The sequence below is a fragment of the Hemibagrus wyckioides genome, linkage group LG26, assembly GCF_019097595.1.
Source record: "Hemibagrus wyckioides isolate EC202008001 linkage group LG26, SWU_Hwy_1.0, whole genome shotgun sequence".
Lineage (NCBI taxonomy): Eukaryota > Metazoa > Chordata > Actinopteri > Siluriformes > Bagridae > Hemibagrus > Hemibagrus wyckioides.
Window position 1 is genome coordinate 10,647,865 of NC_080735.1, and position 142,995 is coordinate 10,790,859.

Sequence of the window (142,995 nt, forward strand, 5' to 3'; positions counted from 1 at the left end):
ATAGATAGATAGATAGATAGATAGATAGATAGATAGATAGATAGATAGACTGACGGATCAATGGACGGACGGACGGACGGACGGACGGACGGACGGACAGATAGATAGATAGATAGATAGATAGATAGATAGATAGATAGATAGATAGATAGATAGATAGATAGATAGATAGATAGATAGATAGATAGATAGACTGACGGATCAATGGACGGACGGACGGATGGACAGACAGATAAATAAAGTAGATAGATAGATAGATAGATAGATAGATAGATAGATAGATAGATAGATAGATAGATAGATAGATAGATAGATAGATAGATAGATAGATAGATAATGGATAGATGGGCTCATGGCAGCTTTCCTCACACCTCTGGGTTGGGGTTTGATTCTTGAATCTGCCCTGTGTGTGTCTATCCCACCAGGCTGTGTGAGTGTGTGAGTCATTGCACCCTTCAGTGGGATAGCCACCTTGTACCCTGAGTCCCTTGGGATAGTCTCCATGTTTCCTGTGACCCTGTGTAGGATAAATAGTACAGAAAATGGATGTACAATGTTCCATGTATTAAAATGTTCTCATATGAACTGTAAATGTTTCATCCAATCAGGGTGAAGGTAAATGATTATAAAATAATTAAACAACACTCAAATGGAAAGTGCTATGGAACCATAGCAGTACAACTGGTTCAGTTCAGGTGGTGGTGCTCACTGCTGCTGTGTATAGATCTAGCGTGGACAGCCTGTGGACCAGGGGATTGCTATGGGCAGAACCACTTTGAGACTATCACACAGGTACAAATCTGCCGTTGTATCTGTCAGCTTGCGACAACAAAGAATTAGTGTCTATAATGAACTCAGAAACTGCACTGACCTAATAGCTCTTCAAGAGCTCTTGGTTGCTGTTGTAGAAAGGACATTATTTACATTTACATTATTTACTGTCCAGTGTCACCTAAATGAGGTTGAGGTTCCCTTCTGAGCCTGGTTCCTCTCAAGGTTTATTCCTCATATCATCTCAGGGAGATTTTTCTTGCCACCGCCGCCTTAGGCTTGTTCATTAGCGATAAAATAACAACTTTATAATTTAAAAAATGCTAGTTTTATTAAGTAAAATGTGGTATTGGAATAGCGCTTCCTAATAGTTTTGCAAGTAGACCACCAACAGTTCAACTGAAGAGCACTCCATCTCCTAGGATTAAAAACATTGTACACAGTAGCTATATGTCACAAAAGGTAAAATGACATGTCTACAGATTTTGCAGTAATTTATGAATCTGCCAAAATAAGTATTTGGACATTTTTCATGTTTCGCACACTACATATTACACTATGTTTATGATGTGGCATGATTACAAAACTGATCACTAATGCCAGGGAAGCCAGCATGTCCCAACCTCCCAAAGCTTCTTCCCTGAGGCAGTCTTCTCCAAGCCAAATTTCAGCGTAGGTGTTGATGTGTGGTGCTTGCCAAAGGTTGTAAAAAAAAAGACCAGAAAGATAACAAATGTGTGTTTCAAGGACCTAGATGCCAGGTGAGATGCCATAACATGGCTATAGATCTCATTTATCCGAATTGAACAAGTTTTAGTTCTAGGTCACTTTGTTTATTTTGAATTATAAAATACTTAAAATCACAAGAGTATAAAATAATAATAATAAAAAAATAAAAAAATAAAAAATAATAAAATAAAATAATAATAATAATAATAATAATAATAATAATAATAATAATAATAATAATAATTATTATTATTATTATTATTATTATTATTATTATTATTATTATTATTATTATTATATAATTAACTGTTAAATTAGCTGTGATAATAAAAAAAATATATCAACTTTTGTCTTTTTGAGTGGACAAAAAGTGGTCAAATTATTTGCTTTATTGTGGTGCACCTGGAAAACAGACAGAGAACCACAGGCTACACATATTTCTATGCAAACAGACATGTTATGGGTTGCTCATAGTGATTTATGGAGATATTTTTTCCCTGCTGTTATTTAGGAGACAGGTCCTTGGCTTTAATTAAGAAATGAAAGTAAAAGCTCAACAGGATTGTACTTCTGAAGTACAAAAATGCCCTAATTCGAAAACGATGTCAGCTAATTTTCACTGTCTAAATTATTTATTAATAAAAATGTAATCAAGTGCCAGTAGAGTTTTCTTCCAATTGTGAAATGAAATTTCCGGCAGTCATAGCTCTGCCATGCTAAACTTCCTAACTACTACCTTGTCTACCTTGCTGTTAATTATTTATAATTTATTATTATCATAAATAAAATCACAATTAAAAAGCTGTATAGATCCATTTAGACGCAGGGAAAAAGTAAAAACCAGAACACAATGTAGAAATAACCCAACTACTACATTAAGAGGACCACAATACAGTGCTTTTTATTCCTAAAAGGTGATTATTTTTAGTTGTCCCTTGATGTGACATTGCTCTCTAGTGGACCTTGTACTTGATTAAACTGTTTCGACAAAATGCTCTTTATAGTCTTTCCAGAAACTGTCATTCTGTCAAAGTTGCACTGCTAAAGATGTAGTTGTCAACCTACAGGCCACTTGAGATGTCTGGGTCATCAGAGACCAAACATGACATCTCTAGCCAGCCTTCAAGTGATTGTCTGAGGAACAAGAGTCTTTAATTCCATCACTTACTCTGACCTTCCACTGGCCTGGAAGCTAATACCATGTTTAATAAATAAAACACACATAAGGATAAAAGTAGTGAACATAGAACAGAACCCTGTGGATCACCAACCTATCAGATAAGATAGATATGAGCCATTCCCTTAAAATACCATAATATATGACATCAAAACCCTGAGACCCAATCCTGATCTGAAATCATTCAGAATCCGAATCATTATTGTGTCATTTACTACTTTAACCAGCGCCGTCTCTGCACTATAAATGAGGCCTGGATCCTGAGCTATCCTATGCAAATAGGTAAAGGGGATGTTTCCTATTGGTCAGCTGACAAGTGTTAAGATCAGGTGCATTGGTGAAAAATGTTTCCATGATAGAATAATTCCGTTCATACATTATGACTATCTGAAATTGCACTGTGTGTGTATGTTATGTTACATGGCTAAGATTTGGTGTTATTGTCAATTACAGCATGTGTAAGAAATATAAAACGATGAGGGCGTTGAAGACCTTAATGTAGAAGAAGTTTATTGCAGTGACCAAATACATGAAGTACTTTGGGAGTCAAAGAGAATGCAGGACAAATCCTGCTCAAACATTTTATACAGTGTTTACTGTGTGTGATTTAAATGAGTTTCACTTTAAATGTAGAACTGAGTGTCAGCCATTTGGCCCGGGTGGTATTATCGTCTAGCCAGATGTCTTTAAATGATCACGGTCACGTACACCTTGGCTTGGTATTGTTCTAGGTGTTATCACCTACAGTAAATGGTCAGGCGATACTAAATGGTAATCACGGTCACATATACCCTTTGTTCAGTGATGGTCCTTGATGTCTTGCTGCCGCACCCATACTAATAATTGATTGGATTAAGTGTTCTAAATGTTTGGTAAGGCTGCTTTAAGCCAGTGTAAAAATACCAAATATATTTGGATAAACTGAATTGAATGAAACATATTTCTATATGATATGCAAGCCTTTTTGGGAAAGAGCTCTTTCTGATGGGTACTGTGGAGTGGAATCTGGGTTGAGGCAGTCTGTAGTTTCTTATATATGGCAGATTGTAGTTAAGGGTTAATGGATCAGAGGTTAAAGCTGGAGTTGAGGCTAAATTGGTTGGGGTCAGGTTTACAACTGCTATATGCTTGAAATTGAAATGTCATTAAAGACATAGTTACATGGATACAGATACTGTATATTTTCCTGAACCATTTATACGGCAAAGGATTTCCTTTTAAGAATAAATTGAATTTTTCATATATGAAAGTGGACATTGTTTGCTGGTATCTATTACAGGTCTTATTTGGTCATATTGCTTAGATGGTTTCACAATGCCCACAATGTCCAACAATGTCTAGACAGCCTTTTAAATTAGATGGAGTTTATGTCTTTTTGTGAGTCAAAGAAAATATTTCCTTACTCCAATATATTAAGACTTTACTAAAGGAGGGTCAGGGGCTCTCATACTCAAGTTCAGCAATGTGGTGACTTATCTATCTTCTGACTCCCAGCTAAACTAAAACGAACTACATTAAAACTATTCAAATGATCCTATTCTAAATTTTACAGAGTACAATTTCAACATTACCCAATTAAAGTATATATACCCCCAAAAATAATATTTAAGAATAGGTATAATGTACAATTTCACAAGTAAACCGACTCTGACATCTGATTCAATCAACATGTTGTATGACTCAGTCAATGATAGATCATGTTGTATGGCAAGAAATATGACTAAGTTCTATTTTTACTAAGCTTCTGCCATTATAGCTCACAACAGAGTCGAGGGAAGAACCCATAGAACGACGTCCGGACTCACACACAAACACAGAGAACGCAAGAAGAAGGACATTTTTCATCTAGGACCCTGAACTGGATTCAGGAGCTTGTGTAGAATATTTTCAGTCAGAAATAACAACTGAATAATAATATGGTGGAAAAGTATATATTTTTCATTTACTCAACTAGGAGGTAACTAGTAAGGATGTGTTTCTCCTTGGGCTGTTTTTGAAAAAGTAAAGTATTTTATATTCATCCTATCTGGACCACACATCGTACCCTTTGAGGGTTTATTCCTGCTTCACCTCCAGTGTTCTCAGGATGACCTCCACAGTCACCCTGACCCTGACCGGATTAAAACCTCTACTGAAGATGAATAAATGAATAGATAATATGAGTGGGTGCTTACCTGGATTTGAACTCATTGACATTGGAAATGATTTCGTGTGCGTTAGAACTAACTCTATATGAAATTTTGTTATTTATAAATCACAGAATAACAAAGTTTCTTACCTCATCACTTACAAATGGAAGAAATATCACAAACAATAAAACCTACATTATGTAATTTATTCTCATACACAGCAACTATTTATACAAACTAAAAACTTTAAGCTTAAATCAAAGCAACATTTTAAGAAGCTAAATCTGAACATGTATCCTGTAAAAAATTGTGCAAGAAAGAAGGATAAAGTCTTCTAGCCTGCAGCTTTTTTGACCAATTTTATGTGACTGGGAGAAAATCCAAGGAAACACGTCAGTATATGTTTAGACTTGATATGAATGGATCATATGCAGCTGTAGAGAGACAGTATCACTATAGGCGTATAAATCTCCCTGTAGTCTGAGAGACAGGGGGATCATTACTTTCGCCCATTAAAGTTCACATATAACCAGCCACAATCCGGCAGGTGCTGCAGGAAAGCTCCCTCTCTCGTTTAATAAAAATTGTGTCACGAAATCTTACAGTAGACTAACTAAATAAAAAAGTTCTTTGTCGTCTGATCAACTTATTTGAGTACAGATATAAACAATTTTGTGAGGGGACACGGCACAAAAGAACACAAGTTAGTTCAGTCATATTCATTATGTGCCTTGAATTTAAAGTTCTGCAAAGTTCAATCCAGTAAGGATGAAACTAATCACATAAAATGCTCACGGGACTTCTCAGTAAAAGCACTCTTCAATTGCATTTGATAGTCACTTTGAACTGGTGGAAAGACTGAACTGCAGGAACTATAATGTGCTTCTTGAAGACTCTAGTTTCAGAACAATTAACACTGAGGAGGACATAAGTAAGGCTGATGTGCCATTATCACTAATTGGTTTTTAATGAAAAAGTCTACCTAATATAAAAGTAGCCTATGTGGAATTAGCCTATTTAATGTTACTCGTGGTCAACTGCAGCTTCTATAACATCTGGAAAAAGAATCACAGAAGATGTCTTGGAATTAATTTGGGATGTGAGGTAGCTGTACATGTTGGCGATTTAATTGCTATGACCAGATTTGCATTACAAAAGAAACTCAGTAGTGTTAAATGATGTATGTCCATGGAATAGTGGACTCAAGATACCATATATTTAGGTACATTATATTGCTAAAAAGCTTAGGACACCCTTCCAAATCAAATCATTGAATTCAGGTGTTGTTTTTCAGGGGTTGGGCTTAGACCCTTAGTTCCAGTGAAAGGAACCCCATTCCTCTAGAAGCACATTTGTGAGGTCAGGCACTGATGTTGGATGAGAAGGTCTGGCTCACAGTCTCCACTCTAATTCATCCCAAAGGTGTTCTACTGAGTTGAGCCAGTTAAGTTCCTCCACAGCAAACTCATTCATCCATGTCTTTATGGACCTTGCTTTGTGCACTGGTGTACAGTCATGTTGGAACAGGAAGGGGTCATCCCCAAACTGTTCCCACAAAGTTGCGAGCATGAAATTGTCCAAAATGTCTTGGTATGCTGAAGCATTAAGAGTTCCTTTCACTGGAACTAAGGGGCCAAGACCAACCCCTGAAAAACAACACCTGAATTCAATGATTTGGAGCGGTGTCCCAAAACCTTTGGTAATATAGTGTATCTATGACCTCTGTGTTATGTTTGACTTCCTTAAATGCATGTCTATAAGTGGAGACAGGGACTTGCTGCTACATGCACTGTGGTTCAATTATAAGTTTAGCCTTCTACCCACACTTCTTTAAATCACCATAGACAGCTCTCTTACAGTGATAAATCCCTATCTACCCTAAAGGTGTGTGTGGTGTATGTCATGTGTGTGTGTATTTGTGTGTGTGCCACTGACCCTTATTATGACCTGACCTGAATGATGACCTGATGATTTCTTGTACTTCATCTAATAGAACAGGGAGTATGTGTATCTATGCATCAGTGGATAAATGACTTTGGATTGAATTTGTTTTTAAATCCTGTACATATCAACCAAAGTGTGAAGTAATTCATTGCTCTTAGCCCACTGGGTGGTGAACGTTATCATCATAGCCTATAGACGGTTGACTGGGACATGTTCACACTGTGAGGAATGTCTCCTCATTATGGGCATATGGACAGTCCTAAAGTGAGACCTCATATACCTCATGCCCTTGTTCTTCCTAATGATCTCATGACCTCAACACCATATTATCCAGCTGTGACACACCTCCTGTGAAATTAACTGCTATGTGTGTTACTGTTGTTCTATGAGTTTTCTTATTGGTGTTGAGAGTCTACAATGGCTTTGGGATATTTACAGTGAGTACTGCATCGCGTGTCACTGTATGGCCTCGTTGGAAGATCTTGGCATGTGTGCACATGCATGCAATATGTTGTTCAGGTGTTACACACTGCCCCTAGTGGTGATCTGGGGATCACTGAGTCAGTGTTACATATGAAACTAACATTTTGATTGACTTAAACGTAATTTTTTTTGAGTAGGCTAAAAATAACAATAAACAGATAAATATGACTGCAAATTAGTTGTTATACTGATCGTATTGGTGCTACAGAAAATGTTCTAGGCCCTATTTACAAGATTAATCATACCCTTGATCTAATTCTCAGTTTCCCGTCAATATTCGTATTGTGTATACAGTATCCCTGAAGTGAGCAGTATCTGATCACTGTCTTACAACATATTGCCAAAAGTTTTGGGACACCCCTCCAAGTCATTAAATTCAGGTGTTGTTTTTCAGGGGTTGGGTTTGGCCCCTTAGTTCCAGTGAAAGGAACTCTTAATGCTTCAGCATACCAAGACATGAATTAGAGCGGGGACTGTGAGCCAGGCCAAAACTGGGACGTCTGCCTTCACATGCACATCAATGTAATATGGAGTTGGCCTGCACTTTGCAGCTATAACAGCTTTAGCTCTTCTGGTAAGGCTTTCTACAAGGTTTAAGAGTGTGTTTATGCGGAATTTTTGACCATGTTGGACAACAAGGCCTTGCTAATTCATCCAAGTTCCTCCACACCAAACTCCCTCATCCATGTCTTTATGGACCTTGCTTTGTGCACTGGTGTGCAGTCATGTTGGAACAGGAAGGAGCCATCCCTAAACTGTTCCCGCAAAGTTGGGAGCATGAAATTATCCAAAATGTCTTGGTATGCTGAAGCATTAAGAGTTCCTTTCACTGGAACTAAAGGGGCCGAGCCCAACCCCTGAATTCAATGACTTGGAGGGGTGTCCCAAAATTTTTGGTAATATAGTGTATCTCTTTAAAATTTCAAATAAATACAAATTCTGGCCCAGTGTATGCAGTCTGCTCTTACACCACTCAGAGTTACAGCTACATATATTGGTTTACCTCACTGCTGCTGGTTCTCTGGACTCTCACTTTTTATAGTTGACTTCACAGTAACTGTGTAAACTGGGACATGGCAATAAATCTGACTTATGGCATGACATCATGTTATCTCCAGTTTATCCAAATGACTGAAATGACTACCTTCGACTGCATTTTACTTATATGAAGGACAATATTTATTAAAAGATTACTAGTTTTCAAGCAAATACCCTGACAGTGTGAAAAAATAAATAAAATAATAACTTGAAGCTCTTCCAAACAACATGGACTTCATTACAATCACATGTAACTCCCTAACACTATATAGGGATTAATTTAATACAGTGTTTATATTAAAAATAGTATCCTCCATTTATGGTTCTTGCCAATGGCTCATGCCTGCAAAAAATGGGACGAGAATACATGAAAAATCTGAGCCCCAGGCTCAGCAATTCACAAGCAAGTCAAAGTCAAACCAACTTCACTTCACACCAATTGTTAGTTGGTCAAACCAATTGTTAGTTAGTCGAACCAATTACCAGCAGGTGCCGAGCACACTCAATCACACCAATAACCACGCCTGTGCAGGATCATCTAAATGTTATAAACAGGCTAAAGCCAGTCACATCTGTGTGTTTGTTGTTCTTTTAGGCATGTAAAAATGTTGCTGAAAGTTGTGTTTCTCTTGGTGGGGCTGAGTTACATGGTGAGTCCTTCTTCCTTTGTGATTAACACTGCATCAGATAGCACATGGCCTGAAGTGGAGGAACTGTTACCACACTACAAGGTTAAGGTTCCACTTCCGACTCCTGGTACACCGTGTCCACCTTTGAAATTACCAGAATCTCAGCCAATTGACTCTTCAGCTGTGCGCAAGACTATGTTTGTACCTGCAAGGAACCGCAGACCCATACCTCATGAAATGAAGCCTATATTACTGCCAACGCTGCCTTCTCCTGAGATAAAACCTCCATCTCAACCAAAAAGTGTACAGCTTTTGTGTCACATTGACCGGATTTACGTGAGGGTTCTGAAGAGTCTCTTTACTAATCCAGAAGCTGAGAAATATCTCAAAGTGGGAACATGTCCTGTGAATAAAGACACACCTGAGCATTACTACTTCCTGTATCCCATCAACAGCTGCAATGTACAACGTCAGGTAGGTATTTCTAACTGATTCTTATGGGGTGACCAAAGTTATGTAATGTCTGAGCGGTTGTTTGCTATCGTTAAAGTCCTCTTGCCAATTTTTTTTTCTTGTCTTTCCAGGAAAATGAAAACCGTGTCTTGTATTCAAACACTCTGACCTATGAGCCTGTGAGCGATGAACTGATTATTCGTGAGATCGCATTTTCTGTGCAACTGGAATGTCATTACAACAAGTTGGAACTTTTTTTTTTTTTTTTTTTTTCTCTCTCATCATGTACAGTTGAATGAATGTGTTGCTTCTTGTAAGGCTAAATAGTGGTAATTTTTCTGCTTTCTAGGCATTTCCGCTCCTACAGTGTTGGTTATCAGCCTCAAGTGGAAGCAGGAACAGTTTTCTTAAGCTTACAAGGTGGAGTTTCACTTACACCTGTAGATGGTAAGCACTCGGTCATCCCTACATGAAAGTTCAACACACAAATCCTGTGGTAATAAACAAGCTGCTACTTTTTAATAATAAAGGTCTTCCTTTTTTCAGGTCACTTGATTGTGAAGGATTGGCTTCAATGTTTAGTGTAATTAGAATTGTTAGCATTGACGGGTCTTTCATACATGTTTTATTCTGGACCACAATCTTCTATCTGTGAATGTCCATCAATCCCAGTAAGATGGATAAATATTCTTTTTCTGAGAGATTTCAAGTGACCATGTCCTTAATATATGCTGTCTTGTGGAAGAACTGATGCTTTAAAGATGTCATGCTTCAATTTTATCTACGCTGGCAAACTGGCTACAACTGGAAGATGTATTTCTTTTCTTTTCCAGATCATTGGGAACCTCTTGCTACATGGCAGACCTATACATTTGGGCAACCCATGTACTTTGAGGCCAGGACTCCTGCTAGTCATGATAAAAAGAGGCTCTACTTCAGCAAGTGCTATGTTACTGCTTCTTCAGACCCGGACACTACACCTAAATTCATTGTGATGGACAACTATGGGTAAAGAATCTGCTTTAATTTGGAGTCATTCCATGTTGAATTTATTTGGCAGCTTTTAATCCTTCTGTGTAGCTGCATGGTTGATGGCAAGAACAGTCCTCATAGCAAGTTCCACCCTACTGAGGATGTGACCACATTACGGTTCTCTGTGGGAGCTGTTATGTTTAAGGACATGATGTCCCAGCCTTCAGAAAAGAGGGTAAATACATGTAAAGCTGAACATATGTCCATTACCTTGGTATGGAATTTAAATAAGATACTGTTTGTCTACAGTAATGTTAATGACCTCAATTTTGTGACCGACCCTGTAAATACGTCCCAAATACACCCTTAACCGGTAAAATTTCTTTTTCCAGGAAATGTTCCTTCACTGTGAAATGCACCTGGGACCAGAAATGCCAACTTTGAGTGCAAAAGCCTGTTCCTACAAGGCAGATACAAATGAGTGAGGTTCACGTTGTTGTGCTAACTTAAAGCAGTTGTCTTTTTGATTGCACAAATAATGACCCGTTTCTGTGCTTTAGGTGGGTAGAGTTGTATGGAGATGACTCTCTGTGTGCTTGCTGTGACACTTCCTGTCCTGCTCCAGATCCTTCAGGTGGGTCATTTATCCTATTTTTTTTTTCTTTTTTTTCTTCCCCCCCACTTTTGAGTGTGGGTTTTTTTTCCTATTTGGAAACCTGGCACTTTTCTTGTTACCTCCTAAATGTGTTCACTTTTGATGTAGTGGGTACGAAGATCATCTCCAGCAGTCCCTGGGAGGTTAAAAGCCAGTACACTCAACAACCTGCACAGAAACACTTTAAAACAGGGGAGAAAGCCCTGAATTATGCAGAGTTTGATCTCTTCTGGGACAATGCTCATGAGAAAGTTCTTGATTGATCCAGAGCACCCTGTGCCTTTGTTACATGGTGAATAATAAAGTCTGACTGTGTCTCTTATAGATGTCTCTTGTAATAAATGCTGGGATTTTTGTTCAGAAAGAGGTGGAATTGCTTTCATTTAAAGAAATGCACAGCTTTATGAAGTACACAGCCTTCAGATGTTCACTGGACACTGACCTTTTACAGTTGTATGTATTGCTTAGGGATGGGGAACAGCTTATTAGGTTGTAATTTTTTTTTTATTATTATTTGAAAGCTTGCTTCACCTAATCCTGAAGTTTATTAAACCATACTCCCAGACAATACAGGTGTACTTCACCAAATCCTGAAAATGTTGGACAAATTTCAAATATTTTAACTTTGGTTAGCTTTGTCGTGATCTGCTAAATTCATTCTGTACACTCAAATGTTTTATATATCTGGTCTCATGTGGCTTGGTTTACTTTTAAGGGTGGATTCTCGTGTGCTTTAGTACTGCCTTCATGTGTTAATTTGTTAGTGTATATTATCACCTAAATCACCAGAGGCATGTGTACTGTATAGCAGTAGTAGCTAGTTCATAAGCAATAGACCTTGTTACAAATGTCTGGCCTGTAGGAATTAAATTCTCATCAGGAGTGTTAATTTAAAGCCACTCCCAAAGGGTTATAATCAACTGTTTTTTAAAACATGTCTTTATGGGACTAACAATTATCAGTTTCTCATGTTGGAGTATCCAAATTCACTCTTTCACTACAACAACCAGGTCTAAAGTATTTTATCACATGATTTATAGAGAATGGGGCATGAGGAAAGGAGTGTGCTTATTTGCAAAAAGCAGGAACTTGACTCAGTCATGTGATTAAGTGAATTCTGTAGAACTGCAGGATGCCTGGAGGATGTGATCTGCCTCCATATGAAGGCAATCAACTTGGAAGTGCACCAGCTTTCTGGGACTCAGAAATGAGATATGGGGGGGGGGGAGAAGATGAGCTTGCACCAATATCTTGGGTATTAAGTATTCCTGGGTTCACAGAATCAAGCATGTGGCCCTGCAGACAAATGAGTAAAGGTTGAAGAAACTGGACTTGCACCAGGATACCAACCCAGATGTTGGGTGTTTCAATTGCTTCTGCACCACCACCTATTCATCCATCTTATCTGTTCTGAGTTTGACATGGTGAATGTGAATGGCTGCCCTCATTTCTTCAACCAGTGACAGAGCTCCTTTAGGAACAGACTGATGCACACAAGCACACCTTAATTGGCAGATAATCCAGCTGCTCTTGGGCTGCAGACTGACAGCTGGGCATCAAAAGTTTCCCACACTCTTAGCCCAGGCTGGGTTCATCTGGGTCTTAATCTCTCATATTGAGGCCCTAGGTTTGAAAGCTCAACACATAATGTCCCCCCCCCCCCAGGTGTAGTCTGTTTAATTTTGCATCTTACTGAAAGTCAATTATTATAGAATTGTGTCATTATCTGTTACATGAGAAATATATAATTTTTTTTTTTTAAAAAGGAATGAATTCATCTCAATGTACTTTTTTGGAATCTATTAAACCTGCTGCTTTTCAGCTATCCTGAAGCTAGCCTTATCGTGAAAAATAACAAAATCCTACTCCTTTTTTGAGTTAGCAGGTCTGCCACCCCCTAGTGTGTATAGCAGTCACTGCAGCTAGACAGGCTCTCAGACAGGAAGTAGTGTACAGTATGTGTGTGTGTGTGTGAGACAGAGAAATATTAAGGTGGCAAGCAGCACAGTTGTCCCCTACCTTTTGTGTAAGATGTTTTTTATTTCATTACTAAGTATTGAATGACTTATTTTTTTATTTTTTGAGAATTAAATCATCGGCCATTGTCGATGCTTAATTTTAATAGGTATAACAAGATCACACAGGTGTTCCCAAATATTTATGTTTATTCGGTGTCTAATTCCACTTTATTTGTTTGAGATTTATAATTTATGACCACTATAACATTATTTGAACATTTAATAAAATACAATCAAATATGTGTAACTTAAAATCCACAGGAATTTTCCTTTCACTGACTGACCAGTCTAGTGAGAATGTGATGTAATGACACAGCTTTTTTCCAAAAGTCTGGAGGTGTGTTTGTCGTTCAGCTGTCACATATCTTCAGAGGATCTATATATATGGAATAAAACATGAGGACTGTGTTCATAATAATCATAATGTGTTGTAGTTCTTGCACAGAAGCACCACCACCACATACTCTGTAGTTTCACTTGTAAAAGCTTCAGACGTACTTTAAAACAAAAAAAAGATCTTTTAAAGAAAAGCTGTAGCTGTCAAGTACCTCAAAAATATATATTCTAGAAGTAATCCTAGCTTTAGAAATACCTGACTAGCAGTGGACCCATCATGAATGCAGAGCTAGAGCTGGAGTGTTCACTTTGCACCACTCAGGCTTAAAACTAAAAGTAAAAAGATTTGACGCGGTTGGAAATCGTGTGGCTTAACAATTAAAGTCATCTGTCTTTTTCACACCACTGAGTGACAGAGTGACAGCTTCAGGCTTTGGTTGACTGTGTGAGCTTCCTCCATTGGTTCGATTACATCTGTTCTCAGCCATAATGTGAAATGAAAAGAAAACGTTTCTATTTGTCTCTCTAAGTGACTAAAGTGACTGCATATGAATATGTTTGTTCACAGAGCATCAGGTCAATAGTTAAGACTGAGACCTGACTTTTCCTTCCCTTTCAGAGTAGCCCTTAACCTTCAAGGTGGACAGGATATATCTCATACCATTATCACACCATACTGCTGTATTTCATTACATTTCTCCCTTACGCCATGACACCCTTATCCAGAGCCACTTACATTTTATCATCTTCATACAACTGAGCACTTGAGGGTTAAGGGCCTTGCTCAGGGGCCCAGCAGTGGCAGCTTGGTGGACCTTGGTGGACACACAACCTTCCGATCTGTAGTCCAACATCTTAACCACTAAGCTACCACATCCCGTTTCACGTCATCATCCCACAAAGATAAACATGCTGGCTGATGTGGAGACAAATGACTTAATAAAAGAATATTTTGCTGCAAGGAGTTTCTGGGTTTTATGTGCTATGTGGCACATCCCTCATTTTCTTTTAAAACTGCTCTTAAAATATGACAGCACATGTATGCATTACGCTGCCAGTACACTTGACTGCTCCAGCATAATATTTTCTCCTCATTTCAGTATCTCTACACACAAGATCTATCTATCTACACTAGATTGTACAGTATATACTGTATGTGAAGGTACATACACACCTCACACTCAGAGCACAACAGCATGTTCACCAGCAGAGGTCATACTTTGCATAGTATAACAGGTCCCTCTACAAGCCAATCATAATTTTGGTTGAGCCAATTAACACCAGGTGCAGAAGATATCCAATCACTACACACTGACCACGCTCTGCTGCTCGGCGGCTAGCTTTTATAAATAGGCTAAGCTCAATTTGAAAGGCTATCCTGTGGCTCTTTTAGATGTTCAAAAAAATGTTGCTGAAAGTTGTGTTTCTCTTGGTGGGGCTGAGTTACATGGTGAGTCCTTCTTCCTTTGTGATTAACACTGCATCAGATAGCACATGGCCTGAAGTGGAGGAACTGTTACCACACTACAAGGTTAAGGTTCCACTTCCGACTCCTGGTACACCGTGTCCACCTTTGAAATTACCAGAATCTCAGCCAATTGACTCTTCAGCTGTGCGCAAGACTATGTTTGTACCTGCAAGGAACCGCAGACCCATACCTCATGAAATGAAGCCTATATTACTGCCAACGCTGCCTTCTCCTGAGATAAAACCTCCATCTCAACCAAAAAGTGTACAGCTTTTGTGTCACATTGACCGGATTTACGTGAGGGTTCTGAAGAGTCTCTTTACTAATCCAGAAGCTGAGAAATATCTCAAAGTGGGAACATGTCCTGTGAATAAAGACACACCTGAGCATTACTACTTCCTGTATCCCATCAACAGCTGCAATGTACAACGTCAGGTAGGTATTTCTAACTGATTAAGTTTTAGTTTTTGAAAGTGTCCTAATTGACTTCCCCCTCTCTGATTTCTTTGTCTTTCTAGGAAAACCAAAACCGTGTCTTGTATTCAAACACTCTGACCTATGAGCCTGTGAGCGATGAACTGGTCATTCGTGAGCTACCGTTTTCTGTACAACTGGAGTGTCGTTACAACAAGTTGGAACTTTCTCCCTCATCCTTTACAGTTGAATGAATGTGTTGCTTCTTGTAAGGCTAAATGGTGATTTTTCTGCTTTCTAGGCATTTCCGCTCCTACAGTGTTGGTTTTCAGCCTCAAGTGGAAGCAGGAACTGTTCTCTTGAGCCTACAAGGTGTAGTCTCGCTCACATCTGTAGATGGTAAGCACTTAAACATTCATTCTTCTAAATCTCATAGAAATAAGTACTAAAGTACTTGCTTGTGGGTTTGTTTATCTTTTAGGGTTTATGCATGAAAAATGTCCACCTGGTTCTAAATGTGTGCTTTCAGTGACTAAATCTTGACCAGTAGAGCCAAAATTGATCTCTTGGCAGTCTTTCCTAACAGAGAAAAAACCTTTTTAATTGAAGATGCTTTTGGTGTAAAATTTGCCGTTGAACCCAATCAGTAAGATGACTGTCCATGACTGGGTTGCATTTGTCTTGTGCAGGTCTTGTTTTTATCCAGTATGGTTAAATGCATTACCTTGACTATTTTGAGCTACCCTGCACTTTGCTACTAAAGATAAATGGGGAAAACTCTCTCTACAGAGAATTGGATGCCTCTAAGTATGGTGCAGAGTCATACAATTGGCCAACCCGTGTACTTTGAAGCGAAGGCTCCTGATAGTCTTACTGGAAAGAGGATCTACTTGAACAAATGCTACATCACGGCATCTCCGGACCCTGATGCTACACCTAAATACACTGTGATCGACAACTATGGGTAAGGAATTAATGTTAATGCTAGCCTCTGCTTTAATTTGCAGTCATTTTAAATATGCTTTTGTGCAGATGCATGGTGGACAGTAAGACCAGCGATCAAAGCAAGTTCTACCCGAGCGATTACAAGACCACGTTAAGGTTCTCCGTGGCAGCCCTTATGTTTAAGGACATGTCCTCTACGCCTGAAGACAAGATCGTAAATATTAGACACGCATTAATAGCATGCAATAAGTGGACTGGATCTACCGATATCAGATTAAAGAATATAAACATTGATTTAAAGCAGATGGTTTTTGTTCTTGAATACATGCTAACAGTAATCATGCTAATTTGCCATAATTTAATGTGCTGTCACTTTCCCAGGAAATGTTCATTCATTGTGAATTGAACGTGGGAAATGAGCAACCGACTCCGAGCATAAAATCTTGTTCCTATGACCCAGAAACTGAAGGGTGAGGATCAAGTTCTTGCACTACTAAAGCAAGCTCTTTAATTGCCAAGAAATAATGCTCTTGTTCCCTATTGTGCTTTAGGTGGTCAGAGCTGTATGGAAATGACTCGGTCTGTGCTTGCTGTGACTCTTCCTGTCCTGCTCCAGATCCCTCCGGTCAGTCAATTTTCCTGAATTTTTTTTTTTTTCTCATTTTCCCAACTTCATTGCAGAGGAAGTGCAGTTTTGTCAAATGGATCAGTAGAAACTGGAAATGGAAGGCTTTCTTGTCCATGTTCTTTTACTAGTGTAAATGTCATCACTTTAATCTCCTAATATAGTGACTATGAAGATCTCCAGCAACTCCTGGATGGTTGAGAGGCGTAACAATGACCAACCTATGAGCAAGTCCTTTAAACTACCAGAAGAAATCATGGATCGTGGTGGATTTGAGATGTTTTGGGATACTTTTGATGAAATTACTGCTTAATGCCTGAATGATCTTTATAATTCTGAGCTTTTTACCATATTGTGTAATAAAACTGGACTCAAATGAACTTGAAGTGTGGAATTGCTGTTAATGTATTCAAAGAAATTTACAACCATACAAAGCCATGGTGAACAGTATGAACAAAAATACACACAAGCCTGCAAGGCATGTACATGGATTCTTCTGACTAAAAGCTTTATAAATATTGCTTTTGCATTGGGTACAACAATTTGAGGAAGCAGTACTGCTTCTGCAAAACCGATTTCTTTTATTAATGCTCATTTCATTTTCTCTAATCTGAGCTCTTTATTGAGCCATACTCTTGGATAAAGATAGGAGCATTTTTCACTAATTCCTGAAAATGTCGGACTGTTTTCAAGTAACAATCTTGATCCAAAACCATCGGCTGGAAAATGTTAATTGGCTTTGCAGTTTGAAATTCCTTAGGAAGCCCAATGTCCTTAGGAACAAGCGGATTCCCAATTAAAGCATGATGGAATTCTTTTGCTTGAAGCCTCTGCTCAAGAAATGTGAGCATATCGATCAGTCTGCTGGTTAGCTGCTCATGTTTCCATTCTGTGGGCTTGTTCATCAAGAGATGTAGCAATGTCAATTTGAGGTGGTGATTTGTAAGCCCACATTTCCCTGTTAGACTAGTTTGCTGTTTGTGTAGAAACGAGAGAATTTGGAGGCATGTAACATGGCATGAATGGTTAGGAAGAGTTTTGTTAAAGTATTGTAGGAGGGCTTTTTCATAACTTGCAAAGGAAATGGGCCAGTGAATGTCTGGGATGTTTTGATTAGTGGAAAGATAAGAGAGTAAGTACACTTCTGAAGCTTTGACCTGAACTACAGGTGTAATATTGAACAGAATAATCTGCCCTGATCGAAATCGAACTCTGAAAGCCCCGGGAGCAGCCTGGCTGCGAAATCCTAGCTCGAATTCATACTTATGGCTGATTTCTCTCCATGTTTTTAGAATCACTGACCTGAACCATTTCACTACTTGTTTTTTCGAAAGGTATGGTGTATTTTCTTGGCATAGTGGACCTCCAACGGCGTTTATCATAACTGTACTCTTCTCATTATGGGGATGAATAAGACATAACATGTCATCAGCGTTCCCATCCATGCAAGGGCAACCATTTGAAGTGTTTTCAACCTGCACCATTTTGATCTTGCCCAAACCAAACAATGAAGCATCTTTCTTCTTCCAAAGTTCAACCTCAAATCCATGTGATCTTGGTGCGGTTATGGGTACATACAAATCACATACAATTGTCTTGCCTGTAGCCCAAAGCTCATATAAGCTCCCTACACCAATAAAGTCCCCAATCTGCATGTCAGTTTCTTCATTGCTAGCATCTCTTGCAGCTTCCAAAAGTTCATCCACTAAACCCTCAACAAACTCGCATACTCGTCCACATGCGCCAGGAGAGACTCGTACACACTGGTCATAAAAGCAGTTCAGTACTTGGTGGTCAGGAATGAATGTTGGAGATCTAGATGTAGTCTTGTCTTTGATGGGATTTATCATTCCTGAGCTTTGTGAGCCTCTGAAAATGAATTTCCTGAGAAGGCGAATCACGGATATAATGGAAATAATTTTCCATAAATACCAGTTGTAGGAATTCTCTGTTGACTGTTCACTCGAGGCAGTGGATATTTCCTCGGTGTTTTTCTTGACCGCATCGTCTTCAGATGGCATTTGATTGCTCGTTCCTTGCACCTGATCTACCTGGGAAGATTTTCCTTGAAGGTCTTTCATTTGGTCGCTGTGAGGAACGTCTTTCTCGTGCCCTTCGTGCTCTTGAACTTTCTTAATTTCATTCGTTTCTAAAGGGACACTTTCATCCATGTTCACTCCATGTTGTACCTCAGGTAGCATGCTGTCATGAGTAAGAGGATCTCCTTCATCCTGAATGTGCTTAATCAGCAGATTCTGTTTCTGGACACCTTCTACCAGGACACCTGAATCCTCCCCTTCTGTATTTGTCAATCTGCCATGACTTTGCGACACTTCCTGATTTGAATGTGGCAGCCCTGTGGTCATCTGGTACGCTTCCTGCTCTAGCTTTGCTGCTTCCTTCTGCAGTAAATACTCCCTCTCTTGCAAGTCCATGAGAACCTTTTCCTCCTGCTCCTGATAGACAGTGTGATCCTTTATGTACAGCAAACTGGCTACTACTACATACACTCGCAGAAGCATTTCCTCCATCCTGTAACCAAATAAGGAAGTTGTACTTTCACATCCATCATATTACACCAAACTCAACATTTCAAATAGACTCAAGATCTAACGTGAAATTATATGTGAAAATCCACAAGATAGACAAACAATCCTGAATTACAGTCAATTGTTTTTTACGATTAAGTTTATTATATAGTGTAGCATCCTAATTCCATCAGAAGAATGCAAACATATCATTTACATACTTATAAAGCACATTGTTCTGGTTATGTCTCATTTCATCATGTTTTACTGCATGAGCTCATTTAAATTGTAAGATCTTACAGCTCACCATCTCATAGTACTTCCTGCTTTGAAAATTATAGGTAGCTTCCTTTTTTCTCTCCCCCTTTTCTCATAACGCATTTTCATCATTTTTCAAAAAAATTTTATTCAAATTTTAAGATTAGATTTCAATCCACCTACCTGCAATATTTTTGTGTCTACGGTCAAGAGTAAATGACCTTTCAGCATCAAAGTAGATCGCCGCTGACGGCAGGAATCTAAACCCCTGCGCCTCTTTCTATAGAGGATGTTGCCTATCACATTGAGACAGACTCTGACTGCACATTTCCGTTCTGCCCATGTGTGACTTTTTCCTGTTTGAAATACGTTTCAGAGACTAGAGAGAGAATCTGTTATTAAGGCCGCAGTGGTGTGCAGAGGCCGGTGTAGGGTTTAATGTCGAGCGAAGGCCTAAATAAGAGACACTTCTACTTCACATACATGAAATATATTTTTGCAGCTGATGGCTGCAGAAATAATACATGATGCACGTGTATTAAGTGTACAATTACATTTGTTTTAACAAAGCAGATTCTTATAAAAAATAAAATAGAACTGTTATCACCACACATACATTACTTTTCTTTGTAGCTGAGGAAGTCAGGGCCAGAGTGCAGGAGCAGGAAGGGTTAAGGGCCTTGCTTAATTGCCCAGCAGTGGAGCTTGGGGGTGCTGGGGCTTGAACCCTGATCCTCTGATCAACAAAAACATGACTGTAACAGTGGGGGAAAAAAACTAATATATTTTTATGCCAAAATAATTCATGACGTTTATTTTTCACTACTCCTGTGAGAGATTTGTGTCACATTTTGACTTCGTGTTTCAGCGATCACAGCTTGGTACAGGATGACACAGCACTGTAAAATTTGAATAGGGTGAGGCAGTGACTTTGGCTAGGACCACACGGCCTGTCTGTGGTTATGTTAAGCTATGTAAATGAGAGGACTTTTCTAGCTAAAAAGACCAGAGCACACAAAAAAAACACCATATGTCATAGCTAGCATTTAAATGAGTATTACATAATGTCTTTATTGTCAGCTTTTACTTAGTGAGATGTGGGATATATATGCTGTTTTTGATTACCTGAGTCTGTGAGGGTGATTACATCACGGGGCAACAGGTGTGTGTGTGTGTGTGTGTGTGTGTGTGTGTGTGTGTGTGTGTGAGAGAGAGAGAGAGAGAGAGAGAGAGAGAGAGACACTGTGTGTGGAGGGTGGAGCTGAAGTCTTTTTTTCCGGTTCTGAAAACTGCGTCAACACTTCAAATATTCCACGAAGACATTTTACTCAACAATATCTAGAGAAATTACACTCTGATAAACACCAGCTGAACAATTTGTAAGTATATCATACCTTGTTTGTATTTTTAAAATTTTTTAGAATAGCACAGCTACGTGTTTCTGTATATATCTGCATACAGGTTGGTTAGGAATCGAGTCTATTAGTAGTGTTTTAATTAGTGCTGAATCAGTGCACAGTATACTGTGCTCCTTTAGAATTATTGTGACCCATATGACATGGCTTTAAGGACAAAATCACAGTATTATAATTTATTTAAGTATTAAATTGCATTTTTCATCCCCTAAACAGATTTGTTATTCAAGGAATCCACCCTAACAAGCCAAAATGGATAAGTTTCGTATGATGTTCCAGTTTCTTCAATCCAACCAAGAGTCGTTCATGCATGGTGTTTGTGGCCTGATGGCCCTGGCTAGCGCACAACTCTACTCCGCTTTTGAGTTCAACTGCCCCTGTATGCCTGAATACAACTACTCCTATGGAATTGGTGTATTGGTCATACCAGCGATTTGGTTCTTTATGCTCGGCTTTGTCCTGAACAATAACGTGTCCATACTTTCTGAGGAATGGAAGCGACCGGCTGGTCACCGAGGCAAGGACCCTTCGATTTTTCGCTACATGATTATTTCTGTTACACAGCGTTCGTTGATTGCCCCTGCAGTTTGGATTACGGTCACATTAATGGATGGAAAAAGCTTTCTTTGTGCCTTTAGTATAGATTTGGATATTTCTGACTTTGTTATTGGAAATTTCACTGGGCATAATCTCTCCGAAGCAGAGATGATCACGTTGCTGGCCAAAATTCCTTGCAAGCACATATTTGATGGACAACATATTTTCTCTAGAGAATCAGCCACCGTGTATATACGATGTGTATCTCAGGTATGAGACTACGATCTTTTCTTTTTTGGCTAGACTATATCGATAAATGATTCAGACTTCTTTGTATCTTTGTTGCTTATTATATTGTATTAACTTTTAATACTTTGCACCCACAGGCATTCGGCTGGCTCTTCCTGTTGATCCTTACGTTAATTGCCTTCACCATCCGTGCCATGCGTCCTTGCTTCAGTCAGGCTGCGTTCCTCAAAACGAAATACTGGTCACACTATTTTGACATCGAGCGCAAGATGTTCGACGAGCTCTGCGCAGAACACGCCAAAAGTTTTGCCAAAGTCTGCATCCATCAGTACTTTCAGAGTGCCAGTGGGGACATGCACAACTTGCAGAGCCAAACCGGGGACGACGGTAAAGAAGACGACGAGGAACACTCTAATGAGGAAGATAAACTGCTAGGCATTCACACCCAGGAGGACATGAATAATGTTTTGTGGAACTGGCACATATCGAAGCCTCCGTTAAGCCTGAGAAAGCCTGGAGCCAGTGACGATGGCAACCAGAAAGAAAATGGGATGAAAACTGGCTACGACAATGCGACATTTACCGCAGATCAAAAGGAGAATGGATACTTCACACCCAAAAATGGAAATAGCTACATGAACCAGCGCGGCTGGGATACATTCGATCACTCATCCCACACTAAAAAGAAAGAGTGGGCTGTATATTACAGCAAGGTCTGAAGATCTTACTGGTGGAGATGCTGCGAAATGATTTACCATTGCTGACACACATCAGCTACACTAAATTAAAAAGGCAAATTTAGACCTGTTAAAGGTTTTAGAAGACACACAATCTCTGGAGAATGTTTTCATTTAGATCAAATCCGATTTAGACCATCCCATATTCCTTGCCCAAACAGAACTGAGTGAAGACATAGCACTGGGTTTGCCTTCAGCTTTCCTCTTCAACTAGGAACTGAATGTCAATCTTAATCTTAAGGGAATGTGTGTATTATGGCAGGTTACCTATAGAGTAAACTGCCTACTGATCACATTCATTTCATCAAACACTATGAAGAGCAGCTAGGAATTCCTGATCACACGCCAACAAGGCATCACAACAACCTGGACGTAGAAAAACGTCCTTTCTCTCCTGTATGTTGTACCGTCTGTTCTTGCAAGCGAGTCGGAACTCGCCGCGCTCGCAGCCGTCTTGCTGACAGGCAATCGTGCATGTTGATGAAGAAACAAAATCACCATTTGCCTTGTGCGCTTTTGTCGACCTTTTGATTGATGTCCCTTTAGAGAGATGGAAGTCTCAGATTGTAGGGGTTCGTATTTCCTGTTCTTAATGAGCAGTAAGAATACCACTGCATCTACACTGCACAGACAACGAGTATATAAATATTTGTGCTCTTGTTTTACTTGATTAACATGTTTGCCAGTAAATGACTGAAAACTAATCCAAGGATGTTAGTGTGCTATTCCTCTGGTCCCAGCAGAGGGCACAGTTGACTATATTCTATCTACATTCAAATTGAAAACGAATTATTAGTGGCTGGACTTTGAACTACACATGTGTGATATGATCATGGATGTGCTGCTGTATGATTTGTCTTTGTATCAATGTGATTTATTTTAATTAGTTTACCATATTTGGTAGGTGGGTTCATTTTTTAAGTGTTTTTTTTTTGTTTTGTTCACTGGTTAAGGTGCTGTCTAATGGATCAGAAGGTTGAGGGTTCAAGCTCTGGACCCTGTGCCCCGACCCCCAACTTCCTAGCAAGCTGGGATATGTGAAGTGTAGTAATCTTGTTGTACTGTAATGGTTATGAGACAAATAAAGACATTCCTTCCGTCTTAAAGGAATAATACAGCATTTTTCCATTTAAACTCATTTCAGAAACAAGAATCTGGAAACTTTTCTTTGCACTTAAATAAAAGGGAGGGGGGGGGGAAGAAAGCCTTTGACTTTATGATCAAATTCTAAGCACAGTTGACTATAAATCTTTTAAAATAGGCAATTATATAGAACATATTCAAAACTATAATCTTTGTTTTCTAACCATAAAGGCATATAAAACAGCCACAAGAGATTTTTTTCCCCAAATACTGGAGCAGTAAGAAATAACCCTGGGATTAAAAACCTTATCTGCCACACAATCAAATTTAGAAAATTTCCACTATAATGCAATACTTCAGAAAAACAGCAGGCTTTCCAGAAGACAAATGCATTTCCCTTTAGTTTGTATCTCAACCAGAAGTAACATTTATGTTGAAAAGGGAAATAAATTGCATTTAAATATTTCATCCCAGTTCCACAGAAATGTCTAGCTCTTCATTGTCCACCTAATCTACTTACGGAAAAAAACAACAACATTACTGTCCCAAAGAATAATAGGTTTAAAGTGGGAAATGAGCTATCAATATGATTATCAGCATCATTCCCATCAGTCACTCATTTAAACACAAGCCTCATTGTTGTCTCCACAGTCAGCTGATGTCTAGCTACTCCAAAATTGATGGAGAAATAATCACTGTTTAGATATCTTCTTCTTATCACTACCATTTTTAAACACATCCATTTTGATGAAGCAGGTAATTAACTGAATTAATTACGCTTCTGTCTATTTCACTAGAGCGTGTAAGTGACTTGATCGCACACTGTGTCAGAGAAGCGCACTTAGCTTAGCTAGCTAGGATTAGGGCATCTTTAGGCAAACTGACTGCATTTCTTGTCGTGTTTGCTAATCCGACTCCTTATAGAGACACATCCAAGATTATAAGGTAGCACATTTGGGTAAAATGTATATTTCTTTTTATTTCTTAGAGGAATTGAGGTATATTATTAGAAAAGCAAAATTTTGATCAAAGATCAGATCACATTTTCCAAATGTATTGATTTATTTTTATTTTATGTCCTTGTGTGTTTGTTTAGTTGTTTCCAGATCTTATCAAGGGTAAGGAAATGGGTTTTCCTAGGCCATCATACATTTATGCTTTCTGAAAGCTTCCATGATGTTATGGATTATTTAGTTTGAGCTTATACAAAATACACTATATTGGCAAAAGTTTTGGGATGCCTGCCTTTACAAGCACTTGAATGTAATATGGAGTTGGCTGGCCCTTTGCAGCTATAACAGCTTCAACTCTTCTGGGAAGACTTTCCACAAGGTTTAGGCATTTGTGAGGTCAGGCACTGATGTTGGTCTGGCTCACAGTCTCTGCTTTAATTCATCCCAAAGGTGTTCTATCAGGTTGAGGTCAGGACTCTGTGAAGTTCCTCCGCACCAAACTCGCTCATCCATGTCTTTATGGACCTTGCTTTGTGCACTGGTGTGCGGTCATGTTGGAACAGGAAGGGGTCATCCCCAAACTGTTCCCACAAAGTTGGGAGCATGAAATTGTCCAAAATGTCTTGGTATACTGAAGCATTAAGCATTAAGCATTAATTCCTTTCACTAGAACTAAGGGGCCAAGCCCAACCCCTGAATTCAATGATTTGGAGTGGTGTCCCAAAACTTTTGGCAAATATAGCGTATGTTGGTTATTTATATAATGATTACTGACTGTAACAACTGATCTTATAGCCTACTATGAGTTTTGGGGAAAACACTGAAGTATACCTTAGCACTCATGAGCAGTGGGAGCTCAGTGGTATTGCTATGCTATTTACTTTATATATGTTTATTTTGCTTTTTTTTAAGGTCCTGTGAATAAAGGCGTCACTGTTCTATTCCACAGTTTTCGATGGAAAGATTTAATGCCTTGGTAAAGGCTATCACTGTGAACATCAGCGGATGTTTGGTCTAAAGCTGCTAAAGCGACCAGTGCACTTTGTTTAAGCCATCTCTCCATCTGTAGAGACGCTTATATCCATCAGCAGGAGCCAGACAAAGGCTTTAGTTTTTTATCAAGTAAGCTATTTAGTAGGAGGCACTAAAACACATGTATAGCTTCTTAGTTTTCATTGCATATATGAATAGTCTGCTGTTTGACAGGAAGGGCCATCATCCTAAATGTTTCAGCTACCCTTATTTTACTCTCTCTCTCTCTCTCTCTCTCTCTGTCTCTCTCTGTTTCATGTCCCAGTGTTGTTATTGTTGTTGTTGTTGTTGTTCTTGCTGCAGTGTACACGCATCCTTACATCTTCTGGCTGCTGCAACCCAAAAGTGAGAGAGAAAGGGGAGGAGAAAGAGAGAGAGAGAGAAAGAGAGGTCATCTTTCGACTGCAGTCACCCCTGAAAAAGACAAGGAGAAAGAGGAAGAGAAAGAGTGAGTGTGAGTGAGAGAGAGAGAGAGCGTGGAGGAGGGGAATAGCACACAGGACGGAGGGAGGGCGAGGGGAGGGTGCGAGTGGATGAGTTGCGAGGCAAACCGGGGATCACATGAGCAGAGATCTGTTTACAAACTGAGGCTGGGAGGCTGAGGTAGCGAGAAACACAGCAGCTAACACTCTGGGACAACGATAGCCTTGCTTCACACACACACACACAATGCTCCACCCTACACCCAGTCCGGAGAGAGCAAGGAATTCTGGATGAACTGTTTTATCAGCCATTGTGGGTTTTTTGTTTTTCCTCTTCAAGGACTGAGGGACCAGATGGTTTGAGGTGGCAAGAAAACACTCCCCCATACAGGCTGCATATACAGTCATACACGCAACCACAGACTTCTACACAACGACCATTCTCTGTATGAGGGTTTGTACGACGAGGACGTTTTTGTCTCCTTCTTCTTCTTCTTCTTTTCGGAGGGGCCCTGCGTAAGGAATACCTTTGACGAATCAGCCATTTTCAGTACCAGACAAAAGAGGAGGACTTTTCCAAGAAGCAGAATGACATCAGATGGACAATGCTTGTCAAGATCTATTTATTAGGACATCACTGCAGGAGCCGGACAAAGACCATTTCACAGGATATAGCTAAACGCCTGGCCTCGATCCAATCCTAGGGATTCCTTTTCTTTTTCATTTTGCTTTTATTTCCTCCAACACTTTAGGAAGCATCTTAAAGGAACACAAGACCTTGTATGAGATCAGACCTTCGTGTCTTATAGGAGACTGAACTTCTTTTGCTGTGTATGTGTGTGAGAGAGAGAGAGAGAGAGAGAGAGAGAGAGAGACTTTGAATCTGTGATTTCTTCGGAGTGTGTCACTTTAACACTCCAATTGAGTCATTCTCCAAACACAGGAAACGATTATCAAGGACACGACATGGTCGCTTTGTCTTTGTGGCCGCGTGCACGCGAAGTCTTTTGTGCGGCGATCGTGAACGACAGAAAACGATGACGACGGAAAACGACGACTAAACACGAGCGGAGCGTCGAAGCTAAATAATTACCGAAAAGCCAGGTCTCCTCTACGAACTTCCGGAACTCGGAAACCTCGGACATACAACGGAGTGTACTGAAAGTAAAAGAGAAAGAAAGAAAGAAAAGAAAACATAGATATAGATATATAGATATATATATATACCGTGAACTGTGTGAAAGTATCAGCGCGGAGGCGCTTTCGATTCGATTTCCGTGTCAGATTACATGCAGCCATTCCAATGGTGTAACGGTAAGAAGATCCACAACAAACCCCCTTCTATATCAATTATTATTCACCTTGTGAGTGTTTCTATGTCGGTAGCATTGCCTTTTACTCACTTTTTAAATCACTGTGCCAAAAATATTAGACATATATAAACAATTTGGAGCAAAAAAAAGTTGAGTTGAAAGTTACTCTGGATGGCCATTTAAGTATCAAGATATCTTTGAGTTGTCTTCATAATGAAACACTTCTTAGTTTGTATAGTATATTAGTAGTTTGTTGAACCATAGGACTATCATCAAGCAAGATGAATTTCCTAACCACCAAAGTGAATAAAACAGATGTCCAGCATCAAATTTCAGCTTTACTTTTGCTTTGGTCACTTGTAATATATGAATGAATGTGACAAGTCTTTATTTTGTATGAATGGGGATCTTTATAACACACACACACACACACACACACTCCAGGTGCTCATCTCTGGAGGGCCAGATGGTGGTTTTGTTGGAGGCAGCACCACAGTCTTCCATGTTTGCTTTGTGCGTTGTTAATTACCCAGAGTTCCCTTGGCACAGAGTGTGCAGACAGTCGAACCGAAAAGCCACCGGTCTGGCCTGGTCAAATATTTGCCCCTGCTTTTATGATCATTCCCGTTCCAGCTGTTGGACATTTTGTGTATCTTGATGTGAACCAACGGTGTGTTTATGTACAGGTTGCCCTTGTGGAGTAGGACTGCAGCATTCACACTGCAATATGTCTTCCGAAGACTTGTACCATTTGCCCCTCAACATCTATGTCATCGTGCTGGGCATCGGCTTGTTCATCTTTATGCTCAGCGTCATCTTCTGTTGCTATCTGTTCAGGTGCGAGCATTCATATATGTGGGTTCGGGTCGGGGCATGTTCACGTAAAAGAGTTAAGAAACATTAATAGCTTCGCAAAAGACACTTAGGATGTGGTCCATTTGCTAACAATTTAATGACCGCCCAACTCAGCCATTTCATCACATGCTAAGAAGCATACGGATCAGCAAATATTGCCTTTTATGGCTGACCATAGATACGTGTATACATAATAATAACAATAATAATAATAATAATAATAATGTTACTAAAAACTAATATACAGTTTTGGCAGATGAAGTGCATGTCTTAATCTGTTTTCAAAAACTTCAGTAAGAGACCAACTTTTCTTTATCGCTGTACTATGCCAACTCTCTAGTCATATGGACAGTTCATCACACACTCACCACTTCCTCTCTTTTAAGATGCATTTTAACCAAATTGGCCTTTATGGCTGACCTTTGATCTGTGTCCAAAATAATCCGTTCAGTTTTATTTGTCTAGCACTTTTAGTTATAGACATAGACCCAAAGCATCTTTACACAACTCCAGATAATTTTTTTTGTACTGTATATGGAGTAAGCCAGAGGTGAGAGTGGAAAGGAAAAACCTCCTGAGATAACAGGAAGACGAATCCTTGAGAGGAAAGAGAAGCCGTTGTCTTGATGGGTGGGTGGTGGCGATGGGGATGTTAGCTTAGTGTTAGGCTACTGATTAAAAGGTTGTGAGTATTGAATCCCAGGTCCACCAAGCTCCCACTGCTGGGCCCATGAGCAAGGCCCTTAAATCCACCATTTCTCAGTTGTCTAAAATGAGATAAATTGTAAGTCACTCTAAATAAGGGTGTCTACCCAAAGTAAATGTGGTAATTGTGGTTAAAGGATGTTCAGGATGAGCACAGGTTACAGGAGCAGTCCTTAGGTACAAATCTACAGTATCCAAATTTTATGTAATAATATGTTTGACAAAACCAATTTTTGGTTGCAGATAAAATATCTGTGGTATATTAGAACACACACAGGAAGTCTGGGTGGTCTTCATGTTTTGTTTTTTTGCCTCTGCAGGTTGAAGCAACAAGACACAAGACAACAGTACAGCTACAATGAGGTACTGCAATATGGCTGCCATTATGACATGGGGGGAAAAAACTTGAAGTTTATTTCTTGTAAATACCTGTGCCAGTAAAATTTGGAGATATCGTGTTTTGTCCTGTCATGAAGTGATTTGGGCAACAACAGTTCTTTAAGCCTGTTAACATACAGGATCTGTGGGTTAAGACCAGTGGACGTAAATATAGAATAAACTCTGTAGCCGTCACCATGAAACCCAATCTCACTCCTCATAGATGACCTTCAGACGATGACCTTGCAGTGAGCGTAGTAGCTTTGACACGAGGCATTTGGCAAACGAATAAAATGCATCATCTGCCAGTGGGCTACTTTTAAACTAAAAGCCTGTTGAATTGGTGAACAACTAAAATGCCATTCGTGATATTAAACGGTTTGGTAAACAAGCTGGAATGCAGTAAATACGCTGATATGTGAAGAATACCAAGCAAACGTGGCTGTGTTGTCTGAAATGCTCATGTTTCTTCTAACAGGTGGTGCTGAAAGGGGCAGGGAAGAAGCTGAGCCTTCTCGGAGTACGTGTGCAAGCTCTCATGTTGTGAATTTGTGTTCACGTGTAAAAACTATACATCTTGGCTTTGAGATGCGACGTGGGTGTGTGGGTGTAAAGTCGGTGCACTTGCTTTCTACCTTCCATCTGGCCTGCTTTTCAAACCACGAGGAGGAAATATCTCACTACCAATTTGTTTTTGTTTTTTTCACACATTTTTAGAATGCAGGTGGTTTTTAATATTAAGTCATAAGACAATACTATTCTATATATGTTGGTTGCAAAGACCCTAGAAGCTGTGAATTGTTCATTAACTTAATTAAAGAGACATTTTTTGCTAGATCAACCCAGGAATTATAAAGCATGATTGTCACTTGAACCTCCAAAGTCCTCCAAAATGAAGCATGTGTCTGATTTTTCTGTTCCAGCAACCCTGTGCAGTGTGTCTGGAGGAATTTAAAGCCCGGGATGAGCTGGGCGTGTGTCCGTGCTCGCACACCTTCCATAAGAAGTAAGCATTAATTCAAGAAAACGGTTAAAAGAATAATAATAATGAAAAGAGAACACTGTTGCACTCAGAAAAAGGAGGCTGTCAGAGTTGTTTATCATGGACTTGCCAAATGAAACAGACTACAGGACATGATTAAAGAGCTTTGGCAGGGACGTTGTGGATTACACCAACAGTGGCTAAAATATCAAAAGCATCTTATGACCAATTCCACGCCAGCGTCCATTAGCACTTACATTTTTGATATTTAGTTTGCTTGGGGCATCCACTTACACCTGATCTGAAAATAGCTCCAAGCTTTAAAGTGCTAACGCTGCTAGGGATGCGCTAGTAAGCCCAGTCAGCATTACACAAAGGAGGTCACAAATGCTAGTATTTTTTATTGTTAGTCATGTGACAGTGAATTTTTTTTAATCAGGCATAACATTATGACCGCCTGCCTAATATTGTGTTGGCTCACCTTTACCTGCCAAAACAGCCCTGACCCATCATGCACTGTGTGTTCTGACACCTTTCTATCAGAACCAGCATTAACTTCTTCAGCAATTTGAGCAACAGTAGCTCATCTGCTGGACAGGATCACACGGGCCAGCCTTCACTCCCCAAGTGCATCAGTGAGCCTTGGCCGCCCATAATTCACCACTGTTCCTTCCTTAGACCACTTTTGATAGATACTGACCACTGCAGACCGGGAACACCCCACAAGAGCTGCAGTTTTGGAGATCCTCTGATCCACTCGTCTAGCCATCACAATCTGACCCTTGTCAAACTCACTCAAATCCTTACGCTTGTCCATTTTTTCTGCTTCTAACACATCAACTTTGAGGACAAAATGTTCACTTGCTGCCTAATATATCCCACCCACTAACAGGTGCCATGATGAGGAGATAACCAGTTTTATTCACGGCACCTCTCGGTGGTCATAATGTTATGCCTGATCGGTGCATTTCATTTATATTTATTTCTCGTGTGCAAGCATTCGCTGGTAATATAATTTCCTTTGGGATTAATAAAGTTCTATCTTATCTTGTACATTACTCAGAATGAACAGATAATGTGTTGTAAACAGAAACAAATAGGACTTTTTATTATTATTTTTATTTTTTGCCCAGAATGGATTATAGGGCATTGGGTGAAGTGAGAGGTTTGTACTTTTATGTTGGCATTGGTGAGTGATTAGTTATGAAGTTTGCATGAGAAAAATAAAAGGAATCCATTCATTAATTAACAACAATTAAAAAAAGTCCACATCATTAGCTGTTATAGCCCTAATTTATATTAGATGCATGTGGCACATGTACAGGTCAAGATTAGTTGAATCGTTATGGTTCAGAATGGGTTCGAGTGCCCGCTATGTCTGTGGGTGGAACACAGTGCTTTGTTTTTGGGAAATGATTACAAGTAGGAACTTGTTAACGTGGTTGAGGTTCCAGTTCGGCTCTAAGGACATTGAGCAAGAATCTTCAACCGCTGTTTGCATTCCAAAGTTTCACTTTGTTGCTTGGCCAAAAAAAAGTCTTGACAGATTAAACAAACACCATACAGCACACACACATCTGTGTAAATGCTAATCAATCAGAATCTTCATACTCAAGAAAACCTCTCATTAAAGCTCGATGTTCTCATCCTGTTCTCTTCAGGTGCCTGCTGAAATGGCTGGAGATTCGCAGTGTTTGCCCCATGTGCAACAAACCCATCATGCGACTGCACAACACACCCCGTGGAGCAGAAGGCCCACAAGACCCCGAGGAGGTGTGATCTGATTTCCAGAAAAAAAAAATATATATGTGTATCTATAAGAGAAAAAAAAAATGGCACAACCCCCAAAAAACCGTTGGGCCACACCCGTGTTTATCGTCTCCACAACTGCCATATTTGGAGCACACGAGATGTGAAGAGACGAAACACGACCTCCATATGCACCAAACCCCTTTGGAGGCCTAGTGGACTTGAGAAGTAGCACCTAATTGGCGAGAAACAAAAGTATATGCCATTGATTTGACTTTGCGATTAAGACCAGTGTTCCTTCGCAAGGTGCGAGAAGTGTACCGCCGGGCGAGGACGGGGAGGGGTGGGGGGGTTAAGAGGCAGGTAAACAGCTCAGCGGTTCAGTCTCTCGAGATGCCTCTAAGCAACTGATGAGAAACAACACTGAACTGCAGCAAGCGTATGACGAGCACTGTTCACAAACAGTGTGTAACTAAACAGACGCGATAGAAATGCATGATAATCAGTCTGTTTTTGGCCTGATGTCTAAAAGGCTATAGTGTGTAGATAAAATGTGTTGTTCTGTTCGAAAGGTACTGTGAGTCTTTGTTGGGCCTTGTATAGTGATTAAAAGAAGATATGAGCTAATAATCAGCAGTTAAACTGTACTTCCCCATTACTGAATATGTATCAGGGCCAAACCCATTGCCACTTTTTAATTTGTATAGTTTCTTTCTTTTTTTTGAATAAAATGTTTTGTGGATAAAGCTCTTTATAAAGAGTGACTGATTTCCTGACATTTTAATTCATCCACTTACAAAATCATGACAGAACTTGGGTATTTTTTTTCCAACCTCAAATTTATTATATATATATATATAAAAAAATGGCCAGCCTCTAAATCATCTGTTTCGGTTTTCTTCGGCTGAAGTCTTTCATCAATCCTATTAAGTTCGTCGATTAGATTCCATAAAAGAATCCAGACAAGCGAAACTGATGCAATTTTATACCACAAATCAGAGATAATGGCATAAAGAAGATACATTTCTATCCTCCCAAAGCCACAAGATTAAGATCCTCATGTTTACTGGTTCCTGTGATTAATGGTTCCACATCGACGGCTAGTTCTAGTTAGCGGCGTCGCTCCCTTTGGACTCCACGTACTCCATGGCTTTTTGCTTGACTGCTTGGATGCTCTCTGGTGTGCCGTGCTTCTTCTCGTAGTCCAGGTAGCGCTTGAAGAAGAACTTGACCTTTTTCACCGATACACTAAGATGGACCACGCGATCGAAGAGCGCCCTAGAGAGGAGGAGGAGGAATAGGATTCGTTCAGAATTTATTATGGAGCCATTCGTGCTCATTTTATCTTCAGTGATTGATTGAAATGTAGCCTGAATTTCAGTTAGGATGAAGATCTGATTTGAAATGATAACCAGCATTTTAACTGTATTAACCCATGAATTCATTAAATAATCCATTATGCTAGAAACTGCTAGAATTGTATTTCTATTTGAGAGATATTTATTCAGAAATATTTATTCACAGCTATTATTTTGTCCATGTGAAGGTTTTCCAGGCTGCCATATGCCACATGTTCAATACTCATTATTTAATGATGCTGTCTCATCACTGTATAAACACTAAAATAAATATTTCTATCCATAGAAATACAGTAACTCTCCTTATCATAGCTCTTTGTCAAGTTAGGATTAAATAAGCCTGTTCCTGTGAAGGTTTGCGCTCGGATTTGATCTTGTCAAATCATCAAGTCTTATCAATCTGACTAAATAATTATAATAATAATAATATCCATGTATAACAAACATGGCCCAGGTCTGTAATATGTATATCTATATTACTATAATAGCAGACGCAAATTGCACATTTTCTGTTATAGGAAATATGTTTTCTGTTGTTAGTCTAGTCCTACCACTAACCAGCAGCTCACCTGACATCTTTCTGCGAGCCATGCTTCATCATCAGGTCTATGAAGACAGACCACAGGTCTGTGCGTTTGGGGTAGCTGCTCAGGACTTTTTCAAACATGGCCTTAGCTCGCTCTTCATTCCCGTACTGGAACTCCAACCGGGCGAATCTGACGATCAAGTCCACATCTGTAATGACAAATGAATCATTTATCCTTCTACAGCCAAAATACCGACCAGGCATAACATTATGACCACCTGCATAATATCGTGTGCCAAAACAGCCCCGATCCGTCATGCACTGTGTATTCTGACACCTTTCTCTCAGAACCAGCATTAACTTCTTCAGCAATTTTTAAGCAACAGTAGATCGTCTGTTGGATCGGATCACACGGGCCAGCCTTCGATCACCCCACAAGAGCTGCAGTTTTAGAGATGCTCTGATCCAGTCGTCTAGCCATCACAATTTGGCCCTTCGTCAAACTTACTTTTGTCAAATCCTTACGCTTGCCCATTTTTCCTGCTTCTAACACATCAACGTTGAGGACAAAATGTTCACTTGCTGCCTAATATATCCCACCCACTAACAGGTGCCATGATGAGGAGTTATTCACTTCACCTCTCAGTGGTCATAATGTTAAGCCTGATCGCTGTATAAACAGCATTTATAACTAAAATGACTAATACTGGGAGTTAAGATGAAGCTAGCTTTAGTATGCGAACGGATTATGTAAAATAAATAAATAAATGCTTACGCTCTTTATTGGACAGACTCTGCAGCGCCCTCTGGAGGAGAGCATTGGCGGCGTCGCTGTGTCCCTGACGCAGCAAGAAAGAGCCGTAACTTTGCCACACGGCTTTCTCCTGCCTGAAGCGCTTCACCATGTTCTTATAAAGGTTCTCCGCTTCCTGCAAACAGATAGACACACCCAGCCTCCAGTAAACAGAACTGAATAAAGGTGCTTTAAAATTCAATAATCTATTCGCTGGCTCGGAGTTGCTTCAAACGGAAAAGAGAAGCTCTAAATGAATGTAAAACACCAGATTAAAGGGGAAGAATCGCACCTTGATCTTGTCGGATTTGGTGTAAATATCTGCCAGCTGCTGGTAGACAGGCATGGGCTCGCAGTACTGAATGGCTCGCTCAAACACTTTCTGAAGGCTCTCTTCAGTACCGTACATGTTCTCCAGGTTGAGCAGAGCCACCCAGACATTCAGCTTCTCCTGCTCCTCCCTACAGAAACAGAGATGGGGACCTTTCTAGAGATCTGAACAGCTTTCTGATTTCCACCGACGTCTTATCCTCCCAGTTAACCAAAAGAGAGGCTGAAAGATGAATTTGCTCCTGTTTTGTAGTTTCCATGTTGAGCATTGAATGTCTTGGTCACGTCACACACTGCAGTGGTGTTTAATATGAGTCTCATTTTAAAAGTAGACACTCAGGGCTTTAAGAATCTGTAGTTTTTATACACGTATCCATTGTTATCTAGCCTACTAGGGGCAATATATTCATAGAAACAAAAATTTCCGCACAAATATTTCTATCTTCAAATTAAACAATGATATCAAACCAAATCTCTGCTCTCTGAGATGCCCCAAGTGCAAAAATCTGAAGGTGGTAACAACCACTGAAATTCCAAATAAGGATATCCCAACAGAGATAAAAACACGTCTCACACTACAGAGACTCAGACTTAGATGCAGAGATAAAATAATTCGGTTGTTTATACTGATTGAAAATGTCTGATAAGGGTTGGGTTTGACATAATATGCAAACCTTCACGGCTTGCTAAGTATTTATCAGACACAACAGACATAGCTCTGTCACTTCCATGGTAACTAGCTGTAATATGTTGATGCCGTGCTTACAGACCTACACAGTCACCAGCCATGGTAAAGATAAGAGGAAAGAAATTGGCTTTTTGAGATGAATCAGCTTTATCTTACAGTGAAAAATTAATTCGTTAAAAACGTAATAATAAAATAACCTTTTAAAAAAATGTAAAAATATTCTTTCCTATTTAAAGCATTTTAAGGAAACTTTTCTGATGAGCAAATGTATAATCAAAGCATGGTCCTATTTGAATTTTTTCAGGAGGAAGTCAACCGTGACTTCCCGTTTCACTGAAATATAAATAACGTGACACCGAGCCCAGATTTTTTTAAATCAACATGAGAGAGAGAGAGTCATATTTCCAGTTCGAGATTAAACCCAAGACATGCATCATGACAGTCCCTGTAAAATGTTAGCTTTATAAGCTAGTGCTCAAAAAAATTTGCATTTAGAATATACAGTGGAACCTTGGCATACGAATGCCCTCCCTCACAAATTTTGGCCTTAAGAATTGACATTTTGCAAGAAATCTGCAACTGCACATGAAGCATTTTCGTTATACGAACAAACTGAACCGAAATGAAAGTCACGCATACGTCCGGGAGCCCTTTAAAACTCGTTTGCGTCAGTGGAAAGCCAAGCGAAGTGAGTTTACGAATTCTTTTCAGTCAGTGAAAGCTGTTTCGACAGAGTCAACCCACGATACCAATGCTGCCTTTAGCATACATTCAAAAGCTAGGTGATTTTTCGGGTGTTTATTTGTTGACAGATTGGTGGTGTGGGAGGTCCGTTTTATTTTTAGCCCAAGCTTGGTGGCACGACTTCCTGTGAGGAGCCTTCCCATGGGTCAGTTCTTTGTAAGCAGCCATACAGTTTACATGCGCTTTGTATTGATAATATTTTTGGGTGACTGGAACGGATTATCTGTATTCACGTTATTTCTTATGGGGAAATTTGTTTCGTAATACAAGAGCTCACCTCCAGAACGAAATAAATTCATATGCCAAGGTTCCACTGTGTACTCATTTAAAGCATACAGTCTCTCTCCATCACCAATACGGATCAATAAATTTGATAAACATCATTTAGCGTCTCATCAGATTTTCTGTCCAATCAAACACTCTGTAGAGTATGAAAGTCCCGCGCCCAACATTATAAATATTACCTTGGTGTTGTTGAGTGACGAGCCTGGGTTGCATGTGTGTCTTTGTCTGATTGAACTGTAATTTTCGTTAAAAAGGAAATTCATTCAGAGGTATTTGTGAATCCAATGCTTCACTCAGGCTTATGTCTGTGGTACTACTCGCTGAGATTAAGCTAAACGCTATTGGATATTTAAAAAGTGGGAGGAGTCACTCGAGACATCCCATCCTGACTTGAGCTGAGGCAGTTCACAGAGACTATAATATCAATACCAAGGGTGCCAATAAATGCTCTATTCTCACTCACGCACCTGAAGGAGATGGTTTTGAGGGCTCTCTCAGCTACAGCGCGAGCCTGCTCGATCTGAGTGGCCTGCAGCTGGAAGGCCATGTACTGCAGCCAGAGCAGAGACGAGTCTGGTGACGAGAGCAGCAGCCGCTCAAACCCCTCCGCGCTCTCCGGTCGCGCCGAGGGCTCCATGAGCTCCGCCTCCAGTTTGCTGAGCTTCAGCTCCGCTTCCTTACGTTCTAGCTCCGCCTCCCGACGAGACTTCTTGGCTGTCTGGGGAAGAGAAAACAGACAAGCTGAAGAGAAGCAGAATGATTTCGTGATCAGATGTAGAGATGTGGAACTGAATGGATGTTAGTGTGTATGTGGGAGAGAGAGAGAGACCTTGCTGTCATCCTGCTCATCATCGCTGGACTCGTACTCGTTTAGGGCCGAAGATGCAGGTTTGAGAGAGCTCAGCGCTACATCCCAGGAGAAATCAGATGCTACTTGTAGACGGTTCGACTCTTCTGGAGCTGAAGCTGCAGTTTTAGCCTAAAAAAAAACCCCAACATAGTTATGGTATGAAAGTATTAAATCATATGAAAAGTTTTAGGGTGTTTTTTTGTCTCACCTTTTTCTTTGCTTTGTCCTTTTTCTCTGTGCTCTTTTCTCTAAAATACACCTCAACTCCACTATCCTGATCTTCAGCTTGCGAGTTCATGGTCTCTTGCTCCTTCGTTAATTTCTTGTTTTTCTTGATGTCTGCATCATTTTCTCCTTTCTTTAGTTTCTTCTGTGGCCCGGCTTCGTTCTGTAGCGATAACTGCCAAACACAGACCCAGGTGAGATACACTTGCTGGTCATTTTTATTAGGAACAGAGAGAGATCAGGAGCATAGACGACCAGATCGGTTTGAACCGACTGGAAGGCTACAGTAACTCTGACAATCACTCGTGATGAGCAGAAAGGCATCTCTTGAAAACTATGCACGTCAAACCTTCAACAGCAAAAGATGTCACAATGACAATGTACAGGGTTTCCTACACACGGGTGAGACTTGGGGGTATTTATATTTACTTTTATAGCATTTGGCAGACGTCCTTATCGAGTGCATTAAAGATTCTATCAATGAATACATCGATACTGGTTAATTAGGTCACAGGTTAAGAAGATCATCAGTTGAAAAGCAAGTGTTTGTTTAGGTATTTCTAGAAGAGATAGGTCTATCTGAGCGTTCAGCTGTTCAGGCATCAGAACGGAATGAAGTTCATTCCACCACCTCGGTGCAGGAAGTCGTGATGCGTACCTTTCCTGTAACCCTGAGAGATGACGGGATCTGTTATGCAGTGCTGGAGGATCTGAGGGAGCTTGGTGCAGTGCGGGAAGTGATAAGTGCTTCGTGGCAAGAGGTCCGTTTTTGGATTTGTTGGCAAGCATCAGGGTTTTAAATCTGATTCGGGGCAGATACCGGAAACCAGTGGAGGGAGTGTCTCACTAGTGGGGTGGGGTAGGGTGGAGTGGGAGAACTTCGGAAGGTCGAATAGCATTTAGAGGCAGACCTGCCAGGATCTCGATATGACGGGGGACTGAATGAGTTACCTGAGGGGCCACACTGGAGTACACATCACTCCACTGAAAGTATTAGGACATTTAGGGAAAACAGGCCTTGTTTCCTGTTTAAATTAGAAGCCTTTATTTGTCACATACACATTACAGCATTCTTTCTTGGGGTCAGACTGTAGGGTCAGCCATGATACATCACCCCTGGAGCAGTGAGGGTTAAGGGCTCTTGCTCAACAGCCCAACAGTGGCAGCTTGGCTTGAACCCTGATCCTCTGAACCCCAGAGCCTTAACCACTTAAGCCCTTAACAAGTAGCAAGAATAGAGCAGTAGAGTGCTGAAGTAACTTCTTATTATCTCAGGCCACTCAAACTTACGTGAATGAGTAAAGCATTTGTGTTACATCCTGTTACTACACTCGTTTAGCGAACATGACGAGCAGTGACTGAAATGCATTTTTGCTCAACAAAGAGAAGGAGGAAAATGTCCCGTCAGTGAGACAGATGAAATGACAGATGCAGGAGAGAGCTGACGTGGGGGTGAAGTAAGACTCAAGCTGAAGCACTGGGGGACACACGTGATGCACAACACGTAGTCATAGTCGTTCATATTCATAATATCTCCACCTCGTGTATAACAGTCTATCTCTCTACACAACTAGCTGGAAGGAAAGTAAAGGAAACCGATACAGACACGAGAAGAACGTCTGAAAGTCCACATGGACAGGATCCAGAGTTGGGCTCAGGTTATAGAATCAAACAGTAGTGCGATGGGATAAAGAGACACACACCTGCTTGCTCTCAGACATCTTGCGCTTCTTTGCAGCATTCTTCTTGTCGTGCTCCTCCTTGTCCTTTCCCCTCAGGCGCAGCGGGAGCCCAAGGGATTCTGGGAGAATGTCTGGTTTCCCGGTGTCCTCTGGGAGCAAGGAGAGATCCACGTGGCCGGTCTCTGCATCAACCCTGAATGTAAACACAGACATTTAACAAATATCCCCAAGACATGTAAAAGCTTGAAAAAACAGGAGTGAGGTATTACTGATGTATTTTATGTCATAGAATAAAGCATGAAAATATCTTGAGCTTGTGTTCAGCCTTATTTCAGGCATTTAACCAAAAACCCATAAAGAAACACTGAATTCAGGACAATCGAACAGGAAGTGCAAATAATTCTGGGTTTCAGGGCAACAGTACACTCTCTCTCTGTTTCTTTCTCTCTCTCTCTCTCTCTCTCTCTGTCTTCGCCCCTCTCTCTCTCTCTCTCTCTCTTTTTCCCTGTCGCTCTCTCTCTCTGTCTCTGTGTGTGTCTTTCTGCCCCTCTCCATCGGTCTTTGTCTTTCTCTCTGTCTGTCTGTCCCTCTCTCTCTGTTGCTCTCTCTCTGACTCACTCTCTCTCTCTGTGTCTCTCTTTCTGTTGCTATCTCTCTGACTCACTCTCTCTCTGAAGTTGATTACAGAATGTTGTATTTCTTCACCTTATTTTCTAAAGGTTACATTTTCTCTATTTAATCACACTGTGTTGTAGAGCTGCATTTGACAGGAAATGATTTTATGATTTAAGGAAATGACTTTATCGTCCTGTAATGATGTTTGATCAAGTCTACACTCAAATGTTCTTCAAAATGTTCCCTCGGTATTGAGACATTTGGTTGTTTGTGTGCAGACACTGCCTTTAAGCAAGCACTCGTACTCAGAGGTTCACCTCCGTGATGCGTCGAGACATGCCTGCTTTCATCCGAGTAGAATTTTGAGTAGTATTTGACTAGTCAGGCACATCCTCCAGAGCAACTCCGACTTTCACAAGCCATGTGAAACGGATATGATTAAAGCCTGGGATCTAATCTGTTATCGAGCCGCGTCACGCAGTTCGGTGAAAAGGCGACATGTTGTTACAGGTTAGATAAAGTGTACATTCGAGAGAAATATTACAACTGCGAGATGGAAGGAACTTGGAAGATGTGGCAATTTGAGCGTGTCAGAAAGAGATGAGAAGATGACATGAAGAGAGGAAGAGAAAGACATTTGTAGGTGATGGGGAAATCTTGGTTTACAGGAAGCCAGCGTGCAAAGTGTGAAGAGGAGATGTAATACGCTGCCAAGGCTGAGAGTTAGAGAGAAGACGGCTTGCTGAGTTCTGAGTTCTGATCGATTCTGAGCAAATGGAGGGAGTTTGAGCTGATGCCAGTGTGGAGGAAGCTGCAGTAATCACTGGAAAAATGGCTGAAAAGACTCGATGGGGTGTAAGGTCTAAGACCATGACTGGGTTGTGAGGGATGAAGATGGAGGGCTAGGAAGTTTGTCAGGTTTTGAAAAAAATATAAATAAATCAGAGACCCATCAAACCTGGTTTCTTCAGTAAACATGAACACAAACAGATCAAAAGACCCATTATAGTATAATCTGTGCAGACTTACTGGAGAACTTTGGTGGTCAGCAGTGCATTCTGGGAGACGTGTTCGGGGAACAGGTCGGGGTCGACTGCAAAGTAGTTTGTGGCGTGTTGGAACAGGACTCTTCCCGTGACTGACCTGGATAAACTTTTACCAATAAACAAAAAAACAAACAAACATCATTACTACGCCATGGAGGATCAAAAACCAACAGAATCCTTATTAAATCTTTAGTACCTCACGAAGATGCCCTTTTCTCCAACGTTCTTTACGTAACCTCGGATGATCTGTCCCTCCTGGAGATCTGAGACGGAGCTGATGTCCACGTCTTTCACGTCTGGCAAAGCTTTACCAGAGCGGATCCTGCGTAGATTCAGAGGATAAATTCAACATTCAACAGAGCAGTATGGCTTTCTAGAACTTTCTATTCCTGAACCGTCCGTCGAAAGAACACACCATTATTTCAATTATTTATTATTTTATTATTTAATTAGCTTCCAGTTTAAAGAGCTGCTTATTTCTGAGGTAGCTATTGCGGTTTAGATTAAACAAATAAACATAACTTCAATGATGGTGGGATGTGAGTTTCACCCACTGGAGGGGGGGAAAAAAAAAAATAAAAAAAATAAAAAAACAACAACCAAAAAAAAAAAAAAACCCCAAACAAAACATAAAAAAACAAAAATAAAAACAAAATAAAACAATAAATACAAATAAATAGATAAACAAAAACTGATGAATAAACAAAAATAAATAAAAAACCAAACAAAATAAAACAATAAATAGATAAACAAAAAGTCATAAATAAACAAAAAAAAAACAAAAAAAACAAAAAAACAAAATAAAACAATAAATACAAAAATTTGATAATCAAAACCTGATGAATAAACAAAAATAAATAAAAAAAAAACAACAAAAAAATTAACACATTAAAAAAACAAAAACCCAAACAAAACAACCAAAAAACCCCAACAATAAACAAACTATAAATAAAAATAAACTTAAAAAAAAAAAGCAAAACAAAAAACCTTTGAACCACTTAGTAGCGTTGCTGTAACACACCTGGATGTACGTAGAGACACGTGGAACTTTCCGTCTTTTTCACCAACAACACAGCATCTGAAGATACAAGCAAAAAATTAAAACTTTGGCTTATAAACCTACAAAGAACCTCCTTTTTATCTCATTTTTTTCCTTCGTCTTTCTGTATATTGTGCTTTTGATGTAGTCTGGAGTCGTTATTTTAACAATATCACTTGAGCTCATGATGATGGACTCTCTGTTGTGTGATTTAGTTCTAATCCAGAAACACAGACACTCGTACCTGACCACCTGGCCTTCTTTGTACTGCTCAAACGGAGCGTCCACGTATTCGTCTGATAAATCGGTTATCCGTGCCAAGCCGGAATTCCCGAATGGCAGATTCAGAATCAGGCCCATGTGGGGGATAATTTTCCACACCATGCCCATGGTAACGACCCCCTTCTCGAGAGTGTGTGTCCCTATGGAAACACAGGAAACCATGAGATCACTCGAGGGAGCCATTTATTGTGCGTCATGATCACAGCAGGATGTGTGTGTGTGTGTGTGTTCAGTACATGACTCAGCAAAGTAAAAGAGCACACTGGGAAAGAGGGAACGCCGGTGTTGGCCGGCAGAGCGGAATACCGTGGATCCAAAATCAATTTTAAGTTTTTTTTTTTTTTTTTTTTTTAAAGTATCCGTTACTGCAAGGTCAGCTATATCTAAGACTCAAACTGCATTCTGCTATTACTGTGTAAGAGCATGAGATAATGATTTATCTTTTTAAAAGCAGATCATGTTTTATTAACACCGCTAATCCTTTAAAGGTATCTGCTTGCCAATGTTACCTATAAAGGAAAGTTTGAGCTGGTTTGGCCTTTTAGGGTTGATCTTGACGACCTTTGCGGAGACACACTGGCCATGTTTGAAGAGCTTTTGTGGGTGTTTTGCCTCCTGGGAGAGAAAGCAGGAAAAGAGAGAGAGAAAAAAATACAACATTAGGAGTCATTCTGTTTAACCACAAATCAAGTCCAGACACAGCATTCCAAACCACGTGCAAATTCCGGCCTTGTTCGTTCATTCGTTAGCATGAAACGTGTCTGGAATTTACAACCCCAAAATTCAGCAAGAATTCATTCAAGAATTCATTTTTCAAACCACTATCTCCTTCACGGTATTTTAAACTGCGTGGAAACCAAAGTGAAAGTAAGAAGACGACAAATGATCTGCAGTCATCATACACCGATCAGGCATAACATTATGACCACCTGCCTAATATTGTGTCGGTCCCTATTTTGCTGTCAGAACAGCCCTGACCTGTCAAGACATGGACTCCACTAGATACCTGACGGTTGTGCTGTGGTATCTGGCACCAAGATGTTAGCAGCAGATCCAAGGACTTACAGGACTTGAAGGATAGTTTTATTTAGATACTGACCACTGCAGACCGGGAACACCCCACAAGACCTGCAGTTTTGGAGACACTCTGATCCAGTCGTCTAGACATCACAATTCTGTCAAACTCGCTCAAATCCTTACACTTGCCCATTTTCCCTGCTTCTAACACATCAACCTTGAGGACAAAATGTTCACTCGCTGCCTAATATATCCCACCCACTAACAGGTGCCATGATGAGGAGATCATCAGTCTTATTCACGGCACCTGTCAGTGGTCATAATGTTATGCCTGATTGGTGTTCTGTATATTTCTTTAGTGAACAAGCATTTATATAATAATGCATGTATTTTAATAATCAGGGATAAACAGCTACAGATACCAGTCACTCTGACTGAGGCAGTATTAACAGTGCCAGACGGGCTGGTTTGGATATTTGTTTTTAGATCTTTATCTAAACTTTGCACAGAATGATGAAACATCTAAAAAAAACATCCAGTGAACTGACAGTGCTGCCAAAAGAGGTCAGAGGAGAACAGCCAGACCGGTTTAAGCTGGCTAACTCAAATAGTCAGCGTTTACATCCGTGTTGAGCAGAAAACCATATCACCATGTCAAAACCTTGAGATGGATGAACAACAAAGTACGCAGGTTCTACTAGTGAACCTCTAAGAACCTGAATCTGAGGCTAGCATGTGAACAGGCTCCACGAGGTAGAGATTATTTTCTTAAATCATTACCCGTACTAACATGATAACTGTTTCGTGGTTACAATTTGTCATTTGTTTTTACCCCAGGGATTGAAAAATAGCCCCAGGAGCACTGAACATCCTGTTTCTCTGGAAACTGTGTGCGCTTAGGCATCATTTTTACTCATCAGCAACTAGCATGGTATGTGAGCTGTGATTTCTAATCAAGTCATAATCTAGTACTCACTTTAGGTTTAGTGATCATAGCCAGCAGGTCCACAGATCCAAAAAGGTTCGGAGCCACAACAGTCTGAAGGCACTTGGACTCGGAAAGGTACTGCACGAAAGAAACAAAATGTTACAGGATACTGCCTTTTTGTTTAAAACCGTGACATTTACATGATCATGATGCTTACTTTAGATACATAGCACATGATCTCCTGTCCAGGTTTATAGCTCTGTGGGTCAGGCTTGTTCTCCAGCGAGGCGAGTGTCGCGCTGTCGTTCAGTTTACTGAAAGAAAGCTGTATTAATGTAGGGAAGCTGATAAATAAACCATGATACAGAGCTAACTTTCTTTTATGTACCTGGGGAGAAGCGTGAGCTCAGGCTGAGAGTAGACAAAGTTGGGGTGGCTGATGGGGAGAAACCTGCAGAGCAAAAACAAGCACGTGATCACTATTTTTATTCAGACATTCATTTTTGTTTATAGTAGTTATCCTATAGAGGGTCAAGTCTCCTGCTGCGCTCTCTTTCCTGCAGCCAGGGTTCGATTCCCAGGCAGGAAGCTAATTAATTAATTAATTAATTAAGCCTTTATTTGTCACATATACATTACAGCACCGTGAAATTCTTTTCTTCGCATCTTGGGGTCAGAGCGCAGGGTCAACTATGATACAGTGCCCCTGGAACAGAGAGGGTTAAGGGCCTTGCTCAAGGGCCCAACAGTGGCAACTTGGTGGTGCTGAGGCTTGAACCCCTGATCTTCCGGTCAATGACCACTTGAGCCACCACCGCCCACAGGTTTTCGCATATCCCAGCTTATTAGGAAGTTGGGGTCAGAGCGCAGGGTCAGCCATGATACGGTGCCCCTGGAGCAAGAAGGGTTAAGGGCCTTGCTCAAGGACCCAACAGCAGTAGCTTGGCAGTACTGGGGCTCGAACCCTCAGTGTCGGTCCCAAGCCTGGATAAAATGGGTGGGTTGTGACAAGGGCATCCGGCGTAAGAAATCAAGAAATCGAAACATGCGGACCAAATGATCTGCTGTGGCAACCCCAAACAAGGAGCAGCCAAAACAACAACAATAACATCCTATAGATGGTCACAGGGAGCCTTGAGGTTATTCCAGTGGACTCGGGATACAAGGCACAATTACACACAGACAATTTACAGATGTGTCTTTGGAATGATGGAGGAAACCAGGAGGAAACCCCCATCTACATGTGTGCAAGACACATATGATGTCCACTAAGCCTCCATAATCATGATAAAAAAAAAGGCCATACCTGTGGCTGTGGCTCTCACGAGCACCGATGATCCTGCCCTCAACTTCAGTCCCGACCTTCAGGGCCGACGTGGGGAATCCTCCAACTTTGGGTGATTCACTGATCTCAGAAACGTGCACGTTTCCCGTGACTCCATCCGGCATCGTCACGAGTACACACAAAGGTTTGATGGTTTTAATCTTCGCCGTCACAACGTCCCCGATCTTGTATTTGTGTTCTTCGCCTCTGATCCGAGGCATGCTGCTTTTCACTTGTTTAACTACGAGGGCTCGTCCGCCCAGATGTTCACAACACGGGTCGGTTACGCTCACGGTTATTTTACGACCCACGGTCAGCTTTTCCGATTCAGGGGGGAATGTTTCGTTTAGGTGGGCGGTTGCGGAAATCACAGTCAGGTGACCGGTGTCGCCCAATGAGATTATGGCAAAGTCTTTGTCCATGTACTGGACTGTAGCGGTGTGCTGGGAGTCAGTGTTCAACTGTAACAGGAAACAAGTTCAAAATTGTATATTAGTATGTAGTGTGAACGTTTTAATAAATCCAGAGCTTCAGAAAACCTGCTTCAATCTATCCAACTAGTAATAACCTAATACCCCATGACATGGACTCCTGTCTGAGCCTGCCTGCACTCATACACCTAAACTAATACCCCAGGGCAAACACTACACCCAGAAAACACATCTCTGCCTCAACTATTTCTTTCTTTCTTGAGCTCAAAGGTACAGCTTCTGTATTACTAACATAAATATTTAAAAAAAATGTTAAATTAGATTAAACTCCATCTGCATTTATAAAACCTGCACATGTATTTATTTGGCATTTCATTAATATAAATCAACTATACAGTAAACCTGTTAAAGCTGCTGTTTGTACGTTTTCAAGGTATTCCTAGACCTGAACAATCACTTATACATTTAAAGCTACTTTAGAAAAACTACACTATGTTGCCAAAAGTTTCGGGACACCCCTCCAAATCATTGAATTCAGGTGTTGTTTTTCAGGGCCCCTTAGTTCCAGTGAAAGGAACTCTTAATGCTTCAGCATACCAAGACATTTTGGACAATTTCATGCTCCCAACTTCGTGGGAACAGTTTGGGGATGACCGCTTCCTGTTCCAACATGACTGCACACCAGTACACAAAGCAAGGTCCATAAAGACATGGATGAGTGAGTTTGGTGTGGAGGAACTTCACAGAGTCCTGACCTCAACCTGATAGAACACTTTTGGGATGAATTCGAGTGGAGACTGTGAGGCAGGCCTTCTCGTCCATCATCAGTGCCTGACCTCACAAATGTGCTTCTAGTGGAAGGGTCAGAAATTCCCATAAACAAACTCCTAAACCTTGTGGAAAACTTCACAGAAGATATGAAGCTGTTATAGCTGTAAAGGGCGGGTCAACTCCATATTACATTCATGTGCATGTAAAAGCAGACGTCCAAAAACTTTTGGGAATACAGTGTAGGATATGCAAAATTGTGCATGCAAGCTTCTGTTTACATTTTTCTGGTCCAGAAATGATTATCACCGCATGTTAAATATCCGTTGCTATTTCTACTCACCATTTTCTTCTTCACCGTCAGACTGGGCAGGAGAGACACGTGTACTTCAGAGGTCAAAAAGTCAACATGAAGCACTACAGCAGTCACCTGATTGCCTGGAGTGGTGTTGACATCTACAAACAGTCCAACATCCACAACCGAACTGTTAGTCAAAGCTTTCAGGGTCACAATAAACACATCCACAGTGTGTCTTAGGTATTTGATATTAGACTGACCCGTTACATGGTATTTGGAGGCCAGCACTGTGACGCAGCTGAGCTGATCTGAGGTCAGGATAACCGAGTCGTCCTCTTTAGTCATGTCGACGGTCATTTTCAGTTTGTCCCCAAGAGACACAGAGGAGAGCTGCTGCAGTATGTCCGAGTCACCTGGAGGGAAAAGGGGAGCAAGAACATCTATAAACTGTAATAAAAAACAATACATGGCAATGTTTTTTTAGAAAAGAGACTCATCTGAATACTATAATAAAACACACAGAAGCATTTATATGTAAAATATGAGCAAAACTTTTAAGATTTAAGTACTAAATTATGAAATTGGAACTAAGGGGTCAAGCCCAACCCCTGAATTCAGTGATTTGGAGGGGTGTCCCAAAACTTTTGGCAATATTGTGTATCATCATCTAGAAGACTATAAGCAAAAAGCTGTGATCTGATGATACAAACTAATTTCCATTCACTTTCATTCACTTGTCTCTTACCTCTCGTGGTCATTGAGTCGTACACGGACATCCTTTCGTGCTGACCCTGGATCAGTCTGGCCTGAGCGTCGCTCTCTGACCAGTTAACCAACTCCGACACTTTCAGGCTGATCAAAAACCGCTGCTTCTCCTCATCCAAGTTGGTCACCTTGGCCAGAACCGTCTGACCTATCGCAAACACTCCTGCAGTGTCTGTGATGAACTTATCACTCATGGCCTATAAGGCAGATTGAAATAATGCATCAGCTTCACTTTATGTTTTCATTCTGTGGTTTGCGGAATTAATTAATTAATAAATTAAACAAAAATAAATAAATAAATAAAATAAACTATTGATTTTAAATAAATAAATAAAACAAACAAATAAAATAAATAAACAAATGCATAAATAAATAAAAATAAATATATATATATTTATTATATTAATAACTAAATAAAGACTCACAGATTTGGGTGCGAGGCCAAACAGGCCGTGAGGGAAGTCGACAAAGACGCCGTAGGACATGATGTTCTTCACCCAGCCCATCATCACCATCCCCACCTGCAGCTCTGAGAAAGATGAAACCAAGTTTTCTACCTCTAGAGCCGCAACCAGCGAGGGCTTTTTACTGAGAATCTGAATGACCTGGTTAAGGAACAAAGGATTACAGGAAGCGCTCTCCTAGTTTCTCATCTTGGTGGTCATGTGACATGAGCTGTGTCAGGAAAACGGCAATATCTTTAGCTAGGCATGTGTTCGCATTAAATTGTGAACATTTTTGCAAGACGACACAAAAAAGATGCACTACTTTCAGCCCTCCCTCACTCCAGCAGAGGGCTTAAGGGTTTCTATTGAGTTGGAAAAATAAAGCTTAGATGAATGGATGGATCGATAAACAAACATTTAGCAGGATACTCTGCCAGATTCAGAATCAATCAGAATGAAACACACACTCCAGGCACCAGGAAGCAGTGTAAAGGCAGCAAAAACAACCTTAGAGTGAAAGACTCAAGAATCGAATGATACCGAATCATCAGAAAACGAGAAGCGGATTTGGAAAGCCAGGAAAGTTTCAATCTCTCAAGTGGATTTTGAGTCTGGGAAATTACACATTGCTATGGAGTTATTTTTAGGGATCAGTCATAAAGTCGAGATCCTCGTATACACCAGATCAGGCATAACATTATGACCACCTGCCTAATATTATGTTGGTCCCCCTTTTGCTGCCAAAACAGCCCTGACCCATCATGAACTGTGTATTCTGACATCTTTCTATCAGAACCAGTATTAACTTCTTCAGCAGTTTGAGCAACAGTAGCTCATCTGTTGGATCGGATCACACGGGCCAGCCTTCACTCCCCATGTGCATCAATGTGCCTTGGCCACCCATGACCCTGTCGCGGGTTCACCACTGTTCCTTCCTTGGACCACTTTTGATAGATACTGACCACTGCAGACCGGGAACACCCCACAAGAGCTGCAGTTTTGGAGATGCTCTGATCCAGTCGTCTAGCCGTCACAATTTGGCCCTTCGTCAAACTCGCTCAAATCCTTACACTTGTTCATTTTTCCTGCTTCTAACACATCAACTTTGAGGACAAAATGTTCACTTGCTTCAATTATACATCAGTGCAGCTTTCAGAAGTTGTTGAGATGAAGGAACCAGACGTTTCGGACACGCCCACTATTCACCGGACGAAACAGCTCATTAGTTATAATTACGTCATCATTTAACTCAACACTCCCTTCACATCCTCACTGAAACAAAAGAGGATACGATGCTTTCCTTGTTTCTGCGCAGGCACACAACATTGGAAATGGTGTCTCCCTCCCGGAGCCCCGCCCACAGCAGAGAGCAGTTGGTCACATGGTCAGAGAGGTGCCCCTTGGGAAGCAGAGCCGGCGTTTCTTCTGGGAGAATAGACACTTCAAGACCGGTCTGGGATTTCTTCTGTACAATCACTTCCACTTTCTGAAGAAGGAAAAATAATCACACCACTGACGCCAGGTCCTGCAGCTACACGTAAACATAGTTTAACCGTGTCACATTCATAAGCTCTTCCTCGAGAAAAACAACAAGAAGGTTCTGTGATACTCGACCTTTCCGAATTCAAAGTCGAACTTGAGACTTCGGACCTTCTCGATGTCGCTCTGAGTCACTGCTTTAAAGGACAGGAGAAGTTTCTCCTTCTCAGGGTTACATTTAAGCACTTTGGCTTTCACCACCTGTTCAATAATGCAGAAAAAAGAACAAAAACAAGAAACCGTCGCAGGTCAAAGAGAAATATTATTCACATGGAAAACTGACTAGATGATTAAACAAACCGTTCAGCCTAGTGCTCTGTTAATTTTTTAATCAGCAATCAAACAACATCCACTCTTCAGCATTTGGAAGGTTTTTTTGGGTCATTTTTATGGTCCAATTTTTGTACACTTATGTTGTCGAAAGTATTGGGACACCCCTCTCCAAATCAGGAGAGGGGTTGGGCTTGACCCCTTAGTTCCAGTGAAGGGAACTCTTAATGCTTCAACATACCAAGACATTTTGGATAATTTCATGCTCCCAACTTTGTGGGAACAGTTTGGGGATGACTACTTCCTGTTCCAACATGACAGTCCAACCCCTGAATTCAATGATTTGGAGGGGTTGCAATATAGTATAATGTTGCTGTTTTTCCCCAAACATTTAGTTTATAATATTAACATTGCATGCACTATTTCTGGTGCGTTAGCTTTCCATATTCCCTCAACAGCGACAAAATTTTTTAAAGCTGTACATCAATCGCATTATACAACAGGTAAGTGTATAATGCAAAGTCTGGAGCCTGGGATTTCCAGATTCGTGCATGAAGCTGATCACATGATCAGCACACAGTTTAGTTCAAGAGTTTTACAGTTCTACAGTATGTTTAAATAAAAAAACAAGATGCCAATAAAAGCAGTTTTCTAACCTGTCCTATGTAAAAAAGACTCTGCGGGTGGTCAGTGGTCTCCGAGGTCAGCTCAGACGTTGGCACCAGGCCCTTAACCTCACCGAAGAACCTTACGATGCAGCCGAAATCCTTGATGCAGACGATGAAGCCGTGGGAGACCAGACCCACACGAGCGTCCTTGTATGTCAGGAAAAGAGGAAGTGGAGTCTCCATCAGAGCTTTTTTCCTGCTCAGGGTGAGCTTTTTATTTTGGTAGTCCACTGATAAAACCTGGAGATAAATCAGAAGCGTGAGATGTTCCAAAGTATTAGGCAAGAATTCATTCGTGTTACATGTATACATATTAATACAGGTCATGCTTAACTCTGATCATAAACATGTTTACGATTATGGGGAAATTTTATTTCAGTAAGCTGAGCTGACATTAGAGCGAGAGCTTTAATATAAACCCATGGAGAGGAACTCACTTTACATTTGATCCTCATGCCTTCCTTGTACTTTTTTTCAGGGTTGGTGAGGATGATGTCCGCCAGGTGAATTCTGGGAACGAGGCCTTTAATGTGTTCTGAGATTTTGACGTGCATGCCGTACTTTTCCAAGCTCTGCACCGTGCCCTGAAAACACACACACACACACACACACACGAGTGAGAACATTCCGTTTACAGTGAGAGGAGATGATAACATGGCAGGTACAGGGTTCCTCACCTCTACCGTCTGCCCTGGTTTAATATCTTGATAGTTGAAGAAGGGCATTTCGATGACGGCTCTGTAAGACAAGGAAATGATCCAAAATGAAAAATATAATCTTTAAACTGTAAAGCGTTTATGCTTTACAGAACAGTGCATGTCCACTATGTACACTGGCCCATGCATGCAGACGGACACACTGACACACTCCAAAATACTGACCCACACAGGAGGACTAATACACTGAAACACGCACAATTGGACTGACACACTGACCTATATACACAAACACACCCCAACACAATACCCATAAACACAAAGGACACACATACACACACCCGGGACACATACAGGGGAAACACAGACACACAGACAAACACAGGTCTCACACACACAGGGGACACATACACACTGGACACACACACGGGACACATACAGGGGAGACACACACAGACACACACATACAGACAAACACAGGTCTCACACACACACAGGACACACATACACACAGGGGACACACACATACACACACCCGGGACACATACAGGGGAGACACACACACACAGGGGATGGACACACACAAACACAGGTCTCACACACACACAGGACACACACACATACACACACCCGGGACACATACAGGGGAGACACACACACACAGGGGATGGACACACACAAACACAGGTCTCACACACACACACAGGACACACACACACACCCGGGACACATACAGGGGAGACACACACACACACAGGGGATGGACACACACAAACACAGGGGACACACACATACACACACCCGGGACACATACAGGGGAGACACACACACACAGGGGATGGACACACACAAACACAGGTCTCACACACACACAGGACACACACACATACACACACCCGGGACACATACAGGGGAGACACACACACACAGGGGATGGACACACACAAACACAGGTCTCACACACACACACACACACCCGGGACACATACAGGGGAGACACACACACACAGGGGATGGACACACACAAACACAGGTCTCACACACACACACACACCCGGGACACATACAGGGGAGACACACACACACACAGGGGATGGACACACACAAACACAGGTCTCACACACACACGCACACACACACAGTGGCGCACACAGGGGACACACCCACACACAGGACACACACAGACAGATGGGGACACACTCACTTGCGCAGTGTGGCTATGTGGATCTGCTCCAGTGGGCTGTAGTCTATTACTCTCAGCGTGTGTTCCGGCTGAGCGAGGAGACGGTTCGGGTTAAATTCCTCCTTGGAGTCTTTTAGATGGCTTTTCTGAGAGACAGACAATGAGAAAAATATTGATGCACAAGAAAAGACCCTAACATTTACGCTTCCATGTGTAATGAGCTTTCAGGTGCAGACAGTCCCACTCCTACACCTGGTCCTACAGACCTGTGACGCCATGTGCAGGACACTCATATGATAAATCTGTCTTTTCCTAACATTTAACCCATTCAGAATAGTCCAAAATAAACTTATTAATTAAATGATTAATATTCACTTGTGTCTTAATATCATTAGCTATTACTGAGCATAGAGCTTATTTTTAGTTTATGTTGGTCTTATTTACGTACGCTGTGTTGTAGACTTCAGAGATTCAGAAAACAATTAAAAAAAAGAAAATGTCTTTTTTTGCTATTACAGTGAGAACATACACTAAATGTTAGTAAAAAAATAAAGATAAAAATTAATAATAAAATTAATTAATTAACTGATTAAATTACACTTACAAACATTATATACAGAAAATTGGACAAATATGATGAGGAGCTTGTGAGATTAATTAATTATTTTTAATTGATTATTTAATTTAATTTATTTATAAAAATCTCACAAGCTATGTGTCATATTTGTCCAATTTTCTGTATATAAATGTCTATAAATGCTTGAAATATTGCACCAGTCTAACTTCAGGTCTCTAACCCATGAACTGGTTCAGTTTACTGCTGCACTAGTTCTGGTTTAACTGGTCAGGAAGGACTGGATTGGTCAACGGGACAGACTTCCCTGCTCCTCAAGCCATCAGTGTTTAACACACAGCACTTTATTATTACAGGATGCAGAATTGATATTTTAAAGGTGATACACTCAGAACAGAGTCAAGGAAAGAAGGCTATGATTTGGAAAAGTCCCCAAAAACACACCTCGCAGCGGCTGCATGTGGGCGGAGCTTAGTGTTGGTGCTGCTTGGTGATACTCACGTGCACGAAGGCCGTGGTCCCGTCTGGCAGCTCCATCACGGCTCCGGAGTGGTGGTGTACAGCGGCCATCTTACATCCCTTCAGCACCTCCCCTATTCGCTCACTCGTTACGGTGTCCAACATGCCGCCCCCTGGTGATAGGAGGTGGCTGCGCAGAGAAAGACCCACCAGCCGAGACGCCGGGTCCACATACAGGACACGAGCTTTCACCTGAGAGCAGGATTTAAACATTTAAATGTTGTGAAATGGATTAGACTAAAACAAGTTGTTTTTCTATTAAGACTAAGACTTTTGTGGACTCTTACCTCGTCCCCGACATTGTAAGTGGACAGTTTATCTGGGTCGATGTGCATGAAATCCACCAGGCCGGTATAATTTGAGAGGAACGTTACTAACAGGCCGTGAGTCGTCACCTGTGAAAAGAAAAGGAAATTCAGGTGAGTAAAGGATGATCTGTTACAGAGGTGATCACTTTTACAGTTCAGCTGCAGCAGTTAGGAGATCAGACCCCTTGCTTTGGTGTTACTGAAGATTTCTGAAATCTAAAGCTACAGTTTTTATAAAGCTACATCACATCTATTTATTTCAGTTAATTACAGAGGATACATACATACACTGACCAGGCATAACTTTATGACCAACTGCCTAATATTGTATTAGTCCACCTTTTGCTGCCAAAACAGCCCTGACCCGTCATGCACTGTGTATTCGGACACCTTTCTCTCAGAACCAGCATTAACTTCTTCAGCAGTTTGAGCAACAGTAGCTCGTCTGTTGGATCGGATCACACGGGCTAGCCTTCACTCCCCATGTGCATCAATGAGCCTTGGCCTCCCATGACCCTGTCGCCGGATCACCACTGTTCCTTCCTTGGACCACTTTTGATAGATACTGACCACTGCAGACCGGGAACACCCCACAAGAGCTGCAGTTTTGGAGATGCTCTGATCCAGTCGTCTAGCCATCACAATTTGGTCCTCGTCAAACTCACTCAAATCCTTACGCTTGTCCATTTTTCCTGCTTCTAACACATCAACTTTGAGGACAAAATGTTCACTTGCTCCCTAATATATCCCACCCACTAACAGGTGCCATGATGAGGAGATCATCAGTGTTATTCACTTCACCTGTCCCTGCTCATAATGTTATGCCTGATCACTGTATATATGATGAGTTGCATTGTGTTTGTGAGGTAAAACCTGCCAATAATCTCCTGTGTTACCTTCTTGATGCAGGCTTGGACCAGCAGCCCAGGTAAGAGGTTACTCAATGTCCATCCATGCTGCGTCTCTGCACAAGTGTGATTAACAACCATAGGATTGACAGAAAGCCGAACCACCCGTCCCTCGTTCTTCACCTCCTCCAGCTTGGCCATCACGTACTGACCCACCTTCAGATCTGAGAAACAAAAAAACAATGTTTGTTACGCTTCTATATTTATGATAATAGAATCCTAAAGGTTGATTGACTTTGATTTTAGATTTATTTACTTTTTACCTTTTTTAGTTGTCTCACTTTCATCCTTCGCTTTGGGCAGAAAAGCTTTTGTTCCGCTCACTCCGATGTCTATCAGGTAACCGTGATCCTCAATGCTCTCCACACAGCCACTGAGAGTCTACAAACACACAGAAGAATCCGTCCATCACTCCGTCGCTCTCTCTATTCATCCACTTATCACTCATTTCTCAATAAAAGGTATTCAAACCCCCATTGACTTAACAACAAAATGATAAATAGGCATGTTCTCTCTCTTCTCCAAGTTCTATTACCGTGTTCTCTCCTATCCCAACTTCTTATTTCCTTATTAGTTTTCCCCTTCTTTACTCTCTTCTCTTCTCTCTTCCTCCACTCCTCTTCTCTTCTCCTCCTCCTCCTCTCCTCACACCCCCCCCTCTTCTCTTCTTTTCTCTGCTTTCCTCTCTCCTCTCCTCATCTCTTCTTTCCTTGTTTCTCTCCTTCCCTCCTCTTTTCTCTTTTCTCCTCCTCTCTCATCTCCCTTCTCTGCTTTCCTCTCTTCTCTTTCCTCTTTATCTAATCTTCTCTCCCCTCTTCACTTTTCCACTTTTATCTCCTCCTCCTCTCTTTTCTCTTCTCTGCTCTCCTCTTATCCTCCTCTCCTCTCCCCTTCTCTTTCCTATCTATCTGATCGTCTCTCGTCTTTTCCTTTCTTGTCTTCTCCTCATCTCCTCTCTTCTCCTTACATCCACCTCCAATTTTCTCTCTCTATCTCTCCATCTCTCTACATCTCTCACATCCAGTGCACCAGTAATATTTCCAGTGATATTTCATGCACAAGATCATGTCACTGTTCTCATTGGAATAAACCACATCATTTCTCCCATATTTAGTTTGAAATATTTAAAAAGTAACATGAGCGTTTCTCACCATGCCTGCTTTCAGAGAGCTGGAGTTCAGCTCCTTGTTGACGTCTTTCGGGTTGATGGACAGTTTGAGACAGACAAAGCCCTCTTTGGACAGATCCAGCGTCGTCACCACGCACCTGACCAGCTGCCCCGGGGTGAGGAGGTGGGAAGGAGAGACAAGATCCTGTACAGGGATAAACCAGGCAACAAAAAGAAAGAAATATCAACATTATTAATATTAGTATTATAAACTTGAGGTCATCGAGTGTTGTAGTGATATTTATTATAACACTGTAATTACAACCCGGATCTTAGAGAGAACAAAATCTTGCCCTAATTACCTCGAGGTCTGTCCCAGAGTCCAGTGCGCTGCTCAGGATCTTCGTGTAGGCATCGCAAATGCTAGAGATGGGCATGTAACCTTTCAGCCCACTTGGGAGACCAAGTACAACCTCAAAGTTTAAGAGCTCCCTCACACAGCCGAGCATCACCGTGCCCAGCTTCAGATTCTGATAGAGGAGGAATAAAAAAAGTAGCACAGGGGGATGTAAAATTTCTGAGTAGCCCACTAGTTCTGCACATGTCAAGGTGGTCAAACGACAGCAAAGTCCTTTGCATGATCAGGAGCCCGGTCAGCTCTTACCTTCATATGCAGAATCTCCACGCTGGATGTTGTGTTCAGCTTCAGTCCGCCTTCAGTTTTCTGCCTTTTGGTCGGCTTTTCATCTTCATGCTTGCTCGCAGCTTTCTTCTTCTTCTTCTTGACTTCTGGCTGCCGAGTCTGTGAGGTATTAATAATAACCACGTTTAGACCCGAACCTTTTATACGTCATAATGTGACTTAAGGAAAACCGGAAAATATGGCAATGCATGTTAGACTACAACCAACGGATCAGCATTAGTGAAAGCAGAGGACTTTACATTCTGTAGACAAATCAATACACTGCACCATTGCAGCTTTACAGAGGAACTACAATAAAACCTACACATACACCAGCACTAAAGTCGTAGCTCAGTGGTTAAGATGCTGGACTTGTGACCAAAAGGCTGTGGGTTCAAATCCCACAAGTGCCAGTGCTAAGCTTTTGGCTTTCACTTTAATGCATTATCTTTTAATAGAACTGAGAGGAAAAAAAAGTTATAAAGTGAGCACATATAGACATGTGTAACACATCTGGATAAAGCATGACTCGGGCATTATAAAGTACTTTGAGTCTTGCATGAACACTGTAAATGATGTGGATCCTGTGCAGATTTAAAGCCCCATGAAATGTGTTAACACTGCATTTAAAGCCCCAGATGTAAACACTGACAATGTGCAGAAACAAAAAAAAATCGTATAAAATAATAGTAATACAATTTCTCACGAAAAAAACCCCAAATATTTACACACAACACATTTCATTTCATTCTCTGAGTAATAAGCCGAACTCCTTCTGTTTCCCACTTGTGTTATAAACAAGGAACAAACACACAGCAGTGTGTGCTGCTATAGTAAAATAATCAATAACAGTCCTACTGTTGCATCAAGTGTTTTATTCCTCTTACACTTACACCGATAATCAAATAGATTATAGAATAAAGCTGAGTTTGCTCCTTCTCATCCAAGCCTGAAGAAGTTTCGTCATTTTATTTTATTGATTTGGTGAGAATGAGTGTGTGTGGTTGTCTGTCTATATATGTGGCCCTGTGATGGACTGGCGACCTGTCCAGGGTGTACCCCTGCCTTTCGCACAATGTGTGCAGGGATAGGCTCCAGCAGATCCACATTGACCCTAATTAGGAATAAAGCAGGTATCGACAATGGATGGATGTTTTGGTGAGTTTTTGCAATTGGAGAAGACTCCAGACCACCCTGTAGTGTGTCCACTTAGAGAGGGTCTCGACAGGAAAAACCAGAAACCAGAGTTTTACAACTTTACACTGCAGACGCCTTCCAACGCAGCTAAATAAACGTCTCGTCAGAACACACGTTTTTTTTATTCCAAATCTTCATCTTGCAGTTCTTTCGGTCAGTTTACACGAACGTTACTGTGTTAAAAAAGAACAACCCATTCATACAGAGCTGCTGTTCTAGAAAATTCATCAACGCAATCCGACCAATCAGGCTCGAGGATTCTAGAAAATTCATCAACGCTCAAGGATTCAGAGATGTCAAGGAAAAACCCTTTATATTTGGCGACACAGTTTCAGGTGGATGATTGATATGATCTGATTAAGAAGGCTATGAACTGTGTCAGAGAGGTAATTTTGGGAAATCATTCGGGGGAGAAAAAAAACAGTTTATGGAAGTTTCTTCATCATCATCATCAGGCATGGCTTACCTCAAACAGATTGTCCACTTCCACACGAAACTTGGGAGTTTTAGATGTTTTCTGCTCGGATGGTTTCTTGACTGGGCCACCACGAGGGAAATCCTCCTCCACTGACGCCATGGTGCTTCAACACAAATATCTACACAGATAACAGTAATCAAAAAGAAGCCTCCATTGAGAACCGCAATGTTTATGGACACTATAACAGATCAGATCGTCTGAAAGCAGAGGACTGTAATTTCAATGCAAGTCATCAACATGCCCCTCTACTACACCGTTACAGCAACTACACTGAAGACCTGAGCATGCGCAATCGAGGACTTAACGAGGAGCATGGAAGCTAAAATACAGTGATATACTTCGAGTCACTTACATTCTCCAAACCCGATCGCTTTTAATATCTCCTTTATCTTCTACCGCATTTCCCACCTACAAAAACTCACACGTTCTTCTCAACAGCGTGCCATGTTTGTGACCCGGAAACAAACAAGCCAAGCAGACCTAATGCAAAAGTACATGAAAAATGACCAATAGGAGAACCGGGTTCGTGTGATAGACGGTAGAACGTGTTAGGAGAACCTTCCAGGCTGGACCTATCACGAGCGCTTATTTCAGCCGGTCACGTGTAAGGGGCGAGACTTCCGGTTTGTTCACTCGCGTAGCTTCACGGCCTCTCGTATTGAAGGACACCGGTTCAGTGCGGGAACAGGTTCAATCTGCAAGGTGATCAAGTTTATATCTCGAGCGAATATTTCATAAATGTGTCTTTTGCGGTTTTTATAGCTCGCTGGAAATGATTAAATGACGTTAAAGGAGGATAATAACGCGTGTCGCGTGCGTAGCACACAGTGCTGCTAGCATGTTAGCATTGTAGCTAAACTGGATCCGTGGGAAACTAATATAGAGCTTTTTACGGTTTTAATTATTAAAGTCGCTGAGTTTTAATAAGCGAGGATGTGATATTAATGTTAGATAGTGGAGAGAACAGATGTATGTAGTTTATCCAGCTCCTGATCTTGGCATGTGTTGGTCTGTGGGTTATTATTATTTTCTGTTGAGAGTTATTAACGTGAATATGGAACATGTTTTAAAGTTCAGCATCATGGCTGGTCACGACTCCGGCACACATCACCAGTTCACCGGCATCGCCAAGTACTTCAACTCCTACACCATCACAGGAAGGAGGAATGTAAGTCATGACCTTCTCAATGAAGCTGATTTAATAAAACACTGCAGGACGGGCTGCTGCGGGAAAATCATCAGCTATGAGCTGCTGTGTGTGTGTGTGTGTGTGTGTGAGACATTAATACCACAAACATTATTATTTTACAATTTTGATTTTTCATTTATTAATAAATGACTGGCATGTGTCAAAGCATGTCACTAGAGCATGCATTACATCTAGAATATTGTATTTTTTTGTTACGCGCACACAAGCTGTTTCTACTCAGGGCAAGGCGAGCGGGCGAGCTTTACTCTTAGGGCAAGGCGAGCGGGCAATGTGAGCGGGCGATCGTTACACTGGGGCAATGTGAATGGGCGATCTTTACTGTGGGGGCAGGGCAAGCGGACTGTCTTTACTATGGGGCAGGGGAAGTGGGCGATCTTTACTCTGGGGGCAGGGGGAGCAAGTGGTCAGATATGTCAAGGCCACATTCATTAACCTAGAAGAATAATGGGTCATGGTTGTTATGGTTTAAAAAATATTTTGGGAAAAGACTACGAACTAAAAGTCCTGTGCACTCGTCTATCCTGAAACCTTCACATTTTACCAATACATTGTATTTACTGTAATAATCCCACTGACTGAATGTGTTTTCAGCATTAAGAGTAATCGGGAAATGTTTTCTTTAATAATTGCTTTCCTGTAGTGTGTCTTGGCCACATATGCCAGCATCGCTGCCATTATCCTGTTCTTCAAACTGAAGCCCAAGAAGGAGAAGGCTGTAACGGCGAGCTAATGTTTTCTAAAGGTACACTCCTGGCTTTTATTTCAAACACTTTAAGATGATTAGAAGACTGGCCCTATACTCATATTTTTCTTTTTTCCCCCCCTTAGGTTTTGTGCTTTTTGCTGTACAGGATGAAGATTCAGTAACCAGTTGTCTCGAGTCACAATGTTAAAAAATAAAACTTATTCCAAACTCCAAAACACTGAAAAGATGTTTTATTTACATAATTATAAAAGACTGTACAGTTCAGGAGGCCGGGGACACAAACCTGTATGGCAGTGGAGTGTAAAGTAAGCGACATTAAGTAGGTCTGTAGAACTGATGGTAATACACACATGGTTAAGTTCATAAGGTTCAGTTGCTTCACTTTAATATCCTAATAATAAACAAGGTGCAGTCGAGCAACACGGATCCTTCCAGCTCTTCCGCGGGCAGTGCTGCATGATTTGGTGATGGGAGCGGTGGGGTTGTACTGGGATCACTGGGAGGTGTACGCCCCGGCGGCCAGTAGCAGGTTGCGTCTGGTGAAGTGGACGTGGATGACTGCGGTGGCTTTGGTCAGATACGTTCCCAGTAATAACTCCTGAGAGTTGTCGGGTAAGTGAATGTGACCCGTGGCTGCTGTGAAATCGTCCGTTTCCACGTCATCGATGGCTCTGGTGACGTCCCACAGCCGGACAGTGTTGTCCATGGAGCCTGCAGTGAGGAGAGGATAGGATAGGAATAGGATTTATATAAATGATGGTCCAGAAACATTTATTATAGAATATCACAAAACAGATCTTCCCTACACTTCTATTCATTGTAACCCAGCCTCACTTTCCAGAGAGAAACTGTTCTCTAATAGACACATGTATAAGACTAAACACACCTGACGCAAGGATTTCTCCATCTCTGCTGAACTTGAGCGCGTAGACGGTGTCACTGTGGCCCTTCAAATCTCCAATCATGAGTCCGTGACCGATGTCCCACAGCAGAACTCGGCCGTCGGTTGAGCCAGAAGCCAGGAACTTACCACTGGGTGAGAATGCCAGCGAGTGGATGGGTCCCTACAAGGGGAGGAAATATTTTAATGGAGAGGAAAATAAACCCCCACAAACACTTTGAAGGGGTTTGTACTTTCAGGTGCGAGGAGGAGTATGAAAATGTCTTTCAGAGCTGCCATAACAACTGATAACAGGAACTTACTATAACTGGTTACTTAGTTAACTATAAAAGCATGATCTCAGTTATTTATTCTATTATTTAAAATCAACTCTGGTGGATTATTTTCCTTTATCAGCATCTCAGATACTATGAACACCCAAAGAAATAACACCAATATACAAACACATCTAACAGAAACCTTTAAGCTTTTTCTTCACTCTACTTTCCCCATAATCTGAAACTTTTACATATCAAACCTTTCAGAAAAGAGTTGTCCCTCTGCATGAATATTAACTTCAGGTAGGATGTCGTAATGTTTCGGATGGTAACCTAGTCATTATTCGTTTGCTATACATGTGGAAAATATTTTACAAAGCCATGCAGATCCCTTCTTCTTGGCGATATTACCGTTAGAGCTCTAGCAGAAATCCTACCTTGTGTCCAGTAAAAATACGGACGCAGTTGCCGTTCAGGACGTCCCAGAGGCGCACGGTGCGATCGGCTGAGCCCGTGGCCAGGTAATTAGAGTTCGGGTGGAAGCGGGTACAGGTGACGTCAGAGAGATGGCCGGCGAATATACGGAGGGGCTGGTGATGGTCAGTGGCCCACAATCTGCAGAGAAAACATCAGACAAGATCGTTTAATATGGAGGATGAAATAAAAAAATTCAACAACATGGCATCTTCAAATTTACATTCACCCCAAATCAGACTCTCTTACCGAGCCACTCGGTCATGTCCTCCAGATACAAAGTAGTATCCATGTGGGGAGAACTGAGTGTCCCACACTGGGTAATTGTGTCCCTTATACGCTACTAGACAGGTAAAGGTCTGTAAGCTCCACAGCCTGATGGTGCCGTCTTCTGAACTCGACAACAGATAATTCCTGACAGACAAACGGTCAAGAGATGTGTGTCAATATCACAAACACCACCAGGAACCCCATTAGAAATACTCTTGCTTGCTGTGGTAGAACAAAAACACTTCAGGGTGTGCTGTTACAGAGAAATAATCACTTCAGTACCCACTTGTGGATTATTTTCCTACACCAGTACACCCAGTCATACTTAATGGAAACAGCGAGGGGTTTTCTGTTCAGCTGCTACTCTGACCTGTCTGGACTGAAGCTGACGGCGTACACTGGCCCGCTGTGGCCGTACAGGATCTTGGACTCGCTGGCTGTTTTTTCATCCATGATCCTTTCTAGCACGTCGTCCGACTCCTTTTCTATGAGACTGAGTTCTGAAAGAAAGAAAAGTTCATTAATAAGCCACACGTACATTACAGCACAGTGGAATTCTTTTCTTTGCATATCCCTGCTGAGGAAGTTGGGGTCAGTGTGCAGGCTTATCTATGATACAGAACCCCTGGAGCAGTGAGGGTTAAGGGCCTTGCTCAATTGCCCAACAGTGGAAGCTTGGCAGAGGGGCTTGAACCCTGATCCTCCAATCAACAACTCAGAGCCTTAACCACTTGAGCTACCACTGTCCCCGCAAAAAATATATATATTTCACAGCTAAACACACTAACTGATTATGACTATGAGAGTTTCAGATCAACAAAACACTGATCAGTACGTCGATGAAGCTCAAGCTCACCTGCTGAGGATTTGACCTTGCGGAGTTTCTTGGGTGTGACGCTCCAGATGCGCACTGTGGAATCGGCGAAGCCTCCTGCTATCAGACTCGAGTCATCTGTAACGTCCACTGCTGTCAGACCCTAACATCAGATATCCGATATCAGTTTAGCAACTAATATGACTGAGTGGTCTTAATGGTCACTTTGTAATGCTTACACATTAAGACTTCTTTCATAGCTATAAATAAAGTGATAAGAAGTTTTTGTTTCTTAGTGACACTCCATTTTTGAGATGAGATAAATTCAGAACTTGGGAATAAACAGAGGAGAATAAACAGATACTGTTTATTCCTTATATAATTTATGCTATATTATTTAGTTTAGATCTCCACATATTCATTATCATCACTAAAGTTTCAATTGTGGATAAAGGCCGACTTTATTCCTAATGAAACATTACTTTATGTGTATGATCCACTGTGATCGTACCTGGTAAGCGTTGAGGAATGTGTAGAAGCATATCGAGGGCAGTGTCTCAGGGCCGAGACGAAGCCTCTTTGTGGCCTCTTTCATGTACATGATTTTGTCCAGTTTATCAGAGTCCTTCAGTTCTGGTAGAGGAATCCTACACAACAAGCCATACAGTAAAAAAACGATCAGATGTACCGTGCAGCCTGTGTTACTGTTATCCGATCAATCGCAATAAATTCTGAATACGACGGAAATTCAGTCCATCACACGTAATACAGCTCACGAAGCCGAAGCCCGAGTCACACCTGTTTTGTTGTGGAGCATTGGGGTCCTGCTTCTTGCTTTTTGAACCCATGCTGTCCTTCTTGGGTTTCTTCTTCTTGGGTTTGCCTTCTTCGTTCTCGGCCTCTTCGTCTTCATCGTCGAGAGGGACCTCGATCTCTGGCTCCTTCAGCAGTCCGTAATACACCTGCATGACAAACAAAACAGAAAAGTGATTGTTGCAGCCAAAAATGCTTAATTTTACGATGCACCTTCTAGAGTTTTATGTGTTTTTTGCAGAAAGCTACTTGAACTGGTGAAATTGCAAGCACAGTTTTCTTCTTATAAACTCCTATCAGTGAAGACGCATGTGTGATTAATTTCTACTATATCTGTTCTCATGTTTGACGCACATGACTGGAAGACGTCTATGGATGAGGTGATGTTGAAAACTCTGCACAATCTGCACAGGAACTGTCAATAGTGAATCATTTTAACCTGACTTCATGCAGGAATAATAATTAAACCCCGTTTTGAATTACAGTTTAGAGCTAATTACATGGAAACTAGTGTTGTAATATATATTTCTGCCTCCCTTTGGCAAACTAGAGCATGCAGATACACACATGATGTAGAATTGAGCACTGTTTTAAAAAGAAAACAAAACCTCATAACATATATGCAATCTTATAGGTTAATTAATCTTATCTACTTAATAACACGGCATTCTCTTCGCTCACCTTGGCTTTGTTGGCCTCTCGGACGGCTTCTCCGGCCAGGCTGCCGGACGTGCTGTCGATCTGACTCTTGCTGCGTGGCATGCCATCGAAGATGTCGATGTAGAGGTGCTCCTGGATGATGTTCCAGATCTGGTTGTTCTGCCTCTCCTGAAGGTGCCGCTTCAGCAGCTGGTAGGAGTCGCGGGAAATGCGCAGCACGAAGCGACTCGTGCGGAAATCCAGCAGCGTCTCGTTGCCCTTCATGTGCTCCTTCTTGGTGAGGCCGGAGAGCACACGCAGATCGTCCTGGTAGTAGCATTCCTGGTCACCGCTGAACCTGAAATGAGACGCAGGAATTTTGGGACATGAATTTAATATATTAGTTGGAACACTTCAGTAAAAAATATCATCAAAGGCTAGGTTCAATCGACTCGGAATCATCAATAAAATGCAGTAGTGTTATTTCAATGCCAGTCAGAGAAAGCAGGCTAAAAAGCTAGAAAAAACATTTAACTTGCAGATGTTTTTTGACACCTGCACCTACATGACATGATAGACTAGAAACTTTAATACACAAGAATAAGAATCACACTTGTTTGCTTTCCCATAGCCTGTATGAACACACTTATATAATAACATCATGGGAGCTATTTATTCAACACTGGCTTTAATTCTTTCACTTAGTTTCTGGGCAACTTCAGTTGTTACTTTCTTAGTGATCTAGATAACAGATTTATGATTTGTCCACCTCTGTACAAGTACATGACGTCGCATTCTGAACGCTAAGCTTCTATAAGAGGTCAATGTTTAATCTTTGTCCAAACAGCTGATGACGTACATCCGTAAACTAAGCAGAAAGACATTTTGCACATCTAAGTAACTGTGTATTCCCTGTCCAATCATTTCGAGACTCACTTTTCGAAAAACGCCTTGGCTTCAGTTTCATGGTTGTTGTAAACCAGCTCCAGGTACATGTGCACGAAGAGAGGGTAGAAGAGCTGCGACAGCTCGGCCCTGTGGCAGTCCAGCACTGACTCGATGAACTTCTTCAGCCCACTGTAGTACACCTGATACAGTGAAGGATCCCCCTGCTGGCTGTATGCTGAGAGGACAACACTGACATCTGGCTGGTCTTCTCCACCTGTAGCTGACACACCAATGAAAGTGAGATGTTTATTCCTTTTATTCTGATCAATGACTAGACTTCTGGTGGTCCAGCGGCAGGACCTCGCTATCTCATTGCCGTGGCCCGGGTTCAATTCCCAGGCAAGGAGATAACCCAGCCAGTGAAGAGTTAACTCTCAGTGCCGGTTCTAAGCCCGGATTAAATGGGAGGGTTGCATCAGGAAGGGCATCCGGCGTAAAACCTGTGCCAAATCGAAACATGCGGACCAAATGATCCACTGTGGCGACCCCAAAACAGGGAGCAGCTGAAAGAACAACATCATTCTGATAAATGACTGAATGTCAGATTTGGATATATCCAAAACAACACTTCTGCAGCCAGCCTTAGGATGTATTACTGGGATACCGGGAATCAATACTGGATCGAAACCATATCAGATGTGATTTTTTAACCCGATCCACTAATGCTGTGTTACTTGCACTGAACCTCTGACCCGAACTCAAGCCTCAAGGCATAACTGAAAGAAAACCTTGTTTGTTTGCTGTGATGATTGTGTTATCAATGACACACCAATACACAGAGATCTGATAATGAGGTTGCATCTTTAGTACATCGAATAAAACTACAGAATTGTGTCGAAAATATGGCACACGAATCTTAAAAAGGCGATCACAACTTCTTGAATTCTTTTTAAGACTTAAGTAGACGATGCATTTCGTGAACTGTTGTTGTTGTTTTTGTATATTCAACATAACCTACGACAAGATCACAGGGATGTTTTCAAATCTATCGCTGCACCCTATACACACATATATATATATATATATATATATATATATATATATATATATATAAATAAATATATATATATATATACACATCTACAGCTTCTGCACCCTAGCTAGTGCACTACGTGTCAAGTGACCGATTTACGACACAGCCTCCAGTTTGAAGCCCACCTTTAGCCGGAGCGCTGCTTTGGGAAGACACACGGCTGAGGAGGGAGCTAGTGTCTCCAGGCCCGCTGTTCAGCCCCGGGGTTGTAGCTTCTGCCCCGCGCTCCTCCTCTGCCTCGTCCTGCAGTCCTGCCTCGCGCCGCAGGATATCCACCGACTCCGTTAGGTTGTTCCTCCTCAGGAACTGCAGCACGGCGAGTAAAGTTTGCTGCTGCTCCTCTGTTTTCGGCGCTACGGCAGGAGGAGGTGGGTGCAGCGACGAGGGCAGCGTCCCGCTCATTATTCCCGGCAGGTTTGCTCCCGACTCGTCGCTCAGAATGTCGGGTTTTGTCTCTTTCTCGCTCTCGATGTCGCTCGGTCCGTCATGTACGGCCGCCATTTTGCCCCGACGCGGAACACAACATCGGCGTGATGACGCAGCGAGGGGGAAGGACGTCGAATATCTGCCATCTGATTGGTTGCGCTTGGGGCTGCGCTTCTTGTTTCCGGTCCCGACTTCCCTCCAATTGTATTTAAAAATGGTTTTAAAATTCGGACCATAGAAAAATAAATAGTAAATAATTTTTTTAGTCTATTCAAACTGTTTGGAAGAAAATGTATGTAAAATATGTATAAAAATTGTTTATTTAAGATGTTAAGGCTTACTACATCGATTATTTAACATTTATTTGTAATTAGTCAAGTTAGTGTCATATAATAATAATAATAATAATAATAATAATAATAATAATAAATTAAAAAATAAAGATAATATGACATAATGAAATAATATAATATAGTGTGTTAGTTATTGAAAATATTTATTGATTGTTTTATGAAAATATTATTTTCATAAAACAAGACTTTGTATTAATTTCTGGAAATGATGCACATTACACATACAAATAATATTATTATCCATCTCTCTCTCTCTCTCTCTCTCTCTCTATATATATATATATATATATATATATATATAGATAGATAGATAGATAGATAGATAGATAGATAGAGAGAGAGAGAGAAAGGCTTTTTCTTATCTATCTGTGTATAGATAGATAGATAGATAGATAGATAGATAGATAGATAGATAGATAGATAGATAGATAGATAGATAGATAGATAGATATTTGCTTTATTCCTCTATATATGTTTTATAGTTTTATATCTTGTTTATAAATCTGTGATTGTATCACCATTACTTGTTCTATAAAAATATTTTAAAAGGAATATTTTGGTTTACTAATTATGAATGAGAAATGCAAAATTAATATTTTAATTGTAAATAAATCATTTTACTGGCAAGAATGTATGTACATATTCTGAAAAAATAATATACAATAATGTTAAACCTGTGTTAGACATCTGTTGCTTTTGTGTAAATGTTCATTATCTGTATTATATTATGTGCTCATTATATTGTTTGTTTATTTTATTTGTTTGGTTTGTACATTCATTTGACATTGATTTGTTTCTATTGTCATTGTCTTTAACTTGACTTAATTAAAATAAAATTGAAAAAGATTCTTATATATATATATATATATATATATATATATATATATATATATATATATATATATATATATACACTATATTGCCAAAAGTATTCGCTCACCCATCCAAATAATCAGAATCAGGTGTTCTAATCACATCCATGGCCACAGGTGTATAAAATCAAGCACCTAGGCATGCAGACTGTTTTAACAAACATTTGTGAAAGAATGGGTCGCTCTCAGGAGCTCAGTGAATTCCAGCGTGGAACTGTGATAGGATGCCACCTGTGCAACAAATCCAGTCGTGAAATTTCCTCGCTCCTAAATATTCCACAGTCAACTGTCAGCTGTATTATAAGAACGTGGAAGTGTTTGGGAACGACAGCAACTCAGCCACGAAGTGGTAGGCCACGTAAACTGACGGAGCGGGGTCAGCGGATGCTGAGGCGCATAGTGCGAAGAGGTCGCCAACTTTCTGCAGAGTCAATCGCTACAGACCTCCAAACTTCATGCGGCCTTCAGATTAGCTCAAGAACAGTGCGCAGAGAGCTTCATGGAATGGGTTTCCATGGCCGAGCAGCTGCATCCAAGCCATACATCACCAAGTGCAATGCAAAGCGTCGGATGCAGTGGTGTAAAGCGCGCCGCTACTGGACTCTAGAGCAGTGGAGACCCGTTCTCTGGAGTGACGAATCGCACTTCTCCATCTGGCAATCTGATGGACGAGTCTGGGTTTGGCGGTTGCCAGGAGAACGGTACTTGTCTGACTGCATTGTGCCAAGTGTAAAGTTTGGTGGAGGGGGGATTATGGTGTGGGGTTGTTTTTCAGGAGCTGGGCTTGGCCCCTTAGTTCCAGTGAAAGCAATTCTGAATGCTTCAGCATACCAAGACATTTTGGACAATTCCATGCTCCCAACTTTGTGGGAACAGTTTGGAGCTGGCCCCTTCCTCTTCCAACATGACTGTGCACCAGTGACCAAAGCAAGGTCCATAAAGACATGGATGACAGAGTCTGGTGTGGATGAACTTGACTGGCCTGCACAGAGTCCTGACCTCAACCCGATAGAACACCTTTGGGATGAATTAGAGCAGAGACTGAGAGCCAGGCCTTCTCGTCCAACATCAGTGTGTGACCTCACAAATGCGCTTCTGGAAGAATGGTCAAAAATTCCCATAAACACACTCCTAAACCTTGTGGACAGCCTTCCCAGAAGAGTTGAAGCTGTTATAGCTGCAAAGGGTGGACCGACGTCATATTGAACCCTATGGATTAGGAATGGGATGTCACTTAAGTTCATATGCGAGTCAAGGCAGGTGAGCGAATACTTTTGGCAATATAGTGTATATATATATATATATATATATATATATATATATATATATATATATATATATATATATATATATATATACACATATATATATAGGATCCAAGGAAAGACAAGAAGTCACTTTATTGTATTAAGCAGATAATTCAAGTCAAGAAGCTTTTATTGTCATTTTAACCACATATAGCTGACACAGTACATAGTGAAATGAGACAACGTTTCTCCAGGACCCTGGTGCTACATAAAACATCATAACAACATGGAGCTAAAAAAACAGCACAGAGCTAAGGACAGAAAGTAGTTGTCCTAGCTACATAAAGTGCAACGTATGCAACCTGGTGCAAACTGTGCAAGATAAGACATCTTTGCTCACTGAAAAAGGAGACTTAAATAAATTCAGCTATTGATTTATTATCTGTATTAGCTGTATACCTGATCTGCCTATACATAATATCCATTTGGAACAAAATGTTATTGCATGTAAACATTCCACACCTAGTCTGAATATTGACGTTTTCTCTTAAAGAAATGTAGTAAGTCAAGCCATGTTATCGTTTTATCCTGGCTCAGGGTCATGGTGAATCTGAAGCCTATCCTGGAGGTGACACACACACACACACACACACACACAGTAAACCCAGAGGAAACCCACATGGATGCCATATAAAACTCTCCACACACACTAACCCAAAGTTACTGGGAGCTCTGGAGCTGGCAATACTTCGCACTACACCACTTAATAACCCTTTACAAAGAACTGCTTAATAAATAAAACAAATAACTATTTTTTACAACTAAAATACACAGAATGTAGTAAATACCCCCCCCCCCCTTTCTTTTACCCCCTCATTCACTTCATCACTTTCAGGCAAACTCACGAGCTCGAGACACTTTGTGTAAAACAATACACAAAGAATGAACATGTACAGCCATGACGAATAATACACTTTAATAACCCGGCAATAACTTTCACACGTTTATGTATTTATTTATTTATGCTAGTTTTCCACGAGCTTTGCCGCAACACCGCCGCCTTCTTTTCGCTTCACCTCAACACTAGAGGTCGAATTTTAGCCTCAGAGCGCACACACACACACACACACACACACACACACACCAGACCGGTGTTGACCCCGCCCACTCCCATTTACGATTGGTCTGCGCGCCTGGCGTGCGCGTGCACACAACGCCACGATTCCCGTAACGGTAACTTTGCGTAAGGCGCGCGCTCCTCCGTGTAGAAATAGGCAAACCCTTACGCAAACGGCGTTAGGAACCTTTTACGGGCGGAGAAAGAGAGAGGAGGAGAGGAGAGAGGGAACGGAAAGGAGAGAGGGAACGGAAAGGAGAGAGGGAACGGAAAGGCAGGATTCAGCGCAGAGCGTCTATTAGTAGATTTTTTTAAATAATACAGTAACTGGCCTGCTTTAATCTGAAGATTCCCTCAGTCATCCACGTTGACTGGAGTTCATCGCAACGTTTATGGATGTTGAAAGTCGGGATCCGTCTATGAACAGTTTTTATTCCGTGCCCTGCTATTTTCCATGTTTTATTTCTGAATGCTGGGCAAAGCTGAATCAGACAGCCGCCATGGCCAGTGGATGGAGCATGGAGCGAGTCGGTTTTAGCACAGCTAGCTAGCTTCATTCGGAGAACATAGTTAGCTGATTTAACGTCGAGCTCGAGAAGAAGCTACGTTTGTTTTTTTCTTTCTTTGCTTAATTCCTCATTATTTTTTTAGCTCCATTTTACCAGCCTCCATAATTTACTTGTATAGCTCGCTGCCGCTAGCTAGCTAGCTAGCTAGCTAACTCGCTAATACGGTCAAGACGTTTTTTCTGTTGAATTTTCTCGTCTACAGCTTCATTGTTAGACCATTTTATTTCTTCTTTTGCTTGTTTGCTTTTCGGTTAAATATACACATATAAGCTGTAAGAAAAAGAAAAAGAAAAATCCGTCCAGCTCTCCACAGACAGCCGGAGGAATTTAGCTGACCAGCACAGAACCGTGAAAGAGGACAAGGCGCAGTCACTGCACTGATTAAGAGAGTTTCGTTTCTCCTTAAAGAATTGAAGCATCCTTAGGAAAGACGATCAAGGAAGAAGAAAAGAGAGAAAAACAAAAGGAAGATTTGGTTAAAAGATGTCTGGTCGGCCCAGAACCACGTCTTTTGCAGAAAGCTGCAAACCCGCCGTGCCGCAGCCTTCAGCCTTCGGCAACATGAAAGTCAGCAGTAAGTATAATCACAAATTTCCCCAAAAATCTCCCCCTCTGCTTCACTATCAGCTCTTTCCTCATGTCTTGTTCAAACTGGAGACTTTTCGATTGTTAAGGTTTAGGTCAAGTCAGCTTGAAGAAAACCAGACACTGGAACTGCGTCTTTTTGGGTGTGTTAAATGTCTTGGACTCCACGTGAATGTTCCTTATCTGTTCTGTCATCCTTAGAAAAACTGTCCTTGAATTCAAGGCAAAAACGACTGAGATGACCCAAATCTCCACCGTTTAAGCAAAGCAGTGTCCGATCTGAGATCTGGCGAGTCACATCACTTCTGATCTGATCTGAACCGATCGGACGCAGAGCCTTGTCCAGGCTGGAAAGTTGTTGAAGCGTCCGTTGATGCTGGTGAAGATCCGGGAGCTTGTGTGGTCATGTTCATACACAGGGTTAACATTTGAGTGCTTGAGAGATCAGGGTTAACGTTTGCATCAGGTGCGAAAACGTTTGAGATACTTCCGGTCATGAAGAGTCACTGATGGCATAAGAGACATGTGAGGACGCGGGGTGTAAGACGGCTTGATCTTTCTCATAATGAAATCACCTGAGGTGGATGTGAAGGGGTTAATGCCAGGTAATCAGTCCTAGATGCATAAGTATCGCAATATTTAACACACCCAGTATGAGTGAACACTGACTCATGTTCCAGTCAAGAGGTTTCTTTATTTTGCCCAACTTGGTGTAGATCGATGACGAAAATCTGCTGTCAGAACTGCTTCTGTGCAAAAGGTAATGCAGTATATTGACATGAATTGGTGTTCCCCATGGGAATCAGGCCAAAGCCACTGCCTGTGTCTGATATATTTATCTAGAATCCCTCTGAGAGAATTCTCTGAGATATCATCTCATTTTGCATTTGCATTCTATAATATGAGTGTTACCGTGCCTCAAACATTATCGATAATAACAAACGGTATAACACACACACCCCTGATGCATATTCACAGATCGGTCTGGTGCAGGATAACAGCTCGGGCTCCTCGGGGACTTTCTGACTGGTGTCCGGTTGCTTGGAGAGAGTGGGGATTGGCTGTGTAGTGATGTACTCTACTGCACTAAAGCAGAGCTGCAGCTATAATGTGGATTAGGAAATGTAGAAATAATTGATTTTACATTTTAAATGCTGTGTGTGGGGAGGGGAATGTGCCAGAGTGTCTTGAGCTTTTTCTCTTCTTCTTCTTCTTCTTCTTCTTCTTCTTCTTCTTCTTCTCTCGTTGCTCATCACCTCGTCGGATGAGCTGTGTGAGACTTTCTGTCTTCATCATGTCATTGTGTGTGTGTCATGCATTTTAGGAAGAACAGGTCACTGAATTGAGTCACTGGCTTTGTCCCAACTGACCTTCAGATCCTGTCCTAGGGCCCTATTATTAACATAGTTGGCAGGGTACATGAGACATGTTCTGCAGCTGTTTGATTTCCAGGCTCTGAGTGAAGTGTTTTGTAATTACAGCAGATTTGGGAATTGGGTGTCGGTTCTCAGTTTCAGTTTTGGGTGTCTGAACAAGTTTTATATCGAAATGACGCATAGGTTTGAATTTCGGCTGAACTTCTGACTGAGAAGAATCTTGAGCATTTGTACACATTACTTGGAAGGCCGGGGTGCTAATATTTTTGCTTAATAAATGTGTAGAAAAGTTTAACACAGTAGAACAATTTCTGCTTCTGTTATCAGCTAGCAGTATATAAACGGCTTAAGTGGAGTAATTGAAAATGTACTGTAACAAAGCTGATGAGTGTGTTTAAAAAAAAAAAAAGTTGTGGTCAATTACCATTATTTATGTAACTATAAGGCAGATTGTTAGCTGCTAGCCGCATAGCCCGAGCCTTATACGCAAGAAATCGGACACGATTAAAGCCTCACAATTTTTACCCGACTCTAATAACGGCTATTGCAGTATGGGGCCGTACTTCATCCTGGTCACCATCTTCCCCCGAGTGATTCTAATCGGCACATTACATGTCCACAGTCTCTACGTTTAAAGGCTTGATTATAATTTGCAGTTGAAGTAGAGTGGAAACGCTGCCCTGCTCTGTTTCGCATGCCTGACAGAGATGTAGTGCAGGCAGAACTCCGCACGTGGCTTGGAATAATGCAGAAATCCCACCGATCTTTATTACGCCTCAATCAGCCTCCTCCGATACGGCGTCGGGTGCCGGCTGGCGCGGGTCGTCAGCAGATCAGCAAGCTTTCTCAGCTCTAATGTGTGCGGAAAGGAGGAACGGCTGCCAAAGCTGCTGCCTTCGATTAGCGGGTCTAAACATTTCACATTTCCACCGGAAATGCATTTCTGTATAAAGCAGATCAGGGGAGATCCTTAGTTTAGAATTGCAGATCCAATATGTGGTTGTTATCTACTAGGGTTTCTTGCAATCTACAACCCTCCAGTTTTGCTGTTCATTGTAGCCTCAATGTCTGAGAAGACTAACTTCAGCTGTTGTAGCTCATCCACCTCATGATGTTTGTTCTGCTGATTGTAAAGAGTGGCTGTGTTTGAGTTTATTGTAGCCTGTTTAACATTGTGATGTACATAAGCGTCTATAAGACTGAACTTATTCACAGATCCTTGAGCGGCTCATGCGCCTCTGTGGACAGCCCATTGGTTACCTGTAAGCAAACATGCCTTAGCAACAGATGTCTGATTGGATCCAGATGTATAGCAGTGACACCATTCACACGAAACTGCTTCAAAAAAGCCAATAAAAAAGTTATATATGGCGCCTGATGTATTTTATTAGGTAAGTAATACGATGCTAATTTCAGGCCCTGATACACGGCTGTGTGTGTGTGTGTGTGTGTTTTGCTGAAAATGACACTTGAACAGATGATCATGATCTGGTAAAAAGAGAAAACATATTGAGCTCACATATGGTAGTAGGTAGCGTGTGATGCACTACCTGAACTCGTCTTTATCGTGTTAGAGCGAGAGATCAACATTACCAGACCTTAAAAAAAGGCTCCAGCTGTCCTAAATCACATACTTTACACTCTTGAGTGGGTATAAGTGTCTCGAGTGTTCACACTTGGAAGGAGTAAAAATCCACCCTGAGGATGAACCGTGTTTGCTGAGAAAATGAAGTGTGGAGCCGTGGATGCTTTTCAAGTTTTTCTGCATCTTAAAGATAAAAGTTAAAATTTTGGTAACAAACCAAGGATGTAGGAGAATCTGGTGGGTGGAGGTGGAGTTGGGGGGTGGGGTGGGGGCATGGGTTATTTACGGCGGCTGTGAAGTGCAAAACAAAATAACAAATCCAATAACACTAGGGCAATTCTGACAAACCGGAAAAGATGGGTATCATTTGCGACTGGAATTCTTCCCTCTGATTGGACGAGACCTCTGTCACTCGGGATTCACAAGAAGTAGGAAATTTTAGTGTATCTAACTATTTCTTATACATGTCTGGAGTTCTGCATTCACTTTAAAGCATTGTTTTCATTTTTAGTGCAACTAAAAATCTTAGAAAGAAAATAAACATATTTATAAGAAAATGTTCATTCAATGCTACTTTGAGGAAGGATACTGCCGCAGCCTGCTGTACTTCTTGTATATCCTGAGTGACGGATGTCTCGTCCAATCAGCGGTAAGAATTCCATTCGCAAACTATACCTACCTTTTTTCTGGTTTGTCTAAATCGTCGTTGTGTTTCTGGATTTGATTTGTTATTTTGTTTTGCACTCCTCGGCCACCGTAGATACTTGAAGACATTTCTTGATGCGTGATATGTGTAGTAATAGACACTCGTACACCTGAGCATTCATGTCATCATGTGACCGCATCATGGTGTATAAAATCATGCACGTACAGGTCATGAGCTTCAGTTAATCTTCCTGTCGATCATCAGAATGGGGGAGGAAAAGTGATCTCGGTGACAGGGTTGACATTGCTAGGAGTGTTTTGAGTATTTCAGAAACTCCAGATCTCCTGGGATTTTCTCTCGACTATCTTCATGGCTTACACAGAATGGTGCAACGCTATAGTCATGCCGAACAGAAATACTTCTCAGGACACACAGCACATCTACAAAGAGATTGAGGAAGACCAGCTGTCCGGTTACAGTGATCCTGTACCATCAGATTCCTGTTCTTTTCTGAGAGGAACCTGATCTGATGTTTTTCTGCTCACCCTGCTTGTAAAGAGTGGTTCTTTTGAACTACTGTAGCCTTTCTTGTCTACTAGAAAGAGTCGTTCCGGTGCCTTCGACTGTCCAGTTTGGGTGAATCTGTTCCCAGGGGAGCTGCAGATCCCTGTTCTTGTCTGACAGAAGTGGACGTGGAAGCGATCTGCTGTTGTGGTAAGGTTCGATGTGTTGCGAGATGCTTTTCTGCTCACCACAATTGTAGAGAGTTACTGTAGCTTTTCTGTCCTATCAAACCACTCTGGCCATCCTTCATTGACCTCTTTCATCGCTCACTGGATGTTTTTATTTATTTGTTGTGCCAGTCTGCGTAATCTCTGACTGTCAGCTTGAGGTAGGTAAGTAACATTCACACGAACCAGAACATTGCCCAGAGCATCAGCCTTCTTAACATAGTGCGTCCTGGTGCCATGTCATCCCTAGGTAAGCGACACACACACAGTCGCCCATATGATGTAAACGAAAATGTGGTTGATTAGAACCAGGCCACGTCTCACATCTCCATGTTCCAGTTCTGATGCCCAATCTGTGTGCTTTTGACTGACTAGGGGCAGCGTGAGCACTCTGATCAGTCTGTATCTACACAGCCTCATACTCAGCAAGCTGTGAAGCGCTGTGTGTCCTGACACCTTTCTGTCAGAGCCAGCATTAACCTTTTCAGCAATTTGTGCTACAGTGGGATCAGAGCAGATGGGCTAGCCTTCACTAACCACACGCATCAGTGAGTCTTGGGCGCCCATGACCCTGTCACCGGTTTGTCCTTCACTGGGTCACTTTTGTTTGGTGCTTTGGAGAAACTCTGACCCAGTCGTCTATCTGTCTAGCCCGCGTCAAAGTTACACTTACCCATTTCTCCTTCAAGAACTGACTGTTTACTTGCTGCCTAATATATCCCACCCTTTGACAAGTGCCACTGAAACAAGATAATGTATGAGCTTCACTTCACCTGTTGGTGGTATTAATGTTATAGCTGGACAGTGTATGTGTGTATAGGATACACACATTCTCTCTCTTTAAATTCCTTATTTAATCCATGCCTCTTTAAGCGAGTCGTCTTAAACTAGGTGTGGCTTAGCCGGAGGTGTGTGCGAGACGCCTGCTGCTACATTTCAAGCCAGCGCGTGTTCAGACATGCTATTTTTTTTTTTAGATCTTATGTGGCGTGAGAGTACATTTCCTATATACATCTTTCGGTGGATTGTTCTTAATGCAAACTACTACTGTACATAAATCCATGAGGGGTAAGTTGTGCTGGTTTTGGTGTGTGTGTGACTGCTTCTTAACCTCCTGATCTTTTTTTTTTTTCTATTGCAAATGCCACAGGTGAAGTAGTAACTTTAGACCTAAAAATCCAGTGGCGTTGAAGCAGAAACGCTGACGGCGTGTGTGTGTGTGCATGTTAACGCGTGGGTGTGTACTCTGACCCCTCACATGACTCGGCTCAGTCGATGCTCAGTGTTCTTTGTCCCCTGCCTTACTTATTCATGCTCGCACAGGAAGTGAAGTGATGTAAGCCGCTCAGAGAGGTTCACAAAGAAATGAATAACGCAGCACGTTGTCGTGGTTTTAAAAAACAACAACAACTAAATCAAGTTAATTCTCGCACCCTGTTTAGTAAAAGCTTCCTTTTGAGTAGAATGAATGAACTTCTAGTTTCATTCCCTCAGCCCTCCTATCAGGGATTTTCACACTCAATGCTGGTCTGACCAGTTCTGAATTTTTATGCTAGGTGAGGTGGTGTTGTGCTGCCAAACAGGAAGCTCTCCAAAGTCGGTCTGTTCTCAGTAACGACGTTAAACTTATGAGATATTCAAGTGAACAGATTCTTATGGCCAATGGATCATGTAGTCTGGTCAGCGTGAGGTCAGCGTCACGGCACATCCAGGCTACGCGTTTCTCAACCCGATTGGAGGAATCACGTTTAATCTAAAAGACGATGGGGAGTGAAGAGTGTAAATGTGAAGACAAAGGTGGGTCGTCAGCTTATGATGATGATATTATTCCAAAGACATATTATTACACCAGACAGACAGAAATATTAGACCAGTATAATACTTTTGTCTATAGCTAGTCTCAAATCAAACACTTAAGCACTACATCAGACTATTTTGTTTTAGAATTTTAAAAATCTCACGTCGCTCGCTGTAAGCTCTGGGTTACATTCCATTCTTCTAGCTTCTTGTAGATACTTTTAAGTGATTTGAGATGCAGTTCATGATAACAATCACAAAGATGGCCGAAAGCGCTGAAAAGAAATGGAGCTTGTCGAAGCATGAAATCGGTTACAGTTCCACACAAATGTACTGGTTTGATGTTAACCACCAGTTGATGTTGCTTTTAATTAATAACATCACCAGATCAGGCATAACATTACCTGACTAATATTGTGTTGGTCCCCCTTTTGCTGGCAAAACACCCCTGTAACCCATCATGCACTGTGTATTCTGACACCTTTCTATCAGAAACTTCTTCAGCAATTTGAGCAACAGTAGCTCATCTGTTGGATCGGATCACACGGGCCAGCCTTCGTTCCCCACATGCATCAGTGAGTCTTGACCGCTCATGACCCTGTCACCGGTTCACCACTGTTCCTTCCTTGGACCACTTTTGGACCACTTTTGATACTGACCACTGCAGACCGGGAACACCCCACAAGAGCTGCAGTTTTGGAGATGCTCTGGTCCAGTCGTCTAGCCATCACAATTTGGTCCTTGTCAAACTCGCTTAAATCCTTACACTTGCCCATTTTTCCTGCTTCTGACACATCAACTTTGAGGACAAAATGTTCACTTGCTGCCTAATATATCCCACCCACTAACAGGTGCCATGATGAGATCATCAGTGTTATTCACGTAACCTCTCAGTGGTCAGAATGCCTGATCGGTGTATAACTATGTGAACAATGGCGCTCACGTTACTGTTGCTACTGCTGCTGCTACTAGCAATCAACCTCCATGTTTACTACATGCAGTTAAATTTAGTTTAGTTTATGAATTGTTTAAATTGCACAGAGACTGTATTTTATATTAGCAGTGAAGTTCTGGGTTTTGTGCTTTTGTAAATTCATCCAGCGTCGCTTCAAGAAACATTCATCGTTCATTCTTAAGCACTATTTCACTTCCTTTGGTTTCACAAAACAGGCAACAGTTGACTAATGCCTCTCTACAGCTCGATGCGTCAGTGCTCTTGATGATGACACAGCTGTTAGAAAGAGCGATGTTGGTGCTCTCGTACAGAGGTGATCCTGTACAGATGTTGCAGTAGTCGTCGGATTCATTAATCTTCACTAAACTGCTTCTTTTCCATCAGGGTCATAGTGAATAGCTCACACAGCTGCTTCCTCATCCATCAATCTCTCCTTTTTAAGGCCAAGCAGGAAAGCATGCCGGAAATCCTCCGTATCGAACCGGACAGATCCTTCAAGGAAGCAGCGATGCGTCTGGGGCGAGAGAGCAGGAGGCAGAAAGGAGGCTGTAGGGAGTCTGTCTGTTCTGCAGTAGTGGTGGAACTTTTCTCTGCACTGCAGCTGATATTTCCTTTTGTTCGCTGAACTGAGCGCTGAACATATTTGTCCTATTTTGGTGCGTGACGTCGTTACTCGGGAATATGACGAGCTGCTGTTTTGTCTTATTAACTTCAGAGCTGCAAGCAGCAATTATCAGGGTTCAAGCTCTTTAAGAACTTTAAATGCATGTATAACAGATATCGTATATTATTTGTAAGCATCAAGACAATGACGCTTTCTGGGTTTTGTAACTATACTCTGATGCGTTCGTAAACTACAGCTTCACAATTCAAAATGGCCGACGCCCACAATGGTAAAACTGGATAACAATAAAATTGGTATACTTTACTGAAGCTAAAGATACTAGTTTCATGTGAGTTATAGACAGGTTGTAAGGAAAAAGAGCAATTTTTCATATCTCATGACCGGGAAAAACTCTGAGACATCATGAGGAAGAAACATTGAGAGGAACCAGACTCAAAAGAGAAACTATTCTCATCTGCATGACACCGGATAGTGCTTTCAATAATTTCAGTTATTGAAGTTATCAGCTGATCACTCATAGAGACTCGAGTGCTAAACTGTAGCAGCTGTAGTCCCGAGCCCTCTTCATGGTTAAGTGGTACACCTACAGTCATCTAATGTATCTTTAAGCTGTCCAGGTGAGGCCATCTTCAGCAGCAGCCACTGGTTTCCATGTGCTGAGACTCCAACAAGAAGTAGGGCAGCAGGATGGAGGCAGCAGTTCCAGAAAACAGAGGATCAGGGTCAGGATCACTGGTAGCTCAGGAGGAGTGTGTGTAGTTGAAGGAAAGAGAGAGAGAAAAAGAAGTTAAAAAAAAGACAGACAGAAGGAAGGAAAGACAGACAGAAATGAAGAAAAAGACGGAAGGAAAGACGGTCAGAAGAAAAGATAGAAAGTCAGAAGTAAGGAGAGAGAACAGTAACTAAGTAAGTCTGTAAGTAACAGACAGACGGAAGGAAAGACAGACAGACGGAAAGAAAGAGACAGAAGAAAAGAAAAAGTCAGAAGGAAAGACAGACGGAAGGAAAGACAGACAGAGGGAAAGAAAGAGACAGACAGATGGAAAGACAAACAGAGGGAAAGAGACAGACAGACGGAAGAAAAGAAAAAGTCAGAAGGAAAGACAGACAGACAGACGGAAGGAAAGACAGACGGAAGGACAGACAAACAGAGGGAAAGAGACAGACAGACGGAAGAAAAGAAAAAGTCAGAAGGACAGACAGACAGACAGACAGACGGAAGGAAAGACAGACGGAAGGACAGACAGACAGACAGACGGAAGGACAGACAGACAGACAGACGGAAGGAAAGACAGACAGACAGACGGAAGGAAAGACAGACACAGACAGACGGAAGGAAAGACAGACACAGACAGACGGAAGGAAAGACGGACAGACAGACAGACGGAAGGAAAGACGGACAGACAGACGGACAGACAGACAGACGGGCGGAAAGACGGACAGACAGACAGACGGGCGGAAAGACGGACAGACAGACAGACGGGCGGAAAGACGGACAGACAGACAGACGGGCGGAAAGACGGACAGACAGACGGACGGAAAGACACAGACAGACAGACGGACGGAAAGACAGACAGACAGACAGACGGACGGAAAGACAGACAGACAGACGGGCGGAAGGACAGACAGACAGACGGACGGACGGAAAGACACAGACAGACGGACGGACGGACGGAAAGACACAGACAGACGGACGGACGGACGGAAAGACACAGACAGACGGACGGACGGACGGAAAGACACAGACAGACAGACGGACGGACGGAAAGACACAGACGGACGGACGGAAAGACACAGACAGACAGACGGAAAGACACAGACAATCAGGAGTAAGGAAAGACGGACGGAAAGAAGGACGGAAAGACGGAAAGAAGGACGGACGGAAAGAAGGACGGACGGACGGACGGAAAGAAGGACGGACGGAAAGAAGGACGGACGGACGGACGGAAAGAAGGACGGACGGACGGACGGACGGAAAGACGGACGGGAGGAAAGAAGGACGGAAAGAAGGACGGACGGGAGGAAAGACGGACGGAAAGAAGGACGGACGGGAGGAAAGACGGACGGGAGGAAAGACGGACGGAAAGAAGGACGGACGGGAGGAAAGACGGACGGAAAGAAGGACGGACGGAAAGAAGGACGGACGGAAAGAAGGACGGACGGAAAGAAAGATGAACAGACAAAGATGGACAAAAGAAAAGACAGACGGACGATTAGACAAAGAAAGATGGACAGAAGGAAAGAAAGAGACAAAGATGGACAGAACGAGCGGAAGATGGACAGAAGGAAAGAAAGAAGGGCAGAAGGAAAGACTAACTAAGGATGAAAGACAGACAGACAGACACAGAAGGCACGAAAGATGGACAGACAGACAAAAGGAAAGAAAGAAATACAGACAGGTAGAAGGAAAGAAAGACACTGAATACTCTGACTTTCAACTTTAAAGTACTTAATTATCCATGAGCCTGTGACAGGAAATAATTAATCCATAATAATAATAAAAATATTAATAAATAATACTCAGTCCTCAGTAAAGGTCCAGGATAGTACACACATGAGATTTAAGACATGATGTTCTTCCAGTCTTCAGACCCGTGCTGTTCTGTTCCTCCTCCTCCTCCTCCTCCTCCTCGCTGTGTGCTGGTATGCAGCGCTTTCATTCCCGAGGACGGATCCAACAGCAAGTATAAACTCAGCCTTAAGAGAGAGGAGAGACATCAGGTGTGTCAGAGGTGCAGTTATTGGAAAAGTTATTTGAAGTCATTTATTAGCAGAGCGTCAGAACCCTGTCCCACTTCAGACGGAAAAATAAAAAAATCTCTATTATAAACTATTACTGAAAGAATCCAAGCCAAGCGTCTCAGGATACGATTGATGATGGAAGAGAAAATGGTGCTTATTAGATAATCTCTGTTATTTATAGAGACAGCAGTGCAATATATATTTTTTAATCAGTTTATATATTTTTTTTTTATATTTTGACAGGTATGATTTGATCTCTTTATTTATTTATTTTATTTTAGGCGGGAAATCATGAGTCTCTGTAAAACTGTCTTGATGCACTAGATGAAATCTCTTGGTCCTCTTTATGTAGCCCTAAGGCTGTGCAAATGCAAACCCTGATCATCATTAATCATCGCAATTACTTAAGGAATTTACGCATGGAAAAAATTAGTACTTTTTTATTTTTTTTAAACATGATTCAACTACAATTACGGCCTCGCAAGCACCGACACGCGCTGTAACGTTTCCAGACTTTTCCTGTCCTCATAAGGAGACTAGAGTAGTGATGACATGCTTATTCATAGCACTGGAGAAATCTGCCTACTTTGTAAATTAGCGCTGTGTGTGTGTCAGTCTTCAGGAATGTGAAAGTGGAAGGATTGCCTTTGTATGACCCGCTCAAAATCTTTTAAGTAGCACTGACGAATAACTTGGCTCATGCCAGGACAGGAGATTGGAGTCTCTGATGCATCGTATGTACACACACTCACACACACTCATTTCCTGTCCTCTGGACCAGCAGCAGTTTTATTCCCCCTCACCTTATAGGAGTGTCCAGTCAGTATAAATCCCTTTAATTTGCCTTGCGGACTTTTCTTACTAAACAGCTATGAAGCGTAAACGTCATTCATTAACAAATCAATATGTTTAAGAAGGGGGGGGGGAACAGGCTGAACTGAAAATAATCAGCTCACACGACTTCATCATCGATTATTCTTCCTAAAAGAGCGCCCTCATCAGGCTTTACTCCCTCACATGCTTATAACCTGGAACTGGATCAATATAACATGCTGCAGCATGCATGGGCTGATATTGTGGAAATGAGCACTGACTTGTACAAAGACTTATTAATACTCCTGAACAGCTAATTAGATCAGAAAGGACAAAAGGAAAGAAAAGCTGACCGAAGCAAAGAAAGACGGACGGAAGGAAAGAAAGAAAGACTGGTAGCTCAGGAGTAATGTGTATAGCTGGAGGAGAGAGAGAGAAGTTCAGAAGACAGAAGGAAAGAAAGACTGATAGAAGCAAGGAAGGAAAGACAGACAGAAGGAAAGAGAGATGGACAGAAGGAAAGAGACGAACAGAGAGACGGACAGAAGAAAAGAGAGACGAACAGAGAGACGGGAAGAGACGGACAGAAAGAAAGGGAGACGGAAAGAGAGATGGACAGAAGGAAAGGGAGACCGACAAAGACAGACAGAAGGAAAGAAAGACTGACGGAAGGACTGACCGAAGGAAAAAAGACGAACAGAAAGACAAAGAAGGAAAGAAATACAGACAAACACAAAGAAGGAAGGAAAGAAAGATGGACAAAGAAGGACAGAAAGAAAGAAAAAAAAATGGAAAGAGAAAGATGGAAAGAAAGACGGACCGAATGAAAGAAAGATGGACAGAAGGATTTTTTTTTTTTTTTTTTTAAATGTAATTGAATCAATTCAAACTATTTCATCTGAGATATTTCTATGCGACACGCGGATCCGTGCCGAGTCGGACGCGTGGATCTGAGTTCGACACGTGGATCGTCTGGATGCATGATTGCTTGTGGATCACGGATGAGGAGGGAAAAAAGAGCGATCTTGGAAATAGATCAAATAGATTGTTGCGGCACTATTAAAAGCTTTTAATGTGATAAAACGCAGCCTGAAAACCCCATAAAACCTTAACTGTGGGGTTTAAAACCATTTATACGCCTTTCTCAGATCGACCCTAGAGCCGTTTAAACCCAGAGGCTGAATGTTGTATTAGTGGGTCACACAGAGACTCTAACAGAACCTGACAACTTTATTGTTCACATCAATCCTGCTTTTACACCAATCCAAGAGCTGATATTTTTTCTTCTTCTACCTGAAATACACTATATTGCCAAAAGTTTTGGGACGCCCCTCCAAATCATTGAATTCTGGTGGTGTTCAGGGGTTGGGCTTGACCCCTTAGTTCCAGTGAAAGGAACTCTTAATGCTTCAACATACCAAGACATTTTGGACAATTTCATGCTCCCAACTTTGTGGTTCCAACATGACTGCACACCAGTGCATAAAGCAAGGACCATAAAGACATGGATGAGTAAGTTTGGTGTGGTGGAACTTGACTGACCTGCACAGAGTCCTGACCTCAACCTGATAGAACACCTTTGGGATGAATTAGAGCGGAGAGTGAGCCAGGTCAAATCTGTGAGATGTCTGCCTTTACATGCACATGAATAAAATATGGAGTTGTTCCATCCTGTACAGCTTCAACTCTACTGGGAAGGCTTTAGGAGTGTGTTTATGGCAATTTTTGACCATTACTCTAGAAGTGCTTCTGTGAGGTCAGTCACTGATGTTGGACGAGAAGGTCTGGCTCGCAGTCTCCGCTTGACAACGTCCAGATTGCTTGTTAGTGGACATCCATTAACAAACGCACTCTTCCTCCTCTCTTGATGAAACACCTTTATCGTACTGGGAGCGATGGGTACAAATCTGACTCCGCCCACATCTACAGGTCATGAGGAGGCACTGAATGCTTTGAGTAAATTATTTGAGTCACTTGGCAAAGCACCCAAAAGTGCACATGCTAGTAATACTAGTACTGATGATAGTAGTACCAGTACTAGTTCTTCTTTTAAACTAGTGGTGAAAACACGTATGTAATAACATTCTCATGTATGAATTGTAGAGGGTGTTGGTGGAATGTGTAGTGATGTCACATCCTGGCCCAAATCTGATGTAAATTTGAGAAAATTGCAAGCTCCTTTGACAAATGCCATTTTCTTCAATTAAAATCCACAATATTCAATCAGCCATCATTTTTACCATTACTTCTGTTCGTGTGTTCTCAATGTTAATGTATTTTTTCTGAAATATCGTTATCACAAGCCGCTATATTACACCTTCAGAATCGGAAGGCTGAGTGCGTATCTATTTTTAGAGAAGGCCGTTCATCCCCCCCGTCTCACTCCCAGACTTGTAGAGTGTGTGCCGTGGAGCACTGAAGCTTTTCCGGCGGCTCGTCGCAGCTCCACACCTTACTGAGAGCCTTTATTTTTAATTCATCACCTCCGTGTAGAGGGAATGAAAATGACCTGACTCACAAAAGCACTCGCTTCATACTGGACATCACATGGTCATGTTCCAACTCAGTTACATGTTCTCCTTCTGTTCTCTCTGTCTGTCTCTGTCTCTCTCACTCTGTCACTCACTCAGTTCCTGTCTCTCTCTCTGTCCGTTTTTGTCTGTCTCTCTGTCTTTGCCTCTCCTTCTCTCTCTCACTCACTCTGTCTGTCTTTTCCTCTCACTCACTCTGTCTCTCTGTCTTTGCCTCTCTCACCCACTCTGTCTCTCTGTCTTTGCCTCTCTCTTTCTCTCTCTCACTCACTCTGTCTTTGCCTCTCTCTTTCTCTCTCACTCACTCTGTCTCTGTCTTTGCCTCTCTCTTTCTCTCTCACTCACTCTGTCTCTCTGTCTTTGCCTCTCTCACCCACTCTGTCTCTCTGTCTTTGCCTCTCTCTTTCTCTCTCTCACTCACTCTGTCTTTGCCTCTCTCTTTCTCTCTCACTCACTCTGTCTCTGTCTTTGCCTCTCTCTTTCTCTCTCACTCACTCTGTCTCTCTGTCTTTGCCTCTCTCTTTCTCTCTCACCCACTCTGTCTCTGTCTTTGCCTCTCTCTTTCTCTCTCACTCACTCTGTCTCTGTCTTTGCCTCTCTCTTTCTCTCTCACTCACTCTGTCTCTGTCTTTGCCTCTCTCTTTCTCACTCACTCTGTCTGTCTTTGCCTCTCTCTTTCTCTCTCTCACTCACTCTCTGTCTTTGCCTCTCTCTTTCTCTCTCACTCACTCTGTCTCTGTCTTTGCCTCTCTCTTTCTCTCTCACTCACTCTGTCTCTGTCTTTGCCTCTCTCTTTCTCACTCACTCTGTCTGTCTTTGCCTCTCTCTTTCTCTCTCTCACTCACTCTGTCTGTCTTTGCCTCTCTCTTTCTCTCTCTCACTCACTCTGTCTCTGTCTTTTCCTCTCACTTTCTCTCTCTCACTCACTCTGTCTCTCTGTCTTTGCCTCTCTCTCTCACTCACTCTGTCTTTTCCTCTCTCTTTCTCTCTGTCACTCTGTCACTTACTGTCTCTCTGTCTGTCTCTCTTACTCACTCTGTCTCCCTCTGTCTCTCTTTCACTCTTTTTCTGTCTTTTTGTCTCTCAGACTGTCTGTCTCTCTGTCTCACGGTCATTCTCACTCTCTCTCTCTCTCTCTCTCTCTCTCTCTCTCTCTGCAGTTTTCCTCAGGTGACAGCTCTACAGCTCTGGTGTGAAGTTGTGTGCGAGTGTCTGTCGAATTTCTGCTGGTGCTTAACAAGTACTGATCACACCCTTGCCTAACTTAACTAGTTAGGGGTTTTGTGTGTGTGTGTGTGTATCTGTGTGTTTTATACCAACGGCTGTGTGATAGTTTGAAGTATGTAGGTTTTTTTTTGTCATGACTCATGGATTGATTCTGCAGCTTGATGGCATCACATACCGTAATTAGATTTCCCAGTCTAATTGATGCGAACATCTGATATCGAATGATGCGAGGTGATGTAAGCTTAGTGTATGTTGTCAAAATACTGAATAGGAGACAGAGCCATGGAAACCAATGTTTTTTTTTTTTTTTACTATTAACGATGCTTAATATAGCAAGAAGCAAGCTTTTGTTTGAGAATATCATCTTTCTATAATATGAGCAACAGATCAGTGCTCGCCGAAAGGAAGTGATCGAGGCTCGACCCTCACCGAAGGGACAGAAGGGACTTGGAACTGGCAAAGCTGTAGTTAACCAGACTTCCCCTCACTCAGGAGCGACTATAAACTTAAAAATAAACTGTGTTAATTGCTAGCAGCACACCAAGTCTTCCATGCTGCCTCTCATTGCTAATCAGGTCACTGGATATCGACAAATCCTAAAAGCTTGTGCTAATGGTTCTTCCAAAAAAAATACCATACTGTTATTGATGCTTCCCTGCTTATTAGTTTTGGCATGACGTGTGTGAAATATGTAATCCAAACCCAGAGATAATACGAGGCTTTATCCTAATTAGCGCTGCTTCAGTTGAGCTCGTCTGCATGTTGGGAAGGAACAAGCGCTAATGGTGCAGTGAAAAAATTCGCACTGCCACAGGGGTACGAATTATTCGTTTCATTTTGTAACATCCCCATATCTTTTGGAAAGGTTTCGGTCATTATGTGCATTTTTTTACAAGGCCAGAGTGTTTTTCCTCCTTCTGGTGTATTACGTAGCCTCCAGGAAGCCTTTAGCAGCAGCTGCTCTGTGTCCCAAGATGAACCTCCCCCTTTTTCCAGAATGCTGATCCAGGCTCAACTCGCATCAACACATCACAGCTCTCGCAGCTCGCTTCATTAGTATGTAAAATGTAAAAACCTGATCCTGGATTAGCCCACTGGCTGTGAAAGACATGCAGTAATCATGTGACCCAGAAGATTCACTTGCTAGATGTCTGCTGTCTCAAGGAGGGGTGTGTGCGCTGTCATGGCTGTGAGAGCAGGTGCGAACGTCTTGTTACCCTTTCTCTCTCTCTCTCTCTCTCTCCTGCTTCCTCAGCATTCCAATTTTCGCCTTGTCAAACGCCAGCTTGCTTCCGAATACGCTTAAGGGGGTCGGCGTGAAGTAAAGCGACACCAAAAACATGGATTTGGAATGAATCCGTGACCTTTTTTTCTCAAGAGTGTAGTTTTCCTCTGGCCCCCGAGCGGAGCTACGCAATAGACTAACGGTTGTGTTTGAGCTGTTGTGTTAAAAGGGTTCAGCATGTCCGGGGTGACGTGCATTTCGTGATGATCTGTCACAAAACAAATCAATAGTTCAATGTTTTCTCTTTACAGGAGATAAAGACGGCAGCAAGGTGACGACGGTGGGCGCGACCCCCGGCCAAGGTCCCGATCGGCCTCAGGAGGTCAGCTACACGGACACGAAGGTCATCGGAAACGGCTCGTTCGGGGTGGTCTACCAGGCCAAGCTGTGCGACACTGGAGAACTGGTGGCCATCAAAAAAGTCCTGCAAGACAAGAGGTTTAAAGTAAGGATGGGGTCTATGATGTTGTCTAAGTCCATGTCGATGATTGTCCTGATTACCAAGTCGTCATCACTTTCTCCTACCTGCATACTATATATAATGGTCCATCATTGTTCCATATATAGCTGGACACACAAACCGTGACTAAAGAGCAGTACATAACCAGCAATAACCAGCATGGAACATAATAATATGAGAACTGATCTGTAAGAAATGAAACACTGTGGCATGCTGGCAAAGGAAAATAAACAAAGGTCTATGTCTTGGGTTAAACAGCTTAAGAAATTTTTAACTTAATGCAAATACTATGAAGTAGCTCTATGCAATAACTACCATTGGGAGCGAAAACTGCAGAGCATGTGATCTGTGGTGAAAAGCACACACTGCTTCTGCTTCATCTCTTATACACTGATGGAGTTTTGTATACAAATGCCAAATCTCCCTCCAGAATGATTCATTTTAGAAGACGAAGAAGATAAACTGATGGCAATAAGCCTTTATCATCACACGTACATTACAGCACAGTGGAATTCTTTTCTTCACATGGCCCAGGTAAGGAAGTTGGGGGGCGGTGCTCTTGAGCATGCCCTTAGCCCTCACTGCTCCAGGGGCACTGTATCATGGCTGACCCTGCGCTCTGACCCCAGATTCCAAAGTTATGTGAAAATAGGAGTAAGAAGAAGGAATATCACTGTTTCTGTAATGTCTATGTGACATATAAAGGCTACTCTATTCTGTGTAGCATAGAAAATAGAAAATGCATCATCAGCCTTCTCAGTAACCCTATTTGTGAAGTAAGGAGTAACTTCCACCGTATCGCATGAAAATAATGCAGGGGTTGACGTGGAGTGTCCCACCCTCCTGAAGTGTATTATGTTCTTAAAGCAGCATGGTCTGGAGTCTTATTCCATTTATCCCACAGGGATTTACCACAGAGTACAGATGTTTCATTTATTAATGAACAATACATCATGCATTTTAACAGTGAGATTTATTTTGTGGAGAAACAAGGCAGTTCCTGTTCTCTCTATCAGGGTTAGAGCTGTGATAAACAGTGCTTCCTTCAGCAACTCTCTCAGTTTGCAGAGAGGTTGGAAAGCATAAACTGCTCTGTCTCAACGTCTTCTCCGAGCTGTGACTCTCTTACAAAGCACTTACAACTGAGACTCCTTTCATAAATGTCACGTCAATGATTATAGGTCTTAAACATCCTTCCCCCAAATCCTCGTATTATTACTCATAGATTACGTGGCACCAAACTAGTCCGCTTGAATGAACTGTTACTATAGAAACTTATTAGTAAGTGTGCATTGTTATTAACCTTTTGTTTGTCACACAAGTCAGATCAGCCTCTGTTAGGAGGCTCTAGGATTCAAGAATTTCATATATATGTACATGCACACTAGTAATTCAGTCTTACTGGAGATTTTATCTGTATAGTCAGGTCAGAAGTTAGTCACATCACATCCCACGCTATCTTGTTATTAATGTAATAAAAAAAAAATTTTCTTCCCCGTGCTTTTGTGTAAACAATCAAAAACATTTCTCAACAAACTTGAGTTAATCTAGAGTTGTATGTATGTATTTATTTATTTCTCTCTCAATTCCCACCAATGCAGAATCGTGAGCTGCAGATCATGAGGAAGCTGGACCACTGCAACATTGTTCGTCTACGCTATTTCTTCTACTCCAGCGGGGATAAGGTGGGTCCCTTGTATGCTTTTCTTTTCTTGGCTTTCTTCTGTCTTTTGTAATATTTAGTTTGCTCTGAGTTGCACTGCGACAGACAGAGAAAAGGAAATCCCATTCTGCATTGGGGAAATGGGTTTCCCCCGAGAGGAGCGTACGTGACAATCGAGCTCAGGAGAGGCGTTTAAGACTGCAGCTGCCACCATTTAATTTTGCAAAGTGTTTCAGTGGACCTTGATGACCTGGTTCAGCTCTAGTATGCTGTGTATTTTTATTTGCCCCTTCAACACATGTGCTTAACGTTCGAGGTGGTGGTTTGATGGCAGCTGTATAGCAAAATGCCGACTAGCAAACAAACAGGTCTTGATACTGATTCAGATTCTGAATTAAATTTATCCTAAAGCGTTTGTATATACGAAATCCGATCCTCTGTTACGAGCCTTAGTGTCAGTGTTACTATAACGAGTAGAGGTGTGTGAGAGAGTCAGGTCAGCCAGTTCAGCAACCTTGAAGTGATCATCCAAGTGCAATTATTGATTGAAGAACAATTCTGTGCCCTAGCTGTTATAAATAGCATAAAATGCACACAATATCGATTAATGCCTTTACACCTCTTCTAATGTTACTGACATTAAAAGCCACTGCCTGAGAGAAAAACTGCACAAGAAATCCAGGTTTCATTACAGATACATATATATTTATATATATATATACACTTTTATCCATGTCTACATCATTACTGAATGTCTGTCAAGCAGGACATCCAATTCGTGTCGTCTCACCTGGCTGCAGTTGGTTTACGCTAATCCGTTTGTAATCACAATTATTAACAGCTTATTAGGCTGCGCGTAAACTCGGCTACAGTTTCTTAAACTCACTAGTATATACTGGTTGTCATGTTCATGGGTTGCCTTTTGAATCCAAACTCTCCCAAAACACCCACAAACTTAGCCCAGAATAGCCAGTCACCGTGGGGTCGTTCATGTGCCACCTTCCAGCATATCGATGTTTCCCAGATATGGAATGCTGCTCCTAAATCAGGATGAAAGGGGAACGCGTTGCTGTGTCATACCAGTAGCCGAGCCTGTCAGCAGTGGCATGTCAGGGAAATCCCATCATACCATTCAAGCAGCAGGAGCTAAAAGGCATTTGATTGACGGGTGGTTTATATGAGAACAGCCCTATTTTTAAGCTGGGAACGTCGCTTGACGTCACATAACCACCATCATGTCTTCCATTTGGCCGACACCTAGAACAACATGAATGTGAGGAAGGATTTTCAGGCTTAGTTGCGTGACTGTCATGGAATTATGAGCATTACTACAGCCTGCTACTTATAATCGCAGGTTTGCTTTAACTTAGGGTTCTTTCGACATGATGGATCAGTTCCACGAGTTGGAAAAGGTTCTAGGTTTATCTGTCTTAATTATTATTCATGTATTTAATTTAATTACACTGTATAGCCAAATGTCTGTGGACACCTGACCCTCAAACCCATATTTGTGGATCTTCTCCAAAGTATTGCCCCACAGTTGGAAGCACTTGTATAGGATGTCTTGTACACAGGGACATTGTGATGCTGGAACAGGTTTGGGACTCTTCGTTCCAGTGGAAGGGAAACTGTGATGAGCTCCATGAAGACGTGGTTCACCAAGTTTGGAGTGGAAGAACTCGTGGCCTTCACAGAGCCATGACCTCAACCCCACTGAACACCTTTGGAATGAATTGGAGCTCCACCCTTACTTCCTCCCCAGACCTCCTCAGCCAACACCAATGCTTGCTCTCACTAATGCTTCTGTGACTGAATGAGTAAACTTTCACAGCAAATCTAGCCGAAAATATTTCCTGAAGAGGTTAGCATGTCTGGAATGGCATGTTTATGAAGTACCTATGAAGTGATTGACGGATGCCTTTGTCCAGATGATGGTTTCCAGTGGAACTTAAACCCTCCAGCAGGGAAGATCTGAGCTTTTTTTGTTGCATGTCAGAAATACCTAGAAGCGAGCAGCCATTCTTGCATGATCTAATTACACTGGACTGGAGCTAGTAACCTCTTCAGTCCCAGGAATGTTGGGGTATATACACTGTGTTGCCAAAAGTTTTGGGACATCTGCCTTTACATGCACATGAATGTAATATGGAGTTGGCCCACCATTTGCAGCTATAACAGCTTCAGCTCTTCTGGGAAGGCTTTCCACAAGGTTTAGGAGTGTGTTTATGGGAATTTTGACCATTCCTCTAGAAGCGCATTTGTGAGGTCAGGCACTGATGTTGGACGAGAAGGCCTGGCTCTGAGAAGAGTGGACAGTCTCCAGTCTAATTCAAAGGTCTTCCGTCTAGTTGAGGTCAGGACTATGTGCAGGCCAGTCAAGTTCCTCCACACCAAACTCGCTCATCCATGTCTTTATGGACCTTGCTTTGTGCTCTGGTGTGCAGTCATGTTAGTAAAGGAAGTGGTCATCCACAAACTGTTTGGAGCATGAAATTGTCCAAAATGTCTTGTTATGCTGAAGCATTAAGAGTTCCTTTCTCTGGGACTAAGGGGCCAAGCCCAACCCCTGAATTCAATGATTTGGAGGGGTGTCCCAAAACTTTTGGCAATTGAGTGTATATCGCTGCCGCCATGGAACCTGAACCAGGAAGTAGAAGAAATCCTGTTCCTTCTTAAACACACCATTTTCAGTTTTCTTGGCCCGCTCCCAGGCTCAACAACAGCTTTCACACTTCATCAGACTTCCCATGGCAAACGGCCCAGAGCGATTAAATGACCTTAATCTCTTTTTTCAAGACTCCCTACATTGAAGGAACACAAATGTTTTGCATGGTTGCGCTCCATGAACTGTGTCCTACAGCAAGTGGAAACTAGAACACACACACACCCCAAAATAGATCAATATTTCATCCACTTATGTCTTTTGTACTTTCAGGTTGAAAAAGGTGCAAGATGGCATTATACCGTTCTCTTTACATGTGTAGGGAAATAAGTGTGATACTGAAGTATGCTACAAATGTGAGGTTAGGCTGCTGTACGAAATGTCAGGACACAAAGAAGTCCGTGGGGAATTATGGCGCATAATAAGTGGTGTATACAACTGCTAACAATCTGATATTAAAGGTCAGCCTTGACGGAGTGCTGTGAACCCAATGACTTCCCTGCAGCCTAAGATCAGTCAGCGCTGTTGCTTTTCCTGGACAGCTAGAAGCCTTAGTTCACAAACCATGATTAGAATAGGATTTATGGCTATAGGCACACACACACATTCTCTCTCACAGTTATGCAGGACAGACGTGGCACAATGCCAAAGTTATTGACCTCAAAAGTTATTCTTATATACACAATATGTATGGGAGAGATATTCTACACACTTGCATGCACACGGTGGTGGAAATGTGCAGATTGGCACTGCGATACGGGTATGACTTGGCACGTATTCAGAAACGCCAGATCCCGTTTTGGTCATGGAGAGAATGAGATACGGGAGAGATCTACAGTGACTTGCATAAGTATTCACCCCCCTCTGTGAACTGACATGAATCTACACGAAAATCAGGGAAATTGTCATTATACTAATTAATATTAACCAAATTTATACCAACGCTAGTAAAACGTCAACTTTCAGCTACGGAGTGTGTCTTAGTGTACGTAGACTGATTCTCACGGTTCTCCTTCGCAGCTTTTATTGTACTTTTTATCGTCGATATGTTTTTGACTAATTTGTGTATTATGAGTAACTGATATGACCGAGATGTGAGAAAGGGAGAGTGCTGAAAATCTAAATAGGTTTGAGTAATGAGTGAGATGAGAAAAACATGAGCGAGGTGTGTGTGTGAGAGATAGATGTGAGAAACGTATAAGAAATATGGCAGTCATGAGACGTGATGAGAAAGGGTAAGATGAATGAGAAGAGAATAAAATATTTGATCTTAGTATGTGTTCAGATGTATTCAGGGCTATTTGCCAGTAAACGTTGGCTTCCTTGGTTCAGTTGAATTGGTTCTTTGGCCTTTGTCCTGTCTAGGTCTAATTCTTCCCTTTCTCACACACACACATCTAATCTCGCGTCTGAGGACGACGCGCCGCCGCTCGGCCGTCCCCGTCGTAACCACCGAGCATCTGTGCCTCAGCGATCCAATCGCGTGCCACCACTCAATGCACACCATTAAGGCGAACCAATCGCGTCGCTCTACGCAAACCGTCCAGCCAGTAGAAGAGTAATTGTGGAGCTGCTGTTGTAAGGCAGAAAGTGACTCATCATCTTCACCGGGCTTTTTTTTTTCTCCCCCGGCCATGCAGCAACAGGAGGGCGCATTTAGGAAAAAAGAAAAGGCAGTAGCAAGTGAAAGATTTGCAAAATGAAGAGTCGGGAAGCATAAACATCAAGACGTACACACATGCACTCTCCGTACATAGACGAGACGTCTGTCCCCACAGACGGACAATTACTGTCACACACAAGTAGTTTCACATCGTGATGAGTCATAGCCCTGAAGTCTGAAAATAGACATGATGGTTATATCAGAGGTCCTAATTTTGTAGGGATGATTAGTGATGTGTGCAGGGAAAGCCTGGTTTATTCAGCTGATCCTGAGTGTGTGGAAGGCAGTTATGGTGTGTGGACGACTTCTAGTAGTTAAGACAACTTAGAACTACAGCACTTGTTTTTTTTTTTTCCCTTCACCCACCATAAACAAAAAGAGGAACATACAAGCACACGTACCTTCATTTTATTTGCCAACATTAGAGCTTTTTCTGTGAGGTTTCCACCCAAAAAAACCTCAAAGCACTTACACTTTATTTATCGGTGTCGGTTTTTTATTTTTAAGATTTTTGATCTCTGATTTCAGTCATGGCTTTAAGAATTAAACACGTTTAGTGTATCAGAGTTTCATACAGATTGATAAACACACACAAAAAAGCAAGTGATCCCATCCTGAATGAATAATTGATGTCCAGTGGTATCCCATATACACCATATTGCCAAAAGTTTTGGGATGTCTGCCTTACCTTCACACACATGAATGTAATATGGAGTTGGCCCGCCCTTTGCAGCTATAACAGCTTCAACTCTTCTGCGAAGGCTTTCCACAAGGTTTAGGAGTGTGTTCATGGGAATTTTTGACCATTCCTCTAGAAGCACATTTGTGAGGTCAGGCACTGATTTTGGATGAGAAGGTCTGGCTCACAGTCTTCACTCTAATTCATCCCAAAGGTGTTCTATTAGGTTGAGGTCAGGACCCTGTGTAGTTCCTCCACACCAAACTCACTCATCCATGTCTTTATGGACCTTACTTTGTCATGTTGGAACAGGAAGGGGTCATCCCCAAACTGTTCCCACAAAGTTGGGAGCATGAAATTGTCCAAAATGTCTTGGTATGCTGAAGCATTAAGAGTTCCTTTCACTGGAACTAAGGGGCCAAGCCCAACCCCTGGAAAAAAAAAGATTCCTGTCCTTCAGCAGCTAGCAGTGTTTTTAGCGATGGATTTACATGGCATCACATTTTAAAAGACTTACAGTTTCCCGTCAGTGCTAAAACGCGAACAAAATTTTATTAGACCAACTATATATCAGTCAGGCCATGTTATCGTATTGCTAGTATTTTTAAGAGCATGTTTTTGTACATTTCTGAGTCCTGATTGGGATCTGAGGTCCTTTTTTCAATATGAAAATGAGGTAGATTTAAATGCATAAATGCACTGTGTATTATTGTTTTTGTTGTTATTTATATTATTGGAAACTTATTTGTTCTAACTTTGTTTCTTACTGGTTGTGTTGCAGAAGGATGAGGTGTATCTAAACTTGGTTCTAGATTACGTCCCAGAGACGGTGTACCGGGTGTCCCGCCACTACAGCCGAGCCAAGCAGATCCTCCCCATGATCTACGTAAAGGTACATCTTGAACTAACATGTATACACCAATCAGGCATAACATTATGACCACCTGCCCTAATATTGTGTTGGTCAGGGTGTGCAGATCTTTCATTCTAATGAGATCTGCTCAAAAAATGATTACACGTAACCAGTTCAAATGACATGCAGCTCAATTGAAACGGATCTTCATTATATGTAAAGGATGCTTAAATGTTTGCTTGTGTTTCAGCTCTACATGTACCAGTTGTTCCGGAGCCTGGCGTACATTCACTCGTTCGGTATCTGCCATCGGGACATCAAGCCCCAGAACCTGCTGCTGGACCCGGAGACGGCCGTGCTCAAGCTCTGCGACTTCGGCAGGTGGGAGGAAAATAAAGCGCCGTCATAAACTTGTCTTTATAACAGTATGTGTAGATTTATAATCTGGCTGAATAACAGCTTTCAGATTCAATTTCCAAAAGCTGGCATGTCAAGTAGACTGAATTCCAGCTATTTATTTATTTCTTAGTTTTTACATTTCCAGTCACCTTGACACTTTTTTTTTTTTTTTTTTTTTTTACATTGATAGACATTTATGATCTAGATGATTGATGACCTTAATTCAGGAACCTCACCCCAGCAGTAAAATTGAAAAATATAAACCCACAGTTACAGTAATAAAGAGTTATATGGGATGTGTTGGTGACGAAGGATTTCTTGCCATAGTAACAGTCTCTTCTTCCTCCCTGCAGTGCTAAGCAGCTGGTACGGGGTGAGCCCAACGTCTCCTACATCTGCTCTCGTTACTACCGAGCCCCAGAGCTCATCTTTGGAGCCACAGATTACACCTCCAGCATAGGTACCACCAATCCACTCTCTGTGCATGTCTACCGCCGGTGTCTCCCAACAGCAGACCTCATTTATCAAGCTGGAAACAAATTCATTTATTAATATTCGTTGGCAAGAGATTTACAAAAGGAATGCAATATTGATGAAAATCCAGTTAGTTCAGGGAAAATACATTTGTCTCCTATGAGAGCTACTGAGTTTGTCTAAATTTCTAAATAACAGAAGAAAACTAGTGTGATCCTTAGCATCAAGTGATATAATTTACACAATTTTAGATGTGGATTATGTAGTAAAAGTTGGTTATAGTTAATTTTGTTGTTTCAAATACTCATACCAGTAACGAAACCTTTCTAAAAAAAGTAACTATGGTGTCATTCCATATGAATTATTTATAAGGAAGCAATCCGAGACTAATCTGTTCATTTGCGATAAAAGACATTGTGTCGTATAAAAGGAGGAACACTGACTAGGCATAACATTATGACCACCTGGCTCGTGTTGGTCCCCCTTTTGCTGCCAAAACAGCCCTGACCCGTCATGCACTGTGTATTCTGACACCTTTCTATCAGAACCAGCATTAACTTCAGCAATTTGATCAACTGTTGGATCGGATCACACGGGCCAGCCTTCCTACATGCATCAATAAGTCTTGGTCACCCATGACCCTGTCGCCGGTTCACCACTGTTCCTTCCTTGGACCACTTTTGATAGATACTGACCACTGCAGACCGGGAACACCTCACAAGAGCTGCAGTTTTGGAGATGCTCTGATCTTGTCAAACTCGCTCAAATCCTTACGCTTGTCCATTTTTCCTGCTTCTAACACATCAACTTTGAGGACAAAATGTTCACTTGCTGCCTAATATATCCCACCCACTAACAGGTGCCATGATGAGGAGATCATCAGTCTTATTCACGTAACCTCTCAGTGCTCATAATGTTATGCCTGATCTGTGTAAGCTGCCGTTCTTAGGAGGTTCTCATTCACCCATTTTGTAATTTCCAGTTTTCTGTAAGCTTTGCCTTTTATGGAGATCATCAGTTCGTAAACACACTTGAAAATTTTCAAGTGATTTGCATTCATCAACGTTTGAGTATGACTAAAATGGTCATTTATTTTTTTCTTAATCTGGCAGGAATGTAAAAGCTTGATTTATTGGTATGCTAGAGTATAAAAGGGATTTGCATCTTTAGTAGTTTTAGTATAGTTAGGCCTGTGAGAACATTTTAGCTTTATTACTGCTTTATTGAAAGATTACTAAAATTATGTCAAGTGTTTATAATCCTGTGTGTTGCCTCTGCTGCGTAGACGTCTGGTCAGCTGGATGTGTGCTAGCGGAGCTGCTGCTTGGACAGCCCATCTTCCCTGGCGACAGCGGAGTGGACCAATTAGTTGAGATCATCAAGGTAGGCTTTTATTTTTTATTTTTTTGTATTGCATTGCGTGATATTGCTATGCAGTTTTGAGAACTCTGTAGTCTTGTCACAGCTTGAAAAAAATTTTCATCTAAAACCCTGCTGTGGCTTAAGCTAAATGAACACCGTGTTATTTACAGGACCTTTATGTTGTCCATCAAACTTACTTGAAGCATTCAGATGTATTGGGCAGATCTACACACAGTACAGGAAATGTACTAATTTTCAAATCTTGTTTGGTTTTCTTTATGCTAATACACAGGGATGTGTGTGGTTGCCATGCTCTAAGCCTTATAAAGTGGTTTTAAATGTGTTATTGATGAAATAAAAGTATAATTATTGTCTAAAGTGCTGTTTAGCTGTGTATTTATCAGGAGTAGGAGCATTGTGCCATTCATTAATCGATTAAAATTGGTAGTTGTTGGCAAATGGCTGTGGTACAAGAAGAACAAAACACTTCAGGATGTGCTGAATAGTGAGCTTTACACTATGGGAGGAATGGTTTCTGAATGGTGTGTGTGTGTGTGTAGGTGTTGGGGACTCCTACACGTGAGCAGATTCGCGAGATGAACCCCAACTATACAGAGTTCAAGTTCCCTCAAATTAAAGCCCACCCATGGACTAAGGTGAGCCAGATTTCACGTCAAAATAAAGCTCTCTCTCTCTCTCTCTCTCTCTCTCTCTCTCTTATTTTCTTTTTCTTGAACACATTCCTATTCTGACCATGTTTGATGTCATGTTTGAAACCTGTTGCAAATGTCAAAGCTCCCCCTTGTGGCTCTGCAGTCGAGCTTCAGTTTGTGCCCAAAACCCTAATTGTTTTCTTCACAGATTTACATTTGCAGCAGATGCTCTTATTTAGAGCAAGTATTAGAAGTTGATTCCAATTTTTAAAAAAAAGCCTCACGTTAGTACAGATAGCCTATGGGGTAAGAATTGCACAGAGAAGCGTTAAAACTGTCCTGCCTAGTGTGCCACCTTAAGTTCATCATTTACATATCATTTGGGAAAACAGGATATAATAAATAGGAATTGAAGAAGAACATTACGTTCATTTAGATTATCCACAGGTATAAAACGATAGAATATACAGTGTTGCGTTTCTTTATTACAGCCTCCTTTTGTCTGTGTGTGTTTGTTAGGTCTTCCGGCCGAAGACCCCTCCAGAGGCGATCGCTCTGTGTTCTCGGTTGCTGGAGTACACACCCACAGCACGTCTCACTCCTCTGGAGGCTTGTGCACACGCCTTCTTCGACGAGCTCCGCGCTCCCGCTCTCAAGCTTCCCAATGGCCGAGAGAGACCCCCGCTGTTCAACTTCACCACACAGGGTACGTTCATGTTCGAACAACTCATAATATACAGTCCCTCTGAAAGTATTGGAACAGCAAGACATTTGGATCTGAGATAAAAAAAAAATAATAATAATAATAAAAAAAAACATGAATATGAAGCGATATACCATTTTCATTCCTTAATATTTGCATCTAGAGGTTTTAGACCTAACATGACAACTTTGGTGAGCAAAAATATAGGAACATATCGTCTTAACGTAAATAACACTTAATATTTAGTTGCAAGTTTCTCCCGATTAGATATGGCTCTGTAAATTAGCATACACAATGTTTCAGTAATCTTCTAAATTCATTCTGTGGCTACTATCATGAGTTGCATCATCTATAAAAAAAAAAAAAAAAATTACCGATCCCCAGAAGCAGCCAAGAAAGCCCCAAGCCTCTGCGGTTGACCGATGAGCTGGTATCTTTCGGATCATAAGCGGATCCTTTCTTCCACCACACTTTGGGGGTTTTCTATACAGCTCTCACAATATTTGTCATTCACTGTTGTTTTCCTTCACCGTCCTGTTCCATGTCAGTGGTTGCTTTCTTCCTCAGAATATTCCAGATTGTTGTATCCGTCTATGCACAATCCTCACGCTATGGCTCTGATGGATTTTCTTTCTTTTCTGAGCTTCAGCATGGTTTGATTTGCTCTCTGGTCATCATGTTGGTTTAAAAAACAAACACAGATGAAACTGACCTAAGAGTGGACATTTAGAGCTATAAATGATGTAACCAGTCACTGTAACAGGGCAGACCTGGGTAACAAGAAACACCCTGTCCTGTCAGTAATGTGTTCTAACATTTTCTAAATAAAAAATATATACTTGGGTTTAAAAAAGGTGCAAGTTGCACGTCTAGAGAAATTTATTTTTATCTTATCCTATATTTAAATGTCTCCAGTGTGTAGCAAAAACAAATGAGTTGACCTTGCTGGGGCCAATACTTTTGGACTTTTGTGCATGTGTGTGTGTATCTGTGAGTGTGTAAGGAATACATATCTTTGTGTGTGTGTGTGATTAATGATTGTTGGTCTGGTTTGTCAGAGTTGTCCAGTAACCCTTCGCTGGCATCTATACTCATCCCCGCACACGTCCGCAACCAACCTGGAGCCTCCTCTCCTTCTAATGCCTCCTCTACTGCAGGTTAATGCTACTGTCTCTCTCTAAACTCCTAGACATAGTTCAGGTGTCATGTCTGTATTTTATGTGCTTGCAGACGTTCTATAGGTTACATCACTTCTTAAAGTAGAATGCAGGGATGGCAGGACTGATAGAACTGGACATGTGGTCAGGGTTTTAGAAATTGTATAGCTAACGTTGTAAAATAGTTAATGAGCGCTTTGTTCTGATCATCTGTCCACGTCTCTCCTCTCGCCCTCAGATACCAGCAGCGGTGAACGTGGCCCAGGCCCCAACGCCGCCTCTGGCTCCGCTCCCAACCCATCGACCTGAGCACCACCTGCTCCTCGACAGGCCAATCCCATGCTGCTGCTCATTAACCACGCCCACTCCTCACAATGTAAGGGGTTGGGCTACGAAAAAGAAAGAAAACAACAACAAAAAAAAAAAGCTCATGACGAGATATGGATGAACCAACTGAACTTTATAACCTTTCTCTCCCCCCACCCTCCCAACTCCCCTTGTCATTTTGATTCTTTTTATTGTTGTTTTATATTTATTTATACTAAAGGACAGGAAGGATGTCTTTAAAAGCCTCTCGACAGTTTTCAGCTCAGGAAGAAGAGCAGCAGGAGACTGTGGAGAAGTTTAGATGATAATATATAAACATGTCCGCTTATAAAAGAGATTCAGATATATAGACCTATGAATATGCTACAAAATTTTGGTGCGTCTCTTATGATGATTATTTTTTAAATTGCTTCACAGTAGCCTTTGTTGCTGCTTTTACTGATAGGAAATGCGGGTTTGAGGCCCTCCCCCACCACGGCCCATGCTTTGACCCAGGACCCATGAGAACAAAGTACGAGGCTGCCTATCTGTGCTTCTCGAATGAAAAGATGGAGTCAGCGGTGCTTAGAGTGGAGTTTTTCCAGTTTGTGGATGAACATTTTTGATTTAGAGCTGATCTGATCTGATCTGATCTGAAGTCTGTGTGCTGAAATTGGATCAGCATCCTCCTGTTTTATTAAGAGGGCAAAACTGATCCGAGAACAGAGATGTTTCCGACATATCTCGGGAGGTTGAGGTTAACGTATTGAGTTGGGATAGATAACCGATCCCAGATCAGCTTTAAAGGGCTACTTCACCTGGAATGATGAGAGCAGACTCCCCAGACTTCGTATGTAGAGGCTCTTCTTGTGAATGATCTTATGTATGATGTAGCTTTTTTTTTTTTGTTTGTTTGTTTTTCCTCACCTCAACGTCGGGCTGATGCGCTGCTTTATTCATTCAATATCTGTATCGTTTTTTCGAAGGAGTATAGCCGTGTTGTTTTCCTCCTCTTCCTCCTCCTCCTCCTCCACATGGTAGTCTTCCCATCGTTTCCTCTGTACAGTCCCACTGAAACGCTTGTATGTGCTAATTGCATACAAAATCCAGGTTCACGTGTATGTATCTGCGTGCATGAGCACGCATGCTGTATATCTACTGTATTTAAAAGAAAACCGACAATGAACAAGGGCAGAAGTGAAATCGTTTCAATCGTGAACTACGGATGAACTACTTCCCTAGCCGTCGAGTCCAAAATGGCTGAAAGAATCATAGAGGATGCAGCTGTTTATTGTGTAATAGTTTTGGAGTGCCTTTGCTTTCATGGATTTTTTTCCATTCTCATTGTTTTTTCGTCCAGTCCTTTGTCTAACCTGACCGTTCCTAATCTTGGAGCCTTTTTTTTTTTTTTATTATATAAGTAGTTCAATGACTGATACAGGCGAGGGTTTCATTTGAAAGAAACTCGAGTTCAGTGCAAGTTTGCGTTAGTGGCAAGCGTTCACTATTCTGCTGATTCCACTCGAATTGCATTGGCTTGCTGATTCTAGAGTGTGAAATGGACTGCAGCCAGTCCTTTGCTGCTGATCTGGGACCAGTTAGCTGGCCCTGAATCAGAGGCATGGCTGAGTCATAGTAAAACCTCCCTGGAGTGCTGCTGGAAAGCTGCTGCTCTCCTGTTGTATCGTTCTCTAGTCACTTCTAGCATTAATGCCTGGGTCACCATTTTAGATTTTGGGCCAACGACGCAGCATACGCTAACTATTACGAGTTTGGCATTACAAGTTAACCGGTTTGTTGAGCATGACTTCACTGTAGTTTGGCTTCACCACTTTTACACAGTTTTTCACTTCATGTAGTAAAAGTCCAGTCGCTCAGCCAAGGAGTCTTCGGTGTGTGAAGGTGATTTAGCGATCGTGGAATGCCCGCCTCACCCAGATCTCATTTTTGAATAAACGCTTCATGTAAAATAGCTCCTTGTTTAGAGTTATTTTAGGAAAATCCAAAAGATCTATGATTCAATTTCTCCAAGAACTCTTTTTCTCCTATAACGTTCATTCAGATACTCTGTAAGTAAAGCCATGTTGTATCCATAACATTAGTTTGACTTCAGTGTGAAGCTGATCTTTACAGGGTTGGTCTTGGGTGAAACAGGGCTCTCTGTATTATATCAAAGCGAACTGATGACACTGAATCTCTTGGCTCATGTGACGACGGAAAATTGTGCAAAATTGTTGTTCCAAACTATTTGAAAACAAAGCGGGCTTCATTATACTACACGTCTTTTGATATATTCACTACGATGCATAGGATAAAATCCGGTTCTTGATCAGCACTTTAGTGCATTTAATACATTTATCCAGAACATGTGGCCATGCAGCTTCTCCTGATTTAATAATTGTTTTCTGTTATTCGGTGCTATGGTCAGATCTGTGACCCTCTGCCCTGACGCCGAGGCTGCTTTCTAACCCAAGAACTCACTAAATGATGGGAAGAAAAGGAATTTTTTTATTTAAAAATCTCCCCTTCCTATGGTGCTCATATGTTCCTCATCCACTTTCCTTCAGTGTGGTTTTATTCACGAGAGACTCGACGGTATCCGAAAGGACGCTCTTATTTCGCTTCAGCCATACAGAGAACCGTTTTTAAAATGTAGGACGTTTTAGCCGTTGTGTCCTTTTTTTTTTTTCGTTCGCGTATATATATATATTTTTTACCCACTAACTAGTAAGAAAAGGGATGTGATGTATGATGTACGATGTCATGTTCTGCAGTATTACCTAATCAACTCAATGGCAATAAGTATTACACAAGTGGATGTTGGGATTTTTATTTTTTATTCTTATTTTGTTTACAACGCTCTAAACGTGCTTTCAGCAGCACCCAATCGAAAGGGAGAGATGTCATGTAGCACTAAATATATAATTAAAAAAAATAAATAATAATAATTAATAAGAACACATTTAAGAGTATGTAAATGCTTTTCTGCCTGTAAAATCTACAGCCATAAATGTTGCTTCCTTAAACGACTACAGAACCGCTCACGTTTCCAGTGACGTTTTTGTCTCGGAGCCTGTACAGGGGGGGAAAAAAAAATTCAGACGGTAAAATAAAATAAATAAATAATTCACTGCATATTTGGACACACTTGTGTATAGCTGTTGGCGGTTGTAAGAGACTTTGTAACTACAGACAGAACCGACTAAGATGTTGCTATTACTTGAATGCCTGTTGACTAATTTTTATTTTGTTTTATTTTATTATTATTATTATTTTTTTTAATAATTCACTCGAAAACAGATTTGTTTGTTTTCTCTCCTGTGATGGTTATGCTAAATGTGTCTCTCTCTCTCTCTCTCTCTCTCTGTAAATAGCGATCCCTTCCTCTGTGTAAAATGGTTCAGAGACGTAGTTACCCGGTACTGTCATTTGCATTGAATAAAGTGTAGGTTAGCCTGATAAGTCTTTCACTTTATTTACTCTGTATATTTACATTTCCTGAACAAGAAGGTGGTGTTGATGATATCAATCTAAATAGTGTGTAAACTATTCCTGTTGTGCTGATTGCTATTAGATGGCGCAGCAAGTTTTTCCTCATTGTGGTGGTGCAAACAAAACAAAAACATCTAATCTCATCCACCTGGATGGATCCAGATACCACATTATCATTACCATTATGATTATCATTATCATAACCAACCCAGACAATGAAAGGGTGTTTTTGCCTTATGACTCCTACACTCAATGTAGAAAACCTTGTAGAACCTGATGCCCAGGTAGCCCAGACTTCCTCTAAGCAATACACAGAATGTAGAAGTCTTAATATTTCATCTACATTACATTACAATTAGAAAGCTGGGGTCAGAGCACAGGGTCAGCCATTATATGGTGCCCTTGAAGCAGAGAAGGTTCGAGTCCTTGCTCAAGTGTTGTGGTAGGAACTTGTCATGCAATGGTCCTGTCTCGGTAAGAACCACTCGCATCTTTCCTCCATGACAGAGGTTTCACTTGGCTCAGATGACTGCTAAGTAACATCGCATGTCTTCCACTAGATACAACAAAGAATGGTTTGGAAGCTCGCCTTCTTATAAAGGCTTCAAAGTCATTTGAATGCTTAACCAAATTTGGTACTAAGTGGAATACCTCAGGCAAAACCCAAGGTTTAACCACAAAGTCACTCCAGAGTGAACTCAAGCGAGGCAAACATCTCGCTGAAGAATGCGGTTCTGCCGAAAAGAGTTTTTCGAGACACCCATCAGAAGGAAGGGCCTTAATCGATACCATCCATAATGGCCACTAGAGTAGGTGGGGACTTGGTGCTTTCTTTGAAGAAAGGTTAGTATTTTGGAAAATTGCTATTGGAAACAAAAGCTCAACCGTTTCAGCGTCACACGTAGGACGATATAAGAAGAGTCAAAGTTGTAGATGAAAAAAGGAATAAACTGAAGCCATGTCCTAATGGACTGTCCAGCTTGTTGGGGTCAGAAGCGATAAATAAGGAAAAAGTCGATGTGTGAGCTTGTATACACAGTATACGGTAAAAGAGAAGGACACAAAAGAAAACAGCTACAGGGGTCACAAACCATAAGGCCAAACTGGACTGTAACAACGAACCACACGGTTACAACGAAGACACTGAGCATTAAGGTAACGGGTTCAATTTACAGATGAACCGTGATATAGAGCTAATATGAAATCTAGATATGCAGAAATGAAACTGAAATGGAGTTAAAACACAAAGCATTCAATTAATAGATTACGAACAGGGTGTCTGTGAAAAGCTCCATCTGCACCTTGCCTGAATCAACCACTTGACCTAATTTTCCCGGACGTCCTCACTGTCTCAGCCATGCATCTGCTATGAAAATGAAGTGGTAGCTTAGTGGTTAAGGTGTTGGACTACTGATCAGAAGGTTGTGAGCTTGAATCCCAAGTCCAGCAAACTGCCACTACCTTAATTGCTCAGTTGAGAGAAAAACAAATGTAAGTTGCCCTGAATAAGGGTGTCTGCTAAATGCTAGAAATGTAAATGAAGTACACTTTAACCTGTCTTTTGCTTCAGATTCCTGTTCTTGGCTTGACGGGAGAGGAACCCAACACAGTAACACAGGTTTGATGTACCTGAGATTTTTCTGTTCACTCTGATTGTAAAGATCGGTTGTTTTAGTTACTCAGGTAATCTGGTCATTCTCTTCTGACCTCTTCCATCGAAAATCTTCAGGACAGCTCTCACTTTTTATTTGGTTTTCACACTATTCTCTTTAAACGCTATAGATGAGTTTAGTGTGGAAAAGGGTCAGTTTGGGGAACAATTTCATTCCAGCTAAGCAGAAGATCAACTGATTAAACCAGTGGAATCAGGTGTGGTCATTAGCTCTTGACTGGAAGGAAAACCAGGCCCTTTGTGGATAAGATTGGACATCTCTGATCTAGACTGTTGTCCATGGAGATCAGACACCAACAATCATGCTGTGTTTTCACAAATTCTCCAAATTTGGATGTTTGGCATGAACATTAACTGAAGCTCTGCATGATTTGGATAATGAAATGAATGAGTAGAGATGCAGATCAGGTAGGTGTATCTTCTTTAATCCGTGAATAGAACTAGAAAGTTTATCACACACAAAAATGAGCTGTGTTTTGTATACGATATGAAACGATTGTGGTTTTAGACACGGGCATTTTCTGTGCTTTTCTGTATAAAACAATAAACTTCTTGAAAATCATTTTAATAAAGTGTAATGTTTGCAGCCAAGATTCCCCTTTTAACAAAAGAAAAAAGGAAAATCAGTGGCATGAGAAACAATATGACATCTTCATTTCAGCGATGTTTATCTTCACATGGCAATAACCCTGTTTTATTACACTGACAAGAAAAACCCCAACACTTTCGCCTCTTTCATCTGAAACCAGAGAAAATGAACAACAACAGGATGAACTGCAGGACTTCCAGTGAAACTTAATCTCTCTTTCTGTTGAACAATTCTTTTGAAATGATCAGCAGTAACCGGAGCCTGTTTTCTATTGTCTGGAAGTCGTCTTTTACAATTGATCGTAAATGTTCGTGCGACACACATCACCGCTATTGTCTGAGTGCTAATGAGTGCTGGGGATTGTCCTGCTGCTTTAATGTTGAAGTATTACGTTTCTGATTTCTGTTCACAAATCCACCTCCGTTTCACCGCCGCAAATATTCTGAATACAATTACTGTGTTCATGTCCTCCTGGGAAATTCGGATTTACAAGTCGTTCAAGTCAATGTGTCGTAGGAAGATGGAGGAGATTCTTTTAATTAGCTGCAAAAAAAAAATACAGCAAGGTTTTTTGCTAGAAAATTTCACACATCAATTGTGTTTTAAATGATTTACACCGATCAGGAATAACATTATGAGCACTGAGAGGGGAAGTGAATAACACTGATGATCTCCTCATCATGGCACCTGTTAGTGGGTGGGATATATTAGACAGCAAGTGAACATTTTGTCCTCAAGGTTGATGTGTTAGAAACAGGAAAAATGGACAAGCGTAAGGATTTGAGTGAGTTTGACAAGGGACAAATTGTGATGGCTAGACCACTGGATCAGAGCATCTCCAAAACTGCAGCTCTTGTGGGGTGTTCCCGGTCTGCAGTGGTCAGTATCTAATCAAAAGTGGTCCAAGGAAGGAACAGTGGTGAACCGGCGACAGGGTCATGGATGGCCAAGGTTCATTGATCCACGAAGGCTGGCCCGTGTGATCCGATCCAACAGACGAGCTACTGTTGCTGAAGAAGTTAATACTGGTTCTGATAGAAAGGTGTCAGAATACACAGTGCATGATGGGTCAGGGCTGTTTTGGCAGCAAAAGGGGAACCAACACGATATTTCGCAAGTGGTCATAATGTTATGCCTAATCAGTGTATAACGCCACTGTGGATTTTATTGTTATATTAATATCGTAATCAAACCAATTCTCATCTATTGGTGCTTAAATATTAACCAGTTTGCTTTTTACTTACTTAGCTTTTACGTTTCCTCACTTGTAATTACGACTCATGGTGGCGTTCAGGTACACAACTGTGAAAGAATGGTAGCTTAAAGGTTAAGCCGTTGGATTACTGACAGGAAGGTCATGAGTTCAAATCTCAGCCCCATCAAACTGCCCCTGCTGGGCTTTAAGCAATGACTGTGAGATGAGGTAATTAGTTCTGCCCTGCTTTCATAACACATGTTTCCATCTTAGTTCAGAAGACGCAATAATAATTAAATTTACACAAATGAACCAGGTTAAAAGTTGACACTAAATTCTGTGTTGTTATCTGGACGATTTGAACTGTTTGTTTTGTGAGAGTTATTCTTGAGTCTCTTGTGTGTCCTGAGCAGTTCAACTGCCCACTGTTCTTCAGAAATATCCTCCGGCTCCTGCACGTTCTCTGCTTTTCCAGCATCTTCTGCATAACTGACCCCGTTCTACCAAAAACTAATGATTTTGAATATGAGTCATTATTTCACTTTGAAGGCAAATGAAGGACTTAAACTATTACAAACCCTGCAAACATTCACTGATGCTCTGACACTTTAAACAAACAAACAAAAAAAACAATTTACACCAATCACTCTGTTGAGATTTTTTGAGATTCGGCAAGGTGTATGTAAACTTATGACCTCAAATGTACACTCATAGCTATATTCAATTAAATTTCGATTCAATTTTATTTGTATAGCGCTTTTAACAATGGACATTGTCTCAAAGCAGCTTTACAGAACATAAAATACATAGTACAAAAGTCCAAGATTAATGTTAGACACAATCGTCCCTAGTGAACAAGCCTGAGGCGACTATGGCGAGGAAAAACTCCCTTAGATGGTAAGAGGAAGAAACCTTGAGAGGAACCAGACTCGAAAGGAAACCTCATCCTCATTTAGGTGACACCGGAGAGTATGGTTATAAATGACTATAAACGAAATACAGCACTAACTACATTGTGAAGCTTGACTATGTCACAGTAGATGATATGATTCTTGATAACTTTTCTTCTACATGGATGAACCTGACTTTATTCTTTAAACAGTACAGAGTACAGTGACAGGATGCAAGCAGAAGAAATCAAAGCTTTCTAACAAGAACTTTTGAAAGTCTAAATAAAAACTTGTAAGGAGTAAAAGTAAAATTTTCTTTCATGGAAATTAAGTAAGAATAGAAGTATTTAAATTTTAATAACGCACAAGTAAAAACATAAATACACCACAATAATACTTGCGTAGTACAACGACATACAAAGGCAACCCCTGAATTTAAGAACCCTTAAACCTCCCAAAGAACACTCTAGGAACTCGCCCAGACTTCATCAATTACCTGTGACCTTTATCTCCTTTAACATGCACACCATAGACATTTAATTAACTTATTTATTTATTTTGTGTGTTTATTTTTTTTGTATTTTTGTATTCATTTATTTGTATTTATTTATTTTATTTTGTTTGTATTTACTTTTTATTGTGTTTTTATTTATTGATTTATTGATTTATTGAATTATTTATTTGTGTTTATTTTCTAGTTGCATGTTTGTATTTATTTATTTATTTTATTTGCCTTTACTTTTTAATGTGTTTTTATTTATTTATTTATTTATTTATTTTATTTGTCTTTATTTTGTATTTGCTTGTTTGCATTTATTTTTTTATTTTTATCTCCATTTACGTTTTATTTATTTATTTATTTGTGTTTATTTATTTGTGTTTTATTTATTTATTTTATTTGCCTTTACTTTGTATTGTGTTTTTATTTATTTATTTGTTTATTTTTTATTTGCATGTTTTATTTATTTATTTAGTGTTTATTTTTATTTGCATGTCTGTGTTTATTTATTTATTTATTTTATTTGCATTTAATTGTTATTTGTGTATTTATTTATTTGTTTTATTTCCGTTTACTTTTTATTTATTTATTGGTTGATTTATTTAGTGTTTATTTTTTATTTGCATGTTTGTATTTATTTATTTATTTACTTTATTTGCGTTTACTTTTTTGTGTATTTATTTATTTATTTATTTGTGTATTTATTTATTTATTTTATTTGTGTTTATTTGTTTTTATTTTATTTGTGTTTATTTGTTTTTATTTAACTTTTTCTTCTTTTTTTTGTTGATAAAATCCAGATGCGTTCCGTTGAACGGATAATGATTTATTCCGGCAAATTGCACTACAGAGCCACTAGAGGGCGAGCTGCAGCTTAAATAGCTCTGTCCCAAACACTACACTGCTCTACTAAATAGTGTGCCAGAGTAGTGCACGACAGCTATCTAATGCTCCTGACGGTTCATCGACCAGAAACAGCTTTACTGTACTTACTCTAATACAAGAAAACAGCCACCACTGACCTGTTTACCTGTTTACTGCCTTCAGCTACTTTCATCTAGATTTTTTAAAAAGCCATTTAAGCTATATTAAGTTTTTTTCCCCTATACCTAGAAATATTTTACAGGGCCTTTCAGGGGTCTTATCCTCATTTAATATATTTACAACACCCAAGTTATTTTTTATTGAATAAATGTAAATATGTACAGTATGTCACTATTTTGCCACTTTATTTATGGTAGTATGTGATTTGGGACACACCCTGAGTCATTTGTACATTGAAGACAACCAGGGAGGAACACAAGCAGTCTGGTAAATTAGCACAAGCCTCATTAATGCATTGTGATATAAAAGACAGTGTAGTAGTCTATATTTAAGGTCATTATTATTGAAATATAACCTAATGTTTTTTTAAATATTATAATTATTTATTTGTGTTAATTATGCTAAATGAGTCATTATTTATTATTATTATTATTATTATTATTATTATTATTATTATTATTATTATTATTATTATTATTATTATCATCATCCATCATCATCATTATCTTGACTTACTATTTAAAATCAAATAAAGAAATAGAAAATAGTTGTTCTTAATGATGAATATTGCTGTGAAATTTTACTAGGCCTCTATCTATTGCATGTACCATATTTCCAGCATTGTATAATGGAAGATTTGGAGCTTTTTTATTAATTCTTTTTGAGTAACTGATTTGACTTTGATGAATTAAATGAATATTGTGCATTACAAGATAACGATTCAGTCATATTTCACTTGTTTGTCATATCCACCATTCTGACATGAAGTAATGACACTATTTTGTGAACTAAAATGAATGTTGCCCATGTTTCCATAAAGTTGTATAGATTGTTTCAAATTGTAGAGACGTGTATCAGCAACATACTAATTTTAGAAAGCAAGATCTGTCTTTATTTTATAGGAAGACTCCAGACCTGCATGTTTTACGTTAGGAGCTCTGTAACGGGAAAAATAGTGCCAGAGAGCTCATATGCATGTTTTTTTTTTTTTTTACTTTCTAAATAAGTTATTCTATTGAGTAGTGAATTGTAAAGTAATTGTAGGAAATAGAAGTTGTGAAATTACTGTAAAGACTGCTTAACAAACTACAATGTTTTATCTGCTTATTTAATCAGCCAGGACTAGTAAAAGTTAAGTCCTACAAAATAACTCCTACATTAAAGTATCATTTCAATCGGTAAAAAATATATCTAGTAGCAATAAAAGAAATCTAGAGTTATTTCTTAATTTGTTATTTCTATTTTCTTACTGTGAAGAAAGTAAACAACTAAAGGAGGCGTGTAGTGCGCGCAGCCGCTTTCTGACATTATACACCTTATAATATTATACTAAACAATATTTTCCAAATATATTTATTGGTAATCTCATACCTTTTCAATGTTTAATACGTTAAACAGTAAACAATAAGACATTTCTAAACTTTAATAACCTCCTCTAAACTTTAATACCATGTTTATAATAATAAAAAAAAAGCCCAAAAGGTGAAAAAAATATTCCTTATATATTTATCTATTTATGAATTTTATATATTCATAAATAAAGAAGATTCACTTTAGGCCTAGTGTCATATAAAAAATGCGCCATGGCTGCTTCTTCTTATAATTTTTGGTCTATTATTTTAACTAGGTAGCATTTATCCAGTTTATTTTCTTAACCTTTTTTTTTTTATTTACAAATAGATTTATAGTAGCTAAATCATCTTTAATCCTCAAGATGGTGTTTATCTGTTCGTTTCATATCAGACCCTTTATATGAGTTTCCTGAAAGAAATCTTTGTCGCAGTGTTTACAAAATCAATACCAGCATTTTAAAACTACTGAATGATAAAGGAAGTGATGCTTCAGCACCTTGTTTATTTCGTGCGCGCGCATCGAACACGCTGGTGCTTGCAGAAAATAATGCGTAATGCTTCTCTCCGGTTCAGTTAGACTCTACACAAACACTATACTGTAAACCTGGTCATAAATGCAAAGATGTAAGGTTTATTGCTGCCTGGTCACGGGTGTTTAAACGACGTACAGAATTCGGGTTAGCAGAAGTCCACACACACACACACACGCGCGCGCGCACAAACATCCGAACGCGAGCGCAAGAAACTTTCTGAAAAGAACGCAAACTAATCCTGTTAGGACATCTATTAAAAAATTAATAATGTATTGTTTAAGATGTTATATTGATATAAATGTATCTGCACGGATAAATAGTGGAGAAGTCAGTTTGATATGAACCTGTTGCAGTGCGCATTTGTTTTCACTCCTTATCGCATTTTACGCTCAATGAAATCCAATTGCGTTAAAAGGTTTGTATTTATTATATATAAGTCCCAGTTTAATGTAAAAAAAAAAGGGAATGTAGAGGAAACTGGTGTCACGAACATGTTAGTATTTTTGGAATTCAGTAGCCTTTAAATAAATGATTTCTAATAAAGACTAAATTATTAATAATCATGTTACATAATCCGTATTTTTTGTGGAAAGTGCACCATAAACAACCCAGAAGAGAGAGGTTTAAAATGTTAAAAAGAATACTCTTTATTGACTAATAAATATTTGGTCTTTCAAGGCACTTTTTTTTTTTTAAAGATTAGGCCAGTAAGTACTTCTCGTCACATGACGGACAAACCCCCAGAGATTTTTTTTTTTAACATCGCAATGTATGAATCAATTCAGACGAAGCTGCTCCACAAGAGCATGTATATATACACATCACACATATACCCATCATTGCATTTTGTCAGACATATCTGGCATTCTTATGTTTTAAGGCTACAAGCCAGTAATGGAGGAGATGGCTTTTTTTAAAAAAACAAAAACAAACAAACAAAAAAAAAGAACATCTCCATAGCTCCAAATGGAGGCAGCAATAAGAGGTATTGGAGTCTGTCAAAAGTTATTGCAACTGCACATTATGAAGAGTCTTTAAAACAAACAGGCACGATGGAAACCGCTCAGTTCGTGTTTGTGTTGTTATTAGGATAAGTAATACATTCCATAAGGCGAGCCGAACAGCGCGGGCACGGCGAGGCTCGGGCGCGGCAGCGCGGACGCGGCGGCGCCGTACACAGCTGGAGGCGCGTGCGCGGCGAGGGAGAAGGGCAAGGCCAGGGCGGCGGGCAGTGCGGGTTTAGCAGCCAGCTTCAGTTTCTCCAGCTCGGCTTCGTGCAGCCGTTTGGCCTTGGCGCGTCTGTTTTGGAACCAGATCTTCACCTGCGTCTCGGTGAGGCTCAGAGAGCTGGAGAACTCGGCGCGCTCGGCGATCGACAGGTATTGCTTCTGGCGGAACTTCCGCTCCAGCGCCAGCAGCTGCGCCGTGGTGAACGGGGTGCGCGGCTTGCGGTTGGTCTTGTGCTTGCGCAGGTGGCACGTCGACGGAGGACTTGTAGCTCCTGGACAGACAAATCAGGAAGTTAAGACGGCACGGTTAGGGCTTAGAGTGCAGATGAGTGGATGCGTAATGAACCTATTACGCCATGCAACAACTAACGAGTCAGGCTAATTAGTAAAATTCAGGGTGTGACTGATGTTATTGTTCCCATTCATCTTTGTAATAAACCTCATGAATACATTTTTTTTACGGTAGAGGAGTTATTTCTATGACGAGAACAGTATTGTTTACAATAATAATAATCAGTTTATTTGTTATAACACCCTAGTTTGTAATATGCTTATTACTGTGACTCTGTTTATTACTTGTGTCATAACTAGGCTACTTTCAGCAGCCATATGAATACATTTTAAATGGCTTAGCACACATTTCCTTTCCAATGCCAGTACCAACAAATTCCTAAGTATGAAGCGGACATGCTCTCTTACTCTGCGGTGATGAGAAAGTTGGGCTCTTCAGCCAAGTGCTCTGCTCCTTGTCACTCGAGTCCTCGCTCTCGTCGTTCAGGCAGTCCGAGACATGGGGAAAAGTTTCGGCTGAAACTTGACTTTTCTGTGGGAAGTAAGTCCTCTGAGAGTACTGGGCCAGATGCTCTGGGAAAGGCGCCGGAGGAGAATACGCGCTCCTGCAGGTGCTCTTCTTGGACATGAGCGACTCGACGCTGAACGGGTGGCGGCTCGCCTTGCTCTTCTCCTCCTCGGCGCTCGCCGCCGCGTCCTGCGCCCTGCTCTCCTCGCCCTCGGAGTCCGGTTTGTCTCGAGGCGAGGCTTCAAAGTGATTCGGTCCCTTAGGAGAAGACATGTCGGGCTCCTAGGGCGTCGCGTCGCGATGCTTCAGCATGTGGACTATGTTCCTACACTCCTACACGGCGCTCTCACTCCACTCACCCTTTAACTTTTCCTCTTTCTCTCTTTCTTTTCTTTTTCTTTTTCTTTCCTTTTTTTTTTTTTTTTTAAATTTTGACAGGCTGCCTCTCCCGCGACAGCGTCGCTTATTATAAACAGGCAGCCGTTCCGCCCCTCCCGCCCCCCGCATCTGCCAATCTGTGCGTCGCCTTGGCCACGTGACGCGGGCGAGCACGGCTCCGATTGGTCGAGACGCTCCGCTGAAAGACATCAAGAGGATATTGAGAAAAACGAGCAGTTAATCACAGGCGTCGTGCTGAGATGATGTATTGATGGCCCGAGGGCTCCCGACTCTTTGGAACACAAGCGGACCAATTTTAGCCCAATTAAACAGTGGGGAACCTTTAGAAAAAGAGAGGCCTATCCATATCCAACTGTTGAATAGTCATTGAGACAGCACAAAAGAATTGACTTAGCCGAAAGTTTGTTTTTTTTTTTTTTTAAACCAGATCATGAAAAGTCAGGAAAGCCTAAAGCGTGTGGGGAAAAAAAAAAAATTAAAATCCATATTGGTATTAAAATAATTATTGAACGGGGGAAAAAAATATTGTAAGGTTTATGGTAACAGCAAACGCATGGGGGGGGGGGGTTAAATAAAACAAGCGCCTTATTTATTCTCAAGCTATTCCTGGCTGATGCGCCGCAAAAGAAAGAAATTGATTGGATAAGGCTGTTCACACCGCATTTCCGCAATTTAAGGCTTGTCATGGGCTTTTAAGGTTACAAAAGCTTCAGCTAAGAAGCCAACAGGCATTCCTCTCTCTCCCTCTCTCTCTCTCCCTCTCTCTCTCTCTCTCTCTCTCTCTCTCTCTAGGCATTTAATAAGCCAGACGAGTTGCGTTTTGGAAGGCGCCAGGCAGGGCAGGATCAAAAGCGATGCTACCTCAGGGAGAAAAAGGCAACAGTTAACTCCACTTAACCAATTGTCCTCCAAATATGCCATAGTCCAGTACAGAACATAGCTCCGAGGCCAGCTGAGTACAGAGAAAACATTAACCATTTCTCTTCTCTCTTTTATCCGACAAAAAAAGTGCTCTAGTAAAAGTAAAAGTTATCTGACTTTAAAAAAAAAAGAAACTAACCTGCTGTCTGAGTTTGCGTATACTCAAGTCTAGAGTTTTATTAGTTCAATTAAAATTCATATATATTGATTTAAAGTGCTATTTCTAGTTCTAACTGAGTTATTCCTAGTTCTGAAATATTACACCACATTTCTGATCTAGCCTCATTACCGTAAAGTTTTGAACAACCCAAGGTTCTATTTCTAATGTCTGAATATTTAACAAATATTTCTGATCGAGTATAATTAACATTAACTTTTACATTTACAAATATATATATAAAACTTTACGTTAAAATAACCTAACCTTCTAGAAAACTAAATACTAATTTAACCCCAAACAAATTATTGTGCAATATAGCAAAAGCCTAATAATCTTATTGGCCTTAAAAGTAAAAAAGTAAGACAATTTATGATAACAAAATATATTTGTTTTTGTTCATAAAATCTTTTGATATAAATGAATGAAAGAAAGAAAAAATTGCTGAATTCACGCCTCTGATTTTAAAGGCTTCTCACACACTTTAAGAGAGTCAAAGAACATACTTTGAATCCATTTTAAGGCAAATATATAGTGTTACAGTAAATGATTTGGTTTGTGAAAGTGTGATCAAAATCCTAATAGATAAATGTAATCAAACATGAGTGAAAAGTTAAATAAAGATACCTAAGATACCTGAGGTGGCATTTGTTTTAAATGACTGTAAATAACAATTTATAAATAATGATAATAATAATTCAAGTACAAGAATACTTCATTAAAACTTATCTAATAATCCACTAAAAAGGAAGTGAATGAGACTTAGATGCTTAAAATAGCCAAATATCGTCTAAAACTATTACACATGCTAACTTCTGTCATGGTGTAAATGAGCCCCTCCCACTTTACCTCAGCTACACCTGCTTAGCATCTTTGCTAAAAACACTTTGCCCAGTCCAGACAGTTAATTATTATTTGATGCATTCTTAACGATAGAGCATATCAAATTGCAAAGTGGAAAATTACTGCAAAGTGATCATGTCTATCTTCAATTAAATGAAAATTGAGAGTATGATGAAAAGTTAAAAGCCAAATAAAAGTCTGTCTATTTGCTAAAGAATGTGTCCTAGCTGAGAAAACGTAGAACAGTTAAGTATGTGATGAAATATCTCACTATCCCGGTATAGTCTCTGACATTCACTCTTTTATTGGTTCAAAAATGTTGGGAGAGAGAGAGAGGGAGAAAAAACAAAATTCCATCTGATCGCCCCAATACGAGATCAGCAAATGAGTTATCAAGGCATAACCTATAGATTCACCCTGAAACAATGTTACAGCAAACCCCAGGAAGAATAATTTGAGTCTGTGTAAACATATATTCAGTGTCTCGTATAAGAGGTATCTCCGCTGATGTATTTGGTTTCATAACATTCCTCCGTTAACCTGCGCACCGACACACACACCCTTGTGAAGCAGCATGGAAGCCTTTTTGCTTTTCTTGTTAGATATCACGACACAGTTTGAAAGAGGGCTTTTTTTTCACCCCTGAAGGTCAGCCTGCAACGGGCCGCACAATTTACACAGGCAATAATGGACCTTTTCACATGGAGTCTCTTCCAATTCGTTTTCAGGCTTGGATGGAACCACTCAGTCAGTTCATAAAAGCTGGGGCCAAGGCAAATTTAGTGCCGAAATACCAAGAGAAAGTTCAAATGTTGGCGATTGTGCACGTCAATCTCGATTTAATGAATTCTGGAGGCCCTACTGCGACACAACTCAGTGTGATGGTATTTTACGTGTTTGGATTTATTACACTATGAATCTGATTCCTTATACGTGCCTGCTTCACTTAGATCGCGCTCACTTCTCTGCACTCATCTTTGAAACCTTATAGCAACAATACCCATAATCAAATAGTCTGTTGCTTCATACATAATAAAAAGAGGACCTTCTTGTATTTTAGCTCCACGATGATGAGGTTAAAGCTACAAATTCACAGAGCTAGAAGATTTAAAAAATTAAAGAGATACGTGAATGCATTCGCATACAGAGCGGTTTGTGTATGCCCATTCTTATAGCGAGAAGGTGCCAGAGACATACTGCTGTTTCTACATTGTGAGCTAGAGACTGACTACATGGCTCTGTCTCAAAAAAGAGAGCCAGCCATGCGGGGCTGGTTTGTTTTCTCCCCCATTCAGATTCTCAGCAGGGAAATAGCTGCCAAAAATGTTGTGAAATGGACGAGGGATCCTGAGAGGAACACAGCATTGATATTCATGCCTGTTATTTCAGAAGAGCCAGGAATAGCCATGTCTTTTCACTAAAAAGGATGAGTGGGAATGAAGCAGCACAGTGGCTAAAGTGATTTATCGTACACTGTAGTCCTGGTATCGAGTGCGTGTCATAATTTCATGTCAGATAATGATTATAACCAGAGTATGACCATATAATGACATGCTTAATAGCAAACCCTCCAGCAATTTCCACATTAAATTCCTGAGGATAGGATTAAGCCAGGAAGCTCCCACAGTGGGAACGATGCCCGTGGAAATATGTATGTGGATTACTCTAGGTCTATTTCTAAGAGGATTTCTAGTCACTCAAACCAACCAGGAATGAACACTTTAAGAGTAAGCGTGTGAATGTATGAGCGGATCTGTGTTTGTGCTCTCGCGCACAACGCTGTGGTCACTCGGTGGTCACACAAAATGCACGAGGAATGTCCACACAACATCTTTCGACTTAAGAGTGGCCATGTGTTATTTTTCATACAGGCTTTCACAGCTGCTTAAATTACACTTTTACTGTTTAGTCGAATGCTCACCACCAGCTATCGTACAAATTGTAGGTTCGGATGAAAGTGTTTTCGTTTCAAGCACGGTCTGTGTGTCACTCTAGACAGAACGTGTTGTTCTCTGCTGGAATGTTAAAATGCAATTAAGTACAATTTAAATATGGCCAGATATTGACCAAATGCTGATTCAATTTGACCCAAATAACCCTGAAAACATTTCCAGAAATCTGTATGAATTGAATATAAATCTTGACAAAGATAGCTTTCATGTAGTTCCACTCTGACCAACAGATGTCCCTTAGTTTTGGTCTGGAAATCGAAATTATTTGCATGAAATTCGATATCGGAGCATTAGGTCATGATCTTCCAGGGTTAGTCGTATTGTCACGCTTTGTTTGATGTTGGACATGCTAAGTGGTCATGACAGTGTAATACAGTATAGCACAATAATGGCCCTTGTGACCTAGACTTCAGCTCAATTTTGAGTTTTTCAGTGGACTTCTACATGCTATATAAATTGTTTTTATCTGATTTGTTGATGTAGGATCATGAGGAAACTTTTGATTTGACTTTGTTTTTATTACTGCGGTTACAGGCAGTATGTTGAGGTGAAGTACCAAGGATCACCTTATAAATATTATGATTTATATACGGACATATTGAACCGATATTAGAGACTTTCTTTTACAAGCAAAGTGGATTTTATTAGACCTCTTTACCAGGAAAAAAATAATACTTAAAGATATGATTAAACCCTGACTATAACCTTTTCATATCTGGGTCAGTGAGTGTGTATTCCTAAAAAGTTTCTGTAGGCTGTTGTAGGAGCCTTTGGCACAGTTTACAACCATTTTATCCAGATTTCCATCTGCTGTCAGAAAATTATGTGGTCAGCGGAGGTTGGGCCATGAACAAATATGTGTGCTTGGTTGCCCCCAGATTACAATTTGAAATTCCTCCCATGAAAAAGCTGGCCACCAGGGGGTCGACCGGTTAAAAGAGACTTTGAATAAACACTCTTTGGTCTCTCTCAATGTGAATAGAGGGGGAGGTGCTGGGCGGAAGGCAGCTTTTAATGCTGATCTGGGTTCAGCTTGTCTTTAGCCAAACTGTATCCTTAACCAGTGTCAGAGAAGCCTCCGAGCTGATCCCAGACCATCATGAAAGGACCAGTTCTGACATGCCGAGAGTGAGCAAAGGGCTTTTAAAAACACGCACAGGACGTGAGGCAGGAGGCCGGAGCCGTGGTATCTGGGCAGATGTCTGCCTCGTAAAATTCGACGGTAATTCGATGTCGACATGTGAGCTTTTCTTATGACGGTTAAAATCCTGGAGCCCTGGATCAGTGTAACATACCAATCCTCAGAGTCGAAAACTAATCTGACATGATGATTACAACTAAGGCTATGATTACAATAGCTAAAGATTAAAGTTCTGGGGAGGTTCATTTGATCAGGATCTTCTAATTTCATAACACGAAGCATCATCGAGGGGAATATTCTCGACAGCTCTCTCTCTTTTTCTTTCTTTTCTCCTTTTCTTTTTCTATCAGGCATGCGGGAAAAAAAGAAGAGAGACAGAAGAATGAGTGCAAGAGAAAGACACACAGAGAGACAGAGAGAGAGAGAGAGAGGGAGAGGCTTTGTTGACTTAAATGAACTAGAAAACACAATTACACTTTTCCCAACTGTGAAAATGGACTGCGAGGCATTGTAAATGAAACGTTTGGGAAATGCCCCGGAGGCATAGGGTTCTTACTGTGTAGCGAGAATAGAGGAGTAGAGCGGGGAGGTGCAAGAGGAAGATCACAGGGCCTTTTAAGCCTACATTAAGGAAAAGCTGCAGGTAATTGGCTTGTTGCATTTCAAAGCCTCTTCAGAAGTGAATCATTCAAAGACAGGTAATTAGCACAAACTAAGAGGAATTGATTTTGCAGATTAGCCGCCGATGAGGCACTTTTTTGGGGGGGTGGTTTGCATTTCGGAGCTGCCGCTGACAGTGTGTAGCCTTTCGCTTCATATGCAAACGGAAAAACCAAAACAAACAGTAACCCTAAAAACAACAATGCACCACGAATAATTATGACGTAAACATCCGATTTCTGTCAAGCGTACGATCCTTAGCTAACAGAGAATGTTGATTAGACGGTTAATACGAAGGCTGACTTACAATCCTTACACAAGGTTTTCAATCAGACCAACTATAGCATAACAGAAACATTAGTTTATAAAAAGATTTAATCTTCCAGCACTGAAAACAACTAACTTTGTTAGCCCTTTGTTTTTTGATAACACTCTCCATGTCTGAGAACCTGATTAGCAAATCAGGCCTAGATCTAAAAGGACGTCACAGAGACTAAACAATTTATGGACTGCTATTGTACGAGTGACTATTTTAATGCTGTCATTAGCTAATCTGCGCTTGTAAATACAAGCGTGAACGATGAGCGCACACCGTCAGTTCCCACACTACCCTCGCCCCGTGGCTGTGGTCCTTTCTGATGTCCTCTCGCTTGGCATCTGTTGCTTATGACCCTTTTTTTTTCTGCCTGTATGTGCTTTCTAACGATCTGCTCATGCTGAGACATTCTTTAACTGTTGGCCTGTCATTAGGATCCATACTCCTGTCTGAGCACAAATACTTCATTTCAGTCTGCTGTTGTATTTCTTTCCCTTTTGCTAATTTTGGACTATTGTTTCCCTGCCTTTAGGGAAATGGACTGTGAAGGAAAATAAAAGGCAGCGAGACGGACAAAGAAGGAATGAATGTGTCCAGTAGTGGTAAATGAACAGAACTGGGCTTTCGGATATAATCTTGAAGAAGTTTGTGCATTCTGAGAGGCTTTAACAGTTGTAAGTAACGGCTTTGAGATTACAGGTGTCATCTTGATTTGTAAAATGGCCTGGATGGATGCCAACCAGGATGAGAGAGAGAGAGAGAGAGAGAGAGAGAGAATAAGGTGACAGAGAGAGAAAAATATATAATCAGTGATTTTTTTTTTTAGTTCCAAAATCTTGATGGGCCGTCACATTCTCATTCTACAGGCTTGGCACAGGGCTGCTGTTACTAAGTGGCCTGTGGTGAGAGGCCCTGCATCCTCTTTTTTTCCTCTCAGCTGGGTGCTGAGGCTAACAGCTCTGGCAGCTGCTTTGCTCTCTATTTGCCTACAGAGCTCTATAGTCTTCTCTCTGCAGGTGAGTTTCTACTGAAAGGATCTCTCTCTCTCTCTCTCTCTCTCTCTCACACTACAATTGTGGACACTATGACCAAGAACTATGGTGCTTACAATCACTTAAATCCAGGAACGCTCATTCTGTTTCCCGAAGCAGATAACCTTCTTGCTGTTCCTTTAAAGCATTTGGGTGAGTTAATTATTACACACCAAATATGATCTTGCTTTTATTTTGGCCCTTGAGATGTATTTTTAGCTCTTGCCTGTTGCATGCTAACTCCCTCAAGCGTTCCTCTCTGGTTTCCTCCCGGAATGCTGCCTGGCTGGACCATCTATTCATTTGGTTACTTAAATGTAATTGCGCCACCCCCCTCCCAACACCTTTGAAGCCTCTGAGAGGCAAATGATTTGCTTCGCCCTAGGGCTGGTAGTGGCCACATACTCATCCACACACACACACACACACACACACACACTTCCATCCTCTGCCCCCCCACCCCTTTCCCTAAGGGTTGACACTGTCGGCCTGCCCAGCAAGAGGGCAGCTCTCATACAGAGAAGAAATAATAGTGCATGGGCAGCTCAATTTCGCCCTCTTTTCATCCTCCTCTTTTAAACTTTTATTAACAACAGCTTCGGCTCCGAAACGGGTGTGGGGTAAGTGGGCTTATTTGGGACGGCTGGACAGCGGTGCCCCTTATCAGAGAGGCAGTGTAGAGAAGTGAAGAGTATGAGCGCATGTTGTGCTACCTAACAGGACCGTGCTGTTCTGAACATCCTCAGGGTGTATGAGATACGTGCTTTTAAGTAATGTAGATAACGACAGTTTGGGTGTGTGTGTAGAGAGATCTGAAGGAATTATAACATGATCCTTTAGATTTTCAACATGATCTCGACCCAACACAACAAGACTTTCCACATGATTCTCTATACAGTAGCACCATTCACTTAAACCTCACTTGGAATAGAAATAGAATGAAAATACACATGATAAACAGTCACATATTGTAAATCTATGACTGATATTATGACTGTTAATATTTTGAGTCGGTTATGAGTCTTTGTGAGACTTTCTTATTTTCCTGTCCCAAATTGTTTTTATGATTTTTATCTAACTTGTTTGTGTGTAATAAAATGTGTGTATGTGCAATGTGTATAGATATAGACAGTATATTGATAACTGTAGAGAGAGAGAGAGAGAGAGAGAGAGAGAGAGAGACCCTTTACACGTTTTGCATTAATCGAGATTAGTTGAGGCTGCAAATTACCCCAAAACTTTTCTTTTCACTATATTCTCTAGTGAAATGAAAACGACTTAGTAAGACCTTCCTTTATTGTCCTATCCAATGTACTTTGTATATATAGTGTGAGAATAATTGCATTACAATGGTTCAGTGCTTCAGGGGTTTCCTTCAGGTATTCCAGTTTCCTTCCTCAGTCCAAAGACATGCTAAATTGTCCATAATGTGTGTGTGTGTGTGTGTGTGAGTGAGAGTGAGAGAGAGAGAGAGAGAGAGAGAGAGGGAGGGAGATAGAGATTGTGCCCTGTAAAGGGACTGGCACATTTTCCAGGGTGTGTCTTGCCCCGAGTTGCCCCCAAGTTGTTGGATGAATGGACATGCATGTGTGTGTGTGTGTGTGTGTGTGTTTGTTTACTGCTAACCATTTTTTTTCAATTAAATATGAAACTTTTGAAACCCAGTGACACATACATGAATAAATTCATTATGCAACATGGGTTTTTGTTTGTTTTGCAACCTTCATATCTGAATTGTTAATTATTCTTGCATAAAATAAGACTCGGTCTCAATGCTCTGTGCACTTTTATTTTTTGGCAAAGCACACAAACAAAAGCTTCCAATGTATTTGTTTAGAGCACGTTTTCAGCTCGGGCTGAATAATGTATTTGTATTTGTTTACATTCCTCATAAAATTACATTCATAATTTCTGGAAAATAAGAACTTGACCGTGTTCTACAGAAATGTCTGTTTTGAATATATTTGTATTGTCAACTTCCCACTACTTCATCTCTCAGTCTAGAGAAACGTCTTAAATCTTGTTTAAGATGCTTGATTGTCTGTTAATATAAGAATTTACATGATGTGCATGTGAGGTTATAAATGGTCAGAGCTAGGGTACGGGAAAGGTTACTCATGGTTGATCGTAAAAATTCCTCGACACCATTCATCAAGCAGGTGCTGCTCAGTGCTTCGAGTCACTCCAGAATGAACCCCCAGTGATGTAACACCTGCCTTAATCCACGTTTTTTTTGGTATGGAACTGCAGTTCACACTTCACTTTTGACCCCATTTTGGGGTAATTAAATCTGTTTTTGGTCATTCTGCCCTGGTAGCGTACCCGAAGTGGCTTCAGAGATACAGAAACCTGAGACTAAGATCATTTTGACATACTACAGAGCCCAGTCCCTGTGAATGGTGTGTATGTGTGTGTGTGTGTGTGTGTTTGCATGTGTGTATTTATGCAGTAATACTAAACCGGGTTATGAACACAGCATTTTGCTTGTATCATTTGCTTTGAGGTTTTAAAGAGAGAAGCATTCCCGACAGTCCTCCCAGATGGTAACAATTCTGAAACATATTATGAGGCCAAGCAGCATACCTGTGGGCTACGTCCTTTCATGACGCCATAAAAAAAAGGCCTGTAATGTAATTTTGATCTCATTTATCTGATAGTGCTCCAGTGTAGGCTAGTGTATATGGAGCCCCACTTAACGCAGGGCATATTTCTGCTTGATCTTCTGTGTTGACGGAGCTTGTATGATTTAGACCGGTGGATTTGAATGGGGGTCATACTTGAGACATGGTGGGTTAGCTTTGAATTCACTTAATGGATGTCCCTGGGCACTAGGGAGATTACTATGAAATGTCATTTGGCAGATGGAGCCACTACAGTTGCGTGCCTAACACTGAACCTTGAGGGACCTCGTGGAATCATTTGAACAGCATGAGGATGACTCTCCGTGTTGATGCACCGAAAGTTCAGTCTAGTTTTGATCTTTTTTTTGTTGTTGTTGTTGTTGTTGCGGTGAACTCGACTAAGTAGAGTACAGTCAGCAGGTTGCTTCACGTGTGCGTGCTTGAGGCGCATTAGCTGGAACTTTAACGTTTCTTTGACATATTTTCCCTGTTATCTCTAGTGCGTGTCATCTTCTCTAATAATAATTAAAGAATGAGAACAACCCACAACAAGGCCAGGCGTCTCGAGCCAAATTTTCCATTGGCGGTTCCCGCCTCACCCCTCCTCATGATGAGGGATCACACGCACAACTGGCAACCTGCTGTGTGAAATTACTCACGCTAATGGCACAACACACACGTTTTTGCTACAGGAAATCGTGCAGCCACACTATAACTATCCAACCGGTGATAAAACCAAATTGCATCATGATGTTGGGTTGTGCATTTTAAGGAATTATGAGAAAAGTCTCCCCTTAATTAGCTTTAGCGTAGAAGGAACTCTTTCTTGCTTATTAAGCAGCCCTGACGTTCTAATCTTGATCTACATAAACTCTAAATTGCTCTCAGATCCCGATTTTGAGAAATTCCTCTTCGAGCGCCATTGAGCTAAAAGATTCTTTTACTAATTAGACTAATTTGTTTGATTAACTTGTTGGATGTGTTTTTAAATGAATTTGAGAAACTAGCTATTATTTGTATAAATGTAAGAACAGTGGTATTATATTCTGAACATTTTGAAAACGTTTCTCGGCAATAAATAAGGAGCCCTAATTTTTTACAAGCAGCTTAAAAAGTTCTTAAACGCTCCAAGGTGCCCCATCACTGTAAATGAAGAATATCCTGTTAGCGTAAAAAGATTATATATCGGTCCAACTTTAGATTTTGAAAATGCATGTGTTTTACAAGACTGTTTTGTGTGTTACTAAGGTGTGGGACTAAACAAACCATTTAATAGGAGTTTTTGTGTGGCTGCGTTGCATTTTATCGGTGTTCAGGGCTTATATTTGGTGTTATACAGGTGCATCAGTGAGAAAGTGAGAAACTTTGACTTATAAGGATTCGAAAGTGAGTTAAGCACATAAACCTGCTCACTAGAGGGTTGTTTATATTTCTGTCTTGTTTTTATAAAGCTCGAGCTGCCAGCCAATCATTTTCCAGGATGAGCAAAATAAGCAGCCTTGACCAATTAAGTTCTGTTTGCGCCATGCCAAAAAAACCAACCAAACAGAAAATCCTCAATAAACAGATTTGAAGCCTCACTATGGCGAGCTGGTGGGGGGAAAAATAATCTTTCACCGTAAATCTTCTACATATTCTCCACATTAGTAACAAACCAGGTACAGTCCAGCTGTTATTGTACTGACTGGTTCCACAGCGTACACATTCAGGCACTGCAGAGAGTTAACTTTGTGGCTAACATCAGATAACATTAGCATTAAATATTACTGACATTAGCAAGCTACGTGCACTGTGCATAATAAAATGAAGTTTCCAGTGGGACCGAAGGTCAGCTAGCAGACATGTACGCAGACATGTTTGTGTGGTTGCTCAGAAACATGTAGTGTTTGCTCTAATGTACTTTAATACTGCGGAATTAGAAGGTAATATGTTATGATTAGGATCAAGAGGAGAATTTCGAAAGAGAAATAGTTTGATGGGAGAGAAGAGATAGAGAGAAATAAAGCTTATTGCAAAATATATGTTGATAGTAATACGGTCTTAATAGGCTTTAAATGTCTGTAACTGTTGAGAGTAGTAGCATTTATTCATAAAAGCTTGCTTAATAAGAAAATGACTCTTTAATTGTCTTGAGTCTGATGGAGATTTAAAGCGTAAGCATTGAGAAAATAAACCCAACAGGAGACATTTTCCCAGTCTTCAGCTGTATAAGTGAGACGACTGTGTCCACTTTCGAACCCTGTTAGCAACTGTAGACTCAAATGTTGACATTTTATGAGACGCTTTCCTGCTCACCACAGTTGAATTAGTTGACATACTGTAGCCTTTCTATTAGCTCGAAACAGACTCTGGCTATCATCAAGGTGTGTTTACACACAAAACTTGATGCTCACTGGATGGTTTTTGTTTTTCGCACATGCCATTTCACTCTACAAATCATTGTACATAAGAATTCAGCAGTTTCCTGTAACCAGAGTCCTGACGTTCGATGTGACTGAATGTTAACTGAAGCTCTAGATTCATATCTGAATGTTTTTTGCTTCTGTAACATGAATGAAGTCTAATAAATTGGCTGGTGAGTACAAATCAGAGAACTTCTGCTTTTTGCTAGGCATTATATCAACATTGTGATGTAACGTATTGCAGAACCTAAGATACAAACAATCAGGAACCTAAATAAAAAGTATTTCTGCAAGAAACAACAACAACAATTTTCATAAATCAACACAAACAGCTGGAAATTTTTTCCGGTTCAGGAAACAATAATAACATCGACAACGCGAAAGCTACGCTGAAACGCATAGATACGCGGAACGATCTGGAGCATTAATTGCCCCTTTCATAACAAGTTGCTAAAGACCATTTCGCATCCTTAACCGAAAACAAATGCAGGGCCGGGGTTTGTAAAATCCCTCAAAACAAATTACAGAATGCAGCTTAAAGAGCAGCTTTTTTCATGTGATGGAAATCTAGGCGTCCAAACGGAGAGCAGAGAGGGCAGTATCATTTCTTATCTCCGTAACGCTCTTCCCCCACAGACGTTTGGATCGGTGGCCCCCCATTTTGAGTCACTCAGCTGACAAACAAACTTTAATCCAGCCTCGAATGAAGAGATGAGAGAGAATTACAATGCACCAGTTTTGTCTGGATCTGTTCTGCTCAAGGGCTTTAAAAAGGCACTGGCTTTCCTGGCTCCATGCATTCATTCTACATTAAACAAACAGTTTTTATCCCTCAGACTCCTCATTTTCAGTCAAGCGAAATCCCTTAACAAGCTTCATCTTTAAGCCTGTTTTCTGTCTTTTTTTTTTTTTTAATGCCTGGCTTAGAACACACCGGGAACACTTTCAAGTTTAGATGACTTGATTACAGTGAAAAAAACAAAACAAAAAGTATAACGTGAATGAAGTAAAGACGAGGATTTATAGGAAATTTTACGTTTATTCCTTTAGTAATGGTTCAACTTTAGGATGGAACGAGACCCTGATGTCCTTTGATAAGGAAGATGGTTTGGGTTTAGATATTATATTCCTGGAGGAAAGGGATATCCAATCATTTTGTTGGAAGTCTGTAGTCCTGGTTATTGATTTAGATCACATGCTTCATGGAAATAAATGTCCTTAAAAATAAAACAATAAAAATCCATTTCTTAGGCAAGATGTGAGTTACTGTTTATGCATTTCCTGGATTTTATATATATATTTATACAATTCTATTATGTCCAGTGTTTAATTTTGAACCAAAATATCTAATAAATAGAAAAAACAGACAGCAGTTTAGCCTGGTCCAAAAAGACAAAAATTATTGCCTGTTTTTATCATTCAGGAGCTTTTTTCTTTCTACAGTCTTTTGCTGGGCTTTCCCCAGTATCTGCTTAACTGTTCTTTTGTCCAGGAAAAAAAAAAAAATAACAGCTCGGTTTTTGTGAAATTTAGGAATCAAGTTCTTAAAAAACTTGCAGAACAATGCAAGTCATGGATCTCTGCCCCACGCTATTGTCAGTGGGGTTTAGAGTGTGCTATTGTTAGCAGGTTATACAGACCCATAATCACATTGTTTGAGGTTTTCAGAAAGCCACGCAGAACTGTAGTTATCTAAAAAACATCTTACATCTTTCTTTCCTGCGCAAGATTGGCCAGGACGTAGATTTAAACCAAAAAAAAGCTGACTAGCAACGCTGCTATTTGTATCTTTGTTTGTTTGTTTGTTTGTTTTTTATTTTTAAAAGACATTTAATCTGAATTTATTTAACTCTAAATACAAATAAAAGCAATTTTGTTTTGTATTTTAAAGAATTTCCTAACTAAATAAAACTACAAGCTTAAAAATCCTCATTCATTCAGTTTTCAACTACCAAATATAAGAAATCCAATCATTTGTATTTTCTTTTCTTTTCTTTTCTTTTCTTTTCTTTTTTGGGGGGAGGATGACTTTCTAAAAAATATATATAAAAATTCTATTTAAAAACAATAAAACACAAATTTGCAGAATTTTGGCCAGCTTGATGGATGTTGCACACATTGTGGTCTGTCTTGAAAAACTATTAAGAAACCCAAATCATTTTAAAAATATAAATCATAATTTATCTGATGTAAGCTTATAAGCTACAAAAAGTCAATTTAATAGCAAAAAACCCAAATGCCAAGTACACAAAGGAACAACTTTCCCCTTTTCTTATATTGCTGTATAGTAATAACGAATAACAACCCGGAAGATAAACATAACATCATTTGCTAAATGAGTTCTGACAACAGCACAAATGTGCCTTTGATACCCAAAACCCAACATTTAGGCCAAGCAAAACCAGACGGAGCCAGCTGTTATTTTGTTCTGAAGCAGCATATAATACTTGGGCTCTATCCCAGACCACATGCTACTGCACTAAATAGTATGTAAAATTAGTGTGCTTAGATACTCTACTATTTAGGACGATCGTTTGAGATTTGTAGCCGTAATCACACATCATTACAGAGCAGAATGGTATTGATTAATATTTACTGTGATGTTATAGTCTTTGGTAAAAGTCTCTTCCCTGAGCTCTTCTTCCTTTTCTTTTCCAAACATTCACCACACACTCTCCAGAGACACGTTTTCTCAACCCAAGCCCCTCCACCCCTTTTTTGACTGTCCAAATGAAAGTGTGGCTGCTTGTCTACAGGGGAAGAAAAGGTGTAACATAATCCCAATACTATTCTCCCTTCTGTGGCGCCAAAGGGAAGAGGAGAAATGAAAAAATGAATGAGGGGAATTAAAGAGGTCAGAGCTGGTGATTTGATGTGATTTGAGAAGAAAAACGTAAAAGTTTAGTCTGGAGGACAAGATGAAGTATCCATTAGAGACATTAATCATGCTAGTATACATCAAATAGTACAGAATAGTCGGTGGTATTCTCTAGGAACATGCCAACTGTTGCAGATAATTGTAAGCATGTTATCGAGATTGTTCCCATATTGCGTCGTAATGTTTACATTTCTCCTATAAGGCATCAAAGAATGCATTCAAACGTTTGTCTGGATTTGTGATCGATTTATGGATTTATTTTAAAGCGAGCTTTCTTTAAAAAAAAAGCACTTCACATCCGGGGTCATTTCTGGTATTCGGCATCTTTTGGACCTCCGAATGATCCGAAAATTACACATAATTTCTTTTAAAATGTCAAGTCCTGTTTATTCACAAAAAAATATAGGTTCTAAAGAAGTCACGTTGGTCAAAGCTCAGATGTATAAACGGCAGCTATTAGATTTTAATGAACAGGCTTACCCACATGCCTTTGCTCATCAAAGTAGCACAGAGTGATGTGTGAATGAACCAGGATCGAAGAATGAATGATGCACGCATTAACCGAAATGAATCAGAAATGAATCCTTCAAAGGATCATCGGGGTGTGAATGAATCTGTCTGATTTCCGAAACGATGATGAATCGGCTTTAGCTACGCTGAAACAATCCCTCGCCCACTAATCCCTCATTTGCATCCTCATATGCATCTAATATATATACACTGTTTACATCTCATTTACATTATACATGGAATTATGTACGCATTTGTTTATAACTATGAGACGATAAAATTAGCAGAGCTCTCTGAGCAGAAACTGAAAACTAAAAGAAAAATATATAGACAGCTACTTAGATTACAGTGCTCTGTAAAAAACCTGAGCTATTTTTCAACCTACTGTGTAAGGAGTATGGGTGAGGATGTTATTCACTGATGGGTTTTAATAAATAAAATGCAAAATAATGATGTAACCTCAAAAGAAATGTCTCTAGGAAACCAGGTCAGAGCTTCGTGGCTCATTTTACTCAGTTGAGCTGGTGTATACGTGCCTCTAATTCACTTTCACAAATGACATATTGATGCTAAACCCCATTAACTACACTGTACATCCTAATTAACCAGGATGTCCCACTAGAAAACACACCGAATTGGTGACAATGCAAGCCCAGGGTTCTTCTTTTAAACTCCTACCAGTGAAGGCACATATGTAATGAATTTGTATGATGGCTGACACACATGAATCTGGCTGAATGTGTGTTGTGACGATGTCACACGACATGTCTTGGCTCAAATCAGTGGAAAAAATTGCAGTAATTGAGAAACAATTGCAAGCTCCTCCCAATATCATAGAATTGGCTTGATTTTCTGTTCACTTCTCCACTCGCAAAATCACAAAATCTTGGAGAGACTGCTAAAGGGCTCCCATGTGTATAATTAGAATGGTTCTTGCTTGTACTTTATGTAATACTTCCTGTTGATGAGATTGAAATTGACTGCAAATCAAGCATTATTTTGGATTATTCATATATTCCACTTAAATCTACACAGACTGCAGACCAAAAATTAAACTGATGTATAAGGAAACAGGTGCTGGGATTGGTGTACACTTGTTTTACGATTGGTCTTGACCGTATGCAGCTTAACTGCAATTGATTAATGTCTTTAAAACTTGCCATAGCACAATGACAAAGCCAGGCTAGCATTACAGTGAAATTAGGTAAGAAAGTCATTTTTGGTTTAATTGCATTGTATTTCTCATAAAAACAAAGGTCATGTTATGGCTGACCGCTTTACGATAGAAAAATAAGACATCACTTCCAAAACAATGGTATTTAAACTAAAAATAAATATTATAAAAAAATAAAAAAGCCATTCTGTAACTGGAGGGATACTTGAATTAACACTGGTAAAACCAATAAGTAAATAAATAAATAAATAAATTCTTTTTAAGAAAACTCAACATTAATTATTATATTATTATCTATAGATATTGTATATAGATTCTTCATTGAAATAAAATAAAATCTAAATAACATAAAAGTATATAATATATGAGGAATACAATTCGGAATTATTTTTTAACATCCATCCATCCGCTTTATTCCTAATTAGGGTCACTGGGATCTGCTGGAGCCTATCCCAGTACACATTGGGTGGAAGGCAGGGGTACACCCTGGACAGGTCACCAGTCCATTACAGGGCCACACATATAGACAGACAACCACACACACACTCCTATGGGCAATTTAGAATTACCAGTCATCCTAATGTACATGTTTTTGTACTGTGGGAGGAAACCGGAGTACCCGGAGTAAACCCATGCAGGCATGGCAATTTACACGAGCTGCACTGCGGAGACAAAGAGCACCATGTTGTAGGGATAAACAGATCAGTAGGAGATAAGAAGTCTGGATTTCGGCTGGACTCTTGAGAAGCCTAAGAGGATTTGAAAGGCTTAATGTTGAACTTGCTTAATTTCTGCTCCTATTAATTTACAAATTTATTTGGTAGTCCAATTATTTTACCCTCAAACCACTGCATAATAACATGCACACACTAATTTGCTATGCCGTTATTCTCCTGACAACGATTAAATACTGATGCTCCTTTAAAGTCTGCTACATTTTTCCAATATTATTTGCATTGTTTATCGAGAATACAGACTAGATTCAACCTACTATATTCTTTAAAACTCTATATTAGAAGACTAACAGAAATCCACTGGGTTCATTGTTCTTTTCTGGCTCTCTAGTTCTTCTGATCCAGGACCACCCTCCCTGATTACACCCCATTTTCCTCCAATCCTGCTAAACTGGTCCCGGATCAGCGTGGGAAAAAAGCAACACCCTGCACATACAGACATTTCATCTTGCTGAGCTAATTGACCTCTTGTTCCCTGGAGGTAAATCAACAGAACCTAAGCCACTGGCCCACTAATGAGGCACGCTCGTAAAAAGCTATCCATAACGAATGGGCAATTTGAAACACATTGGATACATTTACGAGCCGGTTCCTTGAGTCAGATATGCGGCGTTTTTTTGTTTACTACCAAATTGCTCATGTTTACTTCTTTGGATTGAGTTAATGCCATAGACGAGGAGTCTGAGGCAGGCCCGGACATGCTGATCCGAGCGCAGTCGCGTCGCTGTGTGACACTTTTAATCATTTGCTTGGGATTTTTTAATAGTTCTTCAAGTGTTTGACAGGAACATTCCTGAGCCGAGCGTGAATCAGCAGTTAGGCCTATTGAATTGGATTCATTTTTTGATTAGGTGTGTTTCTAAACAACAACATGATTGTATTAGACAGGATTCAGCAAAGCGAGTTGTTATAAGAACCAGGTGGTGTTTAATGCAGTAATCACTGTCATCATTATGACCTAATGGCAAACTTTCAGTCACACATAATTGTCAATCTCACTTAATCACCGTTTTCACCCATGCACCAATGCGACCATTTAACGGCAATTTGCGGTAAAACGTTTCCAGTCACTTCAATCCTTCGCCGTCAAACCACGTGATTTAAGACGCGTTCAAAAACAACTTCCGCCTTCGCCCGCCGATGCTCGAGAGCAGAATGTGGTGGTGTTTAGGAATTTGGGGTCGTCTGTCAACGGTCAGCTCAACTTCTGGAACGTTGTGCTTATTTCAGAAGCCCTTCATTTTTCCTTGTCTGTCCGGACTGCCAAAACTGTAATTTTGGTGGTTATCGGTGACCGAGCTTACCTCACGAGAAACTGAAGTTGACGGCTACTGGGTTTTTCCGAGCAGCTGACTCTGTTTAGCCCTGGCTGTAAGGAAAAGGGCCTCTTTAAGTGATCCATTAAGTGGCCCGATCCCCAAGAGTGGAGTCCGTGGTCTACTTCAACAGGGCAAGGGGAGCTTGAAGGAAAACAGCATGGTAGACAAGTCTGAAGATCAAAGAGGGTCTCAGACGCTTGCTCCCCCTCGCCACCAGACAGCTCCCCTCTCTTCCTTGCCCTGCTTTCAATTACAGAGTGGCAGAGAAATGGTTCGTATTATGACTTTATCAATTAGACAGACGTTCATCTCAAGCACTCTCTCGCTCTCTCTCTCTCCCCTGCTTTTTTTTTTTGGAATCTGACAGGTACCATTGGATTGATGGACTGGCAGAAAGACGACAGGCTGAAAGGGTGCGCTGAAGGTTTTTGGATGTAATGAGAATCTATTAGGTCCCCGGAGAGGAGTGGACTCGCACTTTTCCCACTGTTTGTTGTGGGTTGTGTGTTGAGAGACCTGAAACCAAACCTTAAACACAGTGTCCTTTTACATTTTTCTCAAGAAAGAATTCTTTAGAGAACCTTTATTCCACGTGTGCTGACCAAACAAATAAACAAAATAAAACTCATTACGACATTATTTTTAGGGAATACTTAATAGAAGTGAAAGCCTGTTACTTAGAATAGTGGAAGTTGGATCGTGTTAAGGGGGTCCATTAGTATTGATTGTCTAACAGACAAAATATCATAGAGTAAGTGATGATAAAGTATCTACGAATGATTGTTAATTCCCAGTTTAAATTGGCAGCGTTGCTAAAAACAATTGAAACAAGTAGAGGAACATCTCCTTATGTATATTAGATAATATGATGAGGTTCACATGAACATTTTGTGTAATTGGTAATCATTAGTGGAACACTCCAGTGTATTGAACTGGATCTTTATCCACCTCATCTGTAGCAGAAGATCAGAAACAACAAATATTTTCTTACAACATTTGGACTCAAAATTAGAATAACAAAAGTCTTACAGTGAGACAGACATGAGAAAGTCTTTCCAGTGCTTTTTAGATGTTGTTACATCCAACTTTCCAAAATTGGAGCAATAGATTTAAAGTAATTCTGGTTACACTTTCCAGACTTAATCAGTCCCACACAGTGATGTTGGTAAGAAACATCATGTTCTTCCATCTGAGAAAGGACTAATTACAGATTCAGGGCTTTACTACTGAATCTCTTTGGCGGATTTATTCATGAAGACATTCTTTAAAAATACGTTCGTGAAATTGACTGCAACGATTTTTAGACTTCTATTAGGAAGTTATTAGATTTTAAATGGGATTTTCCTCAGAAAGGTCACAGGAACTTTCCAGGGAGACAAGAGAATAAGCAACAATGGTCTTCTGAGTAGGAAGGATGGCATACACTGTACTTTTCCTTTCAGTCACAAAGAAAAGCACCAGCCAGCTGTGGGTATCTGTGAGCTCATGGATGTGGAAGAGGGCAGATAGCTCTTTTTCTGTGTTTTTATATGTTTTATGCATTCTGACGTAGCAAGAACAGCACATATCTGGCTTCAGGTCTATAGGAGGAGGCATGTGTTTGCCTTCATTCTTGCTTGTGTGGTTGAGGAGAGTTGGCTGGTATGAAATTGGCAGGTGACCAAAATGAGAATTAAATGTGAATTATTACCTGATTGATGCATGTTGATTTTTTATGCAGTTTTTAAATGTAGTACAAGTGTTTTTATTTTACAGCAAAATCATTTTTAGTTCATTTTACTTGTAAAACTATTCATGGGGAAAATGGTACATGCTAAAAAGGGGTACACAAGGAGGGTAAATGTATTAAATATTTTGCCAGTGGACAGTAGAGTGGACTCATGAAGTGATGAAGTAAAAAAAAAAGAAACATACATATGTTTTTACATAGCTGACTGCTACAAGAGAGTAATATGTAAGTCCAAAACCTTTCTGCTATAACATGAATCATACAGCAACACTTCTCTAATGCCTTAGATGGCAGAACAATAAGAAACAGCATTTCATCTGATAAAGTCCTGAATATTTCCTTATGTCTATCTTAGAGGCTTATTAAAGTCCAGCATGATGAAGACAAAGTAAGTTTAAACATCTTTATTTTTCTTTATTAGAGCGCTCTATGACCTTTCCCACCATGTTACTGATGCACAAAACTCAAACTCCAGTGTCTCTCAGACCTCCCCGGTCCTTTTGAGTCGGACTAAAAGCGTTCCGGTGGGACATCATGGACCAGTTTATGGCCTGTAAGATCCCGGGAGATTCAAAGATGAGAGGAATCCATAGAGCAGGCAGCTGACGCCTGTCATCACAGTGCTACAGCAGCCTGAGATGCCCTTTTAATTACCCACCATCCCCTGCACAGTCTGGCCCTCACAAATTACGGTCCATTTAGGGCGAGCGATAGAGCTGTCAGCGAGAGATCTGCATTTCAGTCCCGGGGGGGTTTGAGGGGGGGTTTGGCGAGAGTTTGCTGGTGGAAGAGATGGCACACACACACACATACTCTTTGCAGCTCTGATGACACACACTTAACTTTCTGCACCACCAGCAAAGGCAACCTAACAGCTGAACAGACACTTAAACAATTGAGAAAGATGGTAAGAGTTTTGTATATTGCAGAGACAGACAGAAAAAATGACAATAAAACAAACAAAATAAAAACATGTACAGACACAAAAGCTGATATTTTTAAAAATATGTTTACAAATAATAATGATAATAATAATAATAATAATAATAATAATAATAATAAATAAAAATAAATAAACAAACAAATAAATAAATAAAATATAAAATAAATATGGGATTGTGTGTCAATAGACTGAGCATATACCCTTGCTGTCTCTGCCATGTAGAGACAATGTGCATGGAAATCTTTTGATATAAGCCTTTCATACATTCTTCAGCATTGCTTTATTAAATATTTATGAAATGCTTATGAATGCCTTATGATCCTTTCAAGTAAGTACTGCTCAAAAGCATAATAATAATAATAATAATAATAATAATAATAATAATAATAATAATAATAATAATATGTGAATTTCTAATAATTTTATTTGTATAGTTATTCTAATACTTAGTAGATATAGTAGTAGTGGAATAAGTAGTCGACTGATGTTGTTATAATAATAATAATAATAATAATAATAATAATAATAATAATAAGAGTATAATAAGACACCTTTGCACACTTTCCCCTTGTCTGTATTCTTTCTTTCTTTCTTTCTTTCTTTCTTTCTTTCTCTCTCATTATCTTATACCTGTCTCGACATCATCCTAACATCTTGTCTATTTTAAGTGGCCGAGAGCACATTCAAAGTGACACTTGCTATACCATTTACCGATGATCTTTGACTCTTTCGGGGGAAATTATCCCAGAAGGACAAACGGAGTGAGACAGAGAGACAAATAAGAAGTGAGCAGTGGAACAGACAGCACTGTGCCTTTCTTTGACGAGCATCACATGAGAGCCCTCGTGGCCCCTGGCAGACCCAAACTCAACGTTGTTTTATGAAATTGCAGGTCTCCACACAGACTTGGCCCTGTCCGTCACACACAACAGCTCAAAGACACTGTGCAGAGACAGAAGCCACTTCATTATGGGCTTATTTGACAGAAAAGGCAGAAAACGGTAATGTGGTAGAAGTGTTAAATGCAAACATGAACACATTACACATGTTGCAGCAAGTGGATGGAAATCCATATGCGCTTACTTTTTCTTTTTATTTCATTCACGAAGGCTTTGTTTAGATGGCATGCTTTAATATTAGGTATATGAAAATGAAATAAGAATTGAAAAATAAAACTAATATCATAATTAAAAATAATTTTTTGCACATCCCATCATATAATCATTTTTGCCTAATTATATTATTATAATAATTATAATTATTATTAGAACCACTAAACCTTTTATTCTTGAAAAGACAGGAGTTTCATCTTGGTAGAGGTCATTGAGATTATTGAGATTTGCATTTAACTTCATACTGTCAAGGGACCAAACAGGATAAAAACTTCAAAAAATAATTAACAATTATAATAATTTTGATTATATATATATATATATATATATATATATATATATTAAAAAAAAAAAAATATATATATATATATATAAAAACAAAAACAAACAAACAAAAATAAACAAACCAACAAAAAACCAGCTACAGTACTTCAGTAACCATGGGTTTAAAACATGCATTTCTAATTTTAAAAAATGTGTTTAAATTCATTTATAAATGTATAATAACAAAAACATATAATAGGATAAAAATATGATATGTACCATTATAAGACCAACGCAATTTTTTGCATGATAGATGCAGTAAAATTGCCATCTATCTCTATAAAGTGGCTACTAGAAAAGGAGGAGTGGTATGAAATTACTAAATTGGTCGAAAGTTGTCTCATAATTAACATTTCACACATTCATTTAGTACGTTAGTTATTACTGAAGGACCTGAATTAAGAGTAGTGTGTAAAAACAACGAAGCACTTCAAATTTGATCTGGTTTCTCGCTCTTGTCAGAAAGGTGTGGCTTCCAGCGCAATAATTGTCCAAAATCTCCTGAAAGGAGCCAGAACAGGGTGGGGTGGTCATGGGTGTGATAGTTAGGTGTGACCCTGGTTTTGTTTTGAGTAATTATGCTATAACACTCCATTAAGGATAGGGATGCACAGAACTAATTGTCTTCTTGCTCTAGTTTTTTGTTAAGGAAAAACTCTCTATGCGGAGCTTTCAGGAATCACAGACTATGAGGTTGACATCTTGTATACCATATAAGAAATTGTCTTTTTATTTCTAGAAAATTGAAATAAATCAGGCATCAACTACATTCTTTTAACATCTCTTATCAATCCGTTTTCGTCTTTATTACAAAGCAGTGCTTAATGCTGAAATTATTTAGGAAAACATTTATTTTTATTTTTTATTTTTATGTTTAATATAGCTATCAAACATTTGGTACTATCATTTTACATGAGGTTCAGATGAATACAGATCCAATCTATGTGATCAGTGATCACGGTAACAGAACCTAACAGATCATCCTCATAGCAAAAAATCGACTCAGTCATGTACAGTTCTAAACTTCAACTCAATAGATATAAAAAGTCCTAAAATGGCAGGTTTTTGTGATGTAAAAAACATTAAAGCAAGATAAATCATCTCTGCACTTTTTCCACCCTCACACTGTTTAAACATCATGTGAGAAACATTTCTGGGAAAAACAGGACGACTAAAAATGCTTGCCCAAGAGTGCACACCTTTTTATAATTGGGGATGTGGCTGTGTTCAGAATAAACCAATCACATTGGATCTCATGTTTAAAGCTGTTATCGATGAAATGATTCGGATTTACCACAAACAAAGATCAGCTGTTTCTGCACATCCTCTTGGTGTCTTGCAACAGTTCCCCAAAGAGCTTACAAAAGCATGCACGGTTGAAATGAATCGATCCGGAGAGGGGTATAAAAGAATTTCCACAACATGGAACAGTGTAGAAAATAGAGAAAATGGAGCACCACAGTGACGGCAACAACAAGAACAGGACATCCCTTCAACATTTGTGAAAGGACGAGACAAACACTTACCAGGGAGGCTGCCATGAGAACATTAAAGATGCAGGAAAATATGACATGTCATGATTACTCTCTGCATGTGACAACAATCTCTTCTATTCTGTCTGGGTGATGGGGGGGAAAAGTGGATAGATAGAAGCATTTTCTCACAAAAAAAAAACCAAAAACAGCTTAAACAAATCACCCTCTAACGTGTGGCAAAAAGTGTGTTATGGTCTGATGACACCCAGGGTGCAGCATGGTGGTGGCAGCATCATGCTTTATGGCTGCTTTTCTTCATCCAAAGTTTTCAAGGTAGAAGGAATCATGCAATTTTGGTGCAAAACCTTACGGTGCTAATAAGAAAAAAAATATTTTTGCTTATAAGCTGAAATGAAGAAAAAGGTCAGTGATGTTGAATGACCGAGTTTGAGCCCAGACCTGAATCTAACAATCGGTGTGGTCACTTGAAGCAGGCTGTGTACAGGAAACACAATTAAACAGTAAGAGTCTTTGCAAGAAAGACTGGCTAAAAGACTGAGTGATATAATAAAAAGATGTTTCCTCAAAGTATTACTTTAGCAACTTATACAACTAGGTTATTTATTTTTGCCTAAAGGTTTTCTGATTGTTTTTTCCCCCTCTTAATTATTATACAGTAGAATTTCTTAGTGAGTGTGGAAAAAGTTCTGACATCATTTATCTTGGTTTCATTTTTTTTCCCCCCATCACAAAAACCTGCAATTTTAAGAGGGGTGTGTAAACTTCTTGTATTTATTGGGGGAATAAGTTGCATCATTAATTCCTATTAGACAGAAACCACAAATACAGTATGCTATGCTTATGTGTGCAGGAACATACGATTTGAATGAAAGTAAGCTGTACTCTGAATAATCATAAGCTTTTCTTATATAAATCACAGACTCAACTTTTAAACTTAAGTTGATGGACTTAATCCTCAATAAGAAAACTTCCATTTTAATATGCTGCAGCATCAAAATCTCAATAATAGGCAAAGGAACAGAGACTGCAACTTTTGTAATGATGAATGGAGGCGGTGCCTTGGCCGGTGCCTCATGGTTGCAAGATTCTGGGTTTATGACCTTGTACTCAATAAATAATTATGGATAATGACTGATTATTAATCAGTAAAGTCATGGCAACCTAGGCTCAACTTGTTTTAAGAACTAAAGCAGTCTAACTGTGTGATAAACTGAACCAATCTGGCAACGCTCGTCTAATTGCTATAAAAGAAGATCAGAGCTGTTGCGTGGGGCCAGACACTGACGTAGCGTCATGGCTGTGTGCGCCATTTGCGAGTCATTAAAATAGTTTTGCCCTCTAATTAATTCGCTTCGCCTCTTGTCCCATTGGGTTGGACGATGTGGGATGTGTTATTTTCTGGAAAGCGTGTAAGCCTTTTATATGCAAGCATGTCCTAAGCCTACATTATGTAGTGTTACCATCAAATTTTATAGGGTTTCATTGTCTTTCATTGAAAGAAAACACGGCCAATTGCTGACTAGTATAATTACTACACAGTGATGGACATTTCTAGCATACACTGAATGAGAACAGCTTTTCCATACAAGTAGGCCAAGCTAATTCTTTTCTTTTTTTTTTTTTAGTTGAAGCATTCCTGGCTGTGTCCTCTTACTACTATACTAAATGCCGTGTTTAATTAGTAGGCTGGCACTACCTATTGGTGTAGTCTAACTATTTTAACACACTCTTTAGTATAGTAGTAGCCTTTGTGGTTTTGGGCGTAGTGCAAACATTACAAAACTATTATAGGCCACCTAGAAGCTAAGAATTCGTACTACTTCAGTATAGAGTATGTCGAAATCCTGGACTATATTACCTATAGTCTATGGCTGTTGTGGATGTAGACCCGGTGAAAAACCTTTGCCCTGATTTGCATATTAATCAGTAAAAATAACATGTTCAGTGAGGGAAGTGGTAGATCAGTGGATAAGGTATTGGATTACTTAATTTCTATTATTAAACAAAATTATTTCCCTCATGGCATCAATAAATTTTTATCTATCTATCTATCTATCTATCTATCTATCTATCTATCTATCTATCTATCTATCTATCTATCTATCTATCTATCTATCTATCAGAAGGTTGACTGATCCCAGGAGCACCAACGCTGGGCCCCTGAGCAAGGCCCTTAACCCTTAAATGCTCAGTTGTATGAGATAAATGTAATTTGCTTTGGATAAGTCATCTGCCACATTTACGCTGTAAATGTAAGTGACATGCAAGATTTGTTGTCCTCAGTTTGTACAAATGTAATGTCACGTCAATGAATAAAACATTGGAAAAGCTCAGCACAGCTGCATTCTTCTCAGCAGGCATTAAACCCAATTTGAAGAAATAATCTTGGGAACCCCACTCACATCAACTAGGCGAAGAGCAAAGGTCACAGCCCTTCACATGTCCCCTCTTACCTCCTTTCTAGAAGGCAAGGCCTGCAGCAAAGGCCTGATGTTTATTTTGCAGACTGTGTCTGTCATCTGCACAACCAGACTTCCTTAAAACTGGCAGTTGAGTCCACATAAATCCATCGATTACGTTATGGAGAGCACTCAAATGTTTGTTTCGGTGTTTCCCTCATATAATGTAAATTACTGCAAGCTGCAGGGCTTGGAAAATGTTTCTGAACTGTGCTGTTCCTTGCCGACTAAACTGAGGCTAAATATTGTTCTTAAATAGCTACAGACAATTTAGTCTTGGCATTGGTACCCCTCTAGGTAATACACACACACACACACACACATACACACACACACACACAGCAACCCCCCCCTAAACTCCTAATTCATGGAATGCCTTTCAGCTGTCATTATGACAGTTGTTAGTCATTTCAATTTTTTCTTGTTGGCTTTAAAGCTCCATTTTTTTTTTGGCCTTTTTTGTTGTAGTCAGAACCACATAAGGAAATGTGGCATTTCTGAGAGCACAAGCAGGCTAATGCATGACATGCAAACATTTTCTTTCCAGAGCTTTTGAAATCTTCTACTCAGTGGTTAAACCCAACAATGTGATCCATAAAGTCATTACAATCTGTTTGTTTTTCTTGTAAGGGTTCTGAAATGTACAAATGGCAGAAAGGCCTATAAAATCTCCATTCTGTGCACTGCAGAAGACGATTTTATGACCCCACCACAAATCACAGGCAGGCCAAGTGCAAATTCCACATGGTAGCTGAAGAGCAATGATTTATAAAGTCACTTTAAATACGCATTACCACGAGGCCTTTAAAGCAGTCCGACATGATGATCTATGCCAGGATCCAATATATAGCTAACTAGCCTTGTGATAGCACCCGTCTCTGCCTACTGTGGAAGGAGTGTGAGAAAGAATAGCATGAGTTCAACAAGTACAGTTAATCCACTGTAACAATAGTTTATTATATGAGACAATCTGTCAAGTGACTCTAAAATGAACTCAAACTTAACTGACTCTAAAAATAATCACCTGAACTCAGGCTCACCTTAAACTACAATGAACTCAAACTCACCTTAAACTATAAAGAACTCAAACTCACATGAAATTATAATGAACTCAATCACCTGAAACTTAATGAACTCAAACTCACCTGAAACTTAATGAACTCAAACTCACCTGAAATTATAACGAACTCAAACTCACCTGAAATTATAACGAACTCAAACTCACCTGAAACTATAAAGAACTCAAACTCACCTGAAACTATAACGAACTCAAACTCACCTGAAATTATAACGAACTCAAACTCACCTGAAACTATAAAGAACTCAAACTCACCTGAAACTATAATGAACTCAAACTCACCTGAAACTATAACGAACTCAAACTCACCTGAAACTATAACGAACTCAAACTCACCTGAATCTATAATAAACTTACTCACCTGAAATTATAACAAACTCAAACTCACCTGAAATTATAACGACCTCAC

The 142,995-nt window shown here is 40.5% G+C and overlaps 10 protein-coding genes across 21 annotated transcripts; 6 read left to right on the plus strand and 4 right to left on the minus strand.

The window, feature by feature from the left end:
• The first annotated feature begins 8,862 nt into the window (after nt 1-8,862).
• On the plus strand, nt 8,863-11,279 carry LOC131347010 (zona pellucida sperm-binding protein 3-like). Its single transcript, XM_058380841.1, has 8 exons — nt 8,863-9,374; nt 9,485-9,597; nt 9,703-9,800; nt 10,187-10,361; nt 10,434-10,560; nt 10,718-10,806; nt 10,886-10,959; nt 11,089-11,279. Exons 1-8 carry the CDS (start codon nt 8,877-8,879, stop codon nt 11,241-11,243), a joined length of 1,329 nt encoding a protein of 442 aa, XP_058236824.1. The 5' UTR covers nt 8,863-8,876; the 3' UTR covers nt 11,244-11,279.
• A 3,440-nt stretch (nt 11,280-14,719) lies between these two features.
• On the plus strand, nt 14,720-17,166 carry LOC131347232 (zona pellucida sperm-binding protein 3-like). Its single transcript, XM_058381205.1, has 8 exons — nt 14,720-15,237; nt 15,321-15,433; nt 15,518-15,615; nt 16,006-16,180; nt 16,249-16,375; nt 16,543-16,631; nt 16,713-16,786; nt 16,951-17,166. The coding sequence occupies exons 1-8, from the start codon at nt 14,728-14,730 to the stop codon at nt 17,097-17,099; spliced, it is 1,335 nt and encodes a 444-aa protein (XP_058237188.1). The 5' UTR covers nt 14,720-14,727; the 3' UTR covers nt 17,100-17,166.
• LOC131347231 (inositol 1,4,5-trisphosphate receptor-interacting protein) lies at nt 17,083-19,889 on the minus strand. The gene is made up of 2 exons (XM_058381204.1): nt 19,756-19,889; nt 17,083-19,318 (listed from the first exon to the last, which is right to left on the minus strand). The coding sequence occupies exon 2, from the start codon at nt 19,315-19,317 to the stop codon at nt 17,392-17,394; it is 1,926 nt and encodes a 641-aa protein (XP_058237187.1). The 5' UTR covers nt 19,318; nt 19,756-19,889; the 3' UTR covers nt 17,083-17,391.
• A 782-nt stretch (nt 19,890-20,671) lies between these two features.
• On the plus strand, nt 20,672-23,604 carry LOC131346538 (calcium homeostasis modulator protein 1). Of its 2 annotated transcripts, XR_009203629.1 has the most exons (4): nt 20,672-20,951; nt 21,204-21,794; nt 21,911-23,082; nt 23,464-23,586. XR_009203629.1 is itself a non-coding variant. In XM_058380021.1 (3 exons), the coding sequence occupies exons 2-3, from the start codon at nt 21,240-21,242 to the stop codon at nt 22,490-22,492; spliced, it is 1,137 nt and encodes a 378-aa protein (XP_058236004.1). In that variant the 5' UTR covers nt 20,672-20,951; nt 21,204-21,239; the 3' UTR covers nt 22,493-23,604. The 2 variants fall into 2 exon arrangements, 1 of the variants encoding a protein (XP_058236004.1); XM_058380021.1 differs by having other exon boundaries at nt 21,911-23,604.
• A 2,517-nt stretch (nt 23,605-26,121) lies between these two features.
• Nucleotides 26,122-32,035, plus strand: zgc:175214 (uncharacterized protein LOC557610 homolog). The gene is made up of 6 exons (XM_058381195.1): nt 26,122-27,314; nt 28,000-28,150; nt 29,194-29,236; nt 29,730-29,771; nt 30,175-30,257; nt 31,895-32,035. The coding sequence occupies exons 1-6, from the start codon at nt 27,290-27,292 to the stop codon at nt 32,010-32,012; spliced, it is 462 nt and encodes a 153-aa protein (XP_058237178.1). The 5' UTR covers nt 26,122-27,289; the 3' UTR covers nt 32,013-32,035.
• pdcd11 (programmed cell death 11) lies at nt 32,017-58,992 on the minus strand. 2 transcript variants are annotated; one of them, XM_058381190.1, is made up of 36 exons: nt 58,865-58,992; nt 58,501-58,630; nt 56,820-56,957; nt 56,518-56,685; nt 56,199-56,360; nt 55,311-55,428; nt 55,036-55,211; nt 54,119-54,226; nt 53,814-54,023; nt 52,760-52,884; nt 51,577-51,637; nt 51,337-51,483; nt 50,888-51,139; nt 50,037-50,162; nt 49,714-49,908; nt 48,402-48,572; nt 47,957-48,173; nt 47,472-47,624; nt 47,257-47,369; nt 45,697-46,175; nt 44,779-44,841; nt 44,608-44,704; nt 44,439-44,528; nt 42,955-43,060; nt 42,408-42,585; nt 42,146-42,202; nt 41,321-41,446; nt 41,108-41,230; nt 39,485-39,656; nt 37,765-37,956; nt 37,536-37,685; nt 37,174-37,424; nt 34,952-35,120; nt 34,642-34,795; nt 33,910-34,075; nt 32,017-33,260 (listed from the first exon to the last, which is right to left on the minus strand). In XM_058381190.1, the coding sequence occupies exons 2-36, from the start codon at nt 58,609-58,611 to the stop codon at nt 33,089-33,091; spliced, it is 5,496 nt and encodes a 1,831-aa protein (XP_058237173.1). In that variant the 5' UTR covers nt 58,612-58,630; nt 58,865-58,992; the 3' UTR covers nt 32,017-33,088. The 2 variants fall into 2 exon arrangements, with proteins under 2 accessions (XP_058237173.1, XP_058237174.1); XM_058381191.1 differs by having other exon boundaries at nt 37,765-37,944; nt 58,865-58,991.
• Nucleotides 58,993-59,072: 80 nt separating this feature from the next.
• atp5md (ATP synthase membrane subunit k) lies at nt 59,073-60,652 on the plus strand. Of its 2 annotated transcripts, none has more exons than XM_058381196.1 (4): nt 59,073-59,214; nt 59,585-59,680; nt 60,363-60,464; nt 60,551-60,652. In XM_058381196.1, the coding sequence occupies exons 2-3, from the start codon at nt 59,594-59,596 to the stop codon at nt 60,450-60,452; spliced, it is 177 nt and encodes a 58-aa protein (XP_058237179.1). In that variant the 5' UTR covers nt 59,073-59,214; nt 59,585-59,593; the 3' UTR covers nt 60,453-60,464; nt 60,551-60,652. The 2 variants fall into 2 exon arrangements, with proteins under 2 accessions (XP_058237179.1, XP_058237180.1); XM_058381197.1 differs by having other exon boundaries at nt 59,092-59,214; nt 59,590-59,680.
• Nucleotides 60,642-67,124, minus strand: taf5 (TAF5 RNA polymerase II, TATA box binding protein (TBP)-associated factor). 2 transcript variants are annotated; one of them, XM_058381193.1, is made up of 11 exons: nt 66,703-67,124; nt 65,533-65,758; nt 64,639-64,954; nt 63,943-64,106; nt 63,656-63,791; nt 63,187-63,307; nt 62,701-62,830; nt 62,310-62,474; nt 62,024-62,201; nt 61,315-61,492; nt 60,642-61,139 (listed from the first exon to the last, which is right to left on the minus strand). In XM_058381193.1, the coding sequence occupies exons 1-11, from the start codon at nt 67,076-67,078 to the stop codon at nt 60,922-60,924; spliced, it is 2,208 nt and encodes a 735-aa protein (XP_058237176.1). In that variant the 5' UTR covers nt 67,079-67,124; the 3' UTR covers nt 60,642-60,921. The 2 variants fall into 2 exon arrangements, with proteins under 2 accessions (XP_058237176.1, XP_058237175.1); XM_058381192.1 differs by having other exon boundaries at nt 65,533-65,764; nt 66,703-67,121.
• A 3,585-nt stretch (nt 67,125-70,709) lies between these two features.
• gsk3bb (glycogen synthase kinase 3 beta, genome duplicate b) lies at nt 70,710-106,819 on the plus strand. Of its 8 annotated transcripts, none has more exons than XM_058380123.1 (11): nt 70,713-71,735; nt 88,290-88,504; nt 90,121-90,204; nt 95,968-96,078; nt 96,290-96,420; nt 96,792-96,898; nt 98,198-98,295; nt 98,835-98,930; nt 99,447-99,633; nt 100,689-100,787; nt 101,026-106,819. In XM_058380123.1, the coding sequence occupies exons 1-11, from the start codon at nt 71,645-71,647 to the stop codon at nt 101,094-101,096; spliced, it is 1,290 nt and encodes a 429-aa protein (XP_058236106.1). In that variant the 5' UTR covers nt 70,713-71,644; the 3' UTR covers nt 101,097-106,819. The 8 variants fall into 8 exon arrangements, 7 of the variants coding, with proteins under 7 accessions (XP_058236111.1, XP_058236106.1, XP_058236113.1 ...); XM_058380124.1 differs by having other exon boundaries at nt 70,718-71,735; nt 88,311-88,504; XM_058380127.1 differs by lacking the exon at nt 70,713-71,735 and adding an exon at nt 76,346-77,152 and having other exon boundaries at nt 88,311-88,504.
• A 5,948-nt stretch (nt 106,820-112,767) lies between these two features.
• msx1b (muscle segment homeobox 1b) lies at nt 112,768-114,824 on the minus strand. The gene is made up of 2 exons (XM_058380050.1): nt 114,288-114,824; nt 112,768-113,860 (listed from the first exon to the last, which is right to left on the minus strand). The coding sequence occupies exons 1-2, from the start codon at nt 114,658-114,660 to the stop codon at nt 113,445-113,447; spliced, it is 789 nt and encodes a 262-aa protein (XP_058236033.1). The 5' UTR covers nt 114,661-114,824; the 3' UTR covers nt 112,768-113,444.
• Nucleotides 114,825-142,995: the final 28,171 nt, after the last annotated feature.

Coding starts and splice junctions, on each gene's coding strand:
- LOC131347010 (XM_058380841.1), top strand. CDS start 8,877: ATGTTGCTGAAAGTTGTGTTTCTCTTGGTGGGGCTGAGTTACATGGTG. Junction 9,801..10,186: donor TTCACTTACACCTGTAGATG/GTAAGCACTCGG, acceptor TTTCTTTTCCAG/ATCATTGGGAACCTCTTGCT. Junction 10,960..11,088: donor TCCTGCTCCAGATCCTTCAG/GTGGGTCATTTA, acceptor CTTTTGATGTAG/TGGGTACGAAGATCATCTCC.
- LOC131347232 (XM_058381205.1), top strand. CDS start 14,728: ATGTTCAAAAAAATGTTGCTGAAAGTTGTGTTTCTCTTGGTGGGGCTG. Junction 16,181..16,248: donor ACTGTGATCGACAACTATGG/GTAAGGAATTAA, acceptor GCTTTTGTGCAG/ATGCATGGTGGACAGTAAGA. Junction 16,632..16,712: donor TATGACCCAGAAACTGAAGG/GTGAGGATCAAG, acceptor ATTGTGCTTTAG/GTGGTCAGAGCTGTATGGAA.
- LOC131347231 (XM_058381204.1), bottom strand. CDS start 19,317: ATGGAGGAAATGCTTCTGCGAGTGTATGTAGTAGTAGCCAGTTTGCTG.
- LOC131346538 (XM_058380021.1), top strand. CDS start 21,240: ATGGATAAGTTTCGTATGATGTTCCAGTTTCTTCAATCCAACCAAGAG. Junction 21,795..21,910: donor ATATACGATGTGTATCTCAG/GTATGAGACTAC, acceptor TTGCACCCACAG/GCATTCGGCTGGCTCTTCCT.
- zgc:175214 (XM_058381195.1), top strand. CDS start 27,290: ATGCAGCCATTCCAATGGTGTAACG. Junction 27,315..27,999: donor GCCATTCCAATGGTGTAACG/GTAAGAAGATCC, acceptor GTTTATGTACAG/GTTGCCCTTGTGGAGTAGGA. Junction 29,237..29,729: donor AACAGTACAGCTACAATGAG/GTACTGCAATAT, acceptor TTCTTCTAACAG/GTGGTGCTGAAAGGGGCAGG.
- pdcd11 (XM_058381190.1), bottom strand. CDS start 58,611: ATGGCGTCAGTGGAGGAGGATTTCCCTCGTGGTGGCCCAGTCAAGAAA. Junction 55,212..55,310: donor AAGTGAGACAACTAAAAAAG/GTAAAAAGTAAA, acceptor TTTGTTTCTCAG/ATCTGAAGGTGGGTCAGTAC. Junction 48,174..48,401: donor TTGGCCTCGCACCCAAATCT/GTGAGTCTTTAT, acceptor TCTGCCTTATAG/GCCATGAGTGATAAGTTCAT.
- atp5md (XM_058381196.1), top strand. CDS start 59,594: ATGGCTGGTCACGACTCCGGCACACATCACCAGTTCACCGGCATCGCC. Junction 59,681..60,362: donor CCATCACAGGAAGGAGGAAT/GTAAGTCATGAC, acceptor GCTTTCCTGTAG/TGTGTCTTGGCCACATATGC.
- taf5 (XM_058381192.1), bottom strand. CDS start 67,078: ATGGCGGCCGTACATGACGGACCGAGCGACATCGAGAGCGAGAAAGAG. Junction 61,493..62,023: donor GTATTTTTACTGGACACAAG/GTAGGATTTCTG, acceptor CTCCCCTTGTAG/GGACCCATCCACTCGCTGGC. Junction 61,140..61,314: donor TGGAGAAATCCTTGCGTCAG/GTGTGTTTAGTC, acceptor TCCTCACTGCAG/GCTCCATGGACAACACTGTC.
- gsk3bb (XM_058380123.1), top strand. CDS start 71,645: ATGTCTGGTCGGCCCAGAACCACGTCTTTTGCAGAAAGCTGCAAACCC. Junction 98,296..98,834: donor AATTAGTTGAGATCATCAAG/GTAGGCTTTTAT, acceptor GTGTGTGTGTAG/GTGTTGGGGACTCCTACACG. Junction 99,634..100,688: donor GTTCAACTTCACCACACAGG/GTACGTTCATGT, acceptor CTGGTTTGTCAG/AGTTGTCCAGTAACCCTTCG.
- msx1b (XM_058380050.1), bottom strand. CDS start 114,660: ATGTCTTCTCCTAAGGGACCGAATCACTTTGAAGCCTCGCCTCGAGAC. Junction 113,861..114,287: donor AACTTTCTCATCACCGCAGA/GTAAGAGAGCAT, acceptor TTGTCTGTCCAG/GAGCTACAAGTCCTCCGTCG.